The sequence below is a fragment of the Pituophis catenifer genome, unplaced genomic scaffold, assembly GCF_029215685.1.
Source record: "Pituophis catenifer annectens isolate HBS135680 unplaced genomic scaffold, rPitCat1.0.hap2 SCAF_3, whole genome shotgun sequence".
Classification (NCBI taxonomy): domain Eukaryota; kingdom Metazoa; phylum Chordata; class Lepidosauria; order Squamata; family Colubridae; genus Pituophis; species Pituophis catenifer.
Genome location: NW_027256883.1, coordinates 193,966,443 through 194,110,621, shown reverse-complemented (window position 1 = coordinate 194,110,621; position 144,179 = coordinate 193,966,443). Strand labels below are relative to the sequence as shown.

Below are 144,179 nucleotides of genomic sequence, written 5' to 3'. Positions count from 1 at the left end.
GGTGCTACAGATTCCAACCGCTGAACTGCCGATCTTCTGGTCAACAAGCTCAGCGTCTCAGCCACTGAGCCCCCACATCCCCATCTAACGAATTTAGAGGATGCCAAATCAGGAAAAGCAAATATACGAGCATGAAGAAAGGCAAAGAGGTTTATGCAAGACTCACATATAAAAGCATCTATCTCATTTAAACACGGAACCCGCGAAGCTCACCATTTTCTCTGTTTTGCTGAGATTGATATCCTTCTTGTTCTTCCGCCGGGCTTTAGAGTCTTCAATGTCAATCAGCCTGATTAAAGGCATTGTTCCTCCACCCAGCAATAAGATTGTGAACAGCACAATGATGATTGTGGTAGTGCCAATCAACTGCCGCTTCTCAATTGGTTCCAGGCCCAAGTGGAGGCTCAAGGCATACGGAATTGCCCCACGTAAGCCTAGTTAATGGGGAGAAAGCATATAAGCATTCCTCAGTCCCTCTAGAAATAATATTCTTCAAAGCTATCAAAATAATGGGTTTTTTGTTTGCTGTTTCAAGATTAAGGGACAAGCATCCTAGTTTAGGATAGCCTACAAGGAATTGCTTGCAATAAAGTATTTATTGGTACAAAGCTATGTCACTTCTACCTTCATAACCATTCATTCCTCCGCTCTGTCTCATCACCATTGAAATCTGAGGTTGCCTTATACTGCTTTAGACTTTTGTTCCTTCTATACCCAAGATCTATCTTCTCCAGAGATGGCAGTCTTCTTGCCTTTATGGCTCTATGTGGCATTCAGCAATGGACTGGAAATAAACTTATATGCAAATATGCTGACACATAAATACAGAGATATCTGCCTCCCATTTAAACTGAATTTCCAACTGCCTGCCAAGATGTGTATAAGGTGTCTGCGTGCTGGGCAAAACCTGGGAGGAAATGTATTCTTACACATGCTACCAATGGCTAAGGAAGTACAGGAGAAGAACAATGGTGGGCTTGAGAAAAAGACAACATGTGGCTTTAAGGACAACATGTGGCTTTAAAGATAACACGTGGCTCATGAGTGGTCATATGTCCATGTATGACTTGGGACAAAAGTTCCATCTGAGACCAGCAGAAGTCACTCTCATTAGACTTTTCCCTCCTTGAAATTCCATATTCTTGGGCTTAAAATTCTGAATTCCCAGCTATTTTTGCAAATTTGCTACCTAGGACAATATAGAAATTGTTTTTACATTACATCTAGATAAGATCATGTGGAGGAAAGCTGAACTACTTCCTATTTTATGCAAAACGGCCAATACAGAATTAGGAATGTGCAGTGAAAGATTTATCTCTATCCCAAACATTTTTCTCTCCTGAGATGTTGGAGACAATTCCTTTGTATAGTGGGAAATAGCAATAAATCAAACAGTCAAAAATAGAGAAAATGAACGTTTCTTATGCAGAAACTCAGCATATAGTTTTAACATGATCTTATGAAGACCCAGTTACAATTATGATGCTATACAGAACAATAACCAGGAATGAAAACAGCAAGAACTTACCACTAAACCACATGATGAACATCATTTTGGGAGTGATCTTGTGATCACGGAAGAAATTGAGCAAATAAGAGAGGGGGAAAATATTGACTGCTCTACCAAAAAGGACAAGCACCTGTCAAGAAAAGAAGTAAAACTGAGCTTTTAATAAAAGAAGTAAAAATGGGAAAATAGGGATTGGGATTCATAACCCCTTTATGGGTCACCTCTATATTAGCATCAAGGGCTAATATAGAAACAGAATGCTAGCTTAGGTAGCCCTTAGGTCGGATTCAATAGGACTTTATGGGTTGAGCTTAGTAACATACCCATTTTTCTTTTCTCAGATGTGTTGCATCCCTTATATACCTATGCTTATCTTTATTTTATTCTTATTTGGAAGGGGAGGGGCAAACCCTCAATTTGCTATGCCAAAGGTGCTTTTTTAAGAGGCAACTAGACTTTCTGGTTTTTCTTTGAAAGATATTTTGCTTCTCATCCAAGAAGCTTCTTCAGCTCTAAAGAAGCAGAAAAACCAGAGGTCCAGTTGCCTCTTGAAAAAGCATCTCTGGGACAACCATGACCTGGATGAGTGCGAATCTCCATAGACTATGACAGAAAGCTTAAAGCATGGTTAAGCAATTATTAAGCTAAGGCTCTGGTCCACTGTAAATTCGCTTGACAGCAAATGAAAACAGAAGGTCTTAACCCTCAAACAGACATATATGAGAGTATACTATATAATAGAGGGAAGAAAAGAAGCAAATTCACAGCAATCAGGTTGTATTCAGCTCAAAGAGTACAAGCAATATTTCTTTAATTCTGGGTGTTTTATACAGATAGTCCTCAATCTACGACCACAATGGAGTTCAAAATTTCTGTTGCTAAGCAAAACAGTTAAGTGAGTTTTGCCCCATTTTATGACCTTTCCTGCCACAGTTGTTCAGCGAATCACTGCAGTTGTTAGGAGTAACAGGGTTGCTAAGTGAATCTGGCTTCCCCATTGACTCAGGACACTGCAACCGTCATAAATATGAGTCAGTTGCCAAATGTCTGAATTTTGATCACATGACCATGGGGATGCTGCAACAATCGTAAGTGTGAAAAATGGTCACAAGTCATTTTTTTTTCAGTGCCCTTGTAACTTCAGGTCACTAAACAAAATGTTGTAAGTCGAGAACCTGTATTGTGTTTTAAATGCTGTGAGCTGCTCAGCATCATGCCTTTAAGATGGGTGACTATATAAATTGAAACAGATAAATAGAATATGTAGGGTAAATAAATGCAACATCACTTTTATTCATTACTTATGAGTTTACAGTTAATTCCTAACTAGGAAGTCCTGGAAGTAAAATGCTAGACCAAATTAATACTAGCCTGATTCTATGAGGTAGTGTTTGCACTCCCCTAGCAATTAGCCTCTTCGTACTGAGACCTTTCTTTCTAGCCTTGGCTGTCTCAGAATGAATAATAAATAAAGTGGAAATACAAAGCTGCCTTGTAACTGAGTCAGACCTGAGTTCACTGAATACTAACATGTCAGGAGAAGAACTTATGCTAGTCTACATTAACCAAAAGTTTAAAAAGAATTTAACTCTTAAGATTATCAAATGTTGTTATAAGGATGCATGCAATTCAATGTCACACAGCTGTAGGGATAACCCCTCCTCTTAAGTTTTAAGATTGCTATGCAAATCAATGATAACAGTGATAACAGTGACCATTATATAGTGTACAAGCTCTTTAATCTCAAAACCCACCACTGTTCACCATGAAGACAGTGTCCAATGGCAAAATAATGTCCTATGCACCCACCGGCTCTTCCAGAAGAATCTAAATCAACTTTTAAGAGTCATTTTCATAGATCCTTTAGAAAGCTATTGTCTACAATGAAGGAAGAGATGGTCTAGTTTGTGTTATTATACATACACATTGCGTTGTTTTTAATACTGTAATCCAGATAGAGTCCAATAAGAAGGCAGCATGCAAATTGTTGAAATAAATTATAAATAAATTGGAGTTCTCTGTGACACATTATATAGCCCTTCTTGCCAGACTGGGGTCAGGTGAAACAAATAAACTCTACTATAATTTGATACCTACTATGCACCAGATGACAAAGGACATTTCAAACTTGTGAGGGAAGCTAAAAATTGACAGGCCCAGAAATGCAAAAACACATGTTTCTGAAAAAGAAAAATCAGAAATGAGTATTCACAAAATACCATACTAATCATTCAAGTCCCTATGTTTAATTTTTTAAAACTTCAGTGAAATGTCTGAAGCAGATACAATCTCTTACATTCCTAAATGACAGAAAAATAAGAAAAAGAAAGAAAAATAAGAAAGAAAAATGTTCAAAATGGCCAGATGCATAACCTGTTTCTTCCAAAAGGAAAAGGACTGACTAGGAGATTCTTCTCTCATTGAATTATTGCTTTCAGAGGGTCTGGGCCTAGTCCAACAGAAACTGAGCTTCTTCAACAAGGTTCTATTAAAACTCAGCATTTGATACATAAGGTTTAGCAATGGAGCACAGACTTTACAAAAATAAAAGACAGAAAAAACACACACACAACATGTAACTGGCTAACAGTGATGATTGGGGCCTGCAACAAAATACAGTATGATTTGTCTTGCCAGCAAATTTTTTTTTCAGGATCTCCTATTTCCCCCAGCTATTTCCTCTTTTCCTCTCTTAACAGATGTTCAATCTTCAGTGCCCCTGCATTTTAAACATCAGAAAGCAACATTCAGATCCAATATTAATTTAGGTTTAATAGCTCAGTGAAATGCCCATGTTCAAAGGACAAGCAGCACCCTTAATGATGGGACAAACCACAAGTCTGTTTCCCACATGTTCTGGTCATGTGTCTCTGGTAGTATCTAGCTGGCTATTGTGAAAGAACACAGGTAAAGAAAGAATCAGTGAAAATGTGATCTAGTCTAACAATGCAGGTTTTGTGCTTGCGTTATCTATTTTTGTGTAGCACTGCCTCAGATTCTTGCATCCATGAAATGATAAGATTTTTTTTTTCACCTCTGGCCCTATCATTAATACTATGTTTAGCTTAATATCTTCTAAATAATAAATAAATTTAAAAACAAATGCCAGCTAAGAAAGGACAGAATACAGAGAACCACATGAATTTATTGCCTGTAATTTCCCCCTCTTTTCAAATAGCTTCCTGGTACTGTATCCATAATCCTTTAATGGAAATGAAGGCATGTTGCCTCTCTATCATCTAAAAGTACCCTGGAGGCGAGAAAAAAGTCAAAGAAATCCGTTTTGTTATTAATCTTGTGGCAAGACTTAGCCAGAGCTTGGAGGAGAAGAGAGGACAAGATTTACAGCACATTTTATCCCCCTTGTCAGTAAAGGTGACTTTTCTGCTTGGCAGACTCTATATTAGTAGGTCTGTTCTGAGAACTGAGGTGAAGAAATGCTCCCACAGCTCTGCTTCCTCTTACCCATAATTCACATTCTGAATGTCTTTGAAATCACAAAAAAATATATAGATCAATCAATGATTACAAACTGTAATGTTTAAGGCTGCAATGGTATGCATGCTTAGTTGGGAGTCCTATTGGATCAAATGGGGCCTACCAATGTCTGAGTAGTTATATAAGTCATAATGTAAAATCTCCTTCTGAACCAAAGCAAGGACAGCAACATGCTGCCATCTGCTGAGATAAACTCCACAACCTTCAAAACTATTTTTAAAATACATTTATCTGGCCAGGAGCATCTGAGACAGGGGTATTAAACCCACGGCATCATGTCGTCATGTGACGTATCATGACTTTTTCCCCTTTGCTAAACCGGGGATGGGCATGGTCAGCACGTGATGTATCTGGCCCGCGGGCTGCAAGTTTGACACCCCTGAATTCTGAGACATTAGACTAGATGAGGGAGGAGGAATTTGAGAATGAGTCACCAGGAACTGATAGGCATCTTCCAGAGTGATACTCCCCAGTCTTGCAGGTATTGCTGACACACTTCCCAAATTCTTTCATTATTGACTTGGGCAAATGCAGATTTACTATACTTCAGCCACACCTGCAGAATTGCAAGTGTCCCTCAAACATGGACCAGGAAAAAAAATCTTTTGATTTTATCCATAAGCTCATGTTAACATACTGCCATTCCTATGCTTTAACACTGTTAATAAAAATAAAACATACTATATTATATGCAATTTATTGGCACATACATTGTTTGATGACTTTATGAGAAAGGGTCAGCTTTTCCTATAAAGTATAGGTAATAATATGAAATCAAATCCAATCAACATGGTCAACAACAATTTACTGATTGCAATAAAAGTAGGCTTCTGCAATAGGGGTCGGAATTTCCATCGCTTAGCAAGGCAGTTATTAAGTGAGCTGTGTTTGATTTTACAACCTTTTTTTTTGACACAGTTGTTAAGTGAATCACTGCATTTGTTAAATAAATCATGGATTGTTAAGCAAACCCAGTTTTTCCCATTGACATAGCTTGCAGGAACCAGCTGAGAAAGTCACAAGTGGCAATCAATGACCCAGGGCGCTGTAGTCATTATACATGCATGCCATTTGCCAAGGGGGTCAATTTATTTTTCCCAAGCACCTGAAAGCAGGACACAAAACAATGGATGGAAACTAATCAAGGAGAGAAGCAACCTGGAATTAAGGAGAAACTTCCTAAAAGTGAGGACAATTAACCAGTGGAACGTCTTGCCTTCAAAAGTTGTGGGTGCTTCATCACTGAAGGTTTTTAAGAGACTGGACAGCCACTTGTCTGAAATGGTATAGGGCAGTGATGGTTAATCTTTTCAGCACCGAGTGCCGAAACTGGAGCATGCGCACCGCAGCCCGGAAGAGAACAGCTGGCCGGTGTACATGCGCACGGCGGCCAGCTGCTCTTCCAGGTTCCGACGCATGCATGCGCGCCGCCAACTGGCCAGGACGCATGTGCACAACGGAACCTGGAAGAGCAGCTGGCGACAGCACATGTGCCCATAGAGAGGGCTCTGCGTGCCACCTTTGGCACACATGCAATAGGCTTGCTATCACAGGTATAAGGTCTCCTGCTTAATGGGGGGGCGGGGGGGCTGGAGTGGAAGACTTCCAAGGTTCCTTCCAGCTCTATTCTGATTGAAGTACCCACATTTTCATCACATGACTGTGCTTCAGTGCTGTTGCAACTTTGAATGGTCACTAAATGAATGGTAGTTAAGGAACACCTGTAGAGAGAACTCTCAACTCCATTGACCATAGTTCCTGGTCAACTGGCAGGACAAAAATGTGCAATCATAATTGAAACATATTTGATGTTTAAATTAAAGTGTTTCACTTATGTAGTAGATTGCCATTGCAAAAACTGGTAGGATAATCAGGAAGCATTTGGAAAAGTCTGCTTTGATAGTAAGAATCCAAGCAATGGACAGCACCTACCACACATGAATGCAACAGTTCTCAGAGTCTGCTGCATTAGGATCTGTGTAACCGGAGAAAGATTATGATGGGTGTAGTGAGACATTACGATGCCGGAAAACAAGATAGCCATGATACCTGGAAGAAAAAATTCACCATTAGATATACGTATATATAAAATCAGGTTTTTCCTTAAATTGTTACTAATTGCAATCCAATAAATAATCAGAACTGTTCAAGAATGGGGAAAGTAGTGTTTCAGGTTGAAAGCTCAGGTCTAGCAGCTGCACAATTCAACAACATGAGTTGGACCAGCTGCCCAGAGTAGCTCAACCCTTTCGCTCAACTGCTGAAGGAACAAAAGCACCTAAATATGCATATGTAATATTTTCACAGTGTACTTCAAATTGGGGACAGCTAGCACCTTGGAAGGACTTGGACTGCTTACACAGGAATTTTCTATTTGCACTGGGAGTAAGTGCTTTCACTTAAGTCTGATGAATATCGCTACTCTATGTGAAATATCAAATCTATATTTTTCTACTGTAAATAAAGACCCAACCCTAAAAATTACAAAATAATTACCCTCCCAATTACATAATTCCAGTTATCAGAAAAGCAATATAGTATATATATAAAGGACCCAAAATATCACCACACTTTGAAAGTTGTTTCCACTAGGCCAACAATAGGCAAACAAATACAAGTTAACAGAATCAAGGAGAATAGACAAACTGAGGGTTAACCATAGATTATAGATATTGGTTTCATCATAAACAACATTCTCATTCTTTCAATATGGAGAATGTGGTAATGTTTGCAGGAAAATAATGCTAGGATTGAAAAGGCCTCTTTGCGACCAATCTTCCTCTCGCATCTATTGAATTTCAGCTTCCGAAGAAGACTATATTCTCCTCTTCCAAATTATACTCACACTCCCATATGACTAAGGGCTACAACTACTTACTATTACTCTAACATACTAAATAATTGGATCTTTCTGATACAGTAGAGCTTAATAGTTCAGGAAACCTTTAGAATTTTCAATATGTAGGAGATCTGATGATGCACTGGTTAGAATGCAGTATTGCAGACTAATTCTGCCCACAATCTGGGGTTCAATTCTCATAGGCTCAAGGTTGACTCAGCCTTCTACCCTTCTGAGGTCGGCAAAATGAGGACCCAGATATTGGGGGGCAATAGGCTGACATTGTAAACTGCTCAGAGAGTGCAGTAGAGCATATATATAAGTATGTATATAAGCCTAAGTGCTATTGCTATAAAAATAAAACCTGAAAGATGATCTGTTCTCCACACAAGTCCTAAAACTAGATAGAGAACCCAATTAAACAAATAATTCAAAAACATTATACTTGATTTATTGAGGGAATTGATCCAAAGCTACTACTTCATTTCACATGCACTTCCTATATATTCTGTTCAGGGCTAGAAGAAATTATTCAAGCTACTCCAATGCTGCAGAGACTGAATGGAGATTCCATGGAACCAGTATCATATGGATCATACTACCAGATCCCAACTTGATGTCATTTGACACTGCTGTTTGTTTATTCCCAGAATACAAAAATAAGCTTCATGCATAGAAAATGAAGAAGTCATATTTGATATTATACCAAAAAAGAGAGATGGCAAAGCTGCTGTAAAATGAGAATACAACAGTGATCTGATAACAGCTGACAGATTCAGTGAACCTCAAATTCATCATAATCCTTTTAGTTGCTGCATTACATAATTCATTTTATCCAATTCAAATCTAATATTCCACTGAATGATTATGATCCTATTAGTGAAAGTGCTCCAGAATTTTAATTACTAGTTCCATTACAATTCCCAAGATGTTATTTGGAATGAAACGGCTATAAAAAACAAAAAACCAAGCGTTGGCTCTCCAGAGGTTACTTCAGGACTAGAGAACAGCTGTAAAATCCATTCTGAGTTGCATACGCAAAGTTGCAAGTGCTATCATAATTGGACAGAAGTGGTTATAGCTATCAAAACAGATGCTTTCTGATAAAATCAGCAGGCATACAAATATGTTTAGACTTTACAGTTGTCAGAAAGTGCCCATGGTGTTTCTTAACCAATGATACAGCAACAACTATAAAAACAGGGGACAAACAGCTACTTGCAGGACCACTCTGTGAGATGTTTGAGATTAATGATAGGCACAGTGTACTTAGGGAGAGGCGTATTTGGGACCAAATTCTCCCTGCACCTGCAGATACATAAGGCGGCTTTAAATCATAAACACATAGTTTAAAATCTTGCTCTTTACAAGATATCATAGTAAATCTCTTTTGACTGAGGCCAAATCACAACGTCAAAGGTTTACTTTGTAGAAATGGTCTATTATCCCAGACTCTAACATAACGTACAGTGTAGATTACTAAAATAACCACACTAGCTACTTAATTTAGCATTCTGTGCAAAAGAGGTTGTTTCTGATTGTGAGAAAACTTTGGTCCTTCAAAATTGTCATCGTCTTCTTCCTTTTCTCCTCTTCCAGTCCAAGCAATTTGATATACTTTCCAGATCACTTTTCTTCTTTTCTGGTTCAAGCAATTTGATATACTGCTAGTGTGTCCAATTAAAATAATTACATATTTTTCTATCTGCATACATTATTGAAGTAAACATTCCAACTCCAAAAATACAAAAATCCCAACCAAATAGAGTGCAGTGAAAAAGATTTATGTACCTGGATTCTCACTAACATTCAGGCTTCGTCTTCCTTTAATCTACGACTGAACAGTATCTTTAAATACAAGCTTAGTACAATTTTATTTTAGCTTAGTTTCCAGGCTTTTATGCTGCTTCAATTGCAAACTGGCTCTGAGCAGCTTACATGCCTGAATTCAATAATTAAGATTAAAAACAACTTTTCTCTGCAGGAAGGACAAATTCAACACATTAGATCCCAGGGCTACCTGTAAAAGCGAAGTCTTAATTGTTTTACGGAAACCGCAAAGGTCAGTGTCAATTCAATCTCTAGGGCAGTGGTGGGATTCAACCGGTCTAACAACCGGTTCGCTGAGCGTGCACTTGTTCTAACTGTCAGGAAATTTCTCCTTAGTTTTAGGTTGCTTCTCTCTTTGATTAGTTTCCACCCATTTCTTCTTGTCCTGCCCTCAGGTGCTTTGGAGAATAGCTTGACTCCCTCTTCTTTGTGGCAGCCCCTGAGATATTGGAACACTGCTATCATGTCACCCCTGGTCCTTCTTTTCATTAAACTAGACATGCCCAGTTCCAGCAACCGTTCTTTATATGTTTCAGCTTCCAGTCCCCTTTGTTGCTCTTCTCTGCCTCTTTCTAGAGTCTCCACATCTTTTTCACATTGTGCTGACCAAAACTGGATGCAGTATTCCAAGTGTGGCTTTACCAAGGCATTATAAAGTGGTATTAACACTTCACGTAATCTTGATTCTATCCTTCTATTTATGAAGCTTAGAACTGTGTTGGCTTTTTTTGCAGCTGCTGCACATTGCTGGCTCATATTTAAATGGTTGTCCACTAGGACTCCAAGATCCCTCTCACAGTTACTACTATTGAGCGAGGTACCACATATACTGTACCTGTGCATTTTGTTTTTCTTGCCTAAGCATAGAACCTTACTTTTTTCACCACTGAATTTCATTTTGTTAGATAGTGCCCAATGTTCAAGTCTGTCAAGATCCTTCTGTATCTTAAGCTTATCTTCCGGAGTGTTGGCTATTCCTACTAGCTTGGTTTCATCTGCAAATTTGATGTGTTCCCCATCTATCCCCTCATCCAAACCATTGATGAAGATGTTGAAGAGTACTGGGCATAAAACAGAGCCTTGGAGTACCCCACTGCATACTTCCCTCCATGTAGATACAGTTCCATTGAGGACTGCATGTTGACTGCAGTTGGTCAGCCAGTTACGAATCCATCAGATGCTGTCTAACCCACATTTTTCTATTTTATTTAGTAGTAGGTTATGGTCTACTTTATCAAATGCCTTACTGAAGTCCAAGTAAATGAATATATATATATAACTTCAAGGGAAATTGTTTTGCAACTTACCTGAGAGAGAAATTCCTTCTGCAAGTCCATAAGGAAGATATGCAAAGATAATCATCATTCCAAACTCAAGGGAAGGAGTTTTTCGTAAATCAATATGTTTCAGTACGTTAATTACAAACGGTTAAGTAAAATAAGAAGATGAAATGGAAAAGTCAGATAATTAGGAAGTTCTCATTTGTCATTAGAGCCCCATTAGAAAGCTTAGCATTTCATGTTGAATCATACAGTGCAATTATTTTTCTTCATACTGTTTAGCTGATGGACTTTTTCAAGTGGAATAAGGGAAGCTACCAGGTTATGGTGCTCTGTGCAACACGAAATTATTTTTAGAGGATTTTAAAGCTTCTAACAAAGTGCATAGAAAAAAGATTTTATTATAAGAGGGCCTTTAACTTTATAATATTCTTAGCTTTATACCTAATAATTATATTTAAGAACTCACTTGAAAATAATGTTGTAGTTGTTAAGCTTCTTAAATTTTGCAGACTTCAACAAAGTTTAAATATCCTTACATACAACTGTAACTCTCAGTATATGAGATGCTGAAAATATAATTAACAGTGATCATCTTCTAACAGATTAAGGTTCTAACGGCAGATGGGTAAGTGTGTCTGGACTACATATTTTTTAAGATAGAAAACAATTCCACAGTGAGTTTCTTTGTACTCTATATATGTGGTTTTAACTTATTTGAAAGCATTATCTAAACACTTCAATGGAATGAAAGTCAACATTAATTTAAACATCTAAAGACAACAGGTTGTCTGATCCTGATGTGATCTAAAATCTTGATAATACATGAGTGTAATTTCTCACACAAATTTCTAGTTACCAATTTGAGATAACACATAACACCTTTTGTGTTTTAACAAAAAGTTAAAATTCTAATCTGAGATAAAACACAAAACACAAATAGCTAGAACAAGCTATAATCTCAGAACACATAAAAATGCTGACAACCACCATCAAGATTAAACCCTTAACAGAAGCTAGAAAAAGGAAAATAAAACTCCAAACCAAAATGTTCAAGGTGAACCCTAGAAGCAAAGAGGTACCTGAACAGGTTATAAAAATGTCCAGTTGCTCACTATCTACCACATCACACAAGATCGCATAAAAAGGCCTCAACTTTAACATAAATTATGCTGGTTGATTAGAATTTGAAGCCTTAGAAGCACCATTTAAAACCACAGGTCTTGCCACAGAGACCTGACAAAACATAAGGTAGACAATCAGACCACCATCAAACAAAGAATCAGAACCAACTCAAAGTAGAGGACAGAGCAGCCCTCAAAAAAACCTAAAGAAGGACCCAAAGGTGCTTTTTCAAAAGGTAATTGGACTTTGTGGTTTGTCTTTCAAGATGCTTCACTTCTCATCCAAGAAGCTTCTTCAGCTCTGACTGGATGGTGGGGAATGGAAGGATCTGACCATCCAGTCAGAGCTGAAAAAGCTTCTTGGATGAGAAGTGAAACTTTTTTAAAAAAAAAAAAATAGAAAGTCCAGTTGCCTCTTGAAAAAGCACCTTTGGGACAACCATGACCTAGATGACTGAGAATCTCCATAGACATCTAAAGAAGGACCAAACCATCATCCTCTCAGCAACAAAAGTTATTATGGTCAGATCACAATACATAGAAAAAGCCAAATTACTGGAAGTCAGAAACCTACATACCAATAAACACCAACCCAGTACAGCAGTAGATAACCTAATCAAGAGAACTCTATAATACTCCAACCAAGGTCAATCAGAAAAAAAGAACAGTGGATGAAAAGCTCTCATATTCCTACACTTCTATGGACACCCCAAAATATACAAGACTGAATACTTCTTTGTCCAATTGTATCATTTACCAGGGACTCCAAAATACAATATAGCTAAAGAGCTTACAAAAAAAGTTTGGAAGTTCGTAGAGGGGAGCAAATATTCTATCAAGCCACCACAGTGCCTACAGAAAATCAAAGACATAAAAATAGAAGATGAAATTGTGATTTCATTCAATGTCACAGCACTTTTTTATATTTGTAGACAAAGAACAAGTGAAAGAATCCATGGCAGCAGTACTACACAAGACATTCAGTCTAATCAAATATGCAAATATCAAAATACAGAGAATCATGGCATTCATCAACCTCTGCCTCACTCTCTATTTTCAATTATTGGAGAAATATATCATCAAATCAGAGGAACCCCTTATATGCAGAAAAGTGGAAGGTCTTACAAATACAAACAATGGAAGAATGGATGATTAAGCTGAGGGATTGGCGGGAATGATGAAATTGACAGCTTTGATTACAGAAAAAGACTTTGACCAATTTTATTTTTACCAGGAAATCACTTTTGGACTTTTTGAGGAAAAAGATGAAAGAAATTAAATTGTGATTTTGGAAATAGAACATTAGAATTATATATTAGAATCACATGGCAGTACAGAAATAATGTTGACTGTTGTTAATTTTAGAGTAGGAGTTTGAAGTATTCTTCATCTATATCTGTATCAAAAAAAGTTGGAAGTCATTCTTTTTCTATTGTCTTTATTTTTTTCATTCCTTTTTGTTTCTGCACTTTTTTTAAAAAAAACTTTCCTTTTAATTATTTTTCTTTTTGCCTGTCTATTTTTACTATTTTTAAAAACCTCAATCTATATTATGTATATGCATATGCATATGTATATATATTATATATACAAAAAAGAAGAGCTGTGTAAGAACATTATTTAGATGATCACAAACGCACTGCAGCAATTCAGAACACCAGAAAAATTTAAACAGACTGCCTATACAACTTCCAACAAACAGGATAACCTCACAACTTTATAAAAAATTGGTTGATAACTCAACTCACAACAAACTCAAGCTATGAAATGGTTAATACTATCATACATCAAAAGCATCTCAGAAACAACAGACTATCGCAACCACATGGCATCACATAGTGATAACGATAGCATTTAGACTTATATACTGCCCCACAGTGCTTTACAGCACTCTCTGGGTGGTTTACAATGTCAGCTTCGTTTACGTATTGCCCCCAACAATCTGGGTCCTCATTTACCGATCTTGGCAAGATGGAAGGCAATGTTATCTATTGAATCCACAGAAATAAAAATGTTTTTTACTGGCTTATCATGAAAAAAAAGAAAAAAAACTTACCAAATTGTCCACTGCATCCCTATTTGCTCTCAACCAACCTCCCAATGTGAGATACTCTGTTCCAAATGTTCCAGATGTCAACTATTACAATCTTTGGCTAAGGGCAATGGTGGTTAAAAGGGGAGCTGGACTGTAGTCTAAACTATTTGGAACTGTCCAATTAAGGCTTTCCTTTGTTAGACATAATGCATTTTGTCTAATCGATGGAATGCATAAAGCACTAAAATGACCAAAAATAAACATGAATTTCTCATAGGCACAGTCCAGCCATAGCAAATAACTTTACCTCTACTACTATTTAATACTCCTGCTGGTCAGTTATGTGGAATTTGGCCTTATATAACATTACTGGAGGCTTTCTTTAATAAATGTAAAAACAACAAAGATAATTGAGAGTATAATTAAATGGGAGGTGATGAAGCTGAAATCTGCTTCAATCTTTGACGCCTACAAGAGAAATCCTGAGAAGTGACATAAAAGTCTTCATGGCCTCAAGCATATCATAGCCTAATAGTTTTCTGTCAATTTTCAGCTGCTAGTCAGAAAAAACGGAAAAGAATTCATTGCTTAAAAGGCTAAGCAATAATAGGTTGAATCTTCATGAGAAGATGTCCAATGTCCTTAATATACTAAGTAGCCAGATTGTGGCTCAACAGAGAAGTATTAACATTAATCATTCACCAAATAATAAAAGACTGATAGGAAGGCATGTTCAGTGACAAAAATAAATCTGAACAATGAGAACAGTTCACGATACAACCAATTAAAGCAGTGGTTCTCAACCTTTTCTTTGCCAGGGACCCTCTTTAAATACCCTTTGTGGCCTCAGACTATGGCCATGACCCCACCCCCCCTGCAAGAATTAACTCAAGATTTAAATCATAACATTTCTTCAAACCTCTAGGGACCCCCTGTGACAACATCCCTCCCCTCCCGGGGCCCGCAGATCACAGGTTGAGAAACACTGACCTAGAGACATTGTGGGCTTCCTTTTACTTTATGTGAAGCTGAGGGATATTTTAGTGTCAATGAATGACCCAGCCGAACTCTGTGATTCTATTATTTTCTATGTTTTCATACTGCTTAGCAATTGTCATAATAAAGATTACTCTTGTGTTGCTGGTGCTGTTATTATTATTCCTGTGTTCCTACAATTCCCCTTCCAATCTACACTGTAGAAGTAATGTAAATTTTGTTACTTATCACTAGCATCTTAACCATTATCAACTCTTTCCACACAAAATAACTAAATTAAACATATATTTCAACAACAACAAAAGAATTATGGAATTCTATTGTTTATAGGAAAAGAAAAACTCAGACCATAAAGGAACAATGCTTTAGTTGACCAGATACTACTGGAAGAGGAGAAAATGGCTTACAATGCTTAACGCATTGTAAGCCGCCCTGAGTCTCCGGAGAAGGGCGGCATATAAATCAAATTAAAAAAAAAGAAAAAGATGAAACATACAGTACATATTATAACAGAAAATCAATTCAAGCTGCTATGAAAAATCAGACCCTTTGTCTGACATAAATTCTACACTAAAGGAGCCAGGCCAATTAGCCGAATAGACTTTTGATAGAGGATAATTTCACGATTCAATTCTAAAGCTGCCAACATGAAAATAAAAGCAGATATCTAATGCATTTGAAAACTGAAACATGCACTAACATGTTATTGAAAATATAATGACTGTACTAAAACTACAGCTGGAAAATCATATATTAGTCTCATCCATTAGCATGGTGTTTCTCAACCTTGGCAACTAGAAGATGGGTGGACTTCAACTCCCAGTATTCCCCAGCCAGCAACACTGCATCAGTATGAATGATGAGTTATTATAGAGCAACTTGGGCCTTAATGAAAGTCTTGTACCAAATATAAGTATCATGCAAATCTGAAATTGTTACTAGCTAACACTTGCTATGAAAAATGTTATGTTTTAAAAGAATAATCATCTTCAGAAATGGGTTATTATTAAAGAGAAAATATTTATTTTATCTAAAAGCAAAGGATATTAATGCAGAAATAAGACCAGTCAGTGTCCCCAGTGCTGCAGAACCAAAGAACATCTTCAGAAAGTAAGCCAGTGCTTGTAAAAAGGTTTGCCATCCACTTACATCAGATGTATGTTCTCTCGTCAAACCTTCTGCTGTACTGAGAATGATAATAAAAAAACAAAGATAACCAAAGGAATTAGAATCTTAAGTCTGGGATATGGAATGCAGAATCCATAATTACTTTATTTTTGTTGTTATTGTTGAAATTGCTCTTAAAATGCTTTCACTGTAATATGTCTAGGGGAATGACAAAAGACATTCACTCAAGTCAAGATGCACTATTTTTCAAAGGGAAACACAGCTGTTCTAAAGATCTGGATGCCTGCACTTGCTTTTTCTATTATTATTAACAGTGGTACAAAATAAGCCAGGAGGGTACCTACTTACAGCAAAAGAAATGAAATCCTTCTAACAGATCTTTCACAGACAAATAAAAAAGGCAGAAGGTACAATATTACAGAATCGAAAATAAGATGCTTGCTCTTCTGATCCTCAAGCAAATGAGAAAATGGGAGGGAAATAAGCTTATATTTGGAGGGAGGGAGGGAGGGAGGGAAGGAAGGAAGGAAGGAAGGAAGGAAGGAAGGAAGGAAGGAAGGAAGGAAGGAAGGAAGGAAAGAAATGAATGAATATACTTCATTAAAGTACTTTCAGATCCTAATATGACTAAGATGGGCAGAATTAGATCCCTGAGAAATCAGACAATATTAATATGTATGCGTGGAAGCCATCTATAGAAAGCTTTTAAAAATAAATAAAATATAATGATATCCTTAGGCACAGCATCCAATTAATCAAGAATATTTACTTTCACCTACATGACTTTCAAACCAAGCAATCAGAAAGTACCCATTTTGCCCAACATATCCTACTGATTTATTAAAAACTGAGCTTTGTAAACATCTACAAAATAACTCCATTTCTGGTCTCAAACCCAGAAACTAATACTGAAACAATTATAAGCCATGAAAGCAGAATGAATTTACACACCAGCTTCTTACAGAATTTTTAAAAGGAATTCATAAAGACTATAGTGCTGAAGAATGTCCCCAACACAAATTCCTGCCCTTATGTGTAATTAAATATAGGTTGTACTTCTGTAGCTCCTAAGAGAAAGAATAATTGGGGCTGTTTTATATGAGAGTGGGTGGCAAATATCAATGTGACAATTAAGGAGGAGTGATGGTTATAAAGCATGCTAACCAAAAGAGCATAAGTGCATATTATGCATGTTTACTGCATTAAAATAAGTAGTGTTTAAAGAATCACATTACTCTTTGTCTAAATGAGCATTAATTTCAAAAGATTTTTTTTTGTTCCATATACATGAATGTACTTACTTTGTCAGGACAATTGAGACTGCATCATTGAGAATGCTTTCTCCAAAGACCAGCATATTAAGCACAGGGTCCACATTAAGAGCATTAAAGATAGCAATAGTAGCTACTGGATCAACAGCAGAGATCAAGGAGCCAAAGGCAAAACTGTTAAGAAATACAATAAATACATTAACATAATGTCTGAATTATTAAATGCTATTGAGGTTTGAGGCTTACTCAGCAAGCCTGAAATGCATCAATGGATTTAAATCATCATTATCCTGGATTGCATTAATGTTTTTTCTCATTTTAACAGAAGATGAATGTAGACTAACAATTATCAACAAGAAAAATAAAAATAGCATATTTTTTCCAAATATTTAAAATCAACCTGCTCAATGGCATATATTCATTATAGCAATCTAAATTTTTAATTTAATATTTATTATTAACAGGTTGCCTTCTTTTCTGGTTTAACAGAACATCCCAGACATCTTTTGAGAACTTTTATCATCACATGTATCCCTTCTATTTAAGCATAACATTTTAACAAACAATACACAACATAATATATAATTACAATGGTATCTGTCTAATCATTGCTGTTAATTTGTCAGATCCTTAAAATATAGAGGTTTGTTCTCTTCTAGTAATCTTTCAGACATTCTCTAGGATTTTTCAAAACTAATAAAGATTTAGACATGTGATGCAAGTCATCTGGTGCTGTATATTAAAATTAAGAAACAATGACCTCTTCTTTATATTTAAAAGGCTGAAAGCACATTGCTATGCCATATCCTCTTTGATTCACATTTCCATCTACCCTACTTAAACCCTAGTTAAGCATTATATCATCACTGAACTTAACATTGGCCACAAGTATAGCAACCACCATCCTGTCTAACTATACTGCTCGATAGATAAATGCAGTCATTGTGTTCACTGCAGCAGCTTGAAGACTCTTACAAACACATGAAGATTATATAGATTTCTCTCAAAACTTACCTGTCAGTCATATTCAGTTTATAAATTACATCAGCCTAGAAAAATTGAGAAAAACAGAAACATCTTATACATGTTAATTCTCCTCTTTTCCAACTATTAAGAAACTAGCATATTTGCTCAAGGATCACAAAGTGAGTTTGCTTGTTTGAGTTTACAGATGGATTCTGTGTTTTCAAAAATGAGGAAACTGCCCGATTTACTTCCCATGAAAATTTCTTGGTACATAAATCTTCCATTCTCACCAAGGTATTGCCCTGATGTGGATTTTTGTATGTTTCAAGAAAAGCTGCCTTTTGGTCTCCCTCAAGAGCCTGGCGTTCAATAAAGCTGTGGTGAGCATTCCTATGACCTAACTCAGTGATGGTTAACCTTTTTGCCGTTGCGTGCCAAAAGCAGGGAGAGTGCGGGGGGGTTGCACACGCATGTGCCCACACCATAATTCAATGCACCCCGCCCCCCGTGCATGCATGCACAACCCCCTGCGCTCCCCCCACTTTTGGCACACGATGGCACAGTGGGCACGGTAGGTCTGTTTTTCGCCCTCCCCAGGCTCCCCAGGCTCTCCAGGCTTTCTAGGAGCCTGGGGGGGGGCGAAAATGGCTTCCTCCCCCCGGAGGCCCTCCAGAGGCCGGAAACGGCCTGTTTCTCGACTTCTGGTGGGACCGGAAGGCCCAAAAATCAGTTGTCTGGCACGTGCATGCGTGCTGGAGCTGAGCTAGGGCAACGCTCACGTGCCCACAGATATGACTCCGTGTGCCACCCGTGGCACGCATGCCATAGGTTCACCATCATGGACCTAACTAATATAGTATGCTGTCTTCAAGAAAGGCTGAATTTCTCATAAAATATTGAAGATACTCATGCATTCAGCATGAAATGCAAAAAATCCTAAAGTTATTAATTTATAGCTCAATGAAGCACATATCTGCTCATTGCAGCAATTTCATTTTTATAAGATCAGATATGGAATTAAAGAATGGAATTAAATCAATGTAATTTATGGCCAGACCAACAAATAGTGCTTTCAGCACATCAGTCATCTTCAGTCAGAACTGAAGAAGTTTCTTGGATGAAAAGTGAAACGTCTTCAAGGAAAAACAAAGTCCAGCTACCTTTTGAAAAAGCACCAAACTGCCAAGTCTGAATATTGAAACTTAAAGATTATGGAATTAACCATTTATGGTGGTCCCAGTGGTTATTAACACACTGGGTGCCATTTCCAAAAATCTTAGACAATACTTAGAATTTCCATCTGTCAATTACAAAAGGCCACACTGCTTGCATCTGCAAATATATTACATCAGTACATTACAATACCCTAAGTTCTTGAGAAGAACTTGATGCATATAAAGGACAACACAGCTAAAGTACTGGCAGCTATGATTTCACATTGTTCTGAACAGATAATCATAATTTTTAAAATTTATATGCCACCTAACACTCAGCAATTATAAGTGGAGGGGACAATTTAAATTTAATTACAATATGTCTACAAAACAGTAGCAATAAGCATACAGAGTTAAAACATGAAGCATAAACTAATGAAATGAATGAGCGAAATGAAAACAAAGATCAGAGTCATACTTGAAACAATAGCAAGATGATGTAGGATCCTTTACAAACTTACACTACTTTTCTAAGAAGACTTCTCCAACTGCAGGCCATCAAAGTAGTTATCACTCTGATGACAAAAGTGCTTATAGAATGAAGTTTCAGTAATAGATTTCAAGAGACAGGTGGATTTGTGCAAAGAAACCAATCTTTTAGCAACATCTTTCCATTTAAGATAATCAATTTGAGGCCTGCCTGGGGCAGTTATTTTGTTTCATTTTTTAAACTGCTATTTTCTTCTTTTTAAATAATTACAGCTTTCTTTTAGCTAACCAGAATTTAATTGATCAGAATTCCATATAGAATTTGAATACATATCACAGCTCACTTTTCTGAACTTCTGTATGTGGACTTCAGTTCCCAAAATTCTCCAGCCTGACTGGCCATTGATGAGAATTCTGGGAATTGAAATCTGCACACCTGGTACTTGTCAAGGTTGGAAATACTGCTTTCAGAGCAGACTTTGAATAAATAGATATTAAAGGGGGGGATCGTTAAATATAAAAACCATTTCTAGGTGATTCTGTCCATCATATGTTCAAAGGCTGGAAGCAGTAGTCTCAATTGCAGATCCTAACCTCAGCTGAACTGCAGCTCCCAAAAGTCTTAGCCAACATGGCCAAAGTTGAGAAATGCTGTGACTTTGAAGTCAGCAATGTCTGGTTAGTCACTGATTCCCCAGTATTGAACTATCCTCCAAGTGACATGCAGTTCCCAAAATTTTAAGTCCAACCACAATATTGCACTAGACACTATCTTTTAATGAGACAAAAAGGACAAAATCTTGTGGGGAGGGGAGTCATATTATCTGCATTTAATTGATTTTACTAAATATGCAGTACAAATTAAATTTAGCTTTTGTGCTAGTCTTGTCTCCTTTCTTTTCCTGGCTCTTCCCAGTTTTTAAGAATGTAGCTCTTACCTCTGAAAAGCTCTACACCTCTGGACTAGATTATTTTGCAGGTCCTTTCCAACTCTTACCTTTCTAAAATATTACACGAACTCTCAGCACAAACAGTCCTATCTTAAATTTAAGTGCCTTCTTATTTACTACAAATACTAAATGCTGGTGCTATCACCTTGCTTTGCATTATGTTTGATAAAGATACAGTCTCTGCTGTGGCAGTAATTAATTACCTGGGAGTTCCCCAGTGAGGATACTCTGCCTTTCCTCTGCTGTTCTGGGATTTAATTAAAACCATCTGAAAGTCAGACTAGAGTACCTGCTTTAGCTAGGGAAACAATTACTGTTGTTTCCTTATGTAAAATGCCAGTAACCTGAAAAGCAAAATGATGTCTATGACATAGAAGATCCAAGGGAAGGATGGTAAATAACTTTGGGAAGTCAATTTCAGATTTTGAATAGCCAAAGAAGAGAATATGTCATTGGTTAGATATATGCAAGATTCTGAAATGCAGTATTTCCAGGAAACTGTAAAAAGCAAATATCATTGTGTCAAGCACTACTTGACTGATTGATTGATTGATTGATTGATTGATTGTGCCTTCAAGTTAGTCTTGACTCCTCACAACTACCTACATTCTGCAGTTTTCTTGGCAAAATTGTAACAATCTTGTAAATCTTACTGTAAATAATCTCACTTAACAATCTCACTGTAACAGCATTACCAAAAAGGCATTAAGAATTGTTAACCTAATTTTGCAAAGCTTCTTCTCTGGTAATATTGTACTGTAAACTAGGACATACAAAACCTTTGCCAGACCAATTCTTGAATACAGCTCATCCACCTGGAATCCACACTGTATATTGGACATTAATACAATTGAGTGGGTCCAGAGGTATTTCACAAGAAAAGTACTCCGCTCCTCTGCTCACAATAGAATCCCTTATGCCACCTGGCTTGAAATTTTGGGCTTTGACAACCTGGAACTATGCCGCCTACGGTCTGACCTAAGCATAGTACACAAAATTGTCTGCTACAATATCCTACTTGTCAATGACTACTTCAGCTTCAACCTCAATAATACACAGGCAAACAACAGATACAAACTCAAGGTAAACCGCTCCAAACTTAATTGCAGAAAATACGACTTCAGCAACAGAGTGGTCAACGCCTGGAATGCTCTACCTGACTCTGTTGTTACATCCTCAAACCCCCACAGCTTCAACCTTAAACTGTTTATTGTGGACTTCACCCCATTCCTAAGAGGTCCGTAAAGGGGGTGTGCATAAGCGCAGCAGCATGCCTACCGTCCCTGTCCTACTATCCCCATTTATTTGTACTCATTTCCTATGTTCATGTTCATGTCCATGTTTATACTTATACCTGTTATCTTGTACATGTTTGACAAACTAAATAGATACAAATAAAATAAATAAGATTTTGAAAATAGTTTGCCACGGCATCTTCCTAGGACAGAGAGAAAAAGGCTGGCCCCTAGGTCATCCAGCTGGCTTCATCCATAAAGCATGACTAGAACCCCCAATATCTCGTTTCCCAGCCTGGTGCTTTAACTACTACATCAAACTGGCTCTCAAAACATTGCTTTGATATAAAAATAATTGTATTTTATTATTAGCTTTTGCATAAATTTAAGCTCTTATGAAGGGATTCTCCAATAAAAATACCATTACAAAAGTGTATATTAGAAGAAAAATGCAAAAAAAATGGAGATTTTCATAAGGGTAACATTAAAAATGCATTAGGTAAAATTGTTTGCAAAGAATATGTGTGCTAGGAAATCTGTATACAAAATCCATACAGGAAATTTTCAGTTCCAACACTATGTGAATAGACTTCCTAACCATACAAAAGTGTTTCTCTTTCTTTTCCATTCCCTGATTCCATGTTGCCTAATCTGCTCTAGACAGAGGAGAAGGAAGGCAGTAGGCTAAGAGGAATTCCTTTTGCCAGAGGAGTGATATGTTCACTCCTCTGTTAGGAGAAACGCATAGGAAAATGCATTCAATTATTTTATTTTATTTTAAAAAAAGGAATGCAACAATGAAGAAATTGAAACAAACTTGGAATGGGAAAGTATTGGGAGAAATCAAAATGGATATATTCATTTATCTTTACCAATTATTCCACAATGAAGTTCATGCATGCAAAGTTCTCCATGCACATTCTCACCTGACCAAGAAAGTAAATTCCTCCGCCAACTATGAAAGCTGAAATAGCTGTCCCAATCACAGAAAACAAGGTGATGGAACCTATGTTTTGGAAGAAGTTCCCCTAAAATAAGAAAATGCAAGGGAGATATAACAAGAGAGAATTTTGAAAAGGCTATAAATCAAAAATCACCAGCAATCAGTATCAGGTCCTGAATCCAAGCAAATGTAAAAATTAATGTTATACACCACATAATTATGGTAAAAAATAAATTCAATAAATACATGGGTTGGAGGAGCACAGGATGCATTTCCTCATCCATGTCTAAATATTGGTAAATCATAAATACCTGGCATGAACAAACTGGACTTTCAGATCCAGGGACATTACTATCTATATGCAGATTGAGGCTCACCTTTGCTTTCTTATTTCTTATTTAATAAAGTTGCCCTACTCAATGACAAAGCTGGGCAGAATAAACCAATAATAAAACCATATAATGAAGCAGAAAAGAAGGGACTGATTCTCTATCCCCCTGAGAAGAGAAAACCATCCAGGAAAAAAAAAACCTGTAAGAGTTTTACCACCCACTCTAACCCAAGACCTGAGGGGTGGGGGTGGGGGTTAGACACCATACATTGAATAGCCTTTAAAACTAAGAAAAGAAACAATATGAACTTCTGGGAAAATGCTGCTCCAGAAGACGGGCTCAGCATGCCAATTGGGCCTTTCCATAAACTGGCTATCTCTGATAATTTCTTGCCATTACTGAATGGACCCAACCATGGCACCCTATGTGTAGTCTTCAGCAGCTAGGAAAAGTGTGGGTCTAATAAAAAGTTGCCCGGCTTGTAATTTCAATATCCCTTTCCACTTCTTCAGGAATGACACATTCAAACTCATTCTGGCTAACTACAGAAACCAGATATAAAAGGCAAGCTTGGCATGTATTGGTCCGTCAGTGGTTTGGGCAACATCAATGATTTCCATTAATTCCTGAGCTTTTAGAAGGTTTTAGATGTTTATAATATTAATGAAATTTTATTGTTTCTGATTGGTGGATTTTGCAATATTATTTTCTGCTTGTTCTACTATTGTAATTGACCTTGAGTAGGCCGTATACAAATCATTATAACGAACAACCAAAAAAAACTCACTTTGTGCAATGAATACCCAGATTCAAATATAATCGGCGGAAGTAAAAGAAGAAAAAACATATTAGGACGAAACATTTCTTCCTCCTGCAAAAAAAGATTAAGGAATTATGAGATATATGAGAAAGGGAATAATACCATATTGGAACAAAGGTAAATCCAGCACTCTAATAAAAATAGGAACATTTTATTACAGTATGTGCCACCAAGTAAGTGTTGATTCCTAGTCGCTAGTTCCTAGCAACCGATACGCTCCCACAGAGGGGGCCTCCTCAGGGTGCCGTCGGCCAAACAATGTCAACTGGCGACTCCCAGGGGGAGAGCCTTCTCGGTGGGGGCTCCTGCCCTATGGAACAAATTGCCCCCGGATATACGAAGGATCCCTGACCTCCGTGCCCTGTTATTCCAACAAGCCGGTCTGATAATTTTAATTGGGTTTTAAATATGGGTTTTAATATGTTTTATAAGGGTTTTAGAATGGGAATTTTAAATTCGGCCAAAATTGAATTATTTTAATATGGTTTTTAAATTTGTCTTGTATATTGTTTTATTATGGCTGTTCACTGCCCTGAGTCCTTTGGGAGAAGGGCGGTATAAAAATATAATAAAATCAATCAATCAATCAATCAATCAATCAAATAAATAGATTTTGTCCAGGATGATCTGTTCTTAACCAAGTCATTTAAGTCTTCCATTGCCATTTTAATTCAGCCCATCCAGCTTGCTGCTGGTCGTCTTCTTCTTCATTAGTCCCACCTTAGGCATGATAGCTGGCTAGGTGATCTTGTGAGTTATTCTCTCTCAAAACAACCCATCTCACAGGGTTGCACTTGGCGAGAAAATAGAAGGAGGAAGAACTGAGACACCTCAAAGAATGTACTACCCTAATATCTGAATTGTCAAAATAGGCAACATGATAACAAAGATACTACAGTGAAGTAATGTATTATTAATAAGTATCACCCACTGGCGTGAAGAATCTAAAATTCTATATTTAAAATTAGGGATCCTGACATTCAAATATATAATAGGGCAGGTTTTTTGATCGTTCAGGATGTAGTTTTTAACTCAATGTGACTAGGGTGGATTTTGGTTCTTTCTCACCTTTTGGTGGGCTTTAAAGGACTAAATATACTTATTTTCTCTCTTAACCTACCACAAGTAAAACAAACCTTAATCCTTCCCTTCTTAATTCCTTAAATCCCCTAAATTAGACTGAAAATTAGACTGAGATCACAAAAGGAGTATTGTTGACTGCAGGTTTCCTATCGGTGGCTTAGGAAATCTCTGTTTTATAAAAGTACAAAAACATTTTAGGGTTAACTAAAAGTGCAAAGGAGAAGAGGTTTCCCCCAAAAGGCTCAATAAAAACTGAGTGATTGGTAAGTCCCTGGGAAAGGAGTTTATGGAATTCAAAACAGGCATACTCCATTTTTCAATGTTTATTAGGCATCCTGTTTTCATGGCAGAATAATGAGCTCAATTGCTGTGTGATTATAATTATGCCAGCTATCTCTGATGTAATCTATGTGTTGGATTATAAATCCTAGAATTACCAGCTAGCAGTTTGTACATCTTATTGAACTGAGACGACCAATAAAAAAATTCTCCCTCCTTTAGGAATGAAGAAAAGAATATTAATTGGGAGTTGGGCATTCCAGCTGAATTATTTAAAATAAATATGGCATCAATTATATGATAAATATATTGTAGAAATTGCTGATATACCTTCCAGTTGGCCAGCTTTTGAGATTCTATAATTTTTATAACTGCACCCATCAAGATACCTAAAAAGAAAAAATAAACAAAGAACAATTGATCTGTTCATGTGATAATTGAAAGTTGTAAGCCACTGCATATGAGTCATCTAAAAATAAGTATAGTCTCAAACAGTGGTCCTTTCTCCTCATCCTCATTATGCCTGCAATTTTCTCATAAAGCTCTGAATTCTGGGTTTAACCTGTCTGTCTTGGTGTTATTAATAACAGATCCAATCTGCTGAGAAACCAGAACAGGAAACTGAAAACAACTCTGAGTTGCTATTACCTGTTCTGATATCAAAGAACGATTTCACAACCCTTTGAGTTCAGCAACTAAAGAGCTTAGCATTTCTTTCTTTCTTTATTGCATATACACAGCAGTTGTCATGTAACTTTAGGCAACTTTAAACAACCCAGTAATATGGAAAGTAAATAGGGAAATAAAGGGAGGGAGGGAGGGAGGGAGGAAATCACAAATACCTATAGTTGCTAGAGTCAAAATTCACCTCGCCCATATTAACACACACTGATGGCTCATGCCTTAGTGACTGAGGGAACTGGATTTATATAAAGACGAAGAAAAGGCACATATATCGATGACACAATAATGATGTTAATGGTAACAACTATTTCTATGTATCCAAGCAAATGATCATTGCTTGTTTTGCTCTTCCCTGGAAACAAAACTGCTAACATTACCTTTTAACTCATTTGCATTCCCACCTTTTGACAACAGCAATAGCAAGAGCACTTAGACTTATATACCGCTTCATGGTGCTTTACAGCCCTCTTTAAGCGGTTTACAGAGTCAGCATATTTCCCCCAACAATCTGGGTCCTCATTTTACCCACCTCGGAAGGATGGAAGGCTGAGTCAACCTTGAGCCTGGTGAGATTTGATCTACCAAACTGTGGCAGCCAGTGAGCAGCAGAAGTAGCCTGCAATACTGCACTCTAACCACTACACCACCGCAGCTGTACAGAATTTTCTTTGAAGGGCTCTGGAGTAGCACAAGAGTACCATTACAACATCTCAAGGAGGTGGTAAAAAATTCAGATTGTAGATTACAAATGTAATGTGGATTACATTTTGTGGATTACATTTAAACCAGCTTCATTCTATGGTTTTTAATACTGGCCCATTTCTCTCTGTCAGAAGACAGCAATGGCAAATCACTTCTATACTGCTGCCAAGAAAAACAGAGTATCCATGGAGTCCCCACGAGCCAAGATTGATTCATAGTCATCTTTAGTTCCAGCAAGCAGTAAATACCGTATCTAGATATTCTGTCCATGTTATAAACTAAATAGGGTTGAGTTTAAATGTACTTGGATGGGAGACTATTAGGAAATTCCAGACTATAAACTAGCCTGGAAAGTCCCAAAAATATCCAGGTAGGCATGAGGAGTTGAGCTCAATTTAAGAGAATTAATATATTTACCTAATCACAAATGAGGGAGAGAAAGGACCACAAGTTTATCTCATCATAAATTCTTTAGTTCACTCTGTGAGTTTTGTTCATAAGAACTCTGTCTGCCTCCCTCTAAGTGTCAGGACACATACTGTTTATGATGCAAGTTAACAGATTTTATACTTTTTCCTGCTGATGCCCTAGAAATGTAGCACAGCTGTTCATATATTTATAGGAACAATCTGTACAATGGCTGAAACAACAACCATAACCCAGAAAGAGATGGCTCTCTGTTTGCTATTAATGTTAGGGTTCTCAAAGACCAGCTAAAACCAATCCAATTACCTTCATATCTGTTGGTCAATACCATGCACCATGCACAATAGTTTAGCTCAGTGGTCCCCAACCCCCGGTCCGCGGACCGGTGCCGGGCCGTGGAGTACCTGGCACCGGGCCGCGCAGCGGCCGGGGGACATGAACGCTGCAGCGCAAAGGCTCCTGGGCCGTGCGCAATGGGCCGTGCGCAAAAGCTCCTGGGCCGTGCCCCCACCCCTGCGCGCGCTCAGCGGGCCGCGGCGATAAAAAGGTTGGGGACCACTGGTTTAGCTAATAGTCACATTAGTTGATGACAATGAGAATTATTGGCCAATATCTGGATTTCAAAAAAAAAAATGTAAGTCATATAGGATGAGGAGAAATAACACTCAGACTCAGCTGGGGAGGTGCTCTTCCATCCCAACTCTATTCTAAAATAGCAAAGCAAAATTCTCCTATGACAGCTCTCAGAGTATCAATCATTTATTAGGCAAGGTAAAAACAAGTCCCAGAATGCTCAAGATTACGACATAACTTTCACAGCTCTGATCAACCTCAAGCAGAGAAGATGTTGAAACTGCCAACAGCAGTGCCAGATTTACAGAGAGGATTTTGGATATTGCCATTCTTCCTTGCACAATAATAACCTGCATCCTTCACTCTCTTAAAACAAATATGTACAATCATTATGATTAAACAACCTTCAACCTGAGGGATGTAAGTTAAAATCCTTGTTCGGTCATGATAATCAGTGACTGCCCTTCTCACAATCACCCATGTCCTGGCCATATAAATCTGTCTCATAAATTGTTTAATAAATTGACTTGGAACCAATCATATTATTTCTCCCCTTCACACTAGTGAACTTCACAGGATTTTTTTTGGGGGGGAGAGGGGGGACTACTTACACTGTGTTGAATCTTACAAAGGAAATACATTATAAAGGCAAATAACCCAAAAAAAAAAAAAGCAAAGCTTGGATTAAATTACAATCTAGACTTTGAAAATATCAGTGACTGGTCATTTATTCAAACAGAACAGTATATTTTTTCTTGCTACCATCAGTACTTACCTAAAGAAACAACAGCAACACTCTCTGGCAAAAAATGCAGTCTGTATCTTATCAATAAATGCACCAATATGATGCAAATAGCTGAAGAAAAAGCAGACAATATTTAGAGTTATTTAACAACAAAATTCTTAATCAAACAAACTCTGCCATTAGTTAAAGTTAGTTAAATGCTATCTATAATAACTTTTTAATATTTTATATGGGCTTACAGGCACATTGTTCTGTGAGTTCTGATCAAAAACAATGTAACATGGTCATTGTCAGCTTCATGTCAGTTTTGAATAGAAGAAACATTGATGGCTTTGATCCAAACAATTCTTTCACATAACATATTATATTATATTATATTATATTATATTATATTATATTATATTATATTATATTATATTATATTATATTATATTATATTATTTGGAAAAAGTCACTTCTAGGATTATTCTAGAACAGTTCACAATGAGATGTGCAGAAAAGAGCAAATACCGGTACCTATTGGGGGAGGGGCAGTTAGCTGCTAGGAGGAAGATCTAACTTCTCCCATTTGTGCAAGAAATCCTAGGATCCAAAGCTACGTATCCAATTATAAAAACTGTGTAAATTATTGCAATCTGTTATATTTTTAATTAAGAATCCAGGACAATAGATTTTCTTCCATGTAAACAATGAAGAAAGTAGCATCACTAAAAATGAGATATACAGGTCAGAAACCACCAATCTTTTTAGATCAGTGGGCACATTTGTTATTATGAGAATCTGTTGGAGCTCCTGTAGCAAAATACTTGCCATAATGCACATGGTGAACCATAAAAACACCTGCTTCCAGAGGATCTCCACCAGTATGGTCTCTGTTGTGAGCTCCTTGATGCTCTCTGAACTTGGATGCTTTCTTGCAGATATTGCATTATCAAACTAGATAACAACATCAGTGCCAGAAGGGAGCAGGGGTTGCTCTGTATTTATATGCATTTTTAAAAATTTGGCAAATTTTAACTGTTTAACCAACTGTCCCATCTTTCATATTAAGAAACATAAGTAAATTAATTGTCATATCAGTTGTATGGTCATCTGCTAACTGATCTATTTACTTTTCCATAAATAATTGGATTATTTTTTTTAAAAAAAAATTTAATGCTTTAACCTTAAGCTTCAACTTGTGAGTCCTTGAGTCCTTGTGGAGAAAGGGTGGCATATAAATCCGATAATAAATAAATAAATAAATAAAAAAATAAAAAAAAATTTATTGCTTCTGAGAATTTTCCCACTGAATTAATATAACTTAACACCATGAAATGCCTCTAGTCAATATTTCATTTTCCTATAGACATGTGGTAACAAATCTTAATGACTCTACAATAACATCAACACAAGTAACACAGACAAGCATCCACCCAGTTGTGAAATGTTGTAATTATTCTTGTGCATGAAGTATTGTGGGGGTGTTTTATGTTACAAAAGATTCTCCAAAATTTAATGTTGCAAGAATTTCACCGCTCGTGAAAGGCTATTACAATTACAGTATGATATATACACCTAAATGACATAATCTGTTTTTCATATTAAAAACCGGGGAATCAATAAGGAACTCCCCACCCATTCCTGTGTTATTTGTACCTCACATTGTGGATTATTTCAGACTACTTTTTCCCCAATTATAACATTTCCTTGAAATAGAAAAATAGGTACAATTCAAGGTGCTGGTTATCATCTTTAAAACCTTACATATCTTGGGGCCAGGCTATTTAAAAGATTGTCTCCCCCGACATTACATCCACTCAGCCCACTAGGATGGGAAGTCAGGACAAGGTAACATCGAGTAGGGATATACAGGTAGTCCTCAAGTTACAACAGTTCATTTAGTGATTGCTGAAAGTTACAACACTGAAAAAAAGTGACTTATGACCGTTTTTCACACTTAAGACCGTTGCAGCATCCCCATGCTGTGTGATCAAAATTCAGATGCTTGGCAACTGACTGATATTTATGACAGTGTCCCAAAGCCATGCAATCACCTTTTTCAATCTTCTGACAAGCAAAGTCAATGGGGAAGCCAGATTCACTTAATAACCAGATTACTAACTTATCAACTGCAGCAATACACTTAACAAGTTTGGCAAAAAAAAAAAGGTGTAAAATGGGGCACCGTTCATTTAGCAAATGTTTCACTTAGCAACAGAAATTTTGGGCTCAATAGTGGTCGTAAGTCAAGGACTACCTGTACATCTAATGGGAGCATGAAAAAGGCCTTCTCAGGGGTAGCCCATTCTTTATGGAACATCATTCCTCCAAGGTACGATTGCCCTCCCAGCTTGCTGCTTTTTCCAAAAGGCCCTAAAACCGTGGTTTCGTCAGCAGGCTTGGGGACCACAAATGGAGATGGAACCGACCAAGTGGCTGATTTCATAGTCTTATGATTTCACTGTTTTATGGGGGTATTTTTAATGGGTTTTTATTATATGATGCAGTAGTTCAGTGGCTATGACGCTGAGCTTGTTAATCAGAAAGGTCGACAGTTCAGCGGTTCGAATCCCTAGTGCCGCATAACAGAGTGAGCTCCCATTACTTGCCCCAGCTTCTGCCAACCTAGCAGTTCGAAAGCACGTAAAATGCAAGTAGAAAAATACGGACCACTTCAGTGGGAAGGTAACAACGCTCCATGTGCCTTCGGTATTTAGTCATGCCGGCCACATGACCACGGAATCATCAGATAGCGTTGGCTCTTCGGCTTTGAAACGGAGATGAGCACCACCCCTAGAGTCGGGAACGACCAGTACATATGTGCGAGGGGAACCCTTACCTATTATATGATGGGTTTTTTAAATGTTGTAAGCTGCCCAGTCACCTATTTGAGAGTTGGATGGCTATAAAAATTTGTTAAATAAATGAATAACATTTTCAGAAAATAATTTTACTCAGTAAAATGCAGTAATCCTACTTGCAAATGTTACCCTCTTAGCACTATATGTAGTCCTCGATTTACAACCACAATTGAGTCCAACATTTCTGTTGTTAAGCGAGACATTTGCTAAGTGAGTTTTGCTCCATTTTATGACCTTCCTTGCCACAATTGTTAAGTGAATGACTACTTCCCCGTTGACTTTGCTTGTCAGTAGGTTGAAAAAGGTGATCATGTGACTTTGGGATGCAGCAACGGTCATAAGTATGAACCATTTGCCAAGTGTCTGAATTTTGATTACATGATTATGGGGATGCGTCAAAGGTTGTAAGTGTGAAAAATGATTATAAGTCACTTTTTCCAGTGCTGTTGTAACTTTGAATGGTCTCTAAATGAACTGTTGTAACTCAAGGACTACCTGTGTATCTCAAGCATTTATTTTCACAGCATTCTTGTGATATAATTCATTCTGATATACATGGATACAGTTGTTACTTCTATCCAATTGATTCAAATCTGCATGTGGTACATGAATGAGAAAAATGAATCAAGACTCAAAAGGTTTTAAATCAACTTTCGGAAAAGCATTTTTATGAGAAGATAAAACGACAAGCATTCAAATTTGCCTGTCAAAAAGTTTTATATTTTAAACAGCATATCAGGTAACCACAGCCATAACCCAATCAAAGAAGAAGCCACTTTTTCTCCCAATAAACTGAGAAAAAATGCCCAACACATGAAGAGTTATTTTATCCAGACAGCATACTAGTATGGAAAAGACCAACCATGCACTGGATTTTACCTAAACAAATTACACTCCATCCTAATCACATATATCCGAAGGTAAATATTAGTTTATTTTGGAGGACGTTAACTTCCAGGAAATAGGTTCTTCTATTGACAAAAGGGAGAACTGTCCCCACAGAGGTACAATACCTTCCTGGAAAACTGTGGAGCTCCCAAAATCACTACAGTGATTTGCCAGCAACTGAGTGAAGACTGGGGGATCATGGGAACAGAGGCGTGGCTTGGGAGCCAGAAAGGGGAGGAAAAGTCTTTTGTTTTCACTCAGTTGTTTGCCAAGCACTGAAGGATTAACCCATGCATGGATAGTGGGAGCAGCGCACAGGAAAAATAGTTTTCTTTTCTACTTCTGCTCTGTCAACATTTTTAGCTAACAAAGAGTTTCATCTTATAAACAGCACATTTAGACAATGGATCCATTTCATAAGTAGCAGTAGAAACAGTAAATATTGGTTTTAATCCAAAAACGTTTTGGAATTCAAAACTTGCAGGGCATCCAACCAACAGCAGCCTCATGCTAGTAACAGTAAACCAAGGAGAAGCAGCCAATATTCACCAAAAAAAAGTGGGGGGGAGGAAGAGGGTTGTAAGAAAGTCTGCAAAACTGTACAAAAAAGAGAAAAGCAGGGAGTAAGTTTAGTAAACTTAGATAAAAATGCAAGTTATTAAAATATTTGATGACTTCATCAAACAAAAGAGACTAGGCCATTCCAGCCAGGCTTCTTCAAAAAGGCCTTATCCAGAATTGTTAACAGCATAAAGAAAAGAAACCCAGGTCTCATGAGATAATGGGGGCTCCGTTTAGTACTGTAGAAGATATTATTGGACATAGCATGTGACATTACTGTGACACGTGACACAACAGTCAAGTGAGAAAGACTCATTCAACAAGAAAAAAAGTGGCAAAGGAGAGAAAGAGATTACCAAGCAGCCATGTTTGTCTAGAACACCGATTGTTTTAGAGGTTATTTTGATAGTTATTTCTCCCCATCAATATTTTTTTAGGAAAGTGTCTAGGTCTAGTCTTTAATAAGTCATTTGGCAAAGCGGGAAGCCATACAATGTTTTCAAATAAATAAATATAGGCCTTCTATGCCCTAAGTGCTTTCCCACAAGCACTGGACCTCAGGTATAATAATGTACCACCAAGAATAAGGTTTCCTAGCCCTTTTTTGCCATTGTTTCTAAAGCAGCCTGTTCAGCTTTAATTTGGACTACATTTAACAAGTATTAGCTGGTTTTAAATAAAAGTTTCCAGGAAATAGCCTCATCATGAATCAGATGGCTAATACAACTTCCTCTTTATTGTCTGCATTGTTATCAGTGGCTCCTAAGGTTTCATATCAGACATTTCCTGCCCAACCTAGTGCTGTCATGGATTAAATTGGAAAGGTATGTGCTCTATTGGTGCTTTCTTAGTCACGGCTTATTTACAGTGGTTTTTTTTACAATTTGCCCCTTCACTGCAAATAGTAAGGAGTCATTGCTGAGACACACTCTGCAGTCAACATCTACCAACCCATTTGCAAGTTATCCAACCCTGGAGCTTGAATAACAACAAACCCTTTTGAGTAGTAGGATAACATTTTGCTGCATCTTACTTTCTCTGCATATTTCAGTATAACCAGTCCTACAAACTCATAGTGCTTCTGTAAATAATATCCTTTGGAATTTTCATTAGGCTGAAGTGACATATAAATTGTAGGAAGGGAGAGGAGGAGTTGGTCAGTTTGGGGTATCAAAGCATCAGTAGAACCAGGGAGACCTTATGCACAAAGCCAGATATGGAGCCTTGGGTCTCTCTCTCAGCCCTAGGAAGAAAACAATGGCAGACTACTTCCATAACTTTTGCCCAGAAAACTGCCCGGACTCATCCAAGCAGTTACCAAGGGTCAACACTGACCCAAAAGCACTCTCTTCCAAAACCCTCCCCCCCCACATCAAACTAGCATCTGTACAAGGAACTTATTTTGTTGTGACGTATTTTACAAATTTATTACAGGTAGTCCTCAAGTTACAACACTATGTTTAGTGACCATTCAAAGTTACAACAGCACTGAAAAAAATGACATGACCATTTTTTACGCTTAACGACCATTGCAGCATCCCCATGGTCCTATGATCAAAATTTAGACACTTGGCAACTGACTCGTATTTATGACGATTGCAGTGTCCTGGGGTTGCCTTTTGCAAATTTCTGTTAAGTAAAGTCAGTGGGGAAGCCAGATTTACTTAACAATGGTGTTACTAACAACTGCAGTGATTCACTTAAGAACTGTGACAAGAAAGCTTGTAAAAAGGGGCAAAACTCACTTAACAACTGTCTTTTGGTCTCAGCTGTGGTCGTAAATCGAGCGTTACCTATATAGAGGTGACCTAAATCTGCTTTACAAAAATTATTAGACTATTTTCAGAATATTTTTAAAATGTAAGAACTGATCCTATTAATTACCATTCCTCAATTTTTTTGCAGATTTTTTTAATATTACCAGTGCTTCTTGTCATGATAGTTCCCCCCCTAACAATTGTTGTTATTATATTTTTAACTCATCTTTTTTCTTTGTTTAAAAATTGATAAGGTACAGTTAGGAAGAAAATGACTCTAATAGTAATATAATATTTTTTATTGTAATTAAAAGTTCATGTGAATCTTGTATCTTCATTAGGAAAATTCTCATTGAAACAGGCAAATAGTGAAACTCCAGGATGAATGAAAATGTCTTTCTTATATTACCACTCTACTCATGCAAACTACAACGTAACTTGTAAATTGCCAAAGTAAAGCTTTGGCTGGAAATAACCTGCTACTCCCAAGAATCAACCTATCAAATTGTTTTCCCTTATCCTGGGAAAAATCATTAATTTGATACCCACACAGTATTAAGTTATCATGTATTTAAACATAACTTTGCTAAATAAATCACAATTGGCTGAATCTACATACTATATTAAATCCTAATTAATGAATTACAAATTTTATACAACATGGCTAAGCCAAAAGGAAGAACGCAGCCTTTAACTCCACTTACATATTATACCTCATCTTAAAATATTTACATTTTCATGATTTGTATGCAGCCATCAGCTACTTTCATGTGCAGCCATAGCAGTTTGCTAAATAGTTAGAGAAGCCAATGTGGCACAGGTTACATTTAGTTAAATGTGCTATGATGCTATTTCCAGAAGGTTGAATATAATGCACTAAGACCAATGGGCACATAGAATGGTTTATGACAGACGAGATCATCAAGAATCTGTAAACATTTAGCAAACCACAGATAACATTTGCCAAAATCTCCTGAATGGGGAATTTGACACATTACACAAGGTATAGATCACTTATGAGCCACATGTGATTTCTGAATTGCTTATTTTATATCCCATTTGGTTACTCATATCCCATTCTGACAGCACAAATGAACACTGACTGTACAGTTTTCCATCATTTTTAAGAGGGAAATCAAAACTCTTAGAAAAAAGTTGCAATTCTCAAACAGCCCCCACCCTGCCAAAAAAGCTTTCTGGAAACTTATGAGTATACTTATTCATATGGCATAATCCTCTCAAATTCACACCTTTATCCTAATGAGTAAAATGGGGAGGGGGGGAAACACTCCCAAAGTGTCGCTTCTGATAAAAGAAATATTTTTTGCCCCTGCTCTAACCACGTGAAATTTGATGTTCTTACTACTTGCTTATATGCATAAGCAAAAAGGTAAAGGAGTTACTGTGGATTTTACTCTGCTGGTCATTGCTGACTATAATAGCAATAGCACTTGGACTTATATACTGCTTCACAATGCTTTACAGCCCTCTCTAAGCAGTTTACAGAGTCAGCATATTGCCCCCAACAATCTGGGTCTTCATTTTACCCACCTCGGAAGGATGGAAGGCTGAGTCAACCTTGAGCCTGGTGAGATTCAATCTGCCAAACTGCTGGCAGCCGATGATCAGCAGAAGTAGCCTGCAGTACTGCACTCTAACAACTGTGCCATTGTGGCTCTAATAAGCATTATAAGGGGTAATGCTCATCTCTGTTTCGAGTACATTGAGCCAGCGCTGTCCGAAGACATTTCCATGGTCATTTGGCCAGCATGACATCATGAAGCACTATTACCTTCCCATTGAATTCATATTTATCTACTCTAATTTGCATGCTTTTGAATTGCTAGATTGACAGGAGATAAGGCAAGGACAGGAGCTCACCCTGTCATGCAGTGCTCATATCTCAAACCTGGGCTGCCAGCTTTCCAGTCAACAAGCCCAGTGTCTTAACCACTGAGTCACTGCATCACCCTGCATGAGTAAAAAGGTATGCAAATTTTATTTCAGAAAGACTAAAGCTAATGTTCACATCTGCTTACTTCTATTTTGGAAATTAAATTAAAACAACTCTTCCATTCTACAATACAGATCAGAAAGCATAACTGGAATTGTGTTTCACAACCTCCATTTTTCCATGATTGCTATCAAAAGTAATTAATAAGAGATTACCTAGTACAAGGAGACTAAAGAATATAGTCATGCCACTCGATTGTTCTTCCTGTTGAGCCTGGACGCCAGTTTGCACTGGGAGGATTGGTTTGGCAGGTGTAGGAAGCACTAGTTTTGTGGTGAGGGCCAGGGTGGTATGAAGGGTGAAATTGAATACATCATGGGTCACATTTGGGAAGCTGTAAGAGAATGCAAACCCAAGTCAGACTGCGTAGAAACAGGACTAAAAATAAAAACAATGTCTAAAACACAGAAAATTGGTAAAAACTGTTATTTAAGAAACAACTGCCTAACATTAACCTGTCTGAAAAGAACTGTGCTTTATTGTAGGTCTTGGATAATTGCAATATAAATACTGTGACTCCAAAATCTCTTGGGAAACTATTGCAGTAAAATGGTTAAAATAACTGTGTGTGAAGACTATAGTACCTGAAAGAACATTTGCTGCTTCTAAGAGTAAATACATCAAAGCAAAATAGAAATAAAGATAAAGACACCTACAAATATATAATCTAGATTCTAGAAAAAACAAAGAGTGCCTAAGAGACTGAACTACTCCAGGAGGAATGGATGGTGCATATTATATTAGTGTTCTAAATTATCAGTAATAGCTATGGGATAGTTATTATAGCTATGCACACTTCAAAACTGATTTGGAAGAAATAATATTGGACACAAGTACATAGTATCTCTCTGCTATTTGTTAAAATAGCCTCATTATATTAACTTTAATAAATTGACTCCTTAAATCAGAGCCCCTTTTTTCAGCTCATTCAGAAGCCTCATTCATGGAAGAAGAAAACCTAACTTAAATACAAGGTATTACAAGATGCACAAAAAAGAGGAGGATTGAGCCTACCAGTTTGAAAATTATACTTTGCTGTCTGCTGTCTAGCTTGAATGAAAGAGTGGATGTTCGTATGAAATAGAAAGCTAATAGAAGAGAGTATTATGTTATACAATACAATACAATACAATACAATACAATACAATACAATACAATACAATACAATACAACTCAACTCAACACAACACAACACAACACAACACAACACAACACAACACAATACAATACAATACAATACCAACAATAAGGGAATGGTTGGTGACCATGATAGAACTTGCAGAGATGTCTAAATTGAACTTCTTGATTAAAGAAAAGATAGTATTTACATTTCTGGCTCACTATAAATCCTTTATTATAGCCTTTTGGCATGAACCAGAAAAATGCACTTGGGACTCATGGTTTTGATGATTAGGAATAAAATGAACAGAAAAAAGTGAGGGGTTTTTTTGTAATCCTAGAGTAAAGAATTACTTTGTAATCATATTTTTATTTACTGCTAAGGAAATCAGAAACTTCTATTTCTTTTTATCTTTTCTTTCTGCACTTTTATCTTTGTTTTCTTTTTCTTGTGTTTTAGTTTATGTTGGTTTTTATAATTTCTTTAAAAATTTTAACAAATTTATATAAGGAGAAGTTGCTTTACTGAATAGTAGAAAACCATGTGCTCATGAGAAAACCAAAACACTTATTCCAAACCACTTTAAAAGTGTATACTGTTCAGCTCATATGGCTCTCCAAGGAACAGACGGTACACTCAGATGTCCTAAAATTTAGTACAAGACCAAGCATACCTCATAATCCAAAATCAAGAGAAAATAGTCAAAATTGGACAATTTAAAGATGAGTTCTTAAAAGCCTTTACTTTGATTCAGATTTTCTTCATAGCTACAGTCTACATTCTCATTACCCCTTTGCTCACATGCTGACAAAAAGGTAAGAATGTTGCATATTCACAAGCTTCCAATAGGATTCTGAGTTTTATATTCCATGTGTAATGCAAAAAATATTGCTAATTCACACTATACTCATGCTAATATGCTGAATAATGCAGGAAAGAGTAACCAAGTTAGATACGCCCTGCCTGCTTGTCTTGTATAATGTGATAACATGTAGAGAAACTACATAGCTAAGGCCATTATCATATAACCATGATGGTGAACCTATGCCATGTGTGCCAGAGGTGGCACACAGCGCCCTCTTTGATGGCACACAAGCCATCGCCCAGTTCAGCTTCACTGCGCATGCGGGCATGCCTCCCACTGGCCAGCTGATCTTCGGGTTTCTGCCGGGGGCAGGGTGTGTGCAGGGGGCAGTAGTTTTTTGCTTATTGGTTTGCCAGTGCCTGTTTAGGGCTAAGGGACAGTATCTGGCCCAATGTCACCCAGATAGCTTTGTGCCTAATGCAGAAGTAGAATACACAATTTTCCAATTTCTAGCCTGGTGTATTAATCACTACACCAAACTAACTTTCTGTTTAGGTCCACAGACTAATAAGTATATTACTCTCTGTGCAAAAAGTTGGTAGTTATATTTATATGTAAAGTTTTGTTTGGCAAATTTCAATTTTCAATTCTATAATACCTTTGATATGGATAAATTCAGTATAAAAATAGCAAGTATTCTTTAACAATAAAAAATGAGGGAAACATTTCTTGTAAGACCAATTGTGTTCATTCATATTTTTGCACTAATGCAAAGTCTGAAGTAATGCTATAGTTCTTGCACTGATATCCAATAAGCAAAAGAGGATGCTATTCTTTTAATTATTATTGCAACCTGTAAGTTTCATTGCAATTTTCTTTTTATAACCTGGCAATATATCTTTCCTCTTCCACTTAGGTTGCTCTGCTTACAAATAATTATCATATCATGGTCAATATTTATTCATTTGTATCCGGCATTTATTATTTTTACAAATAACTCAATAACTGCTCCTATTCTCTCCACAACCCGTGAGAAAGTGCGTGACTGGCCCAAGGTCACCCAGCCTGCTTTCACAGATAGCTAAGGTGGGACTTGAACTCACAGTCTCCTGCTTTCTAGCTTGCTGACATAACCACAAGACCAAATTGGCTCTCATATATGTGTTTAAACAGTATCAACAGCTTAACTCAAAGGTGGTTTTTCAAGAGGCAATGGGACTTCAGAACTGAAGCAGCTTCTTGAATGAGAAGCGAAATATCTTCAAAGAAAAAAAATCAGAAAGTCCAGTTGCTTCTTGAACAAAAAGCACCTTTGGAACCAGAATGACCTGGATGACTGAGAATCTCCATAGGTATCAATAGCTTAACTTCTACATTTCCTGGAACTTGTCTGAGAAATGACTCAGCCTTCCACACCTCCAACACTGAAGACACCTTTCAACCTCTTGTCCCAAAGGTGCTTTTTTTTCAGGAGGTAACTGGACTTCTGAAAAATTCAGTTGCCTCCTGGAAAAAAAAAGCACCTTTGGGACAACCATGATCTGGATGACTGAGAATCTCTAGAGACTTTTAGCTATACAATTTGGAGAAGAACACCCTTTGAATAGTGTGGGAGTAGAGATGGATTTCCAGAGGGGAAAAAATGCAGACTACAGGAACCAGGAGCAATACTCATGTGACCCTGAGGACATAGGATAAACCTCCAAGTGCTTCAAAGACCTTCTAAAACAACGGTCCCCAAACTTTGCAGCTTTAAGACTTGTGGACTTCAACTCCCAGAATACAGCATAGCTGGCTGGAGAACTCTGGGAGTTGAGGCCCACAAGTCTTAAAGCTGCCAAGTTTGAAGACCTCTGCTCTAAAAGGATGCAAATGACCAGCTGTCTGCAAGGAATATAAATCCTTCCATTCCCCACTATCCTGTCAGAGCTGAAGAAGCTTCTTGGATGAGAAGCAAAACATCTTCAAAAGAAAAACAAACAAGAAAGTGCAGTTGCCTCCTGGGAAAAAAAAGAGCACCTTTGGGACAACTCTGACCTGGATGACTGAGAATCAGCCTTTCAACTTGTTTATATTTTTATATTTTTATTTATTTTATTTTATTTTGTCAAGCATGTATTAGATAACAGATATAAATATAAACTTGATTATGAATACATTAAATATATGAAATGTGTGTGTGTGTGTGTGTGTGTGTGTATTTTTCTTCAAGAAAGTGTGTGTGTGTGTGTGTGTGTGTGTATTTTTCTTTAGCCTGGTTCTTCCTACATCAACCAAGGTCTCCCAATGGGTAGCAAGGTGCTTGCTGGCTGTCTGAAAAAAGCCTAGAAACTAATGGATTGTGATTTCACTGAACTAGGGCTGCATAAAAATCTTGGTTTACGTAGGAAGAACCTGGCTAAAGAGAAATACACATAAAGGCCTACGAAAAGAAAAGAAATATGTATGTATGTATGTATGTGTGTATGTATGTATATGTATATGTTTTCTGAGGTTTTCGCGGGTGTTTGTATGTAGGTCTTTGGTTATTCGGGTTTTCTCCCGCGTAAAATTAGAAGTGTCCTGGCAACGTTTCAACAAAGTCTCATTCATCATCTTCAGGCTGGTGTTTTCGGCTTCGTGCTTCTAGGAGCACGAAGCCGAAAACACCAGCCTGAAGATGACGAATGAGACTTTGTCGAAACGTCGCCAAGACACTTCCAATTTTACGCGGGAGACAACCCGAATAACCAAAGACACCTTTGGGACAACCATGACCTGGATGACTGAGAATCTCTACAGCCTTTCAACTTCTTGTTCATATTTTATTTTATTTATTTATTTTATTTATTTCGTCAAGCATGTATTAGATAACAGATATAAGTATAAACATGATTATGAATACATGAAATGGATACGAATAAAAGGGGACGTTAGGCATCCCCCCCCTCTCGGCCCCAGCCTTCCCCAATCAGGAGTTTTTCCAGAAGGGGTCGACTCCGTCCCCCACCAGGCAGCCCAGCAACGACAGCCGAGGTGTCAGGAGATGTATGTCTGCATACCAAAGAAGACACCTGCTTGGAAAGGCCAGGATGGCGGGTGGGATCGTAAACCTCCCCTATCTGGAAAGGCCCAGGTGGCAGGAATGGTATGAAATGAGAGTGGCTGCTCTGTGGGGAGGCGGGGGTTCCATTAAAGGCGGCCCGCACCTCAAGGGCCCGACATAGGTTTCCCCTCATGCCATTCTTTCTTTCCTTCCCCTCACGCGTTTCTTCTCCACCTTTTCACCCACCGCAAATCTGGCACCGTTGACCGCCCCCTCCCCCTCCCCCTCCCCAGTCCCGACAGGAATTCCCACCCCTACGCCTCTTGCCCCACGCCCAGAGAGCCCTTAAAGAGAAACCACTCACTCCATTTGCGCCATTCTTCAACTCTTAACGGTGGTGGTGGTTCTGGGGGGGGGTAAAGAATTATGTTGTTTCTTTCCGTCTTCTCCCTGCCCCCCCACACCACCACCTGCGCACCATAGAGCGTTATAGAACTGCACTATGTGAGGCCGACTTCCGGGTTCTTGTTTGCGACGCTCTGGAACCGGCAAATGCGCGTCTCTATGGCAAACAAGAGTCTGGGAAGGACCGGAGAGGGCATTTGTGGTTTCAGTGCCAGTTCTTTCTCGGTAATTACGTCGTCGGCGCGTGGTTGGGGCGTTACGTCATGGCCGAGATTTGCATATCCGGCCTTGTACGGTGGCGCGTCATTTCTCCAATTGTTCAAGAGGCTTCCGAGCAAAGGAGCCCCACCTGCTGCTCAGGTGTGGCCGTTAAGTGGCACTTAACCAAGGACTCTTGGTGTGGAAAGAGCGAAACTTTTGAGGAATCGGTCAAACATGATTCCTTGGGAGTTAATATTAACATTAGTCTTAACTGGTCCAGCAGCAATAATAGGAGGAATATGTAAAAGTGTTGAACTTTTTAAAGAGACTGAATTCATGCATAGTGTTAATTCATAGGTTGTTTTAACTATTAATTAATTTACAATTGGCTAAATCTGCACTGTATGCTAAATTGTAAACCATGGTTTAAAACCATAAGGACAGGGTATGCATAATTTGTCAAGTCAAAATCAAATCATATTATGGCTTAGCACAATATTTGAATTCTGTTGTTTTAATTCTTCTTTGTACATCATGCCACATTATTGAAAGAGAAATGCATTTTTTTGCTTAGTTACCTAAGAATAGAAAATGAATAAAACAGCAGACAAACAACAAGTTTACCCCAGCTCTGGGATTTTCTCCAAATTCATCACAGCAATGTATAAAAGTAATCATTTTTGCAGAAGAGGTTCTATATCGAGTTTTCATTTGTGGTTGTCTGCTATGCAGTTAATAAGCATTAATTAAACATGCTAGCTGAATTCTTTTTCTTAAATACGGTCAAGAATTTCCTCCTCCAGTGCTAAGATGTGGTAGTAAATTAGTTGTGTTTAATCTGCTAGGTAGTCTAAACAGAATCCCCTGATAGAATATACGGAATTCTGAGTAAATAACTCGATGTTGAGTAGATAGTCAAACACTAATTTTGTATCTGTACTTTCTGATAGTTCTGATCTTTCAAAAATGTAAAGTACCCAAGCCTTGGACTTCACTTGGTTTCCACAAACAAAATGCTTGGGCTTGCAAAGCAAATGGAAGACTGATTCATTTAATTTTAAACTGTGCCTGGAGGAAAGGAAATGAAACTGAGATTCAAATTTAAATCCATTGTTTTTGTGTCAGTCATTTCGCAACAACCTTCAGGCTGTCCACAGAGAATAAATAAACAGGAAAATCATACTGAACAATGCAGGAAGTGCCCTACTTGAATTTAAAATCAGAAAATAGCCAAACACTTTATTAAAAAGTAAGCATATAGTGGGAATTCAGAAATACATTCCCTGACCATTTGTTTTTCTTCATATAAATCATATTAATGTGGCTTATTAATGAGGGCATATTATGTTCTACTTGTGCATTTTTTAAAACATTTTTTGTGTGTTATCACTACTGTATAAAGCAGGGGTCAGCAACCTTAAATAGTCAAAGAGCCACAAACCCTCTAACCTGAAGCCCCCCGTTCAATTCTGGAGCTGACCGGAAGTCCGGTTCCCCCACTATAGAGTCTCCTCCTAGTGCGGCATCCTTCTTCCTCTGCCAACCGGAGATCTGGTTCTCCCACCATAGAGTATCCTCCTGCGCGGCGTCTTTTTTCCTCTACCTGTCGTAACCAAAAGCCCTATCAATTGTGGAGCCAACTGGCGACAGGGAGCCGCAGCAGAGGGATGAAAGAGCCACATGTGGAAATAGGGCCCAATCAGTGGGCGGATCATAACCCGCTAATGGTAACTTGGAAGATCCCACATTGTAGGAAGAGTAGATGGAGAATGAATATAGGTATCCTGAAAGATGAAGAATTCATGAGTAAATTTAAGAAGGAGTTATATCTTTTTTTCCAGGAAAATAAGAAAGAGGATACTTCAATATACAATACATGGGATACGGTTAAGGCAGTGATGAGGGGATGGTTAATCAAATATATGATTGACAAATGTAGGGCGGGTAAGAAACACCGAGACAACCTCTTGAATAAATTACAACGGGTGGAAGAAAGGATGCAAAATGGATTAACCCAGACAACATTGATAGAGGAAAGGGAGTACTGGCAACACCAGATTAAATTATTAGATCAAGAGGAATTAGCAAATAAACTAAAGTGGACTAAACAAATTTTTTTTGAAAGGGCGAATAAAACAGGAAAATGGTTGGCTTACCGGCTTAGAAAGGAGCAGGAACAACGGAGAATAGAAGGGCTGAAAGATGTAATTGGGAATTTCCATTGTACTAAGGAAGGCAAGAGAATGGTAGCTCAGGATTTTTTCACACAGCTTTATCAGAAAGGAGAGGAAAATATCCGTGAAATTTGGAAATATTTGGAAAAGACAGACTTGCCTAAAGTCTCGGAAACAATGAAGGAAATTCTTAATGTGGAATTTACGATGGAGGAAGTAGAAACAGTTATGAAAGCACAGGCGAATGGCAAAACCCCGGGTAGAGATGGCCTTCCAGTTGAATTATACAAAATAGTGTTTGACGTGATAGGAAGACACATGACGGATTTATTCAATGCGGTTATGAAAGAGGCTCAGGTTCCAGTATCTTGGACTGAGGCTTAATTTATTATCCCAAAAGAAGGAACTGATCTATCTCTTATTAAGAACTATAGGCCAATATCATTACTAAACTCCGATTATAAGATATTTGCGGGGGTTCTTGCAGCTAGGCTTAGCTGCTTCCTTAACCAATTCATTCACTCAGACCAAAACGGCTTCCTTCCTAATAGATATCTACGAGATAACCTTAGAATTATCATGAATACATTAGAATTTTTCAAAAATCGCCCAGATAAACAATTAGCCCTAATTTTTGTTAACGCCCAAAAGGCATTTGACAGAATCAGCTGGGAATTTATGATTTCTCAATTGGAATATATGGAGTTTGGTGGGAATTTTATTCGGGCAATTTGAGCTATCTACCGGGAGCAGACTGCAAGAGTTCTCATAGATGGAGAGGAGACGGAGAGAATTCAAATTCGTAGAGGTACAAGACAGGGATGTCCCCTTTCCCCATTGCTATTTGTATTAACTTTAGAGCCCCTGCTTAGAGAAGTGAGAGGAAACACGGAAGTAAGAGGAATGAAGATTAGGCAGGAGGAAGTTAAAGTTCAGGCTTATGCAGACGATCTTGTATTTATCTTGGATCAACCACTGGACTCGGGCCTGAAATTATTATGCTTGATTAGAGAGTATGGGAAGGTAGCAGGGTTAAAGATGAATGAAGAAAAAACTAAAATCCTAGTGAAAAATATGACTCAGATGCAAAGGCAACAGCTGGAGCAGTTAATGGGCTTAAGAATAACAAATAAAATTAAGTACCTGGGTATATGGTTGACCGCCAGATGTTCCTCCATAAAGGAGGATAACTATCTTCCTCTTTACAGCCAAATGCTCAGAGACTTAGAAAGATGGAAAAATCTCCAGCTATCAATTTTGGGAAGGGTGGCAACCATTAAGATGTGCGTGTTACCCAAATGGTTATTTCTATTCCAAACAGCCCCGGTAAGGTTGAATAAAGAGTTTTTTACAAATTTGGATAGGAGTATATCTAAATTTATCTGGCAGGGAAAGAGGCCGCGGATTAGACTTAAAATGTTACAAGAACCCAAAAATAGAGGAGGATTTGGACTCCCAAATTGGGAGCTCTATCACCAAGCAGCGAACTTGATTTGGGTGAAAGAATGGATGGTCCTACAAAAGAGACGACTTTTGACATTTGAGGGAGCCGGTCTTCAACATGGCTGGCACTATTTTCTATGGCCGGGAGCATCCAGCCGTCCTAGACACTTTGATGATCACTATTTACGTAGGACGCTTGGGTACACTTGGGAAAAGGTTAGAAGAAGAGTATATACAAAAGTTCCATGTTGGATTTCGGCGCAGGAAGCTCAGGTTTACCCGACATTGTATAAAGGGGAGAAAACCTTGACGTATGAAGGTTTCTTGGATGTTCAGGGTAATCCAAAGTCATGAGAATTATTAACTCTTCAAGGATATAAGATAGACTGGTGGTCTTATTCGCAAGTGTACTCCAGGTATAAAAAAGATTTACATAGTGAAGGAATCTACCGTAAAAGACAAGAATTGGATAAGATCTTATTAGAAGGAGGGAAAGGGATATTATCTAAATGTTATGCATATTTATTGTCTCTGCAGATAGGACAGGATGTAGTGAAGGATTGTATGATAGCATGGGGGCGAAATTTTGGATATCCCCTTGACTTCCAGCAATGGAAACAGATTTGGTTGAAAAATATGAAATTAACCATGGCCTCCTCATATAAAGAAAACATATATAAAATGATCTACCGGTGGCATCTACCCCCGGCGAGATTAGCTAAAATGTTTCCCGGAACATCTGCCTGCTGTTGGAAGTGTGGTTACAGCAATGGAACCTATTTTCACCAATGGTGGACCTGCCCGCAGGCGGTTAAATATTGGAAAAAAATACGGCAATGGATTTTGGAAATTACACAGATTAATTTGGAATTAAGACCTGAGATTTTCCTATTGGGGGCAAAACCTTTGAATGTTAAGTCAGATATATGGTTCTTGTTTTTTTTTTTATTGCAAAAGTTTTACAATTACATTTTCACCCCTTTTTCCCCCCCCACCTCCCCCCCAAACTTCCCAACCTCCCTAACCCTCCCTAACCCTCCCCTCCCCCCAGACTTCCCTATAATACTCATACTCATAAAGAACCCTAATATAACACTTATATATAAACTTGAACCCCTCCCTCCCCTGTATAATTTTTCTCTTTATCTCATTACATTAAAAAGTTTCTAATACATTATTTTCAAATAAATGCTATTTGATACTTTCTAGTTTGATATTTGTTCTGAACATATTCTATCCACCTTTTCCATTCCCACTCATAAGTCTCTTGTGAACAGTCTTTTAAATATGCTGAAATCTTCGCCATCTCTGCAAAACTGGCCATCTTCAAAGTCCATTCCTCAATTGTGGGCAAAGCTTCATTCTTCCAATATTTACCTATCAACAATCTTGCTGCTGTTATCATATACAATATCAATTTTGTTTCACCCGATGTAAAACCCTGAACTATACCCAATAAAAACAGTTGTGGAGAAAATTGAATTTTTTTCTTCAAAACATTCTGCATGACCCACCAAATTTTTATCCAAAAAGCCTTAACTTTCCTACAGGTCCACCAAACATGATAATACGTAGCATCCAAACATTCACATCTCCAACATTTTGGCTGAACATTAGGGTACATACATGACAACTTTTTGGGATCTAAATGCCATCTATAAAACATTTTGTAGAAATTTTCCCTCAGGTTCTGCGACTGTGTAAATTTAACATTCTGAACCCAAATTTTTTCCCATGTTTCCAGCATCACTGGTTCTTCAAAATTCTGTGCCCACTTAATCATACAGTCTTTAACTAATTCAGTTTCTGAATCTCTTTCTAACAAAACATTATAAAGCCTTTTGATATGCATTGGACCTTTCTCTCTTATATGTCTAACCAATTCTTCCTCATGCAACATAATACCAGTTTTTTGGTCCTCTTTCCATCTCAATTGTAATTGATTATATTGTAACCAAGTTAAATTAATCCCTTCATCCAACAGTGTCTGCAATGTCTTCAGCTGCCATCTGCCCGCATCTGTAAAAAGAACCTCTTTATATAAAAACCCCCCGAGTGACATTATATTTGTATTCCACAAAGTATGACCAAGATCCAGCCATAACGGTATTTTATAATCCCATTTGAATCGGTGCTTCTTCCAAACTCTCATCAAAGAATCTCTAAGTATATGACTTTTGAATACTTTATCTACTTTGTCGTCGTAAAATAAGTAAGCATGCCATCCAAATTCAAGATCAAAACTTTCTGCATTCAATATTCCAGTCTTTTTCCTTCCAAACCAATCACTTGTTAAAGTTAAAGCTGCTGCATCATAATATAGCTGTAGGTTTGGAAGTTTAAGACCTCCTCTTTCTGGAACATCTTGCATAATTTTTAATTTCACTCTCGGCTTCTTCTCGTTCCAGACAAACTTATTCACTCCAGATTGCCAAACTTTCAATTGTTTATCACTTTTAAGCACCGGAATCATTTGAAACAAAAAAAGAAATCTTGGCAAAATGTTCATCTTAACTGCTGCTATTCTTCCAAGTAAAGACAGCTGCAGTTTTTTCCAAATCTCCATGTCTTTCTGCACCTCTCGCCACAACACCTCATAGTTATTTTGAAACAATTTCATGTTTGATTCTGCAACCTGAACTCCTAGATATTTTACCTTAGGTACAGTCTCAAAACCTGCCCTCCTTTCAAGCTCATATTTACGATCTTGTGTCATATTTTTAACTATCATTTTAGTCTTTTTTGGATTCAGTCTAAAACCTGAAACTTTACCATAGTCTTGTATAATGTCCTTCATCAGGATTATTGATTCCATTGGTTGTGATAGGGTAACAACCAGATCATCTGCAAATGCCTTTATTCTGTAATCCTCTTGCCTAATCATTATTCCTTTCAAGGTATTAGAGTCCCGTATTGTATTTAACAAGACTTCTAATGTTAGAATAAATAAAAGTGGGGACAACGGACATCCCTGTCTTGTTCCTTTTTCAATTTTAAACTCTGTTGTCAAACTTCCATTAATGATGATCTGTGCCTTTTGCTCTTGGTAAATTGCTGAAATCGCCTGTATAAATTGATCCCCAAGATCCATCTTTTTTAAAGTCTTTAGTAGAAAATTCCAATCCACTCTATCAAAGGCCTTCTCTGCATCCAAAAAGACCAGCACTGCAGGAATCTTTTTATTCTTCTCAAGATATTCCAATAAATCTATTACTTGCCTTACATTGTCCTTCATGTGTCTGCCCTCGATAAATCCCGCTTGGTCCTCATGAATCACCTTTTGGATTACTGGCATCAACCTGTTGGCTAATACTTTCGCATAGATTTTATAATCTGTATTCAAAAGAGATATTGGTCTATAATTCTCTGGTTTTTTAGGACCGACTTGTTCTTTTGGTATCAAAGATATGTAAGCTGTTGTCCATGATGGGGGTATTTTACCCCCTTGTTGAATATTGCAAAATAAATCTCTAAGTTGTTCCACCATTTCAGCTTGCAAGGTTTTGTAATACACTGCAGTTAAACCATCCGTACCAGGAGCTTTGGCTGTTTTTAACTGTTTAATTGCTACTATTATCTCCTCCTCTGTTATAGGATAATTCATTCTTTCCTTTTGTTGATCAGTAATTTTTGTAACTCTTTTATCGTTTAAGTATTTTTCTATAAGTCCATTCTGCACCTCCTCCTTGGCATATAATTTGGTATAATAGTCCACAAAAGCTTCTTTAATTAATTTTTGTTGAAAAATTTCTTTCCCTCCAATATCAATACTATCTATAATCCGTATACTTTGTTTTTTCCTCAATGTGTAAGCCAACCATCTGCCCGGTTTATTAGCGTTACAAAATGTATTATGCTTCGCATATTGTAAGTTTGTTGCAACTTGTTCCGCCATAAGCATTTGAAATTGGTCTTTCAAAAGTTTTATAGCACTGCTTATTCTTTCATCTGTTGGATTTTTAATAAGTAACTGTTCTTTATTCTTTATTTCTATTTCCAATTCAGATCTTTTCTTTTGTCGAAACAGTCTATGTTTAGAGTTCATGTAGATAAGTACCCCTCTCATATAAGCTTTACTTGCGTCCCAGACAATTTCAATTGGGGTACCTTTATTCAGATTTATTTCAAAAAATTCTTTCAAATGCTTTTTAAGTTCTGTTGTATTTTTTTCATATCTAAACAAGTTCTCATTTAATCTCCAGGAACGTCTCTCAACCTTATCCATCTCAATTTCTATCCATACTGGGCTATGGTCAGTCAAAGTTCTTGGAAAAATCTTTGTTCTTTTTGTCTTGACAAGTAAATCATCTGACAACAAGATAAAGTCAATCCTAGAGAAGGATCTGTGTCTATCAGAAAAGAAAGTGTAGTCCAGTTCTTTTGGATTATGTATTCTCCAAACATCTTTTAGTTCCATATCTTCTTTCATGTCAAAAAAGGTCTGTGGTAGTCTGATTCTAGACTTTGCCAAACTCTTTTTATCTAATTTAGAATCAATTACTCCATTCCAGTCTCCCATAATTAAAATAGATCTATAATCCCATTGCAGTATTTTGGTATGTAACATCTTGTAAAAATAGTCCTGTTGTTGATTGGGAGCATAAATTCCAATCAAAAGAATTTGGCCCTTTGCCGTAAGCAATTCAATTGCTACAAACCTACCATCTTCATCTGTTTCTATAACTTTAGCTGTTAATTTTTTATTTACATAAATAACCACACCATTCTTTTTTTGCGAAGTTGAGGATATAAAATGTGTTCCTAGTTTGGAGTTTATCAGATATTTTTGATCTTGAGTTGTGATATGCGTTTCTTGTAAACAAATTATATCATTATTAAATTGTTTCAAATATGTAAATAATTTCTTCCTTTTCTGTGCTGAATTCAACCCATTAACATTCCAAGATAAACACTTAAAGGTCATCAGCCTCTTTTCGGAGCACAGAGCAAAATACTTGAAGGTCATCCGAAAGCTTCGATTTCGCTCCTCCCATAGCTCCAATCTCTTGTGCAGTACTCTTAACTGCCTCCTTGTCTTGTCTTTCCTGTTGTTGTTGTTGCTTTTGTTTAAGTAACTTAGATTGAGCTCTAGTTATACGTTGATCCTTAAATTCAGTCATCCGAACTGAGTCCAAAATTGGAGAAGATTCCAGCAAGGGCTCATCCAAAAAACCTCCTTCTGCACCTTGCACTCCTTCTAATTCCTGCTTGGACTGTTCTTGCAATTCTCGTTGAGGTTGCTTCTCTTCACTCTCTTTAATCTCCAAAACTGTAGATGTACGTGGAGATGGTGTTCTTTCCTTAAGAATAGTAGTATAAAAGTGTTGTGCCTTCTCCACGGTATTCAAACGGCATCTTTCTCCCTTGTATCTGAAAATTATCCCAACTGGTGCGTCCCACCGGAAGGGTATCTGTAAATTTTGCAATTCCTTAACAAGAAAGCCAAATTCTTTTCTAGCTTTCAGCATTTTAGGAGGCAATTCTTTATAAATTCCAATTTGTGAGCCCCCCACTTGTACAGAAGTATAAAAAGATTTTTGCAGGATATCGTTTCTTATATATGGTTCTTGTTGATTCACATTATCACTGCAGCAAGATTAGCGTATGCGCAGGAATGGAAAAATCAATACTTACCGATAGATTTGAAAATAATATATAAAATTAATGAGTGTGCGGAATCAGATAGACTAACTAGATTGATCAATGGTAAAAAAGATTCAGAATTTTATAACAGTTGGAAAGTATGGTACGATTGGATCCAGAAAAGGTGGGATAGAATAGACATATGATGATGTATATATATGATGGCAAATATGTATGTATAAAGGAATGATTTTATACTTATGTACAATGTAATCATATTATACCATGGTGGCAGGATTGTATATTTTATTTGTGTATTAGTGTATAGAATATATTAATAAAAATTATATATAAAAAAAAAGAGCCACATGTGGCTCCAGAGCCGCAGGTTGCTGACTCTTGATATAAAGATAGTCCTTGACTTACAGCCACAATTGTGATGGGATCTTCTGTTGCTAAGAAGGATGGTTGTTAAGTAAGTTGCGTACCATTTTACAAACTTTTTTTATCACATATGTTCAGTTAATTACATGGTAATTAAGTGAATCCAGCTTTTCCCATTTGCTTGTTGGAAGCCTGCTGGGAAGGTCACAAATAGCAAACACATGATCCCGGGCTGCTACAACCATCATAAATACATGCCGGTTGCACAATGTACAAAGTTGGATCACGTGACCATAGGAACACTACCATGATTGTAAGTGTGAGGACCAGTTGTAAGTCACTTTTTTCAGTGCTATTGAATATTGAAGAGCAAAAGCACTAGATTTATATACAGCCTCATAGTAATTTACATTCCTCTCTGGGTGACATGGTGGCTCAGTGGCTAAGACGCTGAGCTTGTCGATCAAAAGGTCGACAATTCAGCAGTTCGAATCCTTAGTGCCGTGTAACAGGGTGAGCTCCCGTTACTTGTCCCAGCTTCTACCAACCTAGCAGTTCGAAAGCATGTAAAAAATGCAAGTAGAAAATAGGGACCACCATTGGTGGGAAGGTAACAGTGTTCCGTGTGCCTTTGACATTTAGTTATGCTGGCCACATGACTACAGAGACCTTGTTGGACAGAGCTGGCTCTTCAGCTTTGAAACAGAGATGAGCATCGCCCCCTAGAGTTAGGAACGACTAGCACATATGTCTTTCCCTTTCCTTTTACCTGGGTGATTTACAGTGTCAGAATATTGCCACCAACAATCTGGGTCCTCGTTTTATCGACCTTGGAAGGATGCAAGGCTGAGTCAACCTTGAGCCCCTTCCAGATCAAACTCCAGGCTGCAGGTGTGCAAGGAGTTTGCCTGCAATACCACATTCTAACCATTGCACACCAGGGCTTCTTGAAACCTTGAGTGGTCATTAAATGGTTGTAAATAAAGGACTACCTATGTTTATCACACTATAATAGCCTGTGATATAGTGTATAACATAACGTAAAGGTAAGCAGATCAGTGGTGGGTTTCTACTGGTTCACCCCAGTTCGGGTGAACTGGTAGCGGCAGCGACGGAAGGCTCCGCCCACCCGCCCAGACGTCAACACGGATGCTCTGTGCATGCATAACCTATAACAGCTTGACATTTTTTTCTGTGTCCTTCCTTCCTTTCTAGTGGTGGCAGATGGGGATATATATTGATGGCAGGCCATGGATGTTGGTCTTGGAAGCAGGTTGAAAGGACTATGCAAAGGACTATGCTACTTCCAGAGAAAGTATAAAAGCACGGGTATCAAACTCGATCGTGTCACAGGCCAGATCGTGATGTATCGTGACATTTTTTGCCTTTGCGGAGCCAGGCTGGGCATAGCCTGCACGTAACGTATCTGGCCCGGAGACCACCAGTTTGACAGGCCTGGTATAGAGGATCTCTGGATGTGATCATATAGCTGAGATAGAAAGTGTTTGCTGCAGCTGTCAGGATCACTTAGTGGGAATGTGGTTCCAGCTCAATCAGTAAACAAGGATGAGCCAGGGAAGATAATGCTGTGGGAAACTAGGTTGGGCAAAGAGCCAACAGTACAGTAGCAACAGTGTCAAAACCATCTAACTTTATTCTCATCCATTTGCATATCCTTCATCAAATCATCCCATTGAAGCAAATCCCAGACGCTGGTTATTTAATGATGAGTTGAAGTTACAATGGATCTCCCTATAGCTAATTCTAATCTATTTTTGAAGTTCTGACAGCTGCAAAAAAAACACACCCTACCTTAATTATGTGGTTGCATTTTAGGAACTTGGCAACCAACTTGAATCTGACCACATTTTCAACATTTTTTGCCTGTTTCCAGGGTTTACTTCTGGTTTCTGGAAAATAACAACAGCAGCCCTGTTGAGGAAAATGGATTCACTTAACAACTGCTGCAAAAATGGTCATAAAATTGGGCATGGACCAGGGGTGGGGTTCAAATTTTTTTACTACCGGTTCTGTGGCCGTGGCTTGGTGGGCAGGGTGTGGCTTGGCGGGCATGGCTTGGCTTGGAGGGCATGGCAGGGGAAGGATTCTGTAAAATCTCCATTCCCTCCCCACTCAAGGGGAAGGTTACTGCAAAATCCCCATTTCCTCCCAATCAGCTGAGGCTCGTGAGGCAGAGAATAGATGGGGGCGGGGCCAGTCAGAGGTGGTATTTACTGGTTCTCCGAACTACTCAAAATATCCGCTACCAGTTCTCCAGAACTGTCAGAACCTGCTGAATACCACCTCTGGCATGGACACATAGTGACCTGCTTAACAGCCACCATAACGTATGACTATAATTTCAGACTCAATTTGTAAGTCAAGACTTACCCACCAAAAGAATTTAAGAATGTCCTTACATTAGATATATTGTTATGGGTAGTCAAAAGTTCAGCTTTTTGTACTAAGGCAGGGCAGTGCTTCAGATTCAAAGGCAAAAAAAATCAGAGGGCGGCGCAAAATAGTGGCATGGATGTAGGCCTAGTCTGCAGACCCTTAGTATCTTTATTTTTTCTTGGAATTTACATCTGCTCCCCAAAGCTGCAGCACAATCTCAGGAAAACCTGTCTGCTGTAAGTTGCCAAGAGGTGTTGCGTGTATGCTGATGCACATGATCTGAAGCACATTTTTTCTCTTCAGGTCTCTTCACATCCTTACTTTAATTGGGATAAGGAGAGAATATACGTGAAGCGGAAGACACATGCAGGTATTTTGCCCTCTCTGTGCACTTACGAACAAGAGTCTGGAGCAACTCCAAGCACATGTTTAAAAATGTAATCTATATAGAACAAATTGTGAGGGTGGAGAAAAGATAGAAAAGCTCTGCTGCTGCGGGGTGGGGGGGGGGGGGAAGCCCTACTTTGCAGAATGGTAGCTGAATAAACATTTAAAAGAGTGATAAAACCCACACTGAAACATTCTGTTTTGGTAACGTAATGATGGGTAAATAATTTTGTTTCAGCAACTGGTGGTTCTGAAGAATTTGAATTGTCTTTTTATTTCCTTAGTGGTTATAAAGTAATACATAGTGGTAAATTCAAAGGAAGAAGTATGTCGGAAAGTACAGGTCCGTTTCACCTCAGAAACCCAGCTCTGGTTTGTTGTCATTGTTCTCTGTGTGTAGCGTTTTCCACAGTGGCTTGTCTTTCTGAAGTTCTGTTTCCTCAGGTCACTCTTCAGTCTACATCAGGGCTGTCAAGCTCTTAGGCCCATGGGCCAGATGCGTCACGCACTGGCCACACCCATGCCCAGTTTAGCAAAGGGAAAAAAGTCCCAATATGTCACGTGACGACGCTGTATGTTTGACACCCCCTAGTCTACATCAATGATTTTGCTGACAGAAATCGCATTCATTCAATGCACAGAACACACAGCCATTTACTTCATGTGGGCCCAATTCTTCAAGCTTCTTTCTCAAATGTGTTGGTTTGTCTCATCCTGCAAGAAAAAAGAGTGAAATCTAACCTTTAGAATCAAGAGAGAAAGGGACAATACTAGATTTAAAGGGTGTTTAGAGAAATCCTAATCAGTAGTGTTGCCTTTCTATCAGCAAGAGTCATTTCAGGAAGTTCAGCACCATAAACTATATGAAATTCCTCTTTCAGTTAAGAGTGTTGCATAACTTCAATAGGGAAATGTGGTTAGCAACTGTAAACCGTCCTTCTGGTTCTCTTCTAACTTGGATAGCCCTGTATCCTCCATATACAATGATTCCCAAAATATCTGGCTAGCCGATACCTAGCCAGTAGGAATTCTGGGAATGGTCATCTCAACACATCTGGACAGTACAAACTTGTAAAGATTAATCCAAGTCCAGTATAGCTCAAGCCAGTCTTGAGTCAATCGCAGTAAACCTGGATTTTTACACATACTTTGGGAGTTGCAATACAGTGCCCATCTAACCCTCTCCTGCTAAGTCTCTAAACTCCTGTGAACTTGTCCATCACTATTCTCCTTGACTTTTTTCCTTTCCACCTAACACTGTAATAGAGCTGCTACTGGGATGAAAAAAAGGCTGGATGATATTTCTCCTCTCCAGTAGCTAAGTGTACTAAAAACTACTTTCCCTAAAATCCTAATTTAGCGAGATTAGGAAAAGAGTGATGGCTTTTCTACCTTCCATTGCCATATCAGGTGCACTGACCTCTTTGGGTGGATGGTGAGTAGGAAGGATATGGCAGGTTAGAAATTTGACTCAATTGGCAGGTACTGCCTGTGCCTGTCATTTGCCTTCTATTCCTGAGATTGCTTATCTCAGGTCACTTTTGCCCTTGTTTACAGGCATACTGCCCATATAGCTGCTTTTTAACTTTCCTGCTTCTGGTATCTGGTTATCTAGAGGTTAAGCTTCCCTATCATAGCTTCTTAAGCTATCCCTATCATTTACTTAACGATAAGTACATTTCCTTTTTCTTCTAATAAAACCTGCTCTTCAAATCCAAAGTACTTCACATAAATAAAGTAAACATTGCTTGAGTTAAGAGTCCCCCTTTCCAGAACACTGATAGATCCAAATACAAATACTTTTCCAACAGCAGACAGAAAGCTTGGCAACATTTTAAGGCGTTGCCTTCTGATCTGAATTGCAAATGATGGGCAAACTATGACCCCTAAATATTGTGTGTGTGTGTGTGACTCCATGATGGAGTCATGATTAGCAAAAGTTGGCAGCCTCATTCCCAGCTATTTTGAGGCAGGAAACATTTAAGATGGATTCATACATAAAAATAGTTTGTATTTGGATCGAGTATTGGATTAACACAGACCCCACATTTTGGAAATCATAGTTAATTTCTTACCACAGTGGTAAGTTGGCTGAGGCACTCCAGATATTTCCTGTCTTAAAATTAGTAGAATTCCCAGAAAGCAATGTTTGTAGTTCAACAATATGTGAAGCTGGAGTGCCAAAGTTTGGCTTAATCTAGGCTTAGTATGTTGGTTGACCCCCGTTTGTCATGGGTTATTTAATCCTCCCCCCTCCAAATGCCCCCCCATCTATGAGTGAGACATGGACATCTTTAGTTTATATCAGCACTACGTCCCTCACTCCCCCTAAAATTGTTGTGAACTTTCTAATTGCCAAACCTCTGGAAACAGCACTCTTTAGTGCCTTGTTTCTTTCAAACTAAAAAGCAAATTTTTATATCCACCTCGAACCAGCCCAGTGATGCCCTCGACGTGATGTCCTGATGCCTGGAGGCAGTGTGGCTCTGGATGGGGAGGAACAGGCTCCAACTCAATCCTGCCAAGACGGAGTGGCTGTGGGTACCGGCGTCTCGGTTCCAAGGGAATAATCTATCTTTGGTCATAGGGGAAGTGTTGCCCCCTGTGGATAGGGCACGCAACTTAGGCATCCTGGATACACAGTTGACTTTAGAAGACCATGTCACGACCGTGACCAGGGGGGCATTTGCCCAGATTCGTCTGGTGCGCCAGTTGCATCCCTACCTGGACCGAGATGCCCTACGCACGGTCACCCATGTACTTGTCACCTCTCGGATCGACTATTGCAATGCTCTCTACATGGGGCTGCCCTTGAAAACCACTTGGAGGCTTCAGCTGGTGCAGAATGTGGCCGCGCGGGTAGTGATGGGAGCGTCCTGATGCTCCCATGCCACACCCCTCCTGCATGACCTGCATTGGTTACCGGTTGCCCACCGGGTGAGCTTCAAGGTGCTGTGATTACCTATAAAGCCCTACATGGCTTAGGCCCGGGGTATTTGGCAGATCACCTGCGGCCAGCAACAGCTCCCCATCGCCCCATGCGCTCATATAGAGAGGGCCTACTTGGGGTCCCGTCAGCCAAACAATGTCGGCTAACGGCCCCTAGGGAGCGAGCCTTCTCTGTGGGCGCACCTACCCTCTGGAATCAGCTCCCCTTGGAGCTCCGGGTAGCCCCCGACCTTTGCTCCTTCCACTGTGACGTTAAAACATGGCTGTTTCGCCAAGCTGGCCTGGACTGAATGGGGTTTTAATAGGAATTTTAGTTTTTATTGTTGAATTTTAATTGGACTTGTTGTTGTTTATTGCTGTGAGCCACCCTGAGTCCTTGTGGAGAAAGGGCGGCATATAAATCCAATAATAAATAAATAAATAAATAAATAAATAAATAAATAAATTCAATTAGATTTTGAAAATGCAAATGTGGGATGCCCATGAGCAAACCGCTTGTGCAAATTTGAACAGAATTTTATGTTAGCATTAGCACTTTAATTCTGTGTTTAGCTTAAATTTATCTTAAAACTTGATCATCCACTTTTAAAATCTTGAGATCAATAGCAATCAGGCCAATATATTTTTAATAGAACACTAGATATACTTTTATAGGTCACATTCTGTTTCTCTATGTAGAAAAGTGCAAGGTCTTGCATCAAGAAGCAGGAAATTGTGTTTTTTTTTTATGTTAATTCTGAAGCAAGTCTTTAGCTATGTTTCTTAAGTTCCTAGTAAGGTTTGCATAATAGATAGTATCACAAACTAGTAACCACATCTTAGTTTAGTACATTGTTAGTATATTACCCCCTGTTTAATTAATATCTGCACTTTATTTTGATCTATAGTTTAGACATTAGGCTAAAACATAGTGCATTTTGACCTAGGATCTTGTATGTTGCAATATTTTTCAGGATCAGACTCAATAATATTAGTAAGAGTTAACGGTTTAAATAGAGTTCCTTTTATTTACAATAGGCATTCTATATTCACTGAATATTCACAGATAGAAGCAAGGAAAAGGGTGTACGTAGCTCCTTATATATACAATGGGTGGAGCTATAAGTGGGAGTGGTGAATTATGAATACATTAAGTAGTGAAGAATAAGTTAACCCCTGATATCCCATTTATATACTATTTACACATTAGAGAATAAGGCATTTACATCTGACAAATCCCCCTCTAAATGCCGATTCGTTATACAACACCAATTACACTCAGATTCAGGACAATACAAGACATACAATTTAGAAGTTAAATATTTGTGCTGCTTAGAAGGTAAGGGCTTTGTCAATATGTCAGCTAACTGTTCTGAAGTATCACAATGCACTGCTTTAATAAATCCATCCTGAGATAATTGTCTCACATGTTTAAATTTTATATCTATATGTCTGGACCTTTGTCCAATGGCATCAGATCTAGATATTTCAATGGCTGCTTTATTGTCTTCATGCATAACAAAAGGCAAAGTAGGTTTTTTCCAAACATCTGAAATTAAATCATTAAACCATACAAGGTTATTTGCAGCTTTGGATAAACAAACATATTCCGCTTCCGTCGTTGAAGTGGCCACTAGTTCTTGTTTACCAGTGTACCAGTAAACTGGACAGTTGTTTAAGAGAAAAATGTAACCAGATGTACTTTTTCTGCATGAGGTGTCTCCAGCCCAGTCTGCATCTGCGTAACATACAAGCTTTGGTTCTTTATTATCATTAGGTTCTAATATTAAGCAAAAGTCTAGTGTACTTTTCAGATATCTTAAAATTCTTTTAACAGCTTCCCAGTGATACATTGTTGGTTTGCTGACATGTCTGGATAACAAATTGAGTGGTAAGGCGATATCTGGTCTAGTCCAATTAGATATATAAAGAAGTGAACCTATGATTGATCTATAAAATGTGTTGTCCTTGAATTCAGGGGAAGATTCATCAGTATTTCTAAGAAAATCAGTTTGCATAGGAGTATCACAAGGTTTGGCATTATTTAAATTGCATTTATTTAAAAGTTCTATGATCTTATCTCTCTGAGTGAGTTTGAATCCCCTTCTAGTTTTATTAATTTGGACACCAAGATATTTGTTCACTTTGCCTAGAGATTTCAACGAGAAATGTTCATTTAGCTTATTTACAAAAGTTTCTCTTCTCTCTTTATGCTTTCCTATATATAAAATGTCATCTACATAAATCAATACAAATTCAATGTAGTCATCACCCTTTTTGACAAAGAAACAGTTATCAGCGGTGGTAGCGTTGAAGTCCATGGTTTTAAGTACTTTTACTAGACAATCATACCATCGTTTACCAGATTGTTTTAACCCGTATAAACTCTTGTTCAACAGCCAAATTTCATTTTTGTTTGTGTATTGACTGTGAGGTGCTCTTACGTATATTTCCTTATCTAGTTTTGCGTGTAGATACGCAGTCTGTATGTCATATTGAAATACATCAAGATTGAGTGCTGATGCTACCACTAGAGCTGTTTTTACACTCTCTGTTCTTACTGTGGGGGAATACGTGTCAGTATAGTCCTCCGGATATTTCTGTGCATAACCTTGTGCAACTAGTCTAGCTTTGTATAGAGTATTGCCTCCTTCTAAGTTCTTAATTTTATATATCCATCTGGTACCAATAATTGTTTTATCTTTAGGTGCAATTGCAGGTGTAAATACATTTAATCCTTGTAAACTTTCCATCTCTTTCTTCATAGCTAATTCCCATTTTTCTTTTTCTTCACGAGGGAGTTTTAACACTTCCTCATATGTATTAGGTGTTATTGGCTCACCATCCATATGCATTATGTAATCCTTGTATTTATTTGGCATTTGATTTCTGTTGTTCCTAATGATTCTTTCAGGTTTACTATTGTTATCATGCAAATATCTTGCTTCCTTTTTTGTTAGTGTGTCTGTCTTTATTTTGTGTTGGCTATTTGTCCAAGTTTTGGTTTTGTTTTTATATTTGTTGATATTTTGTTTTTCTATGGTCTCTTTTTCATGAGATTCTGTATTTTTGTATTTATTTGGAAATATTTCATTAAGATGTAATTTAGACCAGTTGGCCTGTTCATGGAACACAGCTGTTCTGGAAACTATAAATTTGTTATTATTATCAATGAATCTGTACCCTTTAGTGCCAGTCTCATATCCCATAAATCTGAGTCTTCTGGATACGTTTTCTCCTTTTCTTCTCAACTGCTTAGGTATGTGTACGTCTGCAGTGACTCCAAATATGTGCATGTGTGCTAATTTTGGTTTCCTATTATACATTACTTCATATGGTGTCTTATTTACAATGCTGGACCAGGTTCTATTTTGTGTGTAATTTGAATAATGTAAGGCTTCTGACCAGAATTGTTTGCTTAAGCCAGCATCTTCCAGTGTGCATCTAATCATGGTTTGTAATGTGGAATTCTTTCTCTCTGCAATTCCGTTCTGGAACGCAGAAAATGGACTAGATGTGTAATGTAGCATTCCTCTATCTTTTAACCATTGGGAGAATTCCTTAGACATGAATTCACATCCCCTATCTGTCATAATTTGTTTTATTCTGATATTGTGTTGTGTTTCTATGCGTTTGTAAAATTCCTTAAATTTTTGAAAGGTTTCATCTTTGTGTTTTAATGTATAAACAAACCCATAGCGGCTATAATCGTCTACTATTGTCAGGAAGTAACGTTTTCTATAAGTGATTGATGGAGTTAATGGGCCAACTAAGTCCATGTGTACTAAATCAAAAATTTTGTTAGTTGATCTAGTAGATTTTCTTGGCCTGGGACTAGTTTTTAGTTTTGTAGATTTACATACTGAGCATTCCAGATAGTTTTCACAATTTTTTATTTTGACACCTTCTGCGTGTTCAGTCATTTTTTGTACTACAGGAAAACTGGCATGTCCTAACTTCCTATGTAAGATGTGAGCACACTCATCATGAATTGGCTTACCTATTTTTGGTTTTTTTTCATTGTGTGCATCTACGTGATCATGAGATATTTTACATTCATCATTGTCACTGTTGCTAATATTTTCATCATCTACTTCAATACAATCTTCCATATTTGAATCAATGTTATGCAACCATTTTTCTTTTGTTATCAGATAAGGTAGGCCTCCTTTAATCATCACAGTGCCTATATTTATTTTATTCTTCTCCAAAGTCGCTTTTCCCTTTGAAAAAACTATATTAATGTCAAAATCTCTACTTAGTTTTATGGCACTTAGTATGTTATGAGGTATTTCAGGTATTAACAATACCCCCTCTATTTTTCCTAGACCAGGCAGGGTTACATTCCCTCTACCTAATACTTGAACCTTTTCTTGATTAGCTACCTTTATTACAAATTTATCTTCTGCAAAAGAAGACAATATATTTTTGTTATTAGTGGTGTGATTAGTTGCTCCAGAATCAATAAGCCAATTATTGTTCTCATTTTGCTGTATTTTAGTGTTGTCTTGTTTATTTAATCCATTCAGTGAACCAGATTTTCTATCCTTTGAATTATCTCTGCCCCCTCTATTCTCTTTGTAATTTGGTGGGCTTCTATATCTATGTCTATCTATTGAAGACTGTCTATAATTGTATTTGTTTCTATATTCTGACCTATGTCTTTCCTTTGAAATTTTGGGACAATCACTTCTATTGTGTTCCCTGGATCCACAATTGTGACATTTAAATGTTTCATTATATTTTTCTTGGAAAGCTACTTTCCTATATGGTTTGTGTTCTGTGTGATTGCTAGAACGATTCCTTCTTGAATTGTCTTCTGCTATCAATTTATTGGATAGACTTTCTATGGATAAATATCCTAGATTGATAGTGTCTAAATGTGACATAAAACTGTCCCATGATGGATCAAGTGAGTTGATAATAACACTTTTCATTGTTTGGTCTGAAATCACCTCCCCCCTCAAATGCAGCTCAGCTCTTATTTTGTTTAAGGATATTAAATGCTCACTTATGGAAACCCCTGGTTTTACCCTAGATGAAAAGAAATCCTTAGACATTCTTGTGGTGGTAGCTACACTGTCGCTGTGAAACAAATTAAACATGCATTGGATAATTTCTGAAACAGTCAGATTTGGCTTGATGCTATGATACATTGCAGAAGACACACTAGATATTATTAAGAAAAATGCTCTATGGTGTAAACAATCTATTTTTAAAGTCCAAGGTCTTTTTGGGGGACTAGTAATAAAAAACAGTAAGTTTTCCTTCATAAAGACAACCTGGAGCTGTTGATACCATTCTTGCAAATTAACGCCATCAACCCTTAGCTTTGGGAAGTCATTGGGTAAATTTCCGACATTATTTTGTCCACTACTTACAACCTGAGGTAGTCCGTGGTCTCGCAAGTGTAGAAAATTGCAAAACGGCATGGGGATGCTCGCAACGAGTCTGCATGGTCTTCTCGCCAGTTCATGTCTTCCCGGACCGTCTGCGTAGTTTTGCGCATGCGCGTTGTCCATTTCTTCTTTGGAGTCATCGTGGAAGGTTCTCTCCATTGTGGCTCGCTCGTTCTGTTCTTCGGTAGTTCTTTGGTAATTTTTAGTTTTGGTCCAAATGCAGCAAAAAGTGTTTTCATTGCTGATTTTATTTGGGAGTTAGTTGAATCATCTTCACTTTCTGATTCTGATTCTTCTGAGAGGTTTGAATCTTCTTTTTCATTTTCGTTGTCTGGTAACGTTTTTCGCGCCAGAAATTTTGAATCGAGCATTTTGATTGGCTCTGCTTCGCTCACCTTGGAGGCCTGTTGAAACCAAGATGGCTGCCATTCAAAATTTCGCGCGGGATCACCGTTTTTCTTCTTCGTAATGACTTTCTCTGCAGTCATATCACTCACTATTTTTGGGTCTTTAGACTTCTCATTATTGATGTTTTTCTCTCTCGCTGCTCCGCTGTTCTTCAGCATATCTTGGAGTTTCGCGATGAGGCTTTCATCATTCTTCTGGCTCTTTAATAGTTTCAATATCTCTGACCTGAGTTCGTTATTCTCTATTTCGATTTCCTCCTGGTCATCATTTTCACCTATTATTTCTTCGTCTTCAGTGGTGTATTCTTCTGATTCTCTCGAAATTGCGTTTGTGAATTCGTTGATTATTTCTTGTTCTGTTTCCATTTCTTTGCTGTAGGCCCTGGTGTTGGGCCTATCTTTCTTAGACATTTTTAGTTTTTATTGAGTCAATTAACCATCCTCTGCTACCAGCTTGTTGCAATATTTTTCAGGATCAGACTCAATAATATTAGTAAGAGTTAACGGTTTAAATAGAGTTCCTTTTATTTACAATAGGCATTCTATATTCACTGAATATTCACAGATAGAAGCAAGGAAAAGGGTGTACGTAGCTCCTTATATATACAATGGGTGGAGCTATAAGTGGGAGTGGTGAATTATGAATACATTAAGTAGTGAAGAATAAGTTAACCCCTGATATCCCATTTATATACTATTTACACATTAGAGAATAAGGCATTTACATCTGACATTGTACAACTCTAATCAATGTATTTAGTTGTGGGTTCATTGCATCATGTGAATGCAGGCAATAAGGTTAACTGAGTAAACTATGGTTTAATTCATCGTAAGTGAACATCTTGTGAGAAAATAAATAAGCACATTGGCTATCTGAACCAAAATAATGGGATTCAACAGAAGGACTCAGACATCCCTCCCCCAACACCAAAGAAATTATTCTGGTGCACTCCACAATCAAACATGATCAAAACAAACATTACAAATATAAGAAAGAATTTATTAAATGCACAACTGAAAAGTAAGCAAATTAATTCTATATTTAATTTTAATTAAATGCAAGTACTGTTGCAATATTTTCAGGATCAGACTCAATAAATTTAGTAAGAGTTAAAGGTTTAAATATTTCTCCTTTTATTTACATTAGGCATTCTATATTCACTGAATATTCACAGATAGAAGCAAGGAAAATGGGTGCATACAGCTCCTTATATATACAATGGGTGGAGCTAGATATGGGAGTGGTGAATTATGAATACATTAAGAAGTGAAGAATAAATTAACCCCTGATACCCCGTTCATATATTATTTACACATTAGAGAATAAGGCATTTACATCTGACAAATCCCCCTCTAAATTCCGATTCGTTATGCTACACCAATTACATTCAGATTCAGGACAGTACAAAACATATAACTTAGAAGTCAAGTATTTATGCTGCTTAGAAGGTAAAGGCTTTGTCAATATGTCAGCTAATTGTTCTGAAGTTTCACAATGCACTGCTTTAATAAATCCATCCTGAGATAATTGTCTCACATGTTTAAATTTTATATCTATGTGTCTGGACCTTTGTCCAATGGCGTCAGATCTAGATATTTCAATAGCTGCTTTATTGTCTTCATGCATAACAAAAGGTAAAGCAGGTTTTTTCCAAACATCTGAAATTAAATCATTAAACCATACAAGGTTATTCGCAGCTTTAGATAAACAAACATATTCTGCTTCTGTCGTTGAAGTGGCCACTAATTCTTGTTTACCAGTGTACCAGTAAACTGGACAGTCATTTAAGAGGAATATATAACCAGATGTACTTTTTCTACATGAGGTGTCTCCAGCCCAATCCGCATCTGCGTAACATGTGAGCTTTGGTTCTCTATTATTGTTAGGTTCTAACATTAAACAAAAGTCTAATGTATTTTTCAGATATCTTAATATTCTTTTAACAGCTTCCCAGTGGTACATTGTTGGCTTGCTGACATGTCTGGATAATAAATTGAGGGGTAAAGCGATATCAGGTCTTGTCCAATTGGAGATATAAAGAAGTGAACCTATGACTGATCTATAAAACGTGTTATCTTTGAATTCAGGGGATGATTCATCAGCATTTCTTAGAAAGTCAGTCTGCATAGGAGTATCACAAGATTTGGCATCACTTAGATTGCATTTGTTTAAGAGCTCTATGATCTTATCTCTCTGAGTAAGTTTGAATCCTCTTTTAGTCTTATTAATTTGAACACCAAGATACTTATTTACTTTGCCTAAAGATTTCAATGAGAAATGTTCGTTTAGCTTAGTTACAAATGTTTCTCTTCTCTCTTTATGTTTTCCTATGTATAAAATGTCATCCACATAGATCAATACAAACTCTATGTAATCATCACCCTTTTTGACAAAGAAACAGTTATCAGCGGTGGTAGCATTGAAGTCCATAGTTTTAAGTACTTTTACTAAACAATCATACCATCGTTTACCAGATTGTTTTAACCCGTATAAACTCTTGTTTAACAACCAAGTCTCATTCTTGTTTGTGTATTGACTGTGAGGTGCTCTTACATATATTTCCTTATCTAGTTTTGCGTGTAGATACGCAGTCTGTATGTCATATTGGAATACATCGAGATTGAGTGCTGATGCTACTACTAGAGCTGTTTTGACACTCTCAGTTCTTACTGTGGGGGAATATGTGTCAGTATAGTCCTCCGGATATTTCTGTGCATAACCTTGTGCAACTAGTCTAGCTTTGTATAGGGTATTGCCTCCCTCTAAGTTTTTAATTTTATATATCCACCTAGTACCAATAATTGTTTTATCTTTTGGTGCAATTGCAGGTGTAAATACGTTTAATCCTTGTAAACTTTCCATCTCTTTTTTCATTGCTAATTCCCATTTTTCTTTTTCTTTACGAGGAAATTTTAACACTTCCTCATATGTATTAGGTGTAGTTGACTCACCATCCATATGCATTATGTAATCTTTGTATTTATTTGGCATCTGATTTCTGGTGTTTCTAATTGTTTTTTCAGGTTTACTATTATTATCATGCAAATATCTTGCTTCCTTTTTTGTTAGTGTATCTGTCTTTATTTTGTGTTGGCTATTTGTCCATGTTTTGGTTTTGTTTCTATGTTTGTTGATGTTTTGCTTTTCTATAGTCCCTTTCTCTTGAGATTTTGTATCTTTGTTGTTACTTGGAAATATTTCATTAAGATGTATTTTAGACCAGTTGGCCTGCTCATGGAACACAGCTGTTCTGGAAACTATAAATTTGTTATTATTATCAATGAATCTGTACCCTTTAGTGCCTGTCTCATATCCCATAAATCTGAGTCTTCTGGACACGTTTTCTCCCTTTCTTCTTAATTGCTTAGGTATGTGTACGTCTGCAGTGACTCCAAATATGTGCATGTGTGCCAATTTTGGTTTCCTATTATACATCAGTTCATATGGTGTCTTATTTATAATGCTGGACCAGGTTCTATTCTGTGTGTAATTGGAATAATGTAGGGCTTCTGACCAGAATTGTTTGCTTAAGCCAGCATCTTCCAATGTGCATCTAATCATGGTTTGTAATGTTGAGTTCTTCCTCTCTGCAATTCCGTTCTGAAACGCAGAAAATGGACTAGATGTGTAATGTAACATTCCTTTGTCCTTCAACCATTGGGAGAATTCTTTAGACATGAATTCACATCCCCTATCTGTCATGATTTGTTTTATTTTGATATTGTGTTGTGTTTCTATGCGTTTATAAAATTCTTTAAATTTCTGAAAGGTTTCATCTTTGTGTTTTAATGTATAAACAAATCCATAGCGACTATAATCGTCCACTATGGTCAAGAAGTAACGTTTTCTATAAGTGATTGATGGAGTTAGTGGACCAACTAAGTCCATGTGTACTAAATCAAAAATTTTGTTGGTTGACCTAGTAGATTTTCTTGGCCTGGGGCTAGTTTTTAGTTTTGTAGATTTACATACTGAGCATTCCAAATAGTTTTCACAATTTTTTATTTTAACACCTTCTGCGTGTTCAGTCATTTTTTGTACTACAGGAAAACTGGCATGTCCTAACTTCCTATGTAAGATGTGAGCACACTCATCATGAATTGGCTTGCCTATTTTTGGTTTTTTTTCATTATGTGCATCTTTGTGATCATGAGATATTTTACATTCATCATTGTCACTGTTGCTAATGTTTTCATCATCTACTTCAATACAATCTTCCATATTTGAATCAATGTTGTGCAACCATTTTTCCTTTGTTATTAGATAAGGTAGGCCTCCTTTAATCATCACAGTGCCTATATCTATTTTATTTTTCTCCAAAGTCGCTTTTCCTTTAGAAAAAACAATGTTAATATCAGAATCCCTGCTTAGTTTTATGGCACTTAGTATGTTATGAGGTATTTCAGGTATTAGTAATACCCCCTCTATTTTTCCTAGGCCAGGTAAGGTTACATTCCCTCTACCTAATACTTGAACCTTTTCTTGGTTAGCTACCTTTATTACAAATTTATCTTCTACAAATGAAGATAATATATTTTTGTTATTAGTGGTGTGATTAGTTGCTCCAGAATCAATAAGCCAATTATTGTTCTCATTCTGCTGTATGTTAATGTTGTCTTGTTTATTTAACCCATTCAGTGAACCAGATTTTCTATCCTTTGAATTATCTCTGTCCCCTCTATTCTCTTTGTAATTTGGTGGGCTTCTATATCTATGTCTATCCATGGAAGACTGTCTATAATTGTATTTGTTTCTATATTCTGACCTATGTCTTTCTTTTGAAATTTTGGGGCAATCTCTTCTATTGTGTTCCCTGGATCCGCAGTTGTGACATCTAAAAGTCTCATTATATTTTTCTTGAAAAGCTACTTTTCTATATGGTTTGTGTTCTATGTGATTGTTAGAACGATTCCTTCTTGAATTGTCTTCTGCTATTAACTTATTGGATAGACTTTCTATGGATAAGTATCCTAGATTGATTGTGTCTAAGTGTGACATATAATTATCCCATGATGGGTCAAGTGAGTTGATGATAACACTTTTCATTGTTTGGTCTGAAATCACCTCCCCCCTTAAATGCAGTTCAGCTCTTATTTTGTTTAAAGATATTAAGTGCTCACTTATGGAAACCCCTGGTTTTATCCTAGATGAAAAGAAATCTTTAGACATCCTTGTGGTAGTAGCTACACTGTCACTGTGAAACAAATTGAACATGCATTGAATAATTTCTGAAACAGTCAGATTTTGCTTAATGCTGTGATACATTGCAGGAGATACACTAGAAATTAATAAGAAAAATGCTCTATGATGTAAACAGTCTAATTTTAGAGTCCAAGGTCTTTTTGGGGGACTAGTGATAAAAAACAGTAAGTTTTCTTTCATAAAGACAACCTGGAGCTGCTGATACCATTCTTGTAAATTAATGCCATCTATCCTCAGCTTTGGGAAGTCACTGGGTAAATTTTCGACATTATTAGGTCCATTACTTACAACCTGAGGTAGTCCGTGGTCTCGTAAATGCTGAAAGTTACAAAACGGCGTGGGGATGCTCGCAACGAGCCTGCATGGTCTTCTCAGCAATTCATGTCTTCCCGGACCGTCTGCGTAGTCTTGCGCATGCGCGTTGTCCATTTCGTCCCTGGAGTCGTCGTGAGAGGTTCTCGTCGTTGCGGCTCGCTCGTTCTGCTCCTCCTCAGACAAATCGGTCTCTGGCTCGATCTTGGGAGTCCTGACGATGGTGGCTGCTCTTCCTCTTCTTTTGAGAGCGTTGGTGCTTGCTTCGGTCTGTGGCGTGGGGCGGTATCGGCAGGGCTCTCTGGGTTCGGGCGTCGGCGCTCTTGTAGTCAGGATGGGAGCGGTTAGGTCTTGAGGCACTGGCTTGCTCGCTCGCTTCTTAGTTAACTTTTTGATAATTTTTAGTTTTGGCCCAAATGCAGCAAAAAGCGTTTTCATTGCTGATTTTATCTGATTATTTGTTGAATCACCTTCACTTTCCGATTCTGATTCTTCTGAGGTGTTTGAATCTTCTTTTTCGTTTTCGTTGTCTGATAATGTTTTTCGCGCCAGAAATTTTGAATTGAGTTTTCTGATTGGCTCTGCTTCGCTCACCCTGGAGGTCTGTTGAAACCAAGATGGCTGCCATTCAAAATTTCGCGCGGGATCACCGTTTTTCTTCTTCACAGTATTTTTTTCTGCAGTCATATCACTCACTATTTTTGGGTCTTTTGGTTTTTCATTAGTGATGTGCTTCTCTCTCGCTGCTCCGCTGTTCTTCAGCATGTCTTGGAGGTTCGCGATGAGGCTTTCATCATTCTTCTGACTCTTTAATAGTTTTAATATCTCTGACCTGAGTTCGTTGTTTTCTATTTCGATTTCCTCCCGATCATCATTTTCATCTATTATTTCTTCGTCTTCAGTGGTATATTCTTCGGATTCTCTCGAAATCGCGTTTGTGGATTCGTCGATTATTTCTTGGTCCGTTTCCATTTCTTTGCTGTATGCCCTGGTGTTGGGCCTATCTCTCTTAGACATTTTTAAATTTTTTATTGAGTCAATTAACCATCCTCTGCTACCAGATTGTTGCAATATTTTCAGGATCAGACTCAATAAATTTAGTAAGAGTTAAAGGTTTAAATATTTCTCCTTTTATTTACATTAGGCATTCTATATTCACTGAATATTCACAGATAGAAGCAAGGAAAATGGGTGCATACAGCTCCTTATATATACAATGGGTGGAGCTAGATATGGGAGTGGTGAATTATGAATACATTAAGAAGTGAAGAATAAATTAACCCCTGATACCCCGTTCATATATTATTTACACATTAGAGAATAAGGCATTTACATCTGACAAGTACAAAATTATTTTGATATATATCCCAACTGAACATAAATTAAAACATTACAAATAAAAGGGCATTATTAATTGCATAAATAAGATGGTAAACAATTATATGTTTAATTTTAATTAAATGTAAATATATAATTAAGTTAAATTTAGATTTTTGGAATGCCACTGTGGAACATCAATTAAAGACCAAATATAGCAATTCTGGAAAGATTGCATACCTTTTGATTAGCACATTGTCGAGTGGTTTTACTCTTGATTGCATGAAGATGGCTATGCTATTTAAAACTATCATTTGAAGAAATTTTATTTTAAATTGTCTGTTTCTTTCTTACTTCTCCTTGAATTTGTGTGTAATATTATCCAACCAAGGGATAAATTTCCTAGGAAAATCTTACTTCCACTGTTTATAGTATTATAAAGAAAGCAAACCCAAACCTATAAGGTACTATATGTAGAATACATCAGTGTGTTCAATGAGAGGCACCTCTAAATATGCATCCATAAAACTGTTCTGCCTTTTAAAATTAATATATTAAATGGGTTGCAGATTAAAACATTTTTATAGATGTCCATTAGAACGAAAATGCATGTATCCTGGACTTTCTCAATATTTTTGTTGTTTTGTATTCATGAGAAAAGCAGAAGTAGAAACCCTTAACTTACAGCTTCAAGTACAATTCTATTTTGTTACTCTTTTGCAGGTCAAAGTACAGCTGGTTGTAATATCCTGGAGAAATTGACAGTTTGGAATAATTACTATATGAACAGTAGGTCATCTGAAGTTCATTCCCATGATTATTCCATAGAAGGCAAAACAGTTTTAAGGCAATATAGTTGTGGCCTCCAATCTTGAAAAACATTTATAGCTACAGTAAATGCAGATGGTTATGACAGAATAAAGCCCTATATAGTATTAGAAACTACAATTCAGTGGGTGGAGGCTTTTATTTACCTTAAGTCAAGAACAACTGCCCTTGATGTGAAAATAAGGAGTCGGTTCTGAGATTTTTATGCTTATAATACATTTTACAAGCCAGTGTTGGAATCAATATCATTGGTAAATTGATATTGTGACAATCTCAGTGACAACATCTGCCTGTAAAAAGATTCACCATATAAGCCCATGAAACAAATCCCCAAAGCAAAATAAGGCATCATAATGCAAAGTAAGACAATACAATGAAAGACAATAGTCATTCAGAAGGAACATATGCTGAGCAGGGAGATGGGCGTCCTGTGTATTGGTCATTTATGGACTGGTCAAATCCTTGGATCTAAATCTGAATTATCTGGGCAGCACAAGAGATACCCTCAGGTGGTGCTAACCAATTACTGTGTGATATTCTTCTGATATTTGTTTGATATTGATCATGTGGGGCTTCCTTGACTAATCATAAAAGCACTATTCTTAAGAATTCTGAACTTTCTCAAAATATTAGAATTTCACTTAAAATGGTATAGATGTAACTAGAAACATGCCTTTCTCTCATGAACGTGTAAACCAGTGGGCCCAGTAGTATTCTTTCATTTAGGAGTAGATACTTTGAGACATTATTTATAATACAATATATAAAATATGGTATGCAAATAGTTTTTTCACATACTCTACTACTATTATCAATTTAAGGAAAAACATAGCCTTTCCCGTTGTTTTAATTCTGTATGAAAAAAGCTTGGTTTTTAAAGTATGATTTATTAATTAATCCAGATGGTTAGGTTAAAATTTCATGCCACAACATTCCTTTGATGGGAATAAACCACAACATTCCTTTGATGGGAATTCAACTAACTGTGACTTATTCACAAGTCCTATCTTAGAAAACTGAAGCTGAATCAAGGGAAAGAAGAAATTATCTTTGCTATTTGGGTGGGTGGGTGGGTGGGGACAACCTGTAACTTCTTTCCTCAGAATCTGCAAAGGGATCTGAGTAGCGTTATAATAAAAATACCAAGTTTCATATAGGAAGTATTTTATATATGTGGTACAGGTACTGAAATATATTTTAAAATGTTGGTAATACAGGGTAAGTGCATTTTTCAAATGTACAGTATTTTTCAGATGAGTGGGGGATAGGCTCTTTGGAGCAGTGTAAACTAATACAAACACACAGCAACCACACGGCAGCTGTCTGTAGTGGTTGAGATCAAGTAGGATCCATATGGGGAGTCAGAAGTGATGCAAGCTTTGCATCCCTTGTATCGGATGTCACACTCAAGCCCCATTGTGTTGCAGCACAATGATGTGGCACTATTGACATTCTGCTAAAAGAAGCAAGATTTTGCAGATACTCTCCTTCAATTTCTTACGATGTAATGTATGTGACTTTCTATGAGAATTCTGGGAATTGAAATCTGACAGATCTGAATGTAACCTTGCTGAGGACACCCGGTTAATAATTCTTGTATGATATAAGGGCTTAAGTCTATAAGTCAGGTTGACAGCCTCAATATGATCAAAGCTCCATTTGTTTTTATGTGCAACATGAAAAAAGATGATGCTTTGATCACATTGCAGCTGCCATCTTGACTTTTTTGACTATAGCTCGAGGACACCCTGGTATCATAGCTGGCTCATGTAGGTCCACTTATTGTGAAGAAAGTTGGAGATTATGCAGTTCAGTGAAAGGTCACGATTATGCTCCCCTATCATTTCACATACAAATACTAGTCATTGGGGCAGATGTAGGGGGTTTTTCAGCCTAAGAGAAGGGGCAAAAAATAGAACAGAACAGAATAACAGAGTTGGAAGGGACTTTGGAGGTCTTCTAGTCCAACCCCCTACTCAGGCAGAAAACCCAATACCATTTCAGACAAATGTTTGCCCAATCTCTTCAATAGGTCTCATTCCACATCTCTCAGCATGTGCTGGCTGATGAATTACTTCATTGTTCTGCCCAATGGTAATTACGACTGGCTATAATTTTACTGTGGAAAAAGGGGGAAATGTTGATTTGCTGCTGAAGTGCAAGAGAACAAAATTGTTTCACTTGAGTTTGTTAGAATTTGGATTAAATTTAGGTTGAAATGGGCTAGGCTGTTCCCAACTATGCCTCTCTAACACATTTTTTTTTTAAAAAAATACTACATAACATTGTATGTACGGAAGTATGAGCTATGACTTAACACTGGTAAATCAAGTTCAGACAACTATTTATGAATCAAAATATATGTAGCTTTAGGTATGCTAATTTTCCACCGGTTTCTTCAAGAGTTGATAAAGCTAAACTTAGCCTTTTCGGAGAATTTCGCTTTTCTAACTTAATCCATCCATTAATGGTTTTAAAAGTGAGAGGATTAGTCTGGGCCTGAGAAGGTAAATTAAATAATGATGGGCTTCTCTACTTCTAAAGGAACTGTTCTCATTTCCCCTGGGTCAGAGCGCAAATCCCTCAGATGAATTGAGTGATCCCTGAGGAAAAGCATATTATCTCTTTTACAGAAAACACCAGGTGGCAGAGGCTATGCTCTCCTGAAATTTGTCAGGGAAGAAAGCTTCTAGAAACTCCTAAGAAAGTGGTAAGAGACAAATGGCACATCACTATTGATTAACCATTGATTAAGTCTTTCCCAAAATCTTATAAGGAAGAACATTTTCTTTTCTTTTTTCTTGTCTTTGCCTTTAAGGAGCTAATTAAGAAAATGAAATAGAAATAATAGAAACAAGTTTAGCAGCATCCTCATAAGATTGAGTACTGCATTGGGGTTATACTTAAGCAACACAAGAGTGGGGCTGGAAGCAGTGGTGAAATCCAATTTTTTTTACTACCGGTTCTGTGGGCGTGGCTTGGTGGGTGTGGTGTGGCATGGTGGGCATAGCTTGGGGTTGGCAGGAGAAAGATACTGCAAAATCTCTACTCCCACCCCACTCTGGGGCCAGCCAGAGGTGGTATTAGCCGGTTCTCCAAACTACTCAAAATTTCCACTACCGGTTCTCTGAACTGCTCAAAATTTCCGCTACCGGTTCTCCAGAACCTGCTGGATTTCACCCCTGGCTGGAAGGCATATCGGACTATGTCATGGTATGCTTAAGTTTTTAAATAAATTAGATTTGGTTGGGTCCATGAGTATAGGTAGAGCACTCTGGGCCCCAACATAGTTGGGGCACCCATATCTATAATAGTCATTGATAAAATGCTTAGTGACTACATGCAAGGGGTCTGTAATGGTAGTGGGAATGACCTTGAGAGCTGAGGAAGAGAAATGCTGCCTAAAGAGCTGTGTGGCACAGGGGTTAGAATACAGTACTGCAGCCAAACTCACTGCTCACTCCAGGAGTTCGATTCTGAGTGGCTCAAGGTTGGCTCAGCCTTCCATCCTTCTGAGATAGGTAAAATTAGGACCCAATATGCTGACTCTGTAAACTCCTTAGAGAGGGCTGTAAAGCACTGCGAAGTGATATATAAGTCTTATTGCTATTGCTAGGGAACAATCAGCCAAGAGAGGGAGGAGCTCATAGAAAGAAACTTAGGAAAGACCCATCCTAATTGATTAGGCTATAAAAAGAGACAGTGGGACATTTTTACTTGCAGAAGATTTTTACTTGAAAGATTATGTTAAGGTAGACATATAATAAAATAGAATTAGTGTATCTGTCATGTTTCCTGTCTGGTTTACCTGGGAAGATTGATAGGATTTAACCTGGTGCGTAGCTTCACTACAGTAGTGTATCATCCTTGCCCAAGGCTCCATTCTGAGTAAGCTGCTTTGAGTCATGCCAATTTGATGTTCATGTAAGTTAAATAAATAAATGCAAGTATGATTCAGACTAAATCTTTATGTAATACATAAATGCAGTTGTTTTAAGAAGTAATTGTTACAGTATGATAAGATTGTTTCTAAAAAATAAGGCATTAAACCAAGCATAATAGTTATAACTGTCTTGATTAAAATAAACAACTGCCAATATTCATTACACCTTGTTCCTACTTGTTCTTAGCAATTGCCAAAAAAAAGGACCAACTAAGCCAGTTCTACTATAATTAGGCACTCATGGAAAATTTGTTTTCTTAAAAGCAAGCAAATGCTGCCAGCACTAAAACAACCAAAACCTGTAGAGTTGTTTTAAGATACTCCAATTGTCCTTTTTTTCTCATTAATTAATTTATTTAATATATAAAATAAACAAAAATAGAAATAGGAAATTAAGGGAAGGAAAAGGAGACCGGAAAAGAAGGTGTGAGCTACAAGGGGAAAAAAGAAAAAAAAAGGCGTTGACTTCAGACTTTTTTAGCACAGTACAAGATAAAAACACTTGAGCTTCAACTTTTTGCTTTTGCTTTTACACATTAATATATAACAAGCCATGAATATAACGACAAATCTATCTGAGCGAAAAAACCAAAGCCAACGTTTCATTTTTTTTAACACAAGCACAAAATCCAGAAGTGATACCCAAGTGAAGAACATACTTAAATACTCTTTGAATAAAATAATCAATTTAACAATTTCTCCTTTATCTTCCTTGTTATGGAAATTGTATGTATTTCTATTTGCACCTAATAATCTTTGTGAACTATTGCCATCAATTTTCCTGAACTTTGGGCCCAAAAGTTACATCCTAGTATCTGTACAAATCATTTTGAAGCTCTTCCTAACCATTTTAGCTCCTAATAAGCTGCAGTACCTACTTTCATTGTTTTGCATGCAGGTAGTTCTCAACTTACAACCACAACTGTCAGTAGGATTTCTGTTGTTAAATAAATCATTCCCGATTTTACGAGCTTTTTTGCCTCCCTCATTGATTTTGCTTGTTGGGAAGGTCGCAAATGGAGATCATGTGACCCCAGGATGCTGCCACGGTGGTTTAATACATGCTGGTTGCCAAATACCTGAATTATGATCATATGACTCTGGGGATCTTGCAATAGTTGTAAGTGTGGATCAACCATAAGTTACTTCTTTAGTGCCATTGTAAGCAGTGGTGGGCTGCTGCCTGATTGGACCGGTTCAGCAAACCAGTAGTTCTGACGATCAACTGGCCCTGCCCACCGACCCCTGCTCTGTCCTGTCCTATATTTCCTTCTTTCTGGCTCAGCTGGTTCACACGGCACAGCTGATTTCCACGCCTCCACTGTTCTACTTACCATGGCTGCCTTAGAAGGTAAGCAGCTGAGCTTCAAATTGCTGTATTTTGAACACTGCATGGAAGCGTGCGTGCGCACGCAAAGTGCATGCTCACAGAACCGGTTGTTAAACCAGTTGCAGCCCACCACTGGTTGTGAGGTTGAATGGTCACTAAACTAATGGTGGTAAGCAGTGGTGGGTTTCAAAATTTTTTACTACTGGTTCTGTGGGTGTGGCTTGGTGGGCGTGGCAGGGGAAGGATACTGTAAAATCTCCATTCCTACCCCACTCCGGGGAAAGGATACTGCAAAATTCCCATTTCTTCCCAATCAGCTGGGACTTGGGAGGCAGAGAATACCTGGGGGTGGAGCCAGTCAGAATTTTTACTACTGGTTATCCGAACTACTCAAAATTTCCACTACCGGTTCTCCAGAACTGGTCAGAACCTGCTGAAACCCACTTCTGGTGGTAAGTCAAAGATTCCTGTATTGCTACTTCTGTCCTTTGTACACACATTTAGCTGTTTTCATTTCTTTCTCATTTTTCAGTCTAGAAAGTCATGTATTAATCTGGGAAATGGAAACCAAAAGTCATATACTGTATGATTGGTTGCTGTGGGTATAAAGGGGAAACTGCCCTTTTTCTCACCTTTTTCTTCTGTGTGCTCTGTATGCTATTTGACGTTTTTACCTCATGATGTTCCTATGTAGCTGAACTATCCTGTCTGCTGTAAATATAAATGTTAAATATATTTATTTATATAAAACTACAAGTTCGTGTCAATCTCTTTGACTTCATTTGGACACTTGCTGCACAATTCTCTGACATATATAGATCTTCTAAACAGCCCCAATGTACATGACTCTGGGCAGAGCGCACGAGTACACCAGTACAAAATTAGTATCTCTTAAGATTCCTTAAAACTTGGCAGCTCAAAACACAGTAAAAACAATAACCAAAGCAATAAGGGTAGACGTCCACCTATACATGAAAGACTCATTGAAATAAAATCATTTTGAGGACATTCTTGAATACAGTGGATGCCAAATGGAACCAGGGAGCATAATTTATAAGGCAAGAGCCACTAACAAGAGGGCCTGACTCCTGGTCTAAAGCCCCTTTACCTCCCATGAGTGAGAAAATCCAAAAAGTGCCTTCCTCGATGTTCAAACTGGATGGGCAGAATTGTATTTGACAAGGTAGTCCCTGATCTCTCCTGGTAGTAAGGCACACTCTATTAAGTTACTATTTGTTTAGCCAGTATTTTGATACTAAGGCTGGGTTTGCATATCTATAGTATTCCATAATAAATAAACAAACCACACACACACACACACACACTTCAATACAAACATTTCACAGGCTTCAGCAGACACTGACACCATGCTGAGGACACAGATGTGATTTCAGGATGCGTGATCAGGACTTTGCAACAGGTTTGCAAGATAATGCCCATTTTGTGTTCTACTAACTGCCAGTAAGCTTGCAGATTCACTCAAAATACAACATTATGCATGGCTGAGATAAGATCATTTTCCAATTGGATTCTACTTCACCCATCCTGTGAAAGAATCTAGAGAAAACTTGCTAAATATGCCATTTTGTGTAATGTGGGAGGTGTGTGAACTAGAAGGGAGACCTTCTTTGTGGTTGTCCCATGCTGTGGACTACAATTTCCCCATAGTTTTAGATCCCAAAAGCATGATTATTATCTCTTAACACAATATTTTGATTATCTAGAAATACTGATAGATTTCATGCATGTCTGGCCAAACACATGTGTGCACAGGTTTGTGTGTCTGTGTGCGTGATATGAGTTCAAGATCATCCTCACTTTAGCAGGCAGCTTTGAAACAGTCACACTCTCTTACCTCAGTCCCCTCACAGGACTGTTTTTGTGAGGGGAAAATACTATGGTTTATCACACAGTCAGCCAGATGTTTAGACTAGATTAGCTACCCAACTCCCACAATGCTGAGAAGATGGAATGCTGTATTATATATGCCTGTCTGAGTTCTGGAGCAAATGCAAGCTGTATATCTAATAATTAAAATAACTGCACAGTAATTTAAGGTAGACAACAGACTTGCATCTATTCCTTCTTCAGTGAGGTGACTTTCTGGTTGCTCAGTTACATTAAGCCAGTTTATGACTTCTCTTTGGCATCTGCTAGATTAATTTGATTAAACCTGGTTAATGAGGCAGTATAAATCAGTAATTATTTGTGAAGAGTCATGAGTAACAAGCTACTGCTACATTAATTTGCTTCCATTAAAGGACATGCCATAAAATATGGCTGCTAAAGAACAATGCAACAAAGTTTGAAACAGGATAGTCCATTGTTTCTCAGTCTTGTCAACTTTAGGACATAATGGGCATCAACTCCCAGAATTCTCCAGCCAGCATACTGACAGGAGATTTTTGGGAGTTGAAATCCACACATCTTAAAGTTGACGAGGTTGAGAAATACTGGGATAGTGTTTTACTGTCATGGATTCACAGTATCAAACTATTTCGCATCAAACTCTCTTACACTGTTTCTCAACATTGTCAACTTTGTAACATGTGGACTTCAACTCCCAGAATTCTGCTTGGGAATTCCTGGAGTTGAAGTTCACTTGTCTTAAAGTGGCTAAGGTTGAAAAACACTGCTCTACTATCATAGGTGGTATTCAGCCGGTTCAGATCGGTTCACCCGAACTGGTAGCGGAAATCGCATCCACCTGCCCTGGCTCTATGGCATCCTATTTAGTCACATTTATGAGGCCGGGTGCATGCATGGAAGGTGTGTGCACCAGCAAAGCACATGTGCCGGAGGCCGAGCACATGCGTGGATGGAAGGAGCCTGTTGTCTTTCTTCAAGACCCCCACAGACCCCAGGTACCACAAGAGAGAAGCGATAGCAACCCTTGCTTTATCCCAGGATAGAGATACAATGTTGATCTCTACTTTAGTTTCCCAATTGGGAGTACCAAATTCAGTGCTTCCATGCTGGTTTCTCAAAACAGATGTTCATCACATATATCTTTTATGATTCAACAATGGTTGCCAATTGTTCAATATTTTTATTTCACTAATCTAAGAATTTGCCCACATAATTTTAATACATTCATCTTAAACTTATTCAAGCACAGATCTTTTATGACAAGGATGTCAAACTTGTGGCGTCATGTTGCCATCACGTGACATATCGTGACATTTTTTTCCCTTCATAGAGCTGGGATGAGCGTGACCTGCATGTGACACATCTGGCCCATGGGCTGCCAGTTTGACACCCATTTTATGATAATATTTTTGTAGGCCAGCTGAGCTATTTATTATTCAAGTTCTTTGTAAAAGTATTCAGTTACATTGTTGTAATGACTGTTGTGTAGAACATAGTATTGGGCAGTGAGCCCAGGTTTATTTCTCCCTTTCTCCAGTTCGTTGTTTGCATAATATGGAAGATTTTGCAATGAATACATTTAGAATGTGTTGTCTAGCAACTATGAAGATGACTCCAGCAATCATCATTTTTTCCATTTTTGAGTTTCCGTTGATGCCATAGTTTCCACACAGGTTGATATGATAGTTGATTTCTCTGAGTTCTTCCATGAAATGGTTTTGGCACATAACTCTAAATGTACTCCGAAGTACATTTGCACTTGTAGGAGAGAATATAGAATTTGACCTGGGGCAGTCCATGAATTTTTCAGCCTTCCACATTTTCCCAGTTGATCTTTTGCTTGTCCTTTGCTTAGCCTTTTGTGGTGGTTGATTAGATCTGGACCTTGCCATGGGGTGTTTTCCATGGCCACCAGTTGGAGGAATTGATAAAATACATATTGTGCTTTTTGCTCTTAGAAGTTAAATGATTTCAAATAATTGGATTTATAGAATCAATGCCATGAACTAGTGATAACATCTGAAATGTCTTCGGTCATTCCACAAAGGGCTAGGATCGTAAGAGTGTGCCAATAAAAGTCTCATTTTTTCCAGTTGTTTTGTACCACTCCAGCCTGGTGCTCTACAGTGTGTTAGACTCTACAATCGCATCATTGTTGCAAGGATGGCTGCAGTATTTATTAAATTAGAAGTTATGAGGCTGCCCAATTCTTTGGTCATTATATAGAGTAGACCATGCTGATTAGGAAAATGATGGAAATGCATAGGGAGGGTACAGAATCAATAAAGACTATCCTAATAGGACTTTTCATACAACAAATTGATTTGCCTACAATTGATTGTATAAACCCAAATTGGTATGTAGTGTCTACATTTACAAGATAAATGAGGCAAATATTGTGGCTCACCATGTTGTTAACCAAATCACTTTACTATTAACTATTTTTAAAATGGTGACTTAACGAAATGTGTGGACACAATCTACATTTAAAGATTCTTGACAGGGCTGCTCTTCTCATACACGGTTCAGATAATCAAGTGAAGTCATTTATAGGAGAGCTATGTTAGTCCATGGCAGCCAAAAGGCACTCCATTTACATGTGATGAAATGAGCTGTTACCTCGCAGAATCTTACGCCGTTTAATACAATTTATTACGGTAGTCAGGGAAGCCGCTACCAGATGGGAGTTAAGTGACTAAACCATAAGCCATTGAAGCCACACGCTTTGGAAGCAGAAGGTCGAGCGAAAAACGGCCTCCGAAAGGTGACCTCACTGGACAAGGCCACCCCTCCCAGGCTGCCCACGAGACCAGGAAGAACGAAAAAGGGGAGTTTGCGGACGGTCCCTGATAGGTGGCCGGGCGAGACCGAGGGAGCGCGTCCAGAGCAGGTCCGCTTTTGACGCTCCGAAAAACGGGATTTTGCAGAGAGCCCCTGAAGGCCCCGCTTTCCCCGCCCTCGACGGCTCCTCCCCCTCCGTTTGCCGGTGCTTCGAGCCTCGGGAGCGGCCAGAAGGAGGCTATAAGAGACCGGAGGAGCTCGTCGGGCGGCGCTGCTGGCCGACTCTTCACTCATGCAGCGCCGTCGCCGAAGGGGGGGAGCCGCGCCGAAGCACCGAGGGAGCAAGTGAGGCAAAGAGGAAGGACCCCCCCCCCCGCTGCTACACCTCCTCCTCCTCCTTCCACACCGCCGCCGCTCCCGAGTCAGCCGTCCCCTCAGTTACCGCCGCCATCCGCCTCCCTCCTCTTTCTACTCCTCGCCTCAGTCGGCTCGTCTGGAAGCGAGGCGAGGAGGGGGCGGACCATGCGGTGGAAGCGGAGCCCTTGGAGGCCCTGGCGGCTTCCCCGGCGGTCGTTGCTGGCCGCGCTCTTCTTTTTCTCGCTCTCCTCTTCGTTCCTCTACTTCGTCTATGTGGCTCCCGGCATTGGTAAGGGTCGCGCGGCGCGTTTGGGGAAAAAAAAAAAAAAAGCGGCTCCGGCTGGGCGAGGGAGGGGCGGCGCGCCCGGGAGGGAGACGCGCTTCCCCGCCCGGCCTTGCTTGTGGGAAAGAACGGCGGGAGAGAGAGAGAGAGAACGTCGGGCAGCTGAGGGCGGAGGGGGGTCTTTTTGAGGGGAGATGGGGGGGGCGCGCGATTTTGGCGCGCGTGCGCCCTCCGCGAGCGAGCGAGGGGGGGGGCGTGAGAGGAGTCTAACGGTAGCGCAGGAAAGGGGAGGGTACTGAGCGCCGCCTGAGGTGGTGAGGGGCACCCCGCCAGATTCAGGCCGCCGCTGCGGCTATTGCAGCGCACGGGGGAAAGCGGCCGTGTTGCCCACCCATTTCTCTGCCTCCCGCCCTCTCTAGTTGCCGCAGCCAGGGGTAGGGGCTGAGGTGCCTGAGGTGTCTCTTGCCTCTCTCTTCCAAAATTTCACCAACGGGTGTCGATGAAGCGCACTCTTTTCTCTTCCCCCCCCCAAACAAAACACATTTCCTCTCCCCCCCCCCCCGGAGTAGTTATTGGCGGCATGGACTCCTGGAGGCTGCGCTCCCGGGCCGCGTTTCCTTTTTGCAGCCCACGAGAATTCCTGGTTCTGAGCCTCAAAAGCGAGAGTTCTCGTAAGGCTGCAAAAAGGAATATACTTTGCTCGCTGAAGCGCCTTTCCTGTTATTTGGACATTGTATGTATGTATGTATGTATGTATGTATACATGTCTGTAATCCATCCATAATACAGTCGTGATATTTTGTTTTTTTTTAAATTTCGTTGAATACATGTCAGGTCTTTTTTTTAAGTATATTTTGGTGTGTGGGAGACATTTTGTCATTTAGTCTCTCTTATCTCTCTTACTTTTTATACATGGTAGTGAACATATCTAATACTCCTATCCCCTATTTTCCCCGACAACCCTGTGAGGTGGGTTGGGTTGAGATAGAGTGACTGGGCTAAAGTTACCCAGCCAGATCAGTATCAAACATTTCCCTGAGATCAGCAGAAGCGTTTTTTTCTTCTCCCTTCTCTCCTTAATAACTGAATTCTTTTTACATTACTATCCTCTGGCTTATTTAATTTTGCTCCTCCTCTTTTTATCTTTGACCTTGATTAATTCAGCTGTTTATTTCCTTACAATTCTACATACAAAAGGATGTAGAACTGGGAAGTTGAATTGGGAAGGTCAATTTAAAAAGTATGTTTGTATTCCCCCATTTTTTTCTTTTACATGGAAATATTTGCTTGATATATATTTTCAGCTCATATTACAGTAGTAGGTAGACAGTATAAAAACCCAGGAGATATAGAAACCTTTACATTGACTGCAGGTTGTGATCAGAGTTGGGTCAAGTGATGATGGTTAAAGTGATTTAAAAAACCAGTAATGCTGACTGCTATTTTCTCCCTTCTCCTTTTGCTCATATTATCAAGTGTCAGTATTCTGCAAATAGTCAATTGTTAGCTTTTGGTTAATAAAGGCGTTCTGCTAATCTTCAGATATTTCTTGCAAATAAGTTATGTTCGTGCTAAAATGATTTACAGTTTCTTTAACAGATCATGCTTTTCGGGCTGCTTATTTTTTTGTGAGAGCAATGAGTTTCTCATTGCTCTCTGGTGTTCATGCATATTTTTATGTGGCTTAAAATTACAGAATTCAATCTTAAATTGGTCACATTTTACTTGAAGTGACAACTTCATTCAGTGCCAAAATAATAATTTCCTAGAGATGAGTAGTAGGCAACAATAATGGCTTGGAAGTATAGTGTTCCTATGCAGATTAAATTTGGTCTTGATCCAGTAAAATACTAGTAGTTGTCTATCTACATGTCTCCATACTATAAGGTTGGTTTCCTAGTGTGGGTACCCTGTAGATGTCCTAGACTATAAATCCCTTTAAGTCATATTGAATGAGGAATGAGCAACTGAACAGGGAATCAGAAAATTGGTATAATAATAATAATAATAATAACAACAACAACAACATACCTTAACAGTTCCTAGGTCCTTGGTTAGGACTCGAGCTGCACAGCCTCAAAGGCTGTGAATCTCATTAAAGATTAACCAAAAAATAATAATAATAATAATAATAATAATAATAATATAATTTTTAAATTTATTTTTATTTATTTTTAAATTTGATTTATATGCCGCCCTTCTCCGGAGACTCAAGGCGGTTTACAATGCATTAAGCAATAGCCTTCATACTTTTGTATATTTATACAAAGTCAGCTTATTGCCCCCACAAACTGGGTCCTCAATTTACCTACCTTAGAAAGGATGGAAGGCTGAGTCAACCTTGAGCCTGGTGAGATTCGAACTTACAGTAATTGCAGACAGCTGGTGTTAATCACAATGCTATCAGTCTGCTGAGCCACCAGGCCCTTGAATTTTATTTCTATACCGCCCTTCTCCCGGAGGACTTAGGGCGGTGTACAGCCTATTAAAAGCACAAAGATATAAGAACTGCCTGATACAATAAATTGCTTTTATATCAGGAAACAGTTTATAAATAACAATTTTCCTGGTAGTATGAATCCTATTTATATGATGCAACATTTAAATTTAATTTAGTTTTTATTGGTATTTTAGAATAGAGCATCAAATCTAATCATTTAAAGTCACCTCTTTGATGTAGTGGATTTTTTCAATGTCACAAAAGACAGCCTGATAATATTTGCTTTCTTAATTGATTACTTTTGGTGAACAGTAGTGTTAATTAATCTTAATTGATTACTTTTGGTGTAACAGCAGTGTTACACAAAAACAACTGTTGCTCAAGACAATGGTGTATAACCCGTCTATCTTGTATTTTGTGGAACACAATATCCAACAAACAAAACTTTGCAGAAAGTTTAATAAGATTGAATGTTATTTTTTATTTTTTTTTCAGTCTGCATTGACTGCATAATATAAGATACTGGATTGTGTTAACTATGAACAATTTAGAATTACTTATTTGTTAGACTTAGAGCTTTCCTTTGTGGTGAAAAATAAGTTCTAAAATAGTTAAAAACAAAATGAATTAATAATAAAGAATTCATAAACAAGTGCATAACTGCAATAGAACAAATATATTTCACAGAGAGGCACCTCCCAAATCTATGTTGATTTTCAGTTTGCTTATAAGTTTCTTCCTGGAGAAAAGGCATGTTCTCATATTTGAATTACAGTGGCCTCTGAATGCAATTTTTTATAACTTTGTTATATGAGAGCTGCTGTAGAGATAAAATTGTCCTTGGACTTGCAAAGCCAAGCCTATTCGTACTGTAATAATACTTTCCTAAACAGAATCTTTACATAATTATTTCTTAAAGATCCTTTTTGTCCTATGTAGGAGACTTTTGGATGTTTTGCTGCCTATGATTTTAGATGGAAAATTTAATAACATGCTATTGTTAGAACTTGTGCCACTATTTAGACTGATTGAGGTAGTATAACATATTCAGATGTGGTGCCTTTTTAGCAATCTTTTCAATCTGAACTGATAAGACTCTTTTATTAACTATTTGGGTCAGATAGCATAGGAGTACACTTTATTATTGCTCTTAGATTGGTGTATAGAAACATCTCTGTCAAAATTTGACAATTTTGTTTGTAATTGTCATAAAAAGACTAAGATTAATACTGGAAATACCTGCTGAGTAATTTATTGCTGTTTGGAGAGTTTGTGATACATTTAGTTAATCCTTTAGTTTATTTTTTAATTTTTTTCATTAAGTCTCCCTTTTTTTAATTAACTACTATATTCTACATTTTTTATCTTTGACCATCATTTAATTTATTCACACATACATACAAACACACACACACACAATCTCTAAAAACTTTAACAGCACTGCTAAAGTGATTTAGAAGGAGCAGTGAAAAGGAATTATTCCAAAGGCAATTAACCATGAAAAGGCAGGACTATCAACAAGATCTGTTGCTGGCTGAAATTCTTGTCCTTTTTATGTTATCATTTTAACACAAGGGAACATTATGGAATAAGGCTACAATCCTATAAATATTTTTATGATTTTTTATATCTGAGCCATGGTAATCTGATGGTTGTCTGGAATATGGGTTATTGATATGGAACTGAACCTAGTCTGATTACCCAAGTTCTGGGAGGTAAGGATAAGAATTACACGTATCCTTACACATACCTCCAGCCAATTCAAGCAGTGTACTGGATCTCTTGTGTGTCTAGAGATAAAGTCTACCTCTTTTCGGAGGTCACAGTACACCTTAGCGACAATAGTGACCATCAACCTGTAAGGGTGACATTGCGAGGCTGCTCAGATTTAAGACCATATAACATGGCTGACAAATGGCTCACCAAAAAAGGTAGAGGTGACCCAAAATAAAAGGTTAATTCAGGCCAAAGTGGATTCTAAGGCAATATCAGACTGCCTTAAAACAGAATGCTACCAAATGAGCTAGAACAATCCAGTCATCTACTACTGAGTGGCTGTCAGCCTTCAATGCATTCGCTAATCTCTGTAATATTCTGAAGAAATACCTAACAACTAAGCCTGCTACAAAAAGCCTGAGTGGGTAGACCCCATTGGTTTGATCCTGAATTCCAGCGACTGAAAAAGAAATTGAAGGCAGCCATGAGGCTCACCCAGAGGAATCCTATTGCTCATATACAAGCTGAGATGTTGCACACAAGAAAGGAATATAAAAAAATTATAACATTAAAGGAAAAAAAGTTTTACTATTTCAATCTGATCAGAACTTGAGTTGGCTGCCAGAAGTCATAACTCAGTAATATTTTGGTACTCTGTAGCAGGTGTCCTGAAAGAACAGAGATTTGCTTTTGACATACCAATCTGCTGAGGACGGAGAACTATCAGTGTTTGTTTGCTTCCACAGAACCTGCAGAGAAACTGTCTTTAAGCAGTGATTTAGTAAACCCTACAACTCTCCCCCCACCACTACCTTGGCCACCAGTTTTGGAAAAGGAGATACAATCCATCATTAAAAGCTTAAAGAGCAATAAAGCCCCAGGTGAGGATTTTTTACCAGCAGAATTATTCAAGAAATTTCCCAATTGGTGGAGCCCAGTGTTGGCAGGTCTTTTTACACATATAAATAATACCTGCCATATACCAGATGGGTAGAAGATGGTAATAGTTGTCCCCATATATAAAAAAGGAAATAAAAAGGATCCTAGTAATTATAGGCCCATTACCCTGATTGACATTGTAGCAAAAACATATGCTAGGTTTCTTTTGAACAGAATTGAAATCTGGGTAGAGGAAAACAATATCTTCACAGAAGAACAAGCAGGTTTTAGACAAAGCCGATCCACTATAGATAACTGCTTTGTCTTGAACCATCTAATTGCCAAATATGCCTATAAGAGGAGACCCCTGTTTGCTGCTTTTATAGACCTTACAGAAGCATTTGATATGGTAAACAGAGAAGTACTATGGAGTAAACTGACATCTCTTAAAATAGAACCTAGACTGCTGGCTTTGATTAAAGCCCTTTACACAAGTACCTGTTTGAGGATGATGTATGGGGTTAATGGGACCCTGACTAACAGGATTCACACAAATAAAAGGGGTAATGCAAAGGTATATTCTGGCCCCATTATTATTTAATAATGAATAACGAAGACACAGACTTTAGAGGATAACTAGAACTGCAGAAAAAAGAATTACTACCCACCTGCCTTCCATTGAGGACCTGTATACTACACGAATCAAAAAGAGGGCTGTGAAAATATTTACAGACCCCTTGCATCCTGGACATAAACTCTTTCAACTCCTACCCTCAAAACGATGCTATAGAGCACTGCACACCAGAATAACTAGACACAAGAACAGTTTTTTCCCAAACGCCATCACTGCTAAACAAATAATTCCCTCAACACTGTCAAACTAGTTACTAAGTCTGCATTACTATTAATCTTCTCATCATTCCCATCACCCATCTCCTTCCACTTATGACTGTATGACTGTAACCTTGTTGCAATATAAGATTTATATTGACTGTTTCCCTATGACTATCACTAAGTGTTGTACCTTATGATTCTTGACGAATGTATCTTTTCTTTTATGTACTCCAAGAGCGTATGCACCAAGACAAATTCCTTGTGTGTCCAATCACACTTGGCCAATAAAGAATTCTATTCTATTCTATTTAGTTTATATATCAATGACTTGCCAGGCTTAATGAAGGATCCCATGGTACAGATGCTGATGATCCTAAATATTTACTGTAACAGCTTGCTTTATGCTGCTGATATGATTTTATTATCATATTCACTAGTAGGATTTACGTAGGCTATTAAGAAGATTCAGCTCTTATTGCCAGAATAACTCCCTAATCATTAGTAAATCTAAATAGAAAATAATGGTGTTTGGAAAACATCATCAGAGACATAGGTGGCAATTAGACGGTGAACCAATTGAACAGGTTAATACCTTTGTATATTTAGGTGTAATCTTTTCCATCTTGGGCTTGTCATCATCAATGAAGTAAACTTAGAGCGAAAGCCTGTTTAAATTTACTGCTTAAACTAAAGAACCATAGTTACCCAGGGTCCCTAGCCCCATTAATTAAAGTATATTGATTTGATTTGATTTGATATTTGATTTGATTTGATTTATTAGATTTCTATACCGCCCTTCTCCCGAAGGACTCAGGGCGGTGTACAGCCATATTAAAACACATATAAATATACAAAATTTAAAACAATTTAAAATTGAATATATAAAAATTTGGCCCATAGATTAAAACACACATACACCCGTTCTAAAATTCATATTAGGCCAGGCCGGCTTGTTGGAACAAGAGGGTCTTCAAAGCACGGCGAAAGGTACACAGGTCGGGGATGAGACGAATCTCAAGGGGCAGCTCATTCCAGAGGGCTGGTGCCACCACAGAGAAGGCTCTCCCCCTGGGTGTCACCAGTCGGCATTGTCTGGCCGACAGCATCCTGAGGAGCCCCTCTCTGTGGGAGTGTATTGGCCGGTGGGAGGCTGTTGCTGGCAGCAGGCGGTCTCGTATATACCCTGGACCTAAGCCATGGAGCACTTTAAAGGTGATGACCAACACCTTGAATCACACTCGGAAGACCACCGGGAGCCCGTGCAGCTCGCGCAGGAGGGGTGTTACATGGGTGCGCTGAATCGCCCCCATAACCACCCGCGCGGCCGCATTCTGGACCAGTTGGAGCCTCCGAGCACTCTTCAAGGGGAGCCCCATGTAGAGAGCATTACAGTAGTCCAGGTGGGACGTGACGAGGGCATGAGTGACCGTGCGCAGGGCATCCCAGTCCAGAAAGGGACGCAACTGGTGTATCAGGTGAACCTGATAAAAAGCTCCCCTGGCCACGGCCGTCATATGATCTTCCAAGGACAGCCGTGCATCCAGGAGAACACCCAAGTTGCGAACCCTCTCTGAGGGGGACAAGATCTCACCCCCAATAGTTACTGGGGAAGCTGTCGTGCAACCACACTCTCAACAACCTTCGCTACAAAGCGAAGGTTGGAGACTGGACGATAATTTGCTAACACTGCCGGGTCCAGGGTCCAGCTCCAGGTCCAGGTTCAGGTCCAAATAAAGCTAAGGTTACCCTTATACTCTTGTATGGAACAGAGGTTTGGGCTCTATACTCAACCACAGTTCTAGAACAAACACAGTCCCAGCATTTGATACGTATTTTGGGTGTAGATCCAAGAACATCTGCTGCAGCAGTTAGAGCTGAATTGGGAATTCATACAATTCATGCAGTATCCAAAATTAGGGCATATAACTACTGGTGCAAAGTCAATGAAATGGAAACTGATAGAGTCCCCAAGTTATGTCTACTAGAGCAAATAAAATACAATAATACATCTCCTGGATCACCAAACAAACGAATTTTGTAAGAAGCTGTGGCCTTCCTGTCTCGCTCAACAGGAGAACAATTTAAAAAAAAGCTGCCCAAAGAATTAAGAATATAGAAGCACAAAATGAAATAGCTATCCTTAGTAAGGTAGGTAAATTGAAATGGCTGAGCAAATACAAACATACTTTTCAAGTAGACAGCTATTTGAAGTTACAACTGCCAAAACATCTTAGGGAGATATTTACACAAGCGAGATTCGAACAGCTTGACACAATGGTCAGATATAGGAGATTCCATTCTATACCCTACAGTGAGCGTCTCTGCATTTGCAGAGCGGCAGAGGTAGAAGACTTGGCTCACATTCTATTTAATTGTTGCTTGTATAAGGGGGTGAGAGATGGGTACCTTGGTCTATATACCAAACAAATGACCCATTGGGATCCCCATATCAAAACAACTTACTTTACGTGTGGCCAGAACCTGAAAATAACATTTAACATAGCACAGTTCTTAAAACAAAATGGTTCTGTTGAGATCTGCATACATGGGGGTAGATTGTAAGGGTGACACTGAAATATAATTTTGTAATTTTATTCTATTATATATATTATGTATTAAATTATATTGTATCTTATCCTATAACTATTGTATTTTACCCTACTCTTCTTTTAAATTGTATAGGATTTTATTAGTGATATGTGTTTGAACTTTGTGCTTTGATATGGCCTATAGCCATGATGGCAAACCTATGGCACGCATGCCAGAGGTGGCACACAGCACCCTCTCTGATGGCACGCGAGCAGTCACCCCAGTTCAGCTCTGCCGTGCATGCACAGGGAGCAGGGTGTATGCGGGGGACATGCGTGCATGCATGGGTGGTGGGGCACATGCAGGGGTGTGCACACATGCATGGGTAGGGCGCATGTGGGGGGGCAGTGCATGCATGTGTGGGGGGGTGGGACGCATGCAGGGGCTGTGCATGTGCGGGGGCCACATGCACATTGCATTTTGGGGGTTTGGGTATGTGCGCGCGCATGCGCCCGCACTTTGGGTATTCGGTCCAGAAAAGGTTAGCCATCACTGGTCTATAGGCTAATCAATAAAGCTATCTATCTACCCAGGTGGATGATATAGGAATGTTGGTTCTCTATTCTAGGAAGTTTTTGCAGGTGATTTAGAAGCTAGTATATCCTAGTTCTATCCTGTGCCCAAAAGGTAGCATTGAAGACTATGCTATGCTTCAGTGCTTGTTTATAACAAACTCCCTCAATTTGAAAAACTCAAGATGTGTTGTACCACGGGAAGCTCCATTTGTGTGAGTGGGGGGCACCTGCCACTTGTGTAAATGAAGTGCACACGAGTGCAGGCACCCACTGCTTGTGCGGAGCCATCCTCTCTCCCTCCCCCCTCTGCCGGACCACAAAGCCGGAAAGGTTGAAGACCCCTGGTTTAACACATTTGGAGGGCTTCATGTTGGGGAAATATAACCCATGATACAATGTATTTTTTCACCTATGTTACTAAATAACAATATTTTCATCCAAAACTTTGAAGTGATGTGCCATCACTATTTTAAGGCATTCTTTATTTAACCTCAAGTGAACAGTGGAAGCCTGACAATGTTTCCTGGTTTCAATTTACTTAGATATTATGATTAAGTCTATGTAGGAAGAATATATATTTTTGCTTAAATAATCAGGTATGCATCTTGGGACCATTGCTTGTTATTAAATTGCTCCTGGATGTATACATAGTGGTATTGCAAAGAGTGCATTTGCAAAGCTAGGCTTAGTATATTGGTTGTGTTTATACTTGACCTGGTTTATTTGGCAGTAGTTATTTGTGTTTGCCCACATACCTTTTTAAATTTGCATTCTTTACTAAGGATACTTTTAAAAATATCTAGAAATTGTGTGGTTTGTTTGAAATTCAATAGGTAAACATTATTGCCTATAGGTGAAAGTCATGCTTATAACTAGCATTGGCTACTACAGGTAGTCCTCAACCTATGACCACAATTGAGTCTAAAATTTCTATTGCTAAGCAAGACAGTTGTTAAGTGAGCTTTGCCTCATTTTACAACCATTTTGCCACAGTTGATAAGTGAACCCTTGCAGTTTTTAAGTTAGTAATACAGTTATTAAGTGCCTCTGGCGTCCCCATTGCCTTTGCTTGTAAGTTGAGGTCTACCTGTAATGTGTGTTTTTAGATTTAGTTTTAAGGTTTTAATTGTGACATCCATAAAAAATGTATACAATTCTTTGGAATCCAAAGGCCATTGGCCTGAGCTTGGATAAAGCTTGGATATTTCTGAACTAACTCAGTGAGTCAGAGTCTTAGAAAACAAAATGTCTTACTGCTTTCAGCATACTATCAAAGAGCTTCCATTTCCCAGTCAATTTATAGTCTACCTCAAAAAACACATTGGTTTTTGAAAACACTAGTTAGGTTTCCCCTATTTGAGGAGCTGAGTCAGTGACTATCTAGGATAGCCTAAATTAATGATCAGTTGAGTATTTTATGAAAATAAAAATAAAGTAACTTTTTAGTACAAATGTATCTATAAAGCATTTACATTGCAATTGGAAAAATACAGGTAGTCCTTGACTTATGACCACAATTGAGACTTCAATTGTGGTCACCAAGTGGTACAGTTGTTAAACAAGTCATCACATGGCCAGCCCCAATTTTGCAACCATTTTTACTACAGTTGTTAGGCGAATCAGACTTCCCCAATTGACTTTCCTTTTTGGAAACTGCTTGGAAAGGTCGCAAATCACGTTCTTGTTACTAGAAGTCACTGCAACTGTTGTAAATGCAAACTAGTTGCCAAGTGTATGAATTGCGATCGCTCACCACTGGTATGATGGTTGTAACTTTGAGGAGGAGGCATAACTCACTTTTTCAAGGATGTTGTAACTTTAAACCACCGTTAAACGAATGGTTGTAAGTTTATAAACTTTTTAGTACTGTGTTTCCCTGAAAATAAGACCCTGTCTTATATTTTTTGAACTAAAATAAGCGCTTGGCCTTACTGCCATGCGCTCAAAAGCCCAATTGGGCTTATTAACAGAGAATGTCTTATTTTGGGGGAAACAGAGTATCATTGTTAATACTTGTAGATCTCCTTTACTGTATTAATTCTCTTTTGCACTGAGTATTGACTCTCAATCTTTAGTATAGCATGATTAATTTATAGAGGACATTAATAAGTGTGATATGCTCACTAATCTCTTTATAGAAATAGAAATATATTTAATGTTTTGAAATTTTTAAACAATTTCATGATTTCTCTTAAATATTTTATTTTTCATTGTTTTAGAAATTAATGTTTGGATATTTTAAAAAGATTTTATATAATCTGCAGAACCTTTTGTTTATATTTAGGTCATATCAATGATTCTTATTCCTAATGTTATATGAAATCAAACTTGGATATATTGCTATAGAAAAGATACTTTGAGAATCAACAAGATGTCTATTTTTAAGCACTTGACCTATTGTTTAAATCTAGATTTATATAGAACGCTTCCCTCTACGAATGGGATACAAAACCCATCATCTCTGTTTCTTGGAATTACTTTAGATATATACAAGTCAATAACAATCTAAATTAAATCTCCAGGCAACCCAGTTTAGGAAACAGTTGTCTGAAACAGACAGTCTGAAAATTGTCTTTACTGTTACAATAGGATTCAACTTATATTATGTTGTATATATACAGTGACTTGCCCTGCCATTGTTGATAGGAGTGCAGTTTTCTCTTTGGTAGTTCCTCGAATAAGGTATTATTTTCTGCTTGATTGTTTGTCTGATATTAATCTCTGCTTATCTGGCTGCAGGCTGTTGGAGAAGGTATGCTTTGTCTTTTTGATTCATCCTTAGTTTAAAATGCAGGGAAACGGAACACCCTAGACCAGGCTAAATTAAAAAACACTAGGGAATTCCTGGAAGCATGGCATTCAGACAAATCAGCCATCAATAGTCACATATAGATAAATCACACACACACCCCACATTCAAAAGAGACAGTAAAGAAATTAAAAAGGAAACAAAAAAAACCCAGGCTACATGCTTTCCAGCAACCAGCACCCAACTATGAGCAATGAATTGGATGCACAACCCTCTATAACAAGGGTCCTCAAACTTGGCAACTTTAAAACTTGTGGACTTCAACTCCCAGAATTCCCCAGCCAGCAGCATCTGCTCTATAATGTAAGTCAGTAAAGCTGGAATCTACATTCATCTTTTCAAAAGATATCTTTAATTGAGACTTTAAGGGGGTGTTGAGATCTAAAAGCACATATGAAAATGAGGATGATTCAGGCATGAATAGACTCGTATTAGGAAAAAAGGCAGGCAGTTATAATTGTGACCCTGGGAAGGAGATGTATAACAAAAACACTTGTATTTCTAATGAAATGAAAAGAGGTAATATGGATATAATAATTAACATTGTTTGTAGTACATTATGATAGAATCTACAAACAAGAGTAGTATCCTGTTCAAAGGAATGCAGAGTAGAGTAAGGTCACACTCAGTAATATTGTTAGACACATTCCAATTGTAGAGGTCATAAGATATATATCATTTTCTTAAACTCTTCTATGTGACAAAAATGTATATAACCTGTAGGTTATAACCAGGACTCTACTTTGTGCTTTGGGTGCGGAACTGAATGATCACTAGAGTTGTGGAATACTGGCTTATGTGAGCATTGGTGAGCAGAAGGGTATGGAGCTAGATCATTCATTGCCCGTTATCTGTCTTAATCAATTTCTTATTGCTTGTGTGTGTACATGTGTTGCAACTCCTTAACTGTCCTTAACTGTCTAGCAGACTGAGCATTCCTACTTCTTGGCCATCCTACACATGAAACTTTCTCACCCTGATTTCCACGTCATGAAAAAGGGAAAGATTCCTATGTCCCTACAGGGCTGTGAGAGGTGAAGTGAAAGAATAAAACAAGGAGCCTTTACCATAACTGCCTATTCCCAAATATAGTTCCCACTGTTGAACAGAGCTGCTTACCCAATTTCCAAGTTGCACCCACCAAGGGCTGAAAATGATGCTTGTTTTTTGATGCAACAGTGGTGGGTTGCTCCCGGCTCGCACCAGTTCTATAGAACCGGTAGTAAAACTGGTGGGAGGCCCCACCCACTGACCCCGACGTCATGAAAATGCTTCTGTGCATGCGCAGAAGAGTGCACGCGAGAGAGAGCGAAGCAAGAGCGTGCGGCCCCGTTGCGAACTGGTAGTAAAGGTAAGTAGAACCCACCCCTGGACTGCAGCTATTATTAAGACATAAGAATTGCAACTTAGAAAGCTCCCTAGCAATCTGGATAAACAGAAATGCCTTGGGAAGGAAAGAAGAAAATAAGGATTGTCATTTAAGGAACAGGTCTTCATCAGAAGGAGATGCTCTTGGAGAAGAGGATGAACCAAGGACATTTAGTGTAGGCATTACATTCCAAATTCTGATGAGTTGCCTGGACCACCTGGATTACAACTGAAATTCATGCTGCAGGTGCCAGACCCAGGAGTTCCAGAAAAGAACCATGTATAAAAATACGTATGTCAGATATGTGCAACTCTGTCCATATGTATTGATCCTGGGAAGTTCCAACAGGAATTAGATGTTGTTTTCCAGACATACTGCCCTACCTACGAGGGTGTTAAATGAATTACTGATCATGAATCCTGATCAGGTTAGATTATAAAGAGAAGCAGCTTGGCCAGCTCAGACTCACTCACCATTGAAGCAGAGCTGACCCAAGCAAAGGATAATCTACTGACAGCGCTGAAAGCTTTGTACCCAATAAAATCAGATTGGTGTAAAATTTCTGCTTGTTTCCAAAGATATGATGAGCATGCTGGACACTATTATCTGAGAGTTTTATTAAGTATTCCTAATTTAATTGGATATTTTTCCACAACACGAGGTAAATTGTTTCCACAAAGGTTAGCTATGAAATTATATGTAAAAAGAAAAGGAGTAAAAGTCCACAAAGTGCCCATATCTCTTATGTTTATTAAAGATAGTTGTACAAATGACCATAAATGTCCTATAATTAAATTATTAACCTAAATTACTCACCTACTGGAACTTAAATATGTCTCAAGACAAAAGGAATGCCTCACAAAGTTAAGGAAAAAGTCTAGGAAATCCCCAATAGTTTTAACTTATTTTTATAACTGCAATATTTAACAGAAGTTGGGCAAACAAATGTTGTATGATTTGAAAACTTTCTGTTTGAAAGGCTCTTTTATGTCAAGTATTTAGAGAGAGAAGAAAGAAACTGTGTGTGTGAGAGCGGGAGGGAGGGAGGGAGATTTTGAAACAGGAAAATGTTTCCTCCCCTCCTCCCCTCCCCACCTGGCCTCCTTAGGGCCCCAACAGGAAGCAGTTGTTGGAGCTAAGCAGCCACCAGGAGAAAGAGTTGGCAAAACAGCTGGCTCAGTTCAAATTGGATCTGACCGAGAAGGAGGCTCAGCAGAAGCACCTCACTGAGGACTAGGAGCATAGGCTTTCCAAGTAGAGGGAAGACCTGAGGGAGGGCAAGGCTAGGTACTGGTGTCTGAAGGCTCAGTGGGCTGAGATGGTCGGCCAGTTCCAGGCCATAATCCTGTCCCACTGGAACAAGGCCCTCCGGCTTCTTCGCCACCAGCGGCACTTCGTTCCAGCCTTTGTCCAAAGTCCCACACCAGGAGGCTGAAGCAGACCCCAAGATGAAATTTCTGCCCCCCCTCCAACCTGCACAAAAAGACCCCAAAGGGGGAGACTCTTCAGCAACACAAACGTTCATTGCAGGTATCTGTCCCAGGGGCCGTAGTTTGAGGACCCCTGATTTAGTGCAATATAAATAATGCAAATAATTTTTCTGCGGACCACCAGTGGTCCACGGACTGCCAGTTGGTGACCGTTGCTCTGTAGAGCTTATAAGTGTGTGTGTGTGTGTGTGTGTAATAGTAGTTCAACTACTGTTGAAACTAAGTTCTTACAGCATCTCCGGATCCCTCCACAAGTGGATAGCCACGTTCCTGTCCAACAGGTAACAAATAGTCAAAATAAGGAGGGCCCATTCAAATCCAGCACCTGTTAATAGCGGTGTTCTCCAAGGCAGCATTTTAGGACCCACACTCTTTCTGCTTTATATCAATGACCTATGTGCTCATATTAAAAGCTGCTGTGTCCTTTTCGCTGATGACATAAAATTATTTAACACCACTGACAATTCTGCCCTACAAAGCGACCTTGACTATGTATCTGAATGTATCTATACAAACTCAAGGTGAATCGCTCCAAACTCGATTGCAGAAAATACGACTTCAGCAACAGAGTAGTCAATGCCTGGAATGCTCTACCCAACTCCATTATTACAGCCTCAAACCCTCACAACTTCAATCTCAAACTCCATTCCTAAGCAGTCCGTAAAAAGGGCATGCATAAGCGCATCAGGATGCCTATCGTCCCTGTATTACTGTCCCCGTTTATCTGTATTTATTTCCTTTGTTTATGTTCATGTTTATACCTACACTTGCTATCATGTACATGTTTGACAAAATAAATAAATAAAAATAAAAGTATGAATTTTCTTATTTTTCTCAGTTTTAACAGTAGGTACATTTTGATAAATTTATCAAAATGTACCTTTTTCACCTATGATCACAAAGTATCTGGAAATAAAAAGAGGTTTTTGCCAAGTTTTCTCTGTGGTAGACACTAACAAACATATCAGGGTAATAACTCATTTTCTCCAATATGATTTGGAGAAAATATTACCAAATATACAGTATTTCATACTTGGAGCAAATGCTGATTTAATTTGCAGCTATTGTCTTTGTTGTTAGAGATACCAGACTGTTTTTCTAAATTAGATAACTAAATTATCTAATTTAGAAAAAAAGGTTGTGTAATGTAGTTTCAGATTAAACCAAGAATCAAGCCAGAAAGAATAAGACTGCATAGGTCATCTTCAAACTCATGAAAACATTCTATCTAGCAGGGTGGATTTGATTTAAATCGAGTTGATTTAAATCACAATTTAAATCATGATTTAAATCACTAGTAAAAAGGCTTGATTTAAATGAACTCGATTTAAATCATAATTTTTAAAGAGCAACTGTCATCTCTGCTACTCCTTTGACTCACTGTTGACTCACCGATAGTCCCAGTGTTGCAGAATATACAGCCTCATGCTACATAACTAAGCTCCATTTCATGCTGAATAAACTAAATTATTTATGTATCTTAAATAGAAAACTATTTTACGATAGATTTTTACCCCAAAAGTTTTTTATTAAAATAAATTCGATAAAAATAAAAAAAAAATCGATTTAAATCAAAAAAATCCGATTTTTTTGATTTTTTAAAAAAAATCATTGATTTTTATCCACCCTGCTATCTGGTAATTTGTGACTACTTGATTGCAAGAGAGATATATTAACTAGTTTATGGGCAGAAAGCTTTGCAGGATGACATTCTGCTTGGGAATGCAAGCAACAAATTTAGTATTGGTATGCAGCATTTTATTCATTAATTTAAATCTTAGATGCTGTGGGATAACAGTTTTACCTATCTTATCAATAATTCATCAATGATTTTATTGTTGCTGTTTGATCAAAGCTACTCCATACTTTCCTGTTCATACTTACTTTCTTAGTCAGTGTATCTCTGGAGAAATGTAGATGTGAACATTTTTACTAGCATACTCCCCAGAGCAATTAAAGGCTTTTTTCTAGGCAAGATTCTCAATGGGACACCTCTAGAAAAGAGAAACCACAATTCATCAGCTTTAAGAATATCACACTTACTTAGCAGTAGACAAAAATAATAATACTGGCAATCTGTATGGTAAAATGAAGTTCATCTTGACAAAACTGCAAAATAATGTTTCTCAATTTGTTCTGAATAAACATTAACATGAGTAAAAGAATAGAAAAATGATTCCGTGTCATTTGACTATTTTGACAGGAATTTTCATATCTTTTGGAAAGATTAAACTTTCAGAATTTGCCCTGGTTATCATGCACAATTTTCCAAGTACCTTTGAGAACAACCGATTAGTCAGTATGTTAAGACCAGCCCTTGAAACCTAATTTAAATTATTTTAACAAGCTTTTCACAAGGTTGTAGAACATGGCTAAAAAACTTATTAGATATACCTAATTTATAAAGTGCAATGCATAAGGTATTTTAGTTCAAACCAAGTACTTCTACTTTCAAAATGAATTGTTTCAATCATTCTGGAAGTGATTTCAGCTTGAAGTAGCTTTGTTTTTGTTTTGAAGCAGGTGTTTTGATTTCTGGGTTAGATTTGAATTCAATATATTTCTGGAATTGTTGGAATAATGCTTTGAAATTGAAATAATCTGCCTTAAATTTGAAACTGGGTGTTTTTAAAGCTTGAAATGTTTTAATTTGAAATGTTTTGCACCTCATTTAATCACATTAAATAATGATTTCTCATTTTTTAAAATCAAATAGCATTAAAAATAATTTCCTACAGAAAGAAAAAGTAGAGAGATGTTTTTCCAGTCTTTGTTTAGGGCTACTTTTTCATTCCTGTGTTAATATTGTATTTTAAGCTTAAAATGCAAAAACCATACTGTGCTGGTTTCTTGACATTTAGGATGCTGCTCCTGTTCATGGGATGTGCTAAAGTGAATTGTACTGGGAGTTAGTCTTTACTGGGTTTTAGTATAGGCAGATTGAAAAAACAAAAGCATTCTTAAATTGTCCTTTGTTTCCTATTGGAATTTCAGAAAATATTTTTTTCAAAGCATGTTTAAAAAATGTTGCTCCTTTTTTCCCCTGTTGGCTATATGCAATATTTTGTGCAATATTTTATGGCATTAGGGTAAAAGCCATTGGAGGTAAGGGACTTGTTTTGAGCTCCCGTTGTTCCTTGTAACATAAAGAGTTTTCCTCCTTGCAGAATATAAGGTTGAAACTTAAATGAGGCTTTTGCCATATCTTGCTTTCTTCATTTAGTCTATTAGTGATGGTTTAGTTAGTTTATGTTAGAGACCAAATTATTATTTCTACTAGGAAAAGGTACAACTAGTGCACCAAATGGAACCAATTCTAAATATGATTGTTAAAATAACTATATGTATATTGATGTATCATTTCAATGAGTATTTGAACTTCCCTAGCTTGTTCTAAAGAGGTTATTCTTCTGCATTGTGCCAAAAGTTTTTTGATTATATTTTTGCAATATATCATAACAAAGTTTAATATTTCAAGCTTTTAAAAGAAAGATTTGGGATGAGGGAATGGCTTTGCTTGGTTATAAAATATTGGCTACATGATCCCCCTTAGGAAGAGCATTGTAGCAAAAAAAAAACCCACAACAAAGTCCTTTACCCAAACACTACCACCTTTTTACACTCAATCTGTGGGGGATATCATTTTGAAAAGTTACAGAGGTGAGGCTATGAATAGGTATGCACAAGTAGGGGTTTTTAAATGCCATTGATTGGCAAGGAAGAGATCATTTAATGATAACATAAAATAGCATGACTATATTATTATTGCTTACAAATAAAATTACTGTCTTTGTAATTTTCATTTAAAATCTAAAATGTAAAGGGGATGTCAAACTTCTATATTAAATAATTTAAATATTGCTGTTTCCATGGCCAAACTATACATAACAATGTGTGTGTGTGCATGTGTGTATAATTTGAAAACACTAAATGCTAGTGTCATTTGATGGTGAGGTTTAAATTTGCTTTTTGTAGTATTTTGAAAGTGTTTTGAAATGATTGCTTTCTCATTTAGAATATTCTTTATTGGCTAAGTGTGATTGGACACACAAGGAATTAGTCTTTGGTGCATAAGCTCTCACTGTACATACAAATAACAAAATGATATAAGATACCAATAGGAGAAGATAATAGGAAAATGAGAAGGCTAATAGTAATACAGCCCTAGTATGTGGGTAAATAACTTTATATCTGTAAACATATTTTTATATTTGTAAACTCTAAAAAGCTGGAAGACTAAATCACTTAGATTTGTTCAGAGTTGGTCTGATTGGCCAGGTCCAAGTGAGCTGCCTGATGCATAGTCTTGATATCAGGATTTCCTTCAAATGTTCTTGAAGTCTTAGCTTTGTTCTCAGATCTGGGGTTAGGATTTTAAGAAACCCCTGACAATTATTGGTGGGGTGATGATGGGGTGTTATTAATGTGGTTGTGTACAGAAAGTCATGTTCCTTTTAAATTATGTATTCCTTTAAATATTGTAAACCACCAAGAGTTTTTTTTTTTACAATTGGGCTGCCTCAAAGCCTAATAAATGAATAAATGTAAGGCCAAAACCACAATTCACTCCAATTTAAAATCAATATTAGGTTTTGCCTTTTATCTGCATTATTAAATGCCCGTGGTACTGCTAAGCAAATAATAAAATCATTTTAGCATCTTTCTGCTTTTCATGCTGATTTCCATTGTTGGTTAGCAAACTGCTTTTGGAATTAAACGTTTTTGGAGAAGCAGAGAACCTGTGTTTTGTCAGTTCACAAAACATTTCATGTACCCTCTGTTTCAGGGTATTCAAAATATCAACAAGATAGCATTAGCAGCTTCTCTTTTTAGCAGTTTTTTTATTACATCAAATACTGAATAATTCAGCCAACATAGAAGGCAAGCATCTGGTAATAGGATGAAACTAGTGCTGTCATTCCATTGATGCAAAAACATTTCATCCACCAAATGATTGGTAGAGTGAAATAGTGAAGATGATTTTTTCCCCTCTTCTCTGACATCATTAATGTAAGAATCTGCTGCTCTGTTTTTTTTCTCAAATATCTATTCAACCATTACTGAAATAGGTAAGAATGTTGCAGATTTTTCTGGTAGTTGCCATCTTTTGTGCATCTTAAGTTCACATTTTAGCATTTAATGGCTAGCAGTTCTAGCCATTTCTAGCAAACAATTTTTTAGTTTGAAAATCTGAAATAAGTAATGGTTCACATGTATGATTTTAAACAGAAATCCTAATTAAATGGTTTTTTTAAACATACCAACTTTATACAGATGGAATTAATTTCACCAACTAGAGAATAAATGGACTTCGTATAAATGGATTGTGCTGTTCATATAATCCAAAAATGAATTTACTGTCTTGCTTGGAAAAAAATCTACAGATTTCATTATTCAAAAAAAAAAATAGCTTACAAGTATTTACCATATGATGGGATGACTTTTAACAAAGAATACCATGGGAAAGAAATAATGTTGGTGATTATGACAGACAAAACATCATTATAAAAATGACATGAAATTAATGGCCCATCTAATTCAGTGTTCAACATTTCTGTTTATTGTGAGACAGATTTCACAATATGGCATGTTTGTGTGATTGTAAACATGTACATATACTAATTGCCTCCTTTAAAAAGAAAACATTGCAAACTGCTACATCAGAGTAGACAATTTTTAAATGGGGGTCGATCATTCAGCAGTTTCTGTATCATGCTAGCAATATACATAACAATCTGAAAGCTCCTCTGAAATGTAGTCATTCTTGAAGGCAAGTGGACATCATAGTTTTTGAAATTTATTTAATCAATTTTTATTTTATAGCCACTCATCTCAGCAGGCGACTCTGGGTGGTGAATAATGCTAAAAGTAAAACTGAGAACAATGACAAATTAAATACATAGCAGCCAAGAAAGGTAACAATGCAGCCAGGAGATAGGTTCCCTCACCCACCCACCCCTACAAAACCCAGGCAGTCCTAGCAGATCTATCCCATGCCCAATTTGACCTATGCCCACCCACCCATCTTGCACAACCAAAGAGTAGTCCCCACAAGTCTAGAGGCACTTATACAAAGGACTCGGTGCCTCCGGCTAACCAAAGACCCCATTTAACATACACCCTGTCACAGCCCTTCAGCCAACCAGCCCACATTCCCAGTGACTGAAAGTCTCCACCCTCCAGCTTTCACCCTCCAGAATCCATACCCCTCCTGGTATTGATAGTAAGTGAGACTTTTTCAGCCAAAGTCCTCTCAGGTCATGATGGCTTCCACTTTAGAAGCACACTCCAAGACGACTGCATTCAAAGGATGCAAGATGCAAAAGAAAATATTAGTGATTGTATATATCTGGGGTCACTCTTTTTTTTAAAAAAAAAAAATCTTGAATTAGTGCTGCTCACTTGTTGCATTATCCTGAAAATTCTTTTTATACTTTTGCGAAACTATATATGAGTTATTCTTTCCTTCTCGTATGGAGCTGCAACTTAGTTTTGCTTCATTATTTGTGAGTAGGGTTTCTGGATTTAAAAATTCCACAGTTGTTACGAATTTAATAATCAAATGCTGCAATGGTAGTCTGCTGAGAGTGAAGAGGAGAAGCTGAGGTGAGGAGGCCTGGACTTATAGATCGGCAGAGGAAGAGATGTTACCCTCCTCTGGGGATACTGTTTCCCCCCTCCCTCTCCCCGCCTCCCCCCCTCCTTTATGGGGGGAGGGATTTACGAACTGCTACACTCTGGACACTTTGGACCCCCCCACACACACCATGTTCTATTCACGCCCTCGCTGCTAGGAGAGACTGAGCACCATTTGAAAGAACTGTGGGATTTTCTGTATCCCAACAGAGAGGATAGAACACTGCTCCCGTTAACTTCTTGTAACGGGACCGGCCGTCGTGAGAGGATGGTTGGCTATTAGCCTCCGTTGGAGAAAAAGAACATTGGACCTTCTCCCTGTCGTGAGAGGACAGTGGAGTCCAGCTCTATAAATGGATATTTTGTGACCTTTATGCCCCTGATGTGATGTCCCGCTGCCTGGAGGCCGTGCGGGTCTGGATGGGGAGGAACAGGCTCAGACTCAACCCCTCCAAGACCGAGTGGCTGTGGCTTCCGGCGCCCCGATATAGTCAGCAGGTGCCATCGCTGACTATTGGGGGTGAATCTTTGCCTCCCACAGAGAGGGCTCGCAATCTGGGTGTCCTCCTGGACACACGGCTGTCTTTAGAAGAGCATATGACGGCCGTGGCCAGGGGGGCCTTTTATCAGGTTCGCCTGATTCGCCAGTTGCAGCCCTTTCTGGATCGGGACACCCTGCGCACGGTCACTCACGCCCTTGTTACCTCCCAGTTGGACTATTGTAATGCTCTCTACATGGGGCTCCCCTTGAAGAGCACTCAGAGGCTCCAACTGGTCCACAATGTGGCCGCGCGGGTGATTATGGGCGCAACCCATTGTGCCCGCGTGACACCCCTCCTGCGCGAGCTGCACTGGCTCCCAGTGGTCTTCCGGGTGCGATTCAAGGTGTTGGTTACCACCTTTAAAGCGCTCCATGGCATAGGACCCAGGTACCTTCGAGACGTCTTCTGCCACCAATAGCCTCCCACCGACCAGTCCGCTCCCACAGAGAGGGTCTCCTCAGGGTGCCATTGGCCAAGTTATGTCGGCTGGCGACACCCAGGGGGAGGGCCTTCTCTGTGGGAGCCCCAGCCCTGTGGAATGAACTGCCCCCGGAAATACGTAAGATCTCCGACCGCTGGGTGTTTCGCTGCGCACTGAAGACCTTGTTGTTCCGCCAGGCCGGGCTATGAAGATAATAATTTTAATTTGGGTTATTTTAATTTTCTGGGATTTTAATTGGAGCCTAATTATTTAATGATTTTAAATTTTAATCATTGTTTTGTTTTGTGTTTTTAAATAGGCTGTACACCACCCTGAGTCCTTCGGGAGAAGGGCCGTATAGAAATAAAATTAAAAAAAAAAATGCTAACTCACAATAAATATTTAAACATTATCAGTCTGACTTTTCTTAATTCATTTTCCAGAGTACTGCTCCTGCAGTCCATAGCTGGGTTTCTTCATCATCAGTTCCTTTTGACTGGGTGAAATTTAGATACATCTCTCCTCGCCCTGTGGCCACGCCCACTGCTCCCATAATGCACCAGTCTTTTCACTCAGTCACTGAAGACTGGTGTGTTTTTTCTCTCCTCGCTATACTTGTAGGATTTTAGCTTTCTAGCGTTTAGGCCTTTATTTATTTTTGTTTAGTTTTTTCTCTCGGTGAGAGCCGGTATTAATAGGAGGCTGCAGGGAGTGACAATCGAGTCTGGGGCGCCAGTCCGTTTCTCCCCGGGGCTTCTGACGGCCGTCAGACCGCAGCCTGGGGTTTCCGACCCTTCGGGGCGGGTCCCTGCCTCTATTTAAAGCCGCTGGTGTGAGCGCAGGGGTTGCGGATCGCCGCGATCACCCCCACACCCTTTCCTGTGATCGGCTCGTATCGGCTCTCTTAGAGGCGGCTCCGGAGCCTTGTATGGTTTGCCCTGCAAGCTCTGACGTTTTCCTTTGGCGCTGGCTGGCTAGAGCGACGGTTAGCGCAGCCGGATCTAATCTCCTGCTGAGTGTGCTGCGCCGACGAGATCCTTCAATCGTCAGTCTCTGGAGCGCCGGGCGAGCCCTTCGGCGGGCGGTGAGAGTGCGAGGCGTCCGACCTTCGGGCGGCGCCTTTTGAGGTTTGGAACTGCGGGCCTGTGTCCGAGGCGCCCTGCTTGCCTTCAGAGCACGCCCTGAGCTAACCGCTATCAGCCCACGCGGTCCCGAGCACCGCGGGCGCCATTTTGGGACCCTTGTCATTCCGGCGGCCATTTTGTGTCAAGCTCTAGGCACATCGCTCCCCTCCCTTGGCGGCAGATCTTTGCCTTCCCTCTCGCCCACGTTGTGTGCGGGACCTTAGTTGGCCATCCCTGCCTCATCGCTGTCCCTGTGGGCTGGGACCTGAGGCTTGCCTTGTTTGCCCTAGGCCGCCTTATTGGCCTTCTTTCTTGGGGCCTTTCTGGACCTTTCTACTGAGCCTTTGCTGCCCCATCATACAAGGCCACTGGTGTTATTGTATATAGTTCCTGGTTTTTTACAGTTATTGTTTCAATAGTCAAAAAAAAAAAAAAATCAAAAAAATCATAAAGACAATAATTTAAAAAAAAAAAAAAAAAGAGAGAGAAAGAGAGAAGGGAGGCATCTGTATATATAGATACCTTGACTCACACTCTTGAGATGGCTGACTCTTACCTGTCTTCCGACTCAGAACGGGAGCCTAGTCCGCCAAGGGCACCGTCTAAACATAAATCAAAATCGAGGGGCAGGTCTACTGTCGCTCTTACTGATTCTCGCCAGCACAGACCTTCAGCAGCAGCGGAGAAAGACGCCCAGCGCCGACACAGAGCGCTCGAGAGGCAGTACGATAGGGCCAGACTGGCCTCTTCGGCCTCTGTCTTTGCTACCAACCAACACCTATCCCTACAACATGGCTCTTCATTGGCATCTGAGGCCGTTCCGGATCTCGGTGAGGAACGTGACACCTCCACTTCTCAGGCTGCGACTGGTCTGGCCCATGCTAAGAGGGCCTCTGTCTCCTTACCTGACGTTTCAACCGTGGGCCTTGCAGAGCCCCATGCTCCGTCTTCCCGTCGAGCAGAAGCAACGTTTACTCCGACCGCGGCTGGACTTCGGGGCCAGGATGGTCAGCTGTTGGCTCCCCAGGTGGATTTGCAAGCGGCGTTGTCTACTGCTCTGTCCTCCATTTTGGCTGCGGGACTTCACCAATCTGTTCTTCAACAACCCCCTCCAGCTCAGCCTTGTACTTCTCACTCATCTGCTCCCGGTCGTTCCAGGTCTCCATCCCGGTTGGCTCACATCTCTTCTGATGACTCCGAGCAGGAGGGAGAGCTTCCTGAGGAATTAGAATTCTCGGAAGATGAAGGCCTCGCACCGGACACTCCTGCCTTTTCCGGCTTGTTCCGGCCTTCGTTGTTTAAATCTCTGCTACATAAAGCTAGACGGGTCACCAATATGGAAGCCCCATCTGCTGAACCTTCTACTTCTTCGGCTCCTCATGAGGCCTTGTTTTCGTCATCCAAACCGGGTAAGGACTTTATTCCTTGTCCTCAACTCTTTGCTGATGTTCTACAGTCCCCCTGGTCTCAACCGGGCTCTCTGATGGGTCCCACCAGCCTGGACAAAAAGCTGTATTGTGGGGCTCCGGAATTGGACTCCTTACTATCGTTACCTGTGGTTGACCATCCGATTGCCAGCCTCTCTTCTTCTTCGCTTTTGTCCTCGGACGCTTTGGACGTTCTTAAATCAGAGGACAGGAAGTCTGAACTCTCCTTTCGTAAGGAGCATCAATCTCTTGCTTGGACAATTAAGACGGCGACTGCTACGTCGTTCTTTAATAGAGCCACATTGCTTTGGCTGAGGCAACTTCAAGAGAAACTACCGCCAGAAGACACACGTCTTCATCAGGATATAAATAAAATTATTGCTGCCACCGAATATTCAGCGGATGCCTCGTTAAATTCGGTGAAGTTTGCCTCGAGAGCCTTGGCCTCATCTGTGACATCCCGTAGACTGTTTTGGCTCAGAAATTGGAGAGCTGACGCCAAAACAAAGTGGAAATTGGCGGCGGCCCCCTTTAAGGCCCCGAACCTCTTTGGTCCTGCCCTGGATCCTGTCCTGGTCGAGGACAAGGATAAAAGAAAGGTGATGCCCGCGTCTTCATACCGCAGACCGGAACGGCGCTACGCACCCTATTCTCAACGTCAGCCCTTTCGGGGCTCGTCGGGGTCAGGGGGCCCCTATTCACAACGCAGTTACTTTCCGGGGACCGACCGCTATTCGGACAGACAACGGTTTCGGGACAGGTCCAGAACCAGCAGCTCCAGACGCCCTTTCCGTGGAGCCGGTTTCCGCCAGCCCCGTCGAGGCAAATGACTACAGTTTGCAGGATCCCATTGGCGGGAGGCTTCAATTCTTCAGCCACCAATGGGAACGCTCCACCAAGGAGGACTGGATCCTTCGGACAGTATCTCAGGGCCTGGCCATCGAGTTTATGGGGCGCCCTCCGGTTCGCTACATCCGCTGTCCGACTCACCTGTCCTCCGTCAAGGCGGCTCTTTTGCGGAAGGAGGTCCTCCACCTGCTCCTTATCCATGCAATAGAACCTGTTCCATTGGATCAGCGGGGCAAGGGATTCTATTCGACTCTCTTTCTGGTCCCCAAACACTCGGGGGGTTGGAGGGCCATTCTAAATCTGAAGCAGCTGAATCTGTCGGTCCGTTACCGCAGGTTCAAGATGCACTCCTTGGGATCCATCCTTGCTGCTGTGTGACGGGGCGACCTTCTCCAGTCTGTCGATCTCAAGGAGGCGTATCTGCACGTTCCGGTCCTCCCGGCCCATCGCCAGTATCTGCGCTTCCAACTTGGGGAGGACCATTATCAATACTGTGCAATGCCCTTCGGCTTGTCGTCTGCCCCAAGGACTTTCACAAAACTGGTAGCGGTGGTGGCGGCTGCCCTCCGGGTGTTGCCTGTGAGGGTCCTATGTTATTTGGACGACGTTCTGGTCCTGTCCTCCTCCAGAAGCCAAGCACCTCGAGACCTGGCCCAAGTCATCGGCTCCTTTCAGGACCACGGGTTTTCGATCAACTTCCCAAAGAGTCATCTGCACCCGACCACGGTTCTACAACACTTGGGGGCGGTGATCGACTCGGTTCGGGGCCAGGTCTCCCTGTCCCCGGACAGGGCGGAGAGCATTCGCAGCCTGATTCGGCTCATCCGGTCCAAACGGTCTGTTCCTCTTCTACATCTGTCCCAGTTGTTGGGGAAAATGGTCTCGTGCTTCTCGATAGTGCCATGGGCGCGCAGACATACGAGGCCGTTGCAGTGGTTCCTGCTGCCCTTTCAGCGCACGGGTCGCAGCGACTCTCTCCACAAGGTTTCTCTTCCCCCTCAAGTTTCCATATCCCTCGACTGGTGGACAGGTCCCAACCTTCTTCTCGGCACTCAATTTCTACTCCCGGATCGGCTGACATTGACTTCAGATGCCAGTCTCCTGGGCTGGGGGGCCCATCTCAACGATCAGATAGTGCAAGGTCGCTGGTCGCCTTTGGAACAAACGTTGAGCATCAACATCTTGGAGTTGAGAGCGATTCGCCTAGCTCTCTGTCACTTTCAGTCCCTGCTGCGGGGCCAGCACGTCCTCGTCCTTACGGACAATATCTCCGCCAAGGCCCATATAAACAAGGAAGGGGGCACGAGGTCAAGGGACCTGATGCTGGAAGCAGAGAAGCTGTTTTCTTGGGCCGAAGGTCATGTTCTGTCTCTGAGGGCCGATCACATCTCGGGCGTGGACAATGTCAGAGCGGATTGGCTCAGCAGGCAATTGATAGACCAGTCAGAGTGGCAACTGGATCCCGAGATATTTCAGGAAGCCGTCAACATCTTCGGACTGCCTGTCGTGGACCTCTTCGCCAGTCCGGCGAACGCCCAGCTTCCAAGGTTCGTGACACGTTATCCAACTCAGATGGCGGAAGATCACAACGCTCTACGGTGCCGCTGGCCTCCCGGTCTCTTGTACGCCTTTCCTCCGCTTCCGTTGATCCCTCAAGTCATTCGGAAGCTATTGGAGGAACGTGCGGAAATTCTGCTGGTGGCTCCCAGTTGGCCTCGTCGGCCGTGGTATGCCGACCTGGTAGCTCTGTCCATTCTTCCACCGTGGGAGATTCCACCGAACCGTCTCTCTCTACGCCAAGGGGCGGTCTTCCACCCAGATCCCGGGTGGCTCCAATTGGCCGTTTGGCGTTTGAGCGGGTCATCCTGCGCAAGGACCGTCTCCCCGACTCTGTCATAGCCACTATACAGGCATCTCGCAGACCTTCGACATCGCGCATATACGAGGCATCGTGGCGGGCCTTCTGCGTCTGGTGTGCTGACAACTTGGTAGACCCTACGTCGGCTCAGGTCGTTGACATCCTCTGCTTCTTACAGTCTGGCCTGGACAAGGGCTTATCACCGTCTACCCTTCGTCGACAGACCGCTGCCTTGTCCACTGTCGTTCGCTGTCCACCTTATTCGTCTCTGTCTCAGCACCCCCAACTCAGAGAATTCTTGCATGGGGCTATGAACTTACGTCCGCCTCCAGTTCGTCGATATCCGACCTGGGACCTCTCCCTTGTTCTTCAAGCGCTGATGAGTCCTCCTTTCGAACCGCTGGGCTCTGTGTCTCTTAAGTACTTGTCTTATAAGGTCGCCTTCCTCTTGGCTATCACATCCGCCAGACGGATATCCGAACTTTCAGCTCTGTCAATCCGGAACGATTTGTGTATTTTCCACACTAATACGGTTGTTCTTCGCCTGGACCCGGTTTTTTTGCCGAAAGTGAACTCTTATTTTCATCGCGCTCAGGAATTAATCCTTCCTGACTTCTGTCCGTCACCCAAGCACCAACGTGAGAAGGATTGGCACACCCTTGACGTGCGCAGGGCCCTCCGGCGTTATATTCGCAGGACTGAGTCATTCAGGAAATCGGAGGCCCTTTTGATATCCTTCCATCCGAGATCCTTGGGCCAGAAGATATCTCCATCGACTGTGGGCAGGTGGATTAAGGCGTGCATCTCCACTGCTTATGAACGTCAGGCCAGGCAGGTCCCAGCCAGGATTTTGCCTCACTCTACTCGTAGTGCGGCAACGTCAGCTGCTTGGGCCACTCAGGCTTCTGTTTCTGACATCTGCCGGGCTGCCACCTGGTCCTCGGTGACTCCTTTTATCAGACATTATAGGGTGGATTCTTTTGCCTCGGCTGAGGCTTCCTTTGGCCGTCGTGTCCTGCAGAGTGTGCTAGCGAGGCAGGACTCTGGGGGCCTTTAGTTTCCCACCCTTGTGTTTTCTGAGCTTGGGTATATCCCAGCTATGGACTGCAGGAGCAGTACTCTGGAAAACGAACATTGTCTTACCTGAATGTTCCTTTTCGGAGTACTGCGACTGCAGTCCATCCCCTCCCTTGTTTTTTCCTATTATTGGACTACTGTTGTCTGGACTTGTTATTATTGTAGAACTGTTGGTTTTTTCTTGGACTATATTAGTGGTCGCGCCTTCGTTCAAAGACTGGTGCATTATGGGAGCAGTGGGCGTGGCCACAGGGCGAGGAGAGATGTATCTAAATTTCACCCAGTCAAAAGGAACTGATGATGAAGAAACCCAGCTATGGACTGCAGTCGCAGTACTCCGAAAAGGAACATTCAGGTAAGACAATGTTCGTTCTGGAAAATAATTAGATATTCAAAACCAAGGAAGCTTTCTTTGTGCATGTTCATTCTTTACAGAAGTGTGGTAGAAGTTAAGTGTTTACCCTTTTACCATAAGCTCTTCCTCCAATTTGCCATGATAGCCTTCAAAGCAGTAACTTTTAGTTTTTCTCTCCAACTATAATAATAATTGTATAAACAAGAACTTCACTCAATTTTGTGTGCAAAAAATTTCCATTTCTTAAATGGCTTCTAAGTAAAATGCTTTTGAAGCTGAGAAGAACTGTGTAAGCTGTTTATGACAGTGGATGTTTGCCTCTTAAGAATAAATAATCCATTAACTATGCATGCAGATTTGAGATGCCTCAAATACCTGTTTGAATAGTAGTAATCCAAAATAAGTGGAGATGGTATTTTGCCTATTACCAGATGAGCATCCAGGCAGATTAAGATGATTTGGCCAAATAACTTCCTTATTGTTGGGTATTAACTGTCTCTGTATTTAGGACAGATGGACTTAAGTATTTATTAGTGTATGGCTGAAAGCAGTGGTAGGTTGCTGCCGGTTCAGACTGATTCGGGCAAACCGTAGTTCCGACCAGCTGGAATCCTCATAAATCGCTCAGAGAGCATGGCTGCTTGCTGATTTCGGCAGAGAGAGGTTTGGAAGCCGTGCAGAGATCGGAGCCGATAGCCACCATTTTGTGGGAGGCGGCTCTTATTATTTTGCTGCTTGCTGCTGGGAGAGAAAGAGCTCCGGGAGAAGTGCTACAGCAATTTTGATTCTTCCAACCATCGAGGCTTCAGTTAGGAGCTTGGAAGGCACCTGGAAAGCGCTTGTGGACCGTGTTGCCAGTCTTCACACTCTTTGGGCAGGTGTTTGTGAGCCGTGTTGCTGGTTTTCGCGACCTTTTGCCCCTGCCACCATATTTATCGCTGGCCTTGCGCTTACAAGCCGGTTTGCCGCTTTTTATTAAGACCTGGACTGTGCAGTGAGTATAAAACCAATTATTCAGTGATAAGATCCTCCCTTGGGAATTGATTAAAGTTTCTGGGATTTGCCAAGACTTCATTACCAGCAAATTAAATATCATGGCTGATCATCGGGATTCAGATAATAGTGAATATGCTGAATCTTCTAATCAGCAAGCTGCTGGGTGTTCTGCACCTAAGAAGGCTAGATCTGGGGAGAAGGGCAAGGGACCTGCCACCAGATCTAAGGCTCAGCATTCTAAGTCAACTTCTGCTTCTGATAAAGATGCTGAGATGAGGCAAAAAGCATTGGAGAAACATTTTGCTAAGGCTCAAAAGCAGGCAGAGGCTTCACATGCCCCAAGGGCTTCTGGGGGCATTCTTGTGCCTAGCTTAACTTTAGCTCCTCCTCTGCCATTGCCAGTGCAGGATGACCAGATAAACTGGTCTCCTACTTTAATTCCAGAGTCACAGCAGTCTCAGGATACCCCTTTCCAGAGGGGAAATGATCAAGATCCTCAGCCTTCTACTTCAGGGGCATTATCAGGGTCTGCCACCAGTTCTTCTGCTCCATCTGCCATGTTTATGCCCACAGCAGCTGCAGGAATCCGTCTTCAGAGCAGTTCTGAACAAGTTATTTCTGCAGAATTGTATAGTGCCATTACACAGACTATTGCCCAAGGCATTGATACTGCACTTAACCAGAGGAGATTGTTGGGGCCCTTGCATTCAGTCCCTGAATTACATTCAGCAATTGCATTATGATAAACATTTCCCATCCCCATCAGTTCACAGTGAGATTCGCTGGAAGGAGTGGAAGAATTCGGGGATTTAGAGCTCTCTGAGGAGGAAGGAGTTTCTCCAGATAGACCAGGATATTTTGGAGTTTTCCGCCCTGCCCTATTTAAAACCTTATTGCTTAAGGACAAGGCTACTGCCAATATGGGGCGAATGGGGAGCTCTACTGAGGACCCATTGAATCCCAGGATCCCTGTGCTAGCCTTTTTACAGAACAGGTCACAGCACAAGAGGTCATTCTATGACCTAAGGTCATTTTTGTAGATGTGGTACAGAGACAATGGAATCAGCCTGCCTCTATTCCTGCCCTTAGTGGCATGGATAAGCGTATGTATTCTGCGGAGCAGGAGTTTGAGGATCTGCTCCAGGTTCCAACTATAGATGCTCCCCTTACCACATTAGCTTCTGCTGCAATTCTCCCTTCCAATGCTGTAGAAGGGTTGAAAACTGAGGATAGAAAGGCTAAGTTATTGTCCCGTAAAACTCACCAGGCAGCTGTTGGGCTATAAGATCGGCCACAGCCGCTTCCTTCTTTTCTAGGACTTCCCTTTTGTGGTTGAGGCAGATGCAAGCCAGGGCTTCTCTAGAGGCTGCAACAGGATATCAGCAAATTGATCGCTGCAACTGAGTACTCAGATGATGCGACTTTGAATGCGGCCAAGTTCACATCTAGGGCCTTGGCATCCTTGGTTACCTCCCGGCGATTTTTATGGCTACGCCAGTGGCAAGGTGACATGAAGTCAAAATGGCGGTTAGCAGCTGCCCCCTTTAAGGGACGTCATCTGTATGGGGATGTACTAGATCTGATCCTAGTAGAAGGAAAGGATAAGTGTAAGGTCCTCCCTCACACTTACAAGAGGCCGGACAGAAGATTCTCCCCCTTCTATTGTAGGTAGCCCTTTCGTGGCTCTGAGGCGGGTTTCTCTTACCACCTCTCAGTACCACAGGCAATATACCCACAGTGGGGACAGGGCTCAGGACAAGTCAGCCTTTCATGACAGGGTTCGCCAACCGCAGTCCAGAAGGCCCTTTAGGGGAGCCAGTAACCGGCCTTACCGCCGCTCAAAGTGACTCACAGTCACAGGTCCCCATTGGAGGCAGGTTAAGACTGTTCGCCAGCCAGTGGAGACAGACCACCACCGATGCTTGGGCACTTCAAACGATAGAGCTCGGGCTCACCCTAGAATTTTGTTCCAACCCCCCTCGGAGGTTTTTACAATGTCCAGTTTCCAAGAATCCCACCAAGCGGGCCATGACGGCAGCAGAGATTCAACATCTGCAGGACATCGAGGCAATAGAACCTGTGCCACTGGGACAAAGGGGCTTGGGATTTTATTCCGTACTTTCTAATTCCCAAGAGTTCAGGAAGCCAAAGGGCCATAATGAACCTGAAAGACCTCAATATACATATAAAGTACAAGAGGTTCAAAATGCAATCCCTTTACACTATCTTGGGTTGCATACAGCAGGGAGATTTTTTAACATCAATCAACCTGAAGGAGGCCTATCTCCATGTCCCCATCAGGCTGTCCCACCGCAGGTTCCTCAGATTTGCATATGCAGGCCATCATTGGCAATAGAGGGCTCTGCCCTTCGGCTTTTCGTCGGCACCATGGATCTTTACTAAACTGCTAGATGTAATAGCTGCGAGCCTGCGAGTACTAATTCAGTCGTCACTCAAACAGGAACCACAGGACCTTTGTATCACGGTCCTGACCCTCCAGGCTCACGGATTTTCTGTGAACTGGGAGAAAAGCCAATTGACACCATCTACCTGACTAACTCATCTGGGAGCGGTGATAGACCCTTGCTCGTCGCAGGTCTTCCTGTCCCAAGCATAAGGGAAATGGTGAGAAAAATCAGGTCCCTAGACTTAGTTCCCTTACTGCTCCTCTCCTGACTATTAGGGAAATGATATTTTGCCTAGCTATAGTTCCTTGGGCTCGTTTACATTCAAGAGCCCTACAATGGCTCTTCTTGCCCAGTCAGAGAGCAGGCCAAAGCAATTCACTATCCCAGATCAAAGTCACCAGGCAGAGGTTCTTCATTCCCTTTCGTGGTGGACATCGACGGCCATGGAGGAGGGATGTCTATTCCGAGAACCTCCCAGACAGGTGCTGACATCAGACACCAGCTTATTTGGCTGGGGGGCTCACCTGAGATCCAAGGTGGCTTAAGGTCGATGGTCTCAGTAAGATTTGCAAAACGACATCAACTGGGCTGGAACTGAGGGTGGCGAATCTGACGCTTCGTCACTTTCAATTGGACTTGGCGGGCCAACATGTTCTTTTGGCGGACAATGTGACGGCCAAGGCGCAGGTCAACAGACGGGGGATCTTGATCCAAAATCCTGATGCACAAGGCCAATGGCTTATGCCACTGGACGGAACAACATCTGCTGTCCTTGAGAGCGAAACACATCTCCAGCATTTCCAACACCCGAGCGAACTGGTTGAGCAGAACAACAATAGACCAGTCCAAATGTAAACTCCACCCAGACCTGTTTCACCAAATAACGGACCGATTCGGACTTTCGGTCCTGGATCTATTTGCCAGCCTGCACAATGCTCAACTCCTGAGGTTTTTCTCCAGATTCCGGGCATCAACAGCCGATGGAGTCAACGCACTTCGCTGTCCATGGCCAGCCAGGCTGTTGTATGTGTTTCCTCTGATACCCCTAATACCACGGGTCATCAGGAAGATCTTGGAGGAAGAAGCAGATGTGTTGTTGGTGGCACCTCACTGGCCACGGAGGCCATGGTTTGCGGATCTGATGTCGCTGTCCATCGGCCATCCATGGAAATTGCCACTGAACGAGGTATCCCTCAGCCAAGGGGCTCTGTACCACCTGGACCCTCATTGGCTGCAGTTGGCTGTTTGGCTCTTGAACAGGAGATCCTCAGGAAAGACAAATTTTCAAGCAGAGTAATCTCCACAATGCTGGCTTCCCTCAAGGCCTCTATGAACAGAATATATGAGGCCACTTGGACTTCATTTTGTTGCTGGTGTGCCAAAAGGAAAGTTGTTCCCACATCGGCAACAGTTCCACAAGTTTTGGACTTTTTGCAACTTGGTCTAGATAAAGGATTGTTGACAAATACCCTTCGCAGACAGGTTGCTGCCTTGGCCACCGTCCTGCCAGGGGAAGGAACAGTGCCTTTTTCTCAACACCCGAGGGTACTACCTTCCTCAGAGGGGTATCCAACCTTTTACCCCCGACGGTTCACAGATACCCAATTTGGGACCTGTTGCTAGTATTGCAGGCTCTGATACTATCCCCGTTTGAGCTCTTGAGATCTGCCAGCCTCAGACATTTCACCTTTAAGGTTGCATTCCTAGTTGCGATCACATTTGCGTGCAGAATTTTGGAACTGGCACTCTTTCGGTGCGTTCAGATTTGTGTATCTTTCACCCGGATAGAGTCATTCTCCATTTGGACCCAACATTTGGTCCAAAAGTTAATACATGGTTTCATCAAGCGCAGGGATTACCGGACTTCTGCCCGAATCCCAGACATCCCCATGAGAGACGCTGGTATACCTTAGATGTCCGTAGGGCTCTGCGGAAATACATCAAGCGGACTGCTTCCTTCAGATGTACAGAAGTTTTGTTTGTTTCTTTTCAGCCCAGGTTAATGGGCAAGAAAGTGTCATCTTCCACCATTGAACGCTGGCTAAAGGCTTGTATTGCGCTAGTCCAGTGATGGCTAACCTTTTTTTCCTCGGGTGCCAAAAGCGCACGTGTGTGTGCGACAGTACGCGCGTGCATGCCCACACACAGAATGCAATGCCCCATCCCCTGCGCATACACATGCGCCCCCGTGTTTCCCCTCCCCCCTGTGCATACATTCGTGACTCCCCCGCCCCAACCCTGTGCTCCTCCACCACATGTGTGTGCCCCCCCAGGCCCATATTTGGTCCCAGAGGATGGGGCATGGGGGGGTGTGCCACATCCCCCCAGACCCCTGTGCATGCGTGCATGACCCCCCCTTGCCCCTGCACATGTGTGCATGACCCTCCAGCCCAGTCTTCCCCTACATGCGCACGCATCTCCACAGACCAGTCAGCTGGCCGGCGGGAGGCATGCGCACATGTGCGGTGAACTTGATCTAGGGTGACAGCTCGCGTGCCCACAGAGATGGCTCTGCGTGCCACTTGTGGCACCCATGCCATAGGGTCACCATCACAGCGCTAGCCTATGAGGATCAAGCTCAACCTGCTCCATGATGCATCACAGCACACTCCACTCTCCTGGAGATCTGCATGGCAGCCATGTGGGCTTCCCCTTCTCCTTTTGTGAGAAATTACAAGTTGGACATTTTTGCTTCCTCGGAGGTAGCGTTTGGGAGACGAGTGTTACAGCAAGTCCTGCTGGCCGAGGGGACCCTGGACCAAATCTCTCTCCTGCCCAACATCAAATTAGCTTGGGTATATCCCATTGCTTGGATTTACCAAGCAATGTACAGGAGAAGGGGCTGAACATTCTTTCTATGTGCGCTGCAGGTGAGTCCAATCCCACACTGGTTCTGGTATGGTCTGGGGTCCAGGAGTGGTTGGTCATCACATGGACTATGTCTTCTCCAGATCTGAGGTTCATTGAAAAAACTGAGGCTCGGCCGGAAGGAGGAGGCGTGGCCAAAGATTTTGCAATTCAGTATCTGGCCAATCAGACAAATTGAACCCATTGCTTGGACTCACCTGCAGCACACATAGAAGGAACGTTCAGGTAAGTAGAATGCCCCTTCTCTTGTGAAAAGAAATGAAATATCTCAGCTAAATTGCCACAGAGTCTGTGTTGAAGGGCTGCCCTAGGGAAAGGGTGGAGGATCCATCTGACATTGATTAAAGGTAAGAAAGACAGTATTTTATGAGGTATGGCTTACTGATAGTTTCGGGGGTGGGGTGGGGTTTAAGTCAAGAATACTGGAAGACTTTTTAAAAAAAGGTAGAAAGAATGTCCATGTTTGTAATGTGACCTAGATTATAGTTTTGCGTTTCTAATTATAATATTTAAAGTTACCTTTTGCTGACCTGTCAAAGCTCAAAATACAACAGGGATCTCTGTAGCCGTGGATCTCTTGCATAGAATTGTCCTTTTATTTTGCTTAATGTAATTACTGTTTCCATAATGTTGGTGTAAGAATTGGAATATTTGGTTCATTTTTTTCTGAGTTCGGCTTTCTGTACTTTAGAAAATGTAATTGAATAAAAGGGCAGTAGCTCAAATAGCCTTTATTTCTATCTGTACAAATAAGGTGATAAATATTGAGATTTAGAGCTTTCCGATACCAGCATATGTCAGCCTTTATTACCAAGCATAACAAGCTCTTGACATGCAGAATGTTACTGAACCAAATAGCTGAGTTCAGGTTCCTATATTATTCTATGCTCTGACCTCTTTTCAGTATTTTGATCTTGTTTAAGTTCTTATTTCTCTATTTCCCTCTGTTAATGTTTTTTACCATCTTAGCCTCTTTTATGTTCAATAATCATTTTCTAGAACTTCAATAATAATTTTTGCAGAAAGAGTTCTAACTTCAAAATGGGCATCTTTCAAGATCACAATGCCTCTTTATAATTTAAGTGAGAAAGATTTCTAGAAAGTTCAAAAGAATTCAAACTTAGTACTGTACATGTTATCAAGTTAATACTAATGCTTTCTAGATCGGGACTCCCTACGCACGGTCACTCATGCCCTCGTCACCTCCCGTCTGGACTATTGTAATGCTCTCTATATGGGGCTCCCCTTGAGGAGCACTTGGAAGCTCCAACTGGTGCAGAGTGCGGCCGCGCGGGTGGTAATGGGAGCGACGTGGCGCTCCCATGTAACACCTCTCCTGCGCGAGCTACACTGGCTCCCGGTGGTCTTCTGAGTGCGCTTCAAGGTCTTGGTTATCACCTTTAGAGCGCTCCATGGCTTAGGACCTGGTTATTTGCGGGACCGCCTGCTACCACCAATAGCCTCCCACCGACCAGTACGTTCCCATAGAGAGGGGCTCCTCTGGGTGCTGTTGGCCAAACAATGTCGACTGGCGGCCCCCAGGGGGAGAGCCTTCTCTGTGGGGGCACCTATTCTGGAACGAGCTCCCCCCGGAGATACGGAGGATCCCGGATCTGCGTACCTTCCGTCGCGCGCTCAAGATGTTCTTATTTCATCAAGCTGGCCTGACCTAAGTTTTTCCCCTTTTTAAATGGAAATTTTAAATTTTAAATTTGGTCTTAAATTATTGGGGTTTTAAATTTTCAGCCAAACTATTTAATTTGTTTTACTTTATTTTAAATTTTGTACTCATATGTTTTATTCTATGGCTGTTCACCGCCCTGAGTCCTTCGGGAGTAGGGCGGTATACAAATTGAAATAATAAATAAATAAGTAAGTAAGTAAGTAAGTAAAGTAAGTAAGTAAGTAAGTAAGTAAGTAAGTAAGTAAGTAAGTAAGTAAGTAAATAATAAAGTGTTCATGCTATTAGCCCACCTTCCTCAAATCTGATTGCTTTTACATTTGCTTGTACTTTTTATATATATCCAAACTAGAAGGTGGTAAAAAGATTGTTTTTGTAAAATGTAAGTTATCTTATTAAAATAAAAGTTATTATCTCTCTGGATTTCAGAAGTAATAAATAGAAATTTTAAGGTAGAGAACTGAAGCAGCTATATCAGTTGTATTAAGTAGGGAATGAGTAGACTTCATATGCAAAAGATTCATGTCCTTCAACTATGGAAAGTCACTTAGTAAATTTAGATTAATTAGTGCAACGCAGCTGAAACTATCCCACAGGTTCAGATTATAAAATTAAACAAACAGGAGAAGAAAAGATGGGAACTGAATATAACAAAATAATGTCTATGTTTCTTAGTATTCTTTTGTTCTGGGATGAATTGGAATATACAGTAAATTTCTAGAATTGTATTACTAGAATATAAGTAAATATATTTATGTTAAATTTATTTTAAAATACTTAAATTGATAACTTTCTAAAATATTGGTAAAAAGGAAGAGCGGTTTCTAAAATAGGAGGCTATAACTAGTCTTATTTTTGTTTTCTTGCAGTGAACACCTATCTCTTCATGATGCAAGCCCAAGGTATCATGATTCGTGAAAATATGAGAACGATAGGAGCGCAGGTTTATGAACAGGTGGTCCGCAGTGCCTATGCCAAGAGGAACAGCACTGGAAATGACTCTGGTATGTTTTGTGAGAAAAGGGGTAAATAAGGATTGCTATCATATGTCATCAGGGCCTTTCGGAATATCAGAAGAGAAATAGGTAATCTAATTTTGGAGGAAAGGATGTTACTTAAGCTAGCTAGACAGAGAAGGCACATCTCCTGGGACCTATCAAATGTAGTTCTCCAACTGGTGGGATCTGCAACATGACCTCACTGCTAGATCTAATAGGGCAGGCTGATATAGAGTTAGTCCAACATATATCACAATTCCGTGTCATGAAGGGTTATTCCAACACCTTGAATTGGACCTGGAAGCAAACTGGCAGCCAGTGCAGATCACGGAGCAGAGGTAGAATATGCTCTGTTCCAGGAGTGCACATAACCGCCCACGCTACTGCATTTTGTATTAGCTGAAGCTTCTGGATACTTTTCAAGGGCAATCCTCTTACTCACTAGAGGTGGAGATTTATATTTGAGTATCTCAGAATGCTGATGATACCTCACCCCATAGCCACAAATGAGTTCACACAGGGGTCTCATGTAGATAAGAAGGAAAGGACAAAGCACCGAATCCTGTGCCATTGCACAGTGGGGAGAGAGCTCTCCTCCCCAATCATCACTAAGTGCATCACTGGTCCTAAAAGAAGGAGATGAATCAAGAAAGCACCATGCTGCTCATTTCCTTTTTTTTTTTTTTTTTTGACAAGTTTTATTAATTCCCCCCCAATACACACCCATATATTTTTTGAAACAGAGTATTGACCATATCATATCATATATCATATCATATCATATACAATTTATCATATCCAAGTATATTTTACTTAATTACAGTTTTTGCCAAAGTGTTCTTTTTCCATGTTTGTTAATCCAATCTTAATTTTTCTATTCTTATTTCTATAAATAGTATCTTCTTTCACCCTCAAATTCTATTTTTTTCATTCTTAATCATATACATTCTCCTTTATTTTTTTTTAAATAATTCATTCTTTATCTTAATATATTTAAACATGTTCGGGGATGCCTTTCATCCATTTCATCTTTTTTGTTTTACAGCAATCTTTCTTCTCTTCCTCTTCCTCTCCCTTCCTTCTTTTATCCTTTCTACCTTCTTCTTCCCTCCTCTCCTATTCCTTCTCTATTTCCCCTTCCTTTCTCCCCCTCCTCCTTTCCCCACCATCTAACCTTCTCTCCTACTCTTATTCCCCTTTCCTTTCTTCCTCTCCTCTTTCTTCTGTTCCTCTCTCTTCCTCCCTTCCTTCAATCTCCCTAGTCCTTCTGTCTCTCTCTAGTGCTGTATTCATTTTCAATTCAGTGCTTTTTTTTCTATGGTATCCAGGCATCCCCGTTTTTCTCTCCTTTTATTGCATATATCCCTCAAGATTCCCATCATTTTTTAAAATTCTTAACATTGTATTTCAACCTATTTCATCTTTACCTTAAAATCTTTCAACTTAATTAACTTTCCACCTCTTATTTCCATTTCAATAGTTATTTTTCTCTTTTCCTAATATTTCAATTACTTCCAGCTATTTTTACATATAAACCATTCTGTATCTGCTGGTCTACTTACAACATTTTCTTACATCATTTATTTAACATTTCAATTTCATTTCTTACTTTCAGTTTTCTTTGTTTTTTTCAATCTTTAGCACACATTTCTTTACCTTCATTTCAATTTTATGTCTTAATTTCAATTAAGTATTCCCTTTTACAGTAATCTATATATTTATTCCAATTTATTTCTTACATACAACTTCTACTACTAATGCCATTCCCTTAAATCAACATATTACTGCTTTGATTCGTTTCTACTACATTTTTTCTTTCCCCTTTTAACCATTTTCTTTTAAACTCTCCTGAATTCCACTTAATATTTTCTCCCCTTTCTCCCATTCACTTATTTCTTCTTCTTCTTCTTTTTGTGTTTATTGTATCCTCCTTCTTGCATCTTTTCTCTAATTTTTACCTTTATTACCCTTTTAGTTCTCCATGTTACTCTTTTCCCATTTCCTTCTCTTTTCTTCTTTTTTGAGAGATATTCCCCCCTATCTATTTTTATCATTGTTAATCTTAGTGTGATCATCTATATTTTTTCCTTCAATTATTTTCTTTCCAACATTATATTCTTGCATCTCATTTATCTTTTCTCTTTCTTTCTTTCTTTCTTTTTATATTCTATCCAATCTTCTGCTTCTTTGTTTCCCTTAAACGCTTCTCGCACTTTTTGCAACATCTCCGTCAACTTCTCATACTCATGCTCCCAATTTTCCATATTTTCAATTTAAGAAGAAATAGTTTTTAAATTTATTTTTATTTAACTTATATATAGTTCAAATTCAAGTCCATTTGATATCCTTTTTTTCCTTCTTTCCAAATAAATCCAATTCAGATAGTCCTTTAAGCCTTCCCAGTTCGAGATTTTATTCTTTCAACTTCTTTTTGTAATCTTACTGCAGCTGTTTAAACAAATACTCCTCATGCTTCTCACGCTGATTTAAGTGCAATATTTCTTTTCCACCAGCAGATGACTCTCTCTAATCCACAAATCCCCAGGCAAAAGTATCAATTGTAAATCCACAAAAGTAGTGCTTCCTGTTCTTCAATTAGTTCCTTTTGTTGAAAGCATTAAATAAATGCTTTCTCTCAATTTCCTTTTCTTTATATTATTCTTAATTTCTTCCAAGTCCAATTTAAATCCAGGTGGTTAGTTCTCCTTTTAGGGCTTTCGTTTTTAAAGTTCCTTTTTATTTTTTTCCCCTTTGCTTTAAATTCCCGGTTGCGAATTAGCCGCTTATTTCAGATTGGGACCTCTTTTAAAGTTTAAATTTTTTTTCTTCTTACCTATGAATTGGCCAATCACTCATTTGGTAACAATACTCCATTTCATCACTGCTCTTGCTCAATTCTTAATCCGGTTGCCCCAGCTTGTAGCAGCTGTTTCAATGGCCGCCGTCCCTGCCACTGGGTCAAAGAGCTGCCTCTGACCTTTCAAGGAAACTTGCCTGTTTCTCTTGGTCTTCCTAGGTGCCTCTCTCTCTCCCCCGTACCTACAAGAGAGATCCGGTCCGAAGACCGCCCGACAGCAGTTTGTCAGTTTGGGTTTTCGCGAAGCTCGCAGAGCTTCGCTATTTCCCAACCAGTATCGCCGTAACACTTCCGGTTTCTCCCATGCTGCTCATTTCCAATCCTCTCAGCCAATCAAGAAGAACATCATGGTCAATGGTATTGAAAGCCACTGAGGGGTCCTGTATGGCAAGGATGGATGCACTATCCCTATCCTGTCATGTCAGAGGTCATCCAAAAGTACAATCCATGCAGTTTCTGTCCTTTAGGTCCTGAATCCTGGATCTAGGCATATAACCATATGTCTTTGATAATTGTATTAGAAGTAGAAGTGCAGCTGATAAACCAAAGTGGAAGACACCATTTCTTTGAAAATTAACATTGGTTTCAGCTATTTAAGATATAAAGCTATATCTTCAGCTATAAGAGCAGCAAAAGTCCTGTCTTGTTTAGTGTTTCTTGCTTTTCAACTGGCTTAGATGGTGTGACTATGAGATCCCTGATATAAAGTGTAGGAAATTTTCCATTGCAGTAGTAACCAACTTTGGAAATGTAGATGTTTATATTTAGCACAACCAATTTGTTATGCATAGTACCTTGTTCCAGCCTTTAGTTATGTGGGTGGATCATTATCAGATCATAATCCAATTATATGGGAAGCCATAAAAATCATATACTTAAATAGTTTTAAAAAGAGTGCTTTGTTTTAATTTTTGAATTTCATTTTCAACACTGCTTGAACACTAAGTTTTTACCTCTAACCCAACTTCCAAATTCCAGTATTCCGATAGTCACATTCTCTGGGTAAAATTACATAAATGCTAATGTAAAAAAAAAAAAAAGAGAAACAGGAAAACAGTAGTAAACAGGAAAGATATAAAACACATAAAATTACTGTTTTAGCATGAAGCAAGGACTTTAAAATCAAACTGAATATTAAAATATTAAAAACATCTGGTTATATCTGTAATGCTACTATAAATAATATAATATAATGGCTTGACTAGAGAGAATGATGCATCAGAAAAAGTTTTAAAAAGCACCTTTGGGACAACCATGACCTGGATGTCTGAGAATCTCCTAGTTTTGTACTGCTGGAGCACTTTTCTGCTCTTGTTTCCTGCTGTAGCTTCCTGTTTAAATATAAAATATTATATGTCAAAATAATTTATGCATGGTTGTGGAAATGTCATTATCTGGGATGTTGCATTGCACTGATGTCTGTCCATGGTATTTCACCCTAAAATGTGTAAGCATGTTTTGACAGGAACTGTCCCTTGTGTTGACATGTGTTTCTTGAATTATTATTCATAGTAAAATGGCCTGCTCATTTTCTCGGTACTGTCTCACAATAACGTCATTTGATTTCCTTATAAAAGAAACTATACCCAGAGAAAAAAGAAACCATTTCTTATTTCTTTTTTGCAAGGTTTTTGGCTTCTGTAGGTATCAAAATATATAACACTACCTTTGAAATTGCATAGCTTTTTTTTTCAGATTTCCCAGCCAATCCTCTTTGAAAATTTCATTTGTCTCCATTTCTTAAAGTATTTTCCTGAATTAGTTAGAAAAACTGCAAGTTGATATGCAGTAAAAGAACTGCCAAATGTATTGCTAAGATACAGCATTCAAATTGTATCTTTCATCTGTTTGAATCAATTTCCTTTCAGTAGTTCCCTTGTTCCAGCTGAAATTTAAAATGATAAAACTTACATTAAGGGCGCAGTCACAGTTTCTATATTGCTACCAACCTGCCTTCCATTGAGGACCTGTATACTGCACAAGTCAAAAAGAGGGCTGTGAAAATATTTACAGACCCCTCGCATCCTGGATATAAACTGTTTCAACTCCTACCCTCAAAATGACGCTGTAGAGCACTGCACACCAGAACAACTAGACACCAGAACAGTTTTTTCCCAAATGCCATCACTCTGCTAAACAAATAATTCCCTCAACACTGTCGAACTATTTACTAAGTCTGCACTACTATTAATCTTCTCATCATTCCCATCACCCATCTCCTTCCACTTATGACTGTATGCCTGTAATTTTGTTGCTTTTATCCTTACGATTTATATTGATATTGTTTCCTGATTGTTTATTTGTACCCTATGACTATCATTAAGTGTTGTACCTAATGATTCTTGACGAATGTATCTTTTCTTTTTATGTACACTGAGAGCATATGCACCAAAACAAATTCCTTGTGTGTCCAATCACACTTGGCCAATAAAATTCTATCCTATCCTATCCTATCCTATCCTATCCTATCCTATCCTATCCTATCCTATCCTATCCTATCCTATCTGAAAGAAAGGTTTTAAGGTATCTATGGAAAGAGCATCTTAATTTATATACTTTTGCTGCTTTTACTGCTGATAATACAATAGTACCAGCAAAATAATTTTAATTTAATTTAATTTAATTAATTAAATTTATATGCCGCCCCACTCCGAAGACTCAGGGCGGCTCACAATACATTTTAAAAAATAATTATTAAAAAAACATTGAAAAATTAAAAACATTAAAAACTCATTCACGGCCAGATCTCGTCAGATCACAAGAGCGAGATCAACGGCCCCAGGCCTGCCGGAAAAGCCAGGTCTTCACCGCTTTTATTTTATTTTATTCTCCATTCTTTCCTTCCTAATAATTTTACAATACATAAAGAATTTTGCAGTTCTTAATTATTTTACGTTTACCTTAGACAACTTTGAAATTAATTTAAGGCCTTATAGCAGTTAATTCACCAAAAAAAAAAAAAAATTGGAGATTTGAATTTATATCTCATATATTTACTCTGGACAGAATAGAATAGGAATAGGAATAGAATAGTTGGAAGGGACCTTGGAGGTCTTCTAATTCAACCCACTGTTCAGTCAGGAAACCCTATACCATTTCAGACAAATGGTTGTCCAATCTCTTTTTTAAAACTTCCAATGTTGGAGAATACACAACTTCAGGAGGCAAATTGTTCCACTGGTTAATTGTTCTAACTGTCAGTAAATTTCTCCTTAGTTCTAAGTTGCTTCTCTCCTTGAATAGTTTCCACCCATTGCTTCTTGTCCTGCCTGCAGGTGCTTTGGATAATAGCTTGACTCCCTCTTCTTTGTGGCAACCCCTTTGTGGCAGATATTGGAACACTACTATCATATCACCCCTGGTCCTTCTTTTCATTAAACTAGACATACCCAGTTCCTGCAACTGTTCTTCATATGTTATAGCCTCCAGTCCCCTAATCATTTTTGTTGCTCTCCTCTGCACTCTTTCTAGAGAATCAACATCTTTTTTACATCATGGCGACCAAAACTGGTTGCAGTATTCCAAGTGTGGCCTTACCAAGGCATTATAAAGGGATATTAACACTTCACGTGATCTTGATTCTATTCCTCTGTTTATGCTGCCTAGAACTGTTAACTTTTTTGGCAGCTGCTGTACACTGCTGGCTCATATTTAAATTGTTGTCCACTAGGACTCCAAGATCCCTCTCACAATTACTGTTATTAAGCGAGGTACCACATATACTGTACCTGCGCATTTTGTTTTTCTTGCCTAAATGTAGAACCTTACATTTTTCACGACTGAATTTCATTTTGTTAGATAGTGCCCAGTGTTCAAGTCTCTCAAGATCCTTCTGTATCTTAAGCCAATCTTCCAGAGTGTTGGCTATTTGATGAGCTCCCCATCTATCTCCTCATCCAAGCCATTGATGAAGATGTTGAAGAATACTGGGCCTAAAACAGAGCCTTGGGGTTCTCCACTGCATACTTCCCTCCATGAAGATGCAGTTTCATTGAGGACTGTTGAGTGCCGTTGGTCAGCCAGTTACGAATCCATCTGGTAGTGATGCTGTCTAACCCACATTTTTCTATTTTATCTAGTAGAGGTTATGGTCTACTTTATCAAATGCCTTATTGTATGCCTTAGTATCTCATTGTATTTAGAGGGGCTATGCAGCCTCTGAACTCATTCACAATCTTCTTTATTTTTGCATGTAATTTTCTCATGAAAATCAGCATATTGTCACATGAACATTAACAGACTCATTTATAAGAAAGCCGTAATAGTTTTATTAGAAGTGAAATGATAAAATTAAAAAATGAGCATTCTGAGCATTCTGTTTTATATCAAGGAAATTCACGAGTTGAAATTTTAGTTGTCTAAATATGCATTCTTCAGATCTGTACAAAGTGTAGCTACTATAAAAATTAAGATAAGCAGAAAAAAAGGAATTAGTGGTTTGTTATTGATAAGAATATATGATGGTAGCACAATAACCTTGTAAGCACAATAACCTTGGTAATATAGATACTAATGGAGTGCCTTGTATTGTGTAATTTCAGTCTCATGTTGGCCTCCTTCACGGTGAAATATGAGCACGCTGCTGCAATTATTACACATTCTGATAGCTAAACTCTTTAACACTGTGACCTTGTTGAAAAAATAAAGGACAATCGAAATTTTGGAAAAAAACAATTAGAATATTTTTATTGTACTTTAGTCTGCATGTCTTCATAGATTTGATAGGTTAGAACAAAAAATATTCATCTTCAGTGCTAGGAAACATAAGGCATTTTACGTCATAGGGCATTTTAAAAACAGTTATGTAAATAACTGCAGCTAGCTGGAAAATTTGTCAACAACATAGAGCCAGTCTTTCCTGGATCATTGGAATTCTCTTCCTTCTGAAGTGAAGAGGATTTTATGTTTTGGTTATGATATTTTTATGTTTTACTTGCACAGGGTCTTGCAAAGTAATTGGTATATGCTATTGAAAATGAAATAAATTAATCATAAAAATATGTTGTAACATATAAATTGAAATGGGCCCAGATTAAATATCTAATCAATGGATATTAGAAGTGGGAAAATGTGTCGTTGATCCTGAGGATCAACCTGTTCCTCTTAAATTAGAGTTAAGGTCTTAAAAGTATACTGTAGCTAATGCGAGAGTGGGTAGATTATTTGTTTGACTTCCATTTGTGTTGATGCATTACAGACTCTTTTAAACATGCAGTCAGAAACATAAACGGTCTTATTATGTTTGATAATTTTGTCTAGTTCAGAATACTGTACAGTGCCTGTCCAAGATGTTAGAGTTTTTTCCAGCCCTATTTGGAAACATCAGGGATTAAATACATTGTGCAGGTGCTATATTAATGAACTAAAATACTTTTTCTTAATAAAAATCTGGTTTGAAAGGAGAATGTCTTCTTTATCAAAAGAGGTAGGTCAGTTAATTTTGTAGCTACTATCAGATACTTCGGATGAATTAGGTTTCCATCAGGGTGGATAAAAATCAATGTTTTTTTAAAAAAAATCAAAAAAATCAGTTTTTTTTATTTAAATCGGATTTTTTTTATTTTTAATCAAATTTATTTTAATAAAATGCTTTGGGAGTAAAAATCTATCTAAAGATAGTTTTCTATTTAAGATACATTAATAATTTAGCTTAATCAGCATGAAATGGACCTTAGTTATGTAGCATGAGGCTGTATATTCTGCAATATTGGGACTGTTGGTGAGTCAACAGCAGGTCAGAGGAGGAGCTGCTGCCAGAAAAGAGATGTCAGCTGCTCTTTAAAAATTATGATTTAAATCGAGTTGATTTAAATCAAGCCTTTTTACTAGTGATTTAAATCATGATTTAAATTGTGATTTAAATCAACTTGATTTAAATCAAATCCACCCTGGTTTCCATAATTCTGTCTGCTTCTGCTTTCCATTTTACATAATAAAATCCAAATGTTGCTTTCATGGTGCTGCTGACATATAAAATATGAGCACAACATGGCAAGTCCTAAAATAAACATTAGGAATTCATCAAATGAATAAAATAAACAAAATTATGTATTGATGCAACTATCAGTGTCTTACTGGCTTTATAGATATTTAATGCATTAACTCTGGAATTTCTTTTATTTATTTTTTTGGGGAGAAAATTTCATTTCCTATTGATAAAATCATGAAAGTTATTGTTTATGTTGCATAATACTAAAGATATTAAGAAATAAACTGAATGACTTGGCTAGCAATAGTAAATAATGAAATACTTTTGAATGGCAGTCTTGTTTTCTCACTTTTCCATCAGATTATCCTCTTGATTTGAATCATAGTGAAAACTTTCTGCAAACAACAACTTTCCTTCCTGAAGATTTTACTTATTTTCCAAATCATACTTGCCCTGAGAGGCTTCCTTCTATGAGTAAGTTTTATTACGATTTACATAATAACTCTTCTCCCTTGAGAAGAGTTCACATATGTTCACATATATAAAGTCATATTCCAGCCAGAAATAAATTATCTGAAACCTTATTTATTTCAGTGTTGCTCCATATATTTTGCATTTTTAACTGAATCTGAATTAAATTTGTTTAACCTAGAATTAATTATTCATGTGTAAGTAGATTGCTGAACTAAATTTATATCATGGAAGAAACCACTGCTTACTTCCTTGAATTGCTTTATAGTGCATCAAGGCTTCAGCTAATGCCTCCAGACTGTACAGAAGCCACTTCTTGAAATGCTGAATAAACCATTGAATTGGCACCAAGTGAAGAAAGATAATTATTTTGTTCATAGAAAGGGAGCAGGTTCTATTGCTTTGCAAAATAGAGTCAAAGAGGATGTTCCATTGAATATTTCTTGAGCGAAGCATCCCTTCATGGCTTTACATGGTCCAGACATTATTTTGTTTATTAATGAATAATCTATTAATAAAATCTGCTTAGTTCATTCATGTCCAGATTTTCTCAACTCTGGGATGAGGGAAAAATAGAGACTCTTTACCACATTATTTATCATGTATAGATTGGAACTACTCTCATATTGAAAAGTACCGTATTTTTCGGAGTATAAAACGCACCGGAGTATAAGACGCACCTACCTTTTTTGGTTTTCTTTTTTTAAAAAAAGTTTTTATTTTTTAGACAAACACACATACAAACATACAATGTATTTTCTTTGAACAGAGTATTTGGCTGGTTCACAAATTTAAACAGTGTTTAATTTTTATGTTTCCTTTTTGCCATATTTATTCCTCATCTATTTTTTTTAAAAAATAACCCTAACCCTAACCCCGCACAAAACAGCTGATAGCAAATCAGCTGAGAGTCGGGAGGCCGATCTAATCAACTTGTGCTAATTAGCCTATGCCGAAGCTGAAAGGAGCTGTATTTTCTTGCTGTTTGCTTGCAAGGAGGTAACTGCTGTGAGGCGCAGGCCAAAGGGTGGGGGCCGGTGGGTAGGCAGGGCTACATTCGGTGTATAAGACGCATCTAAATTTTCACCCCCTTTTAGGTGGAAAAAAGGTGCATCTTATACTCTGAAAAATACGGTAGTTTATAGTCATCAAAAATGTTTTATTATCCTCTATTGGCACATGGAGACTCTTCTTAGATATTCATAAAGGTGATACAGGAACACCTAAAAGAATATAGGTCATTCAAGCTTAATATCTATTTGTTAATGACTGTTCAAACTTATGTCAAAGTTCAGGCCATACATTTCAGGCATTGCAGGTAGACCACACATAGGACTGGCTGCCATTGTTTATGATGATTAATGTCCCTGCAGTCATGTGATCACCATTTGTAACCTTTGTTGACTTTCTACAAGCAAAGTCAATGGGGAGGCCTGCAGGTGTCACAAGTGGCAACCATGTGACTTTGCACTTAAGACTGGCACTGGATTTGCTTAAAAATGACAATCAAAAGTGCTAAAATTTCCATTGTTTAGCAGTGCGGTTATGTGTTGTTGCTCTATGTGCCACATTGCTTAGTGACAGAAATTCCAGTCCCAGTTACCATCATTAATTGAGGACTGCCTGTAATTGCCTGAAGCATATGGCCTGAACCTTAAACAGGATTATCCTAAAATGTTGAGTTCCGTCGACTGTTTCTAAAGGCTGGTATATCCAAGGAAGCATTATAAGTGCACATACTTGAAAGATTCATGCTTCAATAGTGTTTACTGAGTTTCTGTGCTCTAAATTTGGGAATAAATTTGTCTTGGTTGGTGAGCATGATTATATCGGTGAAGGATAATGAGTCCTAGTAAAATTACTGTCACTCATCATAAGTAGCAATTGCTGTCCAGCAAGTTTGGCAAATCCAAGCACACAAATTTATTTTATGTGGAGTTTATATGCTTCTTTTCTTCATACTCAGCATTACAATAAGAGTGCGATGCTGTTACATGTTACTCATCTGGAAGTAACAGCTTGTATTTGGTTGTTCTTCCAAATGAAGTATACAGTACACACAGTAATCATCAACTTAATAACCATTTGTTCAGCAATCTGAACAAAAAATTACAATGGTGCTAAATAGTGCATGAGCTGAGAGCTTTGTTATCTGTCCAGTCATACTTGGCCAATAAAGAATTCTGTTCTGTTCTGTTCTGTTCTGTTCTGTTCTGTTCTGTTCTGTTCTATTCTATTCTATTCTATTCTATTCTATTCTATTCTATTCTATTCTATTCTATTCAGAGACTTTTGACCGATGCTCAAAGTTATGGCCGTTGCATCACCTCCATGATCAAATGATTATGATCTGGGCTCTTGGCAAACCACTTACAACAGGTTACCAAGCTCTCCACAATCATGTGACCACCATTTGCAATCTTCTGTGCTGGCTTCCTCAGAAAGCCAACAGGGAAACCATCTAGAAAGGTTGCAAGCCACTTCATTTCTTTGGACAACAGTGCACTGCATGGAGAAATGAAGCTTGGGAGTGTTTTGCTTCTCCATACAGCACACCGCCTCCTCTCCCTGCCCTGAGACTTTTTAACTTTCTAACACATGGCAGGGAGGAGAGCCAGTATTCTGGGCCAGAGAAAAAAAGCTCTGATCATTGGTATGCGAGCTTTTTTTCTCTGGCCCAGTTCTGCACATATTGTCCCTTTCTTTGAAGATCCATGTAATCACCTGCTCCTTGGAAGGCAAGGCCAGCAATCATTGAGCAAGACAATCACATGTGCCTTGCTTAAGGCATTGTCATTGACCTATTACTGTAATAGGCAGGCTCCATTACAATTGTAACATGGAGACTATCTGTAGTACCCAAATACTCCTTGAATGTAAGAGGCTTCTATTTCTTATATCATCTAATTCTTGTACCATAAATAATCTACGATAATCATAATCATAAGTTTATTTTTCAAGCATATATAAGTTAACAGGTAAAAGTATAAACATAATTTGAATACATGAAAAGAGTAAGTAAAAAGGGACATTAGGACAGGGACGGTAGGCATGCTGGTGCACTTATGCACGCCCCTTACAGACCTCTTAGGAATAGGGTGAGGTCAACAGTAGGCAGTCTAAGGTTAAAGTTTCGGGGTTTGGGGAAGAAACCACAGAGTCAGGTAGTGCATTCCAGGCATTGACCACTCTGTTACTGAAGAAATATTTTCTGCAATCGAGTTTGGAACAGTTTACCTTGAGTTTGTATCTATTATTTGCTTGTGTATTGTTGCGGTTGAAGCTGAAGTAGTAAGTAATCCTTCAAATTTTATTTGCAAGGGCATGATATCTCCTGATAATCTGTAGGTTTAGGTAAATTTATTGGCTTAGAACTTTGATTAAAATAGTAAAGGGGGGGAGTTAATTCTGAAAATTACAACTGATTGCAAGATAGCAATAACAGTAGTATAACAACAAAATGCATAATATGGTGAGATATTGCAAAATGTATTTTTTGAGCTGTGCTTCCTGCTTCTCATTTTCTCTTTTTTACATACACAGAGGGGCCAATTGATGTAAATATGAGTGAAATCAGTATGGATGAGATCCACCAGTTTTTTTCTCAAGACCCTACTATCAAATTAGGAGGTCACTGGAAGCCTAGTGACTGCTTGCCTCGCTGGAAAGTAAGCTACAGAAAGGGAATGTTGAAAATAATAATGCCATACCATCTCAAATCCTGAGTTTGTTATGTGCAATATAAAGGGCTTACATTTTTCTTTTGAAATATTTTTATATAAGATGCTGGCCTTATAATTCAGTGGTTCTTATTTTGGTAGCTGTTTTAATATAATAGAAGAGAATATTTGTACAATAGAGTTCTTAGTGCTTTCTGAGCTTAGTTGTTTGCTTGCAAACATTTTATTACTCAGCTAGCTAATATTGTTAGTGTGTCTCGCACACAAGTTGCAAGCAGAGTTTCTAGCACTAGCAAAGCATTTCTCCACTTTGGAAATCTCACTTCAAGAACTGATCGTAGGAATATTAAAAATAAAATTAGGAATCTGTCTTGAAGAACCAGAGTTCAGTATGATATTTTAATGCAATGCAAGTTCAAGAATCAAACCTGAAGCCACCACTTTAAAGTTATTAATTATAATCTAATATTTAGTATTAGCAGGCAATGTGATTTGTTTACAAGGACTGAGATGATGAGTCCATTTAACCTCTAAATCAGAAGTGTTGATACCTGCGCTTAGTCTCTGGAATCTTATTAGACTAAAATAAATTAATTTGAATTTTATTGTAACGTATTCGAACACAATTTTGCAAGGAAAGAACATTTAGGCAAGCCAGTTCCCACTCTTAAGGATTTAAGGATTTTACTTACAAAAATAATGTCCATGTGAGGTTTACATCTTTGCTTATCTAGTATTGATAGCTTAGGTTGCTTGCAAGATCTTAGAAGAGCTCATGATCTTTCTCCTTGTAGGTGGCTATTCTAATCCCATTCCGCAATCGTTTTGAACATTTGCCAGTTCTCTTTAAACATCTTGTTCCAATGCTGCAACGCCAACGTTTGCAATTTGCATTTTATGTCATTGAGCAAGTAAGTTTGCATTTACTTTTTTTGTTTCCAAGATTAATTTCTAGATTTCTGAAGACTAGTTTGTTTTGATAACATTTTGTCATCAAATCAAATACTGAAGTAATTCTTTTAACGAGGCAACTCATGTCATCCTGAAGCCTTGGCTGACTGTTCCCCTAGCCAGAAACTTCTACCCATGCAGAGTGCAAATATAAAATATTCTTCCAGTTACTGGTACTGCTGGAGGAGGCTTCAGGAGAGAAATGAAATGATGTAAGCTTTTCGTTTTTAGAAGCAAGGAGGCCATATTGCTTTAAAAAACATCTTCAAGGAACTGTTTTATTTAAACTTATAAAATAAAACTTTTAAGGATTTGCAATGCTGATCTGTTGTATAATAGCAATACAACTTAGATGTATACCACCCCAAAGTGATTTACAACACTCTCTGAGTGGTTTACAAATGTCAGCATATTGCCCCCAACAATCTGGGTTCTCATTTTACCAACCTCGGAAGATGGAAGGTCAACCTTGAGCCCAATGGGATTGAATTCCAGGCTGTGAGCAGAGTTTGCCTGCAATACTGCATTCTAACCACTCTGCCATCAGGGCTCCAAAAACCCTGTAAGAAAGATATACTCACAGAGTTTTTGCTCAGTGATATTATATCTCAAATGTTCAGAGCATTGTTTCAAATTTGAACTGATGGAAGACTTCCAAGTGTGTGTGTGTGTCTGTGTGTTTTGTTTGTTGATTTGTAGTTAAAACCTAAGGCTATCTAAATCAAAATTTTAGTAGTTACTAAGACATATAACTTCAATTGACTCAATATACCCCAATATACCTCAACTATGTACAAACTTTCCCAAACAGATTTGAATTGCCACTCTTTTCCTTGATGAAACTCTTACAGTGTTTGCATGCTTGTTTTGTGTGTATGTGTACAATTGCCTATAATACATCTGTGTAAGATCCATTTAAGAAGTGGGATCCTTATACTTGTATCAAAAGGTGTTGTAGCTCCTTCTACAGACTAGGTTGGGCTATCACTGGACAAAAGTGAAATATAAATTTTGCATTGCATTTATATTTAAGTGTTAATCAAATTCAGTCTATATATCTAGATCGGCATGTTATCACTGTGTTTCTAGGAATGTGTTTAACTCCTATTTTTCAAGAATTACCCTGGCAACAATGTGTGTCTTTTTTGTTATTTGTAGTTTGGCTTTAGGGTGATCCTACAATCCCACATATATCTATCTGCAGGCCTTAATCTGCTGATATGTCAGACATGTCAATCTAATGAAACAACAGTTTCTTAGGCAAAATTTGAAAGAAAAATCTTTGTATCTTTGAAAAAGAAAACTTACCATACTGTAAGATATGAAGCAACTAAATGCACCTATTCATCCACCTAAAGCATTGGAACTCAGGTTGACTTGTGTATGAAAGTAAATGTTATTTTTTTTATATACTGGGCTTTTCTTCTAGGCAGGTAATCAGCCCTTTAATCGTGCTATGCTCTTTAATGTTGGCTTTCGGGAAGCTATGAAGGACTTGGACTGGGACTGTTTCATCTTTCACGATGTGGACCATATACCTGAGAATGATCGTAACTATTATGGATGTGGACAGATGCCAAGACATTTTGCTACTAAGTTGGATAAGTACATGTATATGTAAGTAAGTGTAATTCCCTAGTGAGTTTAATGCTAAAAGTAGAAAATTAATTAGAAGCAGATACTACTGTAACTAAAACTAATTGAGACAAGCTACAACCACATATTTGCTGTGACCACTAAAAACTGTATTAATTTCAAACTTGACTGACATTTTTATTTTCATTTATCTGTAGCCTTCCATATGCTGAATTTTTTGGTGGAGTGAGTGGCTTGACAGTGAAACAGTTCAAAAAAATCAACGGCTTTGCAAATGCATTCTGGGGCTGGGGTGGAGAGGATGACGACCTTTGGAACAGGTACATTGTGCAGGAAACGGAGAGGGTGGTTTGCATGTAAATTCCAATTGACCGGGCTCCATGATTTAGTTTCAAATTCCACGAAACATGTGAACAAAAAGAATTACAATATAAAATGAAAAAGGAGTGACTTTGTCAGTTTTTTCAGAAAATTTGCATCCTTGGTTACATCTTGCATTATATACTCATCTTAGCAATACCAACTGCCTGAAAGTCTTCCCTATTTTCTTTTTATGCTAATCAGCCCTGTTTTGGCAGTTGCCACTCTTACAACATAACATCTAGACAATGCCCACCTCTCCAGCCATGTCATTATCACTGATACAAAGTTAGCCTTCCTTCCCATCATTGTTAATTTTAAATCAATTTAGTATTACCATTTATTGTTTTAACATTTCATATTTTTGCTTTTATTGATTGTAAGCCACCTAGGCAAGATGGGTGGCATATAAGTTTAATAAATAAATAATAAAAAATAAACAAAGGCTATTTCATCTTCCACCTTTATGATTTAAGTTGAAACATGAAGTTCTGTTTATTTCCTGGGTATAGTTAATTTACTCTATTAGATAAGCTGTTTTTAGAAGTACATAACAACAATACCAGAGGAATGCTGTCAATATAATTTACTTGGACTTCAGTAAGGCATTTGATAAAGTAGACCATAACCTACTACTTGATAAAATAGAAAAATGTGGGTTAGACAGCATCACCACCAGATGGATTCATAACTGGTTGACCAACCGCACTCAACGTGTAGTCCTGAATGGAACTGCATCTACATGGAGGGAAGTATGCAATGGGATACCCCAGGGCTCTGTTTTAGGCCCAGTACTCTTCAACATATTCATCAATGATTTGGATGAGGGGATAGATGTGGAATTCATCAAATTTGCAGATGAAACCAAGCTAGCAGGAATAGCCAACACTCCAGAAGATAGGCTCAAGATACAGAAGGATCTTGACATACTTGAACATTGGGCACTATCTAACAAAATGAAATTCAATGGTGAAAAAAATAAGGTTTTACATTTAGGCAAGAAAAACAAAATGCACAGGTACAGTATATCTGGTACCTTGCTCAATAGTGGTGACTCTGAGAAGGATCTTGGAGTCCTAGTGGACAATCATTTAAATATGAGCCAGCAGTGTACAGCAGGTGCCAAAAAAGCCAACACAGTTCTTTGCTGAATAAATAGAAGGATAGAATCAAGATCACGTGAAGTTTTAATATCACTTTATAATGCCTTGGTAAGGCCACAGTTGGAATACTGCATCCAATTTTGGTTGCCACAATGAAAAAAGATGTTGATTCTCTAGAAAGAGTGCAGAGAAGAGCAACAAAGATGATTAGGGGACTCGAGGATAAAACATATAAAGAATGGTTGCTGGAACTATATATGTCTACTCTTATGAAAAGAGGGTCTAGGGGAGACGTCATAACAGATAATATCTCAGGGGTTGCCACAAAGAAGAGGGACTCAAACTATGCAGCTGAAGGCAGGACAAGAAGCAATGGGTGGAAACTAATCAAGGAGAGAAGCAACCTAGAACTAAGGAGAAATTTCCTGACAGTTGGAACAATTAATCAGTGGAACAACTTGCCTCCCGAAGTTGTAAATGCTCCAACACTAGAAGTTTTTAAGAAGAGATTAGAATACTTGTTGTAGCTATGTCCCATAGCTTCATAGTTAACAGTAAATAAACAGCTTATTCCATTTTCTAACTGGAATATAATAGCAGGCTGCTACACAACTAATTCAAATGAAAAAGTGTATAAATAAGCTAATTTAGGAGATATGTTGGGATGCTTTCTTATGAATAATTTTGATATGTTTGCTCAAATGATTAGTGTTGGCAAATACTAAATTCAAGGCAATTTAATGATTCCCTTTCTTTTCCAGGGTTCACTATGCAGGCTACTTGGTTACTCGGCCAGAAGGAGATACAGGGAAATACAAGTCAATTCCCCATCATCATAGAGGGGAAGTTCAATTCTTAGGAAGGCAAGTTCTTAAAAATATTGTATATATGCAGATTTTCCTGTCCATTAGATTTGAGTGGATGTCATTCTAAATGCTAAGACTCTGCACCTTAAAAGGTATGGTGAAGTTAAACAGTCTAAAACCTCCAGTGTATTTCTTAAACAATATAGAGAAGCTATTGTCTGCATTCACCAATTATATGGTTGAGCCAATTAAGTCCTTCATTTAAAAAAGTCCTATGGATCTTTACTTTGTAACCCCAAGTCATTGTGTTGCTTTTCTTTATGATTTTTTCATCATCATAGCCTCTCACCGCCCAGTACGCTCACATAGAGAGGGTCTTCTCAGGGTGCCGTCAGCCAAACAGTGTCGACTGGTGGCCCTCAGGGGGAGAGCCTTTTCTGTGGGGGCACCCACCATCTGGAACGAGCTCCCCCCAGAGATACAGAGGATCCCGGATCTGCGCACTTTCCGCTGTGCCCTCAAAACATTTTTGTTTCAGCAGGCCGGCCTGGCCTAACTTTCCCTTTATATTGCTTTTAATTTTGTTTTAAACTGGGATGTCTTAAATTATCTGGGACCAGAGTATTTAATATATTTTAATTGGTTTTTAACGTTTGTATTACATGTATTTTTATCTTTCGCTGTTCACCGCCCTGAGTCCCTCTGGAGTAGGGGGGTATATAAATTAAATTAAATTAAATTAAATTAAATTAAATTAAATTAAATTAAATTAAATTAAATTAAATTAAATTAAATTAAATTAAATTAAATTAAATTAAATTAAATTAAATTAAATTAAATTAAATTAAATTAAATTAAATTAAATTAAATTAAATTAAATTAAATTAAATTAAATTAAATTAAATTAAATTAAATTAAATTAAATTAAATTAAATAAATAAGACTGTATTTCAATTTGAGTTTAAGATGATTCTAAAATAGAACTAAGAATATATGTTTGTGGGGTAGTTCAGATTATTTTATTTCACAAACTAATTCAGTGCTCCTTGTTTTTCCAGTCAAGACATATTTGTCCCCAGCAATTTCCTAATTATTGAAAGCCTTGCCAAGTGTTCAGATGTTTCTACTGGAAAAGCACAAACATGGATTATTCTCAGGCAGATTTCAGCAAAAATTTTAAGATCCCCTTTCTCTTTAGTTGGCAAACCTAATGTCTTTGTGACCTCCACTTTCACCTTGACTTATGACCAAAATTAGAACCGGAAGTGATGCATTCATTAAGTGAATTGCACTTAATGCAATTTTACAACTTTTTTGCAACAGTCATTAAGAAAATCACATGAGCAAAACAGCTTCCATCTTTACTTATCAAAACCTTCTGGGAAGGTTGCAGATACAGTTGCCAAATGCCCGAATTTTGATTGTGCAACTATGGGAACATTGAGATGGTTGTAAATGTGAGGACCAGTCATATGTCCCTTCTTTTTAGCACTCTCAAAACTTCAAATGATCATTAAATGAAAGGTCATAAGACACTGAGTACCTGTAGTCCAGACATTTTCCCAGTTCTGGCTTGAGTTGTAGTTTTGGCCTTTGAAATAGGCTGAAAAATGATGCCATAACTTTATCTTACTTATCTTTATATTCATTTACATATGGTTGTATGAAAAGTTTGTGCTCATAGTAAATTTTGCATCAAGATTTCTCATGCAGATCAGTACTGAATTGTAATAACCTTGAAAATGAATTGCAATGAGAATTCTTGGTACTGAATGCTATATCTTTTAAAGTGGCCTTTTTATGTATCAAGCATATAGAGATTTCTATAGGTCTGTTTTAATGTAAAATACTGATTTCACATTTTGAAGCACAAAATGAGTTTATAGTATACAATGTTCTGCTTTCTGATCTTTTCTTCTTTCCAGTCAACCATTCCATTTTTTGAAATGTTTCTTCCCGTTTTTCTCTTAGCCTCTACTTTGCTATTGAAGTTACTGTATAGTCATTGTGTTTAACTGGGAATTAGAGCAGCTATAATTTGGAGGTTTTCTCCCTAGCCTCAAGTGTTTGTGGGACATTGATGCTTGTGTGGAAAGGAAAGCTTCAATATCCCGAGCTGATTTAGTTAAAAAAAATTATTGCTTTGGGCCAAAGCCTATTTAGGGTCCATTAAGTCATGAATTACTACTTCATTTCAACTTTAAACATTTAAACAGTTTTAAAGGAAAGTTTCTAGAGTACCATCTTTAGGGGAAACTTGCATTTTAAAGAGTTGCTTTCAACTCTTTAAAATGCTTTCCCCTGTGGATTACAATTGTTGCCTTCTTGTTTTCGAAGTAATCCTCAATTTTTAGTTGCTTAGTTGATTTATTCAAAGACAGTGCACCTGAATTCTCACACTCCCTCTTCTCTTTTTTCCCATCCTCCTTGTTCTCTTATAAAACTGTTACTTGTTTCAGTTCCAGCTGCTAGCAAATAAAAGCAAGCCAGTCCAAGAGAAAAATGTAGACTGTAATTTGCAAGTGATAGAGCATTAAATGATTTAACTGACAAGGAGCTCACTAAAGGGACTTCTATCTCAGCAACGTATTTCCCGTTGCTCTTACTGAAGGAGATGGAGGGGGAAATTGCACCTTCAGGAATTATGGGATTATGAACATTTATGCTACACACATGTCATTACCTGTTTTTATTCTTCTGGTTAAGTTTTGATGCTAAAGGGGTGACATGTTATATCCCCATCAGCTAGGGATCTCTGGTATGAAATATTGTAGCTTCAGGTTATGGAACAAGAACTAGGGGAAGCTGTGTGTGTCTGCATGTGTGTGTATGTGTGCATGCCACATGTATTACGTACACATGAACACACTCCCAATTATATTTGAGAAGAGAGAGTTCTCAGCTTTAGTATCTCATACTTTAACAAGCAGTAAATGTATAAAAAGGTCACTGACTATATATAAAAATGTCAAGTGTTATGGAACAAAGAGGACTATCAGGAACTATTTTGTAACAGCCTACCTATGCATCTGAAAAATCATTCAATGTTGTACTTTCTGTAGTTTAATGTAAGATTTCTTATAAATTTGGAGTCATTTTTCAAAATGATTTTAAATTTCTTTAAACTGGCAGCATATTTTTATCTTGCTTTGTTCATTGCTGTTGATTTGGACCCACTGATAACTACCAGTCCATCCTTCCTTCTGCTTATATTGCTTTTGCTTAATAATGTTTTGAACTGTAACTCATTTGTGTGGACATGCTCATGGTAGGAAATATAAATGATAGAAAAGATGAATACAGAAAACAGAAGGCTTAATTTTCTATAACATAACCTCAAAACTGATAGTATCCATAGATACTACTTTGTCCATAGATAGAACTTTTAATTATTAATTTAATGGATGGAAACTGATCAAGGAGAGATTCAACCTAGAAATAAGGACATTTTCTGACAGTGAGAACAACTAAACAATGGAACAGAAGTTGCCTTCAGAAGTTGTGGGAGCTTCATCAATGGAAGCTTTCAAGAAGAGACTGCCATCTGTTAGAAATGATGTAAGCTTTCCTGCTTGGGCAGGGGGTTGGACTAGATGACTTACAAGGTCCCTTCCAACTCTGCTATTTTGAAATTAAGTATTTGTGCTTCATCCTTTCTCGTGAATGTAAGAAGATGAAAGTGAAAGAAAAAGAGTTTTCATTCTTATATAGATTTATAAAAATGTCTGAAATCTATATAAAGGATGAATTTTAGCAAACAAAGCAATTCTTTGAATCCATGTTCAGAAGTGATTTCCATTCATTGAGCATGTTGATTATATAAAATGAAAATAGAATTTTTAAAAAGGGAAATTTATGATTCAGGATGAGATTTATGATGAGAAAAGGAAAAGGAAAACTGAAGCAATAGTTTTTGTTTCTCATCAGAATTGGTCGGAGCAGATCTTGGGCAACATGTTGGAAATGGATGCTTTTGTGTGCAATATTAGAAAATTAAATGAAGTGGAAGAAAAGAACTGGACAATTTAAAACAAGAAAGCTTTTTTTATAGTTTGCAATGCTTTCATTTTTGTCTATTAAGTTTATATTTTGGTGTTGCTTACATATATTTTCTTTGCAATATTTATTTATCAGGATCTGAGCATTTCAATAGAAATCCATTATTCTACTTTAGATATCCAGCTCTGAGAAATGATTGTGTTCACATGATGTCCCTACCCATGGTTAATTTATCTATAGCTTCCTCACTTAATCCAATTACCTATGTTCATACTTTATATAAGTACATACGTATGTACTATGTATATAAACTAATATAAATACAAAATGAAGTTAGGAGTAGGATGGAAAGTTTTAGAATCCGAGTGAATCGGTGTTCTGCCTAGAACTCAGACCTTTTAAATTGGACATGAATGGACTTTTGATGGCTGTAGGCTGCACAGGCTGATATTTTTTAATAAATTAAGAAACTATTGATATTCATAATGTAGTCATATTAACAGTCTTTTATGTTATATTTTGGAACAATATTGGTTTTAATGTTTTCTCTCTTTCTTTTTCAATAGATATGCACTGTTGAGGAAGTCCAAAGAGAGGCAAGAATTGGATGGCCTCAATAATTTGAACTATTTTCCAAATATTACATATGATTCTTTGTATAAAAACATAACTGTCAATCTATCACCAGAGCTGGCTCTGGTGAGTGAATACTAAGAGAATATGAGAAGAGAATATCAAGAGATGGTTTTATAGATGTCTCCTGGACAAGAATAATCTTGTGTCTAATGAAGGATCACAGTGTTTTGAAGAATAATTTTCAAAAATACGCACAGAGATCATCAGACTGTAGACATATTCACACTGTCAGCGAGTTCAGACTTAACTTGCTTTTTGATTTCTTTTTAAAAAGAACAGGTGTGACCTGCTGCTTTTGTCCCAGCATTCCATTTCCTTAAGCAATCTCCAGTAACAAATAGAAATTGAATGTGCTTTCCTGCTCATAAAACCAGTTTGGCTTAAAAGAAAGAAAGAAAGAAAAGTCTTGGTTTCTTGACTTACGGTGCTGGAAACTATCCTGTAAGCAACTGGTGTCAAACTTGCAGCGTCACGTTGCCATCATGTGACATATCGCGATGTGTTTTCCTTTTGTGGAGCTGGGGTGGGTGTGGCCTCCGCGTGAGGCATCCAGCCCGTGGGCCGCCTGTTTGACACCCCTGCTGTAAGCTATGACCATTATTGGAGATGAACTGCTACTTAACAGTGACACCATTCTTTTGCATTTGTGTTTGCATTGGTTTTCTAATTGACTTGCTTGAAGGAAAAAAGATATATATATATCTATATATATCTATATATATACACACAATCACTTCTTAAAGAAGTATAGATGTAGATAAGCTGTATAAATTGCTTTCCTTTATTTTTTAAAAAATGCAGTTCAAAACTGAAGCTGAAGGTTTACAACTTAGCATAACTCAAGTAAGCCCTCAACTGTGCGAGCACTTCAGTACATAAGGATGACATGCAAGTAATTCTCTTCAGGGCTGTTTAAGCAGTTGTTAGTGGGATTGAGACTGTCAGTTCATTGGTGGTTTTGGAAACAATACCAGTGTTTATTGGAAAAGGAGGAATCTGGCATTGGGAGAGTGAATTTTATTCATGAAAGTGAAAAGGCCAAATGCATTTTGGGGATTGCATAGTCTTTCTGGGTTGTTGGTTTTGTTTTTTTGTTTTGTGTGTGTGTGTGTGACCCAGTGCATTTTGTCCCCGTATTCCAAACCGACAGCAAAACATCAGAAAAAATATCTCCCTGTTTCATCTTGGTAAGGGACAAAAAGTCTCCAGAAAGTTAACCAAGTTTCCACTTTGTTTGGTTAAAGTTTGCAAATCATTCAGTCTGTTGTTGGAAAAATCTATAGTGATTTCTGTAACTTTAATTGGGGTGGGTGGGTGGGTGTATGAATAATATTTTGATATATTTATTGTGTAAATGAAACTGAACTAACATAGACTAAAACTGTAGGTTGAAGTTCTTGGGTATGATTATTAACCAGAAAAACATTGCACAAGTACAAGTACTGGGATAAATGTATCCAGACTCCAACTCTTAATTAAAAGAATGAAGGGCATTGAGATTAGTTTTTAAAAATGTGAATATCAGGCAGAATTGGTTGGTCCATAATCTCTATCTAGTCTTTGTTTTAACCTACCATAATAAGTTTGTGCCTTTGTTTTGTTTTTTTCTGGTTTAAAACCAGTCCATCTCTTTATATAGCATGTACAGACTTTTTAAAACGGGGGTATTTACTCTGGTAAAACAAATTGTTCTTTAATATATATTTATAGACAGAGTTTAATGTGAAAAGTACTTTAATCTCTTTGATTGCATTGTTGCCTTCAGTTGCTTTAACTTGTATAGGGTTGTGGTGGGGGTTTTTTTTTTTTTTAGATTTTGGGTTTGGTAGATATATGATCCCCCATATACAACTGTTGTGGAGGTGATTAACCAGACCCATTTTCTTGAATCTCAAGAGTTATGAAGGGGCGAGTGTGTGCTTGTGCGTGAAAGAGAGAGAAAGTGTGCATGTGTGCATCTTACCAGCTGATATGAAAGGGCAGGAAGTCTGTTCTTGAATTTGCTGATAAGTAGGCTTTAAAATGTTTCATAATAGTACCTTTACAGTTGCTGCAGAGGGAATAACTTAGCTTT

The 144,179-nt window shown here is 38.7% G+C and overlaps 2 protein-coding genes across 5 annotated transcripts in view; one reads left to right on the top strand and one right to left on the bottom strand.

Moving 5' to 3' along the window:
• Positions 1-42,408, bottom strand: part of SLC9A8 (solute carrier family 9 member A8) — a 66,590-nt gene extending 24,182 nt beyond the window's left edge. For all 4 annotated transcript variants that reach the window (XR_011600279.1, XR_011600278.1, XR_011600280.1 and 1 more), the window contains exons 1-14: positions 42,270-42,408; positions 37,111-37,289; positions 28,923-29,003; positions 26,093-26,151; positions 24,368-24,451; positions 23,232-23,333; positions 18,526-18,560; positions 17,542-17,685; positions 16,160-16,298; positions 10,985-11,090; positions 6,941-7,057; positions 3,608-3,690; positions 1,529-1,640; positions 214-434 (exon numbers count right to left, since the gene is read on the bottom strand). Coding sequence is in view for 1 of the 4 variants with exons in the window: in XM_070941732.1 (XP_070797833.1) it covers positions 214-434; positions 1,529-1,640; positions 3,608-3,690; positions 6,941-7,057; positions 10,985-11,090; positions 16,160-16,298; positions 17,542-17,685; positions 18,526-18,560; positions 23,232-23,333; positions 24,368-24,451; positions 26,093-26,151; positions 28,923-29,003; positions 37,111-37,289; positions 42,270-42,283 (1,476 nt within the window). In the remaining 3 variants the exon portion in view is untranslated. The remainder of the gene's footprint in view (positions 1-213; positions 435-1,528; positions 1,641-3,607; positions 3,691-6,940; positions 7,058-10,984; positions 11,091-16,159; positions 16,299-17,541; positions 17,686-18,525; positions 18,561-23,231; positions 23,334-24,367; positions 24,452-26,092; positions 26,152-28,922; positions 29,004-37,110; positions 37,290-42,269) is intronic.
• Positions 42,409-81,448: 39,040 nt separating this feature from the next.
• B4GALT5 (beta-1,4-galactosyltransferase 5) lies at positions 81,449-143,370 on the top strand. The gene is made up of 9 exons (XM_070940041.1): positions 81,449-81,842; positions 119,589-119,723; positions 128,864-128,977; positions 132,518-132,642; positions 133,449-133,565; positions 135,035-135,222; positions 135,399-135,521; positions 137,426-137,527; positions 142,036-143,370. The coding sequence occupies exons 1-9, from the start codon at positions 81,719-81,721 to the stop codon at positions 142,181-142,183; spliced, it is 1,176 nt and encodes a 391-aa protein (XP_070796142.1). The 5' UTR covers positions 81,449-81,718; the 3' UTR covers positions 142,184-143,370.
• The last annotated feature ends 809 nt before the right edge of the window (positions 143,371-144,179 follow it).

Excerpts from the sequence above, each read along its gene's own strand:
- B4GALT5 (XM_070940041.1), top strand. The coding sequence starts at position 81,719 with ATGCGGTGGAAGCGGAGCCCTTGGAGGCCCTGGCGGCTTCCCCGGCGG. Across the intron at positions 135,522-137,425 it reads GATGACGACCTTTGGAACAG|GGTTCACTATGCAGGCTACT; the intron begins GTACATTGTGCA and ends TTTCTTTTCCAG. Across the intron at positions 137,528-142,035 it reads GAAGTTCAATTCTTAGGAAG|ATATGCACTGTTGAGGAAGT; the intron begins GCAAGTTCTTAA and ends CTTTTTCAATAG.